Source organism: Piliocolobus tephrosceles, chromosome 2 (genome assembly GCF_002776525.5).
Source record: "Piliocolobus tephrosceles isolate RC106 chromosome 2, ASM277652v3, whole genome shotgun sequence".
In the NCBI taxonomy this organism is placed as follows: Eukaryota; Metazoa; Chordata; class Mammalia; order Primates; family Cercopithecidae; genus Piliocolobus; species Piliocolobus tephrosceles.
In genome coordinates, this window is record NC_045435.1 from 171,440,366 (window position 1) to 171,584,544 (window position 144,179).

General features: G+C 38.8%; 2 protein-coding genes across 7 annotated transcripts; one reads left to right on the forward strand and one right to left on the reverse strand.

Moving 5' to 3' along the window:
• The first annotated feature begins 25,980 nt into the window (after positions 1–25,980).
• GYG1 (glycogenin 1) lies at positions 25,981–62,743 on the forward strand. 3 transcript variants are annotated; one of them, XM_023215393.3, is made up of 8 exons: positions 26,119–26,279; positions 27,289–27,403; positions 28,767–28,902; positions 31,264–31,438; positions 31,699–31,861; positions 44,282–44,408; positions 58,999–59,218; positions 61,872–62,743. In XM_023215393.3, the coding sequence occupies exons 3-8, from the start codon at positions 28,898–28,900 to the stop codon at positions 62,043–62,045; spliced, it is 864 nt and encodes a 287-aa protein (XP_023071161.1). In that variant the 5' UTR covers positions 26,119–26,279; positions 27,289–27,403; positions 28,767–28,897; the 3' UTR covers positions 62,046–62,743. The 3 variants fall into 3 exon arrangements, with proteins under 3 accessions (XP_023071160.1, XP_023071162.1, XP_023071161.1); XM_023215392.1 differs by lacking the exon at positions 27,289–27,403 and having other exon boundaries at positions 25,981–26,279; XM_023215394.1 differs by lacking the exons at positions 27,289–27,403; positions 58,999–59,218 and having other exon boundaries at positions 25,981–26,279.
• A 2,463-nt stretch (positions 62,744–65,206) lies between these two features.
• Positions 65,207–119,765, reverse strand: HLTF (helicase like transcription factor). 4 transcript variants are annotated; one of them, XM_023215399.1, is made up of 26 exons: positions 119,527–119,765; positions 117,880–118,087; positions 109,645–109,811; positions 107,968–108,101; positions 106,969–107,066; positions 105,339–105,413; positions 105,005–105,196; positions 101,931–102,026; positions 99,057–99,132; positions 97,678–97,765; positions 95,017–95,096; positions 94,883–94,927; positions 93,664–93,753; positions 89,423–89,520; positions 84,351–84,494; positions 82,973–83,111; positions 82,124–82,259; positions 80,133–80,312; positions 76,234–76,358; positions 75,552–75,730; positions 74,100–74,225; positions 73,651–73,763; positions 73,108–73,288; positions 69,968–70,048; positions 67,273–67,444; positions 65,207–66,435 (listed from the first exon to the last, which is right to left on the reverse strand). In XM_023215399.1, the coding sequence occupies exons 1-25, from the start codon at positions 119,544–119,546 to the stop codon at positions 67,292–67,294; spliced, it is 3,024 nt and encodes a 1,007-aa protein (XP_023071167.1). In that variant the 5' UTR covers positions 119,547–119,765; the 3' UTR covers positions 65,207–66,435; positions 67,273–67,291. The 4 variants fall into 4 exon arrangements, with proteins under 4 accessions (XP_023071167.1, XP_023071168.1, XP_023071165.1 ...); XM_023215400.1 differs by having other exon boundaries at positions 65,207–67,444; positions 93,664–93,750; XM_023215397.1 differs by having other exon boundaries at positions 65,207–67,444.
• Positions 119,766–144,179: the final 24,414 nt, after the last annotated feature.

Consider the following 144,179-nt stretch of genomic DNA (forward strand, 5'->3'; position numbering starts at 1 on the left):
CCAGGCCCTGTATTAGGTGCTGAGGATAAAGCCATTAAAAAGGACAAAGTCTTGTCCATATACCCTTACATTTTAGTAGAAAAAAATGACTAAATATACGATATACTGTCAGGAAGGATATAGTCAGGGAAGTCTTTCTAACCAGGGTACATTTTAGCCATCTCTAATAGCTTAAGCTCCCTATCTCTATGAACCTGCAAGAACTTTTAAGGAAAAGTAACATTTTAAAATATAGTGTATTAATTGAAAATGCCCATTTTTACAGCCATAAATGAGTGGAGAGGGCCAGGTGGGGGCTGAAAGTGAAGAAGCAAGTGAGCTAGGTCTCTGGAGGAAGGATGTTCAGAACAGAGGAATTGACAAGTGCAAAGGCCTTGAGAAGGTGTGATGCTTGCTTTGCTTAAGGAATAGCAAGGAGACCTGTGTGGCTGGAGAAAAGTGAGCAAGGTGGGATCGGAGGCAAGGCATGTCTCCCAGTTCTTATTCCCCTCCAGGTTGGAAACTGCAGGTAAACTACAGTATCTTTTACTCCTTCCACCTTTCTTTAATCCAGCTACATTTGGTTATCTTTTCTAAACGATGATTCTCTAAAATCATCCCTTCCCTACTTCTCCTTCCTCTCTCAACTTAAATCAGGCTCCAGTCACTTTATATCCAGATTATTCATGAGCCTCCAAACTGGCTTTCCAGCCTCTTGCATCTTCAGTTGTTCCAATTACTTTACTAAGCTTCCAGATTAATCTTCCTAGAGCATTGCTTTTATCACATCTTTTCTTTCCCTACATAAAAATGGCTTAGCTTTAGCTGTAGGATAAAGCAGAAGCTCTTCAGCCTACCCCTGCCTCAATCTGGACCAAATCTCATCACCCTATGACTCCATTCCCACCTATCCAACTCCAGTGGCCTCCCTGCATTGTGCCATACTCTGCCTAATCACTCTCAACCTTGAAGCCCAGACTAAGACATATGTTAGCTTACACTGGGTGACCCAGCCAGGTGTGACCCAGCCAGAAACAAACTGTCCCCTTTCTTGAACAGTTGGAGCACTAAGTCACACATACACACACACACACACACACACACACACACACACACAGTCTACTGCTTAATATACAGTAAATATAAGGCCCACTGCTTCCCTCTTTAGTCCTGGCTCATGAATTAGACCAAATTAGACCAAATTCATTGCAACTGGGAGCCATGTCTTAACCATCCTGTACATTATTTGAGTCCATATATGTATATGCCATAATCTATATAATACGTGAATGATAAATATTAACAAAGAAAGACTTCTGGGTTGTCAGGCATTGAACTGGGTAGGAAAAAATGAAATAAAATTACCATACTGTGTCCTTGAAGCCCTCTCTTTTTTGTAGGGAAAAGGCACTGTTTAGTGCAAGATCATCTTCCTCTTAATGGGAGAAATAGTAAGGTCAGAAACATGGTCATAAAAATCTTGTTTAGCTTGTCCCCTACGTTCAGTAGCTAGTTAGCTAAGTAGCCAGCGATCTAACATATTTATGTTAATCACTGAGCATATGTAACTATAAACTCTCTAGGGAATATTATCAACTTGGTAGAACCAAATGTGGAAATGTGGGCACCTACACGGGCCTCTAATATGCAAGGCTAAAAGATCTGAAAAGCCTTATAAAAGTGAGAACAAGATACATTTCTTCAATCCTCCAAACTGCTGTCGAAAGCTGGGCAACAGCAATATTTTGTCCACACACAGAAAGTTCACACGGGTACAATAAAAACATAGCAAGGTTCATAAATCCTGCTTTGTTATGGAGAAAATATAAAAACTGCATTCTTAAATAGAAAGGTTTTCAACAAGAGGCTAATGTAAAATTTCTTTTCAGCTTTGGATGCCTGATGGTCTTGCACAGATTTGCCCAACAGAGTTGAACTGTCTGGACAGTGTTTTATGTGGGTGCTTTCAAGTTAGCACCTGCCAGTTTCTTTAAAGTCCTGTCTTTCACAATAATAATCACAATACAGTTAAAAATAATGGATGCAGGAATTCTGTATTCCATTCATATTCACTTGCTTTCAGCAGGATGAAGCACTTGAAGGGAAGGGGGTGCATCTCTCCTCTCGCTTTCCACCCACCTTTATCCTGGAAATTCAGACTGCCCTGGTTGCTATTCACATGAAGGTTCAGTACAAGCCTTGCTCATAGCAAAAGAAGGCACAGGCCTTACTTGACATTATACGCAGAAGCCCTGATATCCTCCAGGACCTCCTACTGGCTGAAGCCTAGAATACCATTATGAGTGCAATCTCTGCAGCGTCCTTCCTTCTCTGTGAACTTGCAAGAATTTGGGGAAAAGATAATACTTTAAGCTGTAAATTAAATACTTTAAGCTGTAAATTAAAAAATAAAGTACTAAATACTTTATTTAAGCTGTAAATAAAATACTTTAAGCTGTAAATTAAATCTTAATGCAAAGTTTAAAATCCTAGTGTTTACAGAGCTAGATAGGAGGAGGGGACTAAACAGCCCAACTCAACTCCAGCCAAATGGATTCATGTAACATGGGGCCAATGCTACTAAGCCTTCTGACTTTAAGAGAAGCCAGAAACCCAGATATTTGTGTGAAATCACCCAATTTTTAAAAATGATGACAACTGACTGATTTGTTAAGATGCTGTACAAGGCCGGGCGCAGTGGCTCAAGCCTGTAATCCCAGCACTTTGGGAGGCCGAGACGGGCGGATCACGAGGTCAGGAGATCGAGATCATCCTGGCTAACACGGTGAAACCCCGTCTCTACTAAAAATACAAAAAAAAAACTAGCGGGGCGAGGTGGCGGGCGCCTGTAGTTCCAGCTACTCCGGAGGCTGAGGCAGGAGAATGGCGTAAACCCGGGAGGTGGAGCTTGCAGTGACCTGAGATCTGGCCACTGCACTCCAGCCCCGGGGACAGAGCAAGACTTCGTCTCAAAAAAAAAAAAAAAGAAAGATGCTGTACAAATCAAACCAAACCCACTTTCAGGCTAGCAGCGAAACATGTTTGCAACCTTGCTCAGCACAGCCAAGTCTTGAAAGAAGAGGGGAAAAGCGGGAAAACTAGCGCCCACCTGGGCAAAGGAAGGAATGTGGGGGTGGGAGGCTCTAGGAAGAATCCAAAAGTCTGATAGTGAGTTGAGCAGCTTTGCCAAAGACGAGCTCTGCGGCAGCTTACCTGTGCCCCAGCATGGAGAGTGGAGGAAGGGACCAGCCACACAGCGAACCTCTGGAAAGACCTCCAAGCAACGACTTTGTCCCTATCCCATCTACTTCTGTTCTACCCTCCTATCAGGCCCCCATAATGACTTTCATGAGTCCTAGGCACTTTTGCCTTCACTGGTGACTTCCTCCTTAAATATATAAAATATTTTCTGGCTATGCTGGTATAAAGACAAATATTATTCAGGCTAGATCATATTCATTTTTTCTTTATGATTTTAAAAGACATTAAAATATTTTCTTAAGTCCCTGAAAATATCACAGGCCTTAGATCCTGGCCTATTGAGCCTAAAGGCTAAAGCTGGCCCTGCCTCCAGCTGAGTAGTGCTTGATTTCAACACGGGACAAAAACTCTGGTTACTTGGCAGCTGATGTTTGTCACTGTAAATACGGCACATCAGTCACCATGTTGGGAGGTAACTATAATATTGTGGATTGAGCATGGGCTGAAGTCAGACTGCAAAAGTTCAAATCCCAGTTCTGCCATTTACAATTGAAGTGACTTTACACAAATCATTTAACTTCTCTGTGGCTTGATTTCCACAACCATGAAACAGGAATGATAATAGTACCTACTTGAGAATTGCTATGATGATTAAATGAGTTAATACATGGAAAATGCTTACAATGGTACCTAGAAATAGTAGAAAATAGACGTTAGCTATTTCTGTGTTCTGTAGTTTCCCCACGACTGATTGATTTTATGGTTTTGGATAATGATAAAACTATTGAGTTAACACATAAGTACTCTTGAAGCGCTGACCCTTTTGAGGTCCTGAAGGCAATAACTTCATTGTGATTTCTTAAAGATAATCTAATTGCACAGAATTCAACAGAAGGATGAAAGTCCATGCAGGCTTGCCTCAGCTAGCTTTTAGTTATATCTTACATTCTTCCTGTTAACTTCCTGAGTGCCCCCATTTGTCTATAAAATAAATTCAAAGTGAAGATCTGAGCATAAAACCTTGTCCAGGGGGTGGGGCGCGGTGACTTATGCCTGTAATCCCAGCACTTTGGGAGGCCGAGGCAGGCGGATCACTTGAGGTCAGGAATTGGGAAGCTGGGATGGGTGAATCACTTGAGGTCACTGAATTCAAGACCAGCCCAGCCAACATGGCAAAGCCCATCTCTACTAAAAATACAAAAATAAGCCCGGCATGGTGGCATGCACCTATAGTCCCAGCTACTCAGGAGGCGGAGGTGGGAGAATGGCTTGAATCCGGGAGGCGGAGGTTGCAGTGAGCTGAGGTTGCATTGCACCATTGCATTCCAGCCTGGGTGACAGAGTGAGACTCTACCTCAAGAAAAACAAACAAACAAACAAAACTTGTTCCAGGGATTCTAAAGAAATGTGATCTTTCAATAAATATGCTTTGTATTCATCAATAAAGTGCCTAGCAGCTTTCAAAGCTCAAACATTATATAATGAGATAACGTACTCAAAGCATCCAAAGACGAGAGAGAATTTTTTTTTTTTTTTTTTTTTTTTTTTTTTTTTTTTTGAGACGGAGTCTCGCTCTGTAGCCCAGGCTGGAGTGCAGTGGCTGGATCTCAGCTCACTGCAAGCTCCGCCTCCCGGGTTTACGCCATTCTCCTGCCTCAGCCTCCTGAGTAGCTGGGACTACAGGTGCCCACCACCTCGCCAGGCTAGTTTTTTGTATTTTTTAGTAGAGACGGGGTTTCACAGTGTGAGCCAGGATGATCTCGATCTCCTGACCTCGTGATCCGCCCGTCTCGGCCTCCCAAAGTGCTGGGATTACAGGCTCGAGCCACCGCGCCCGGCCTGACAAGAGAGAATTTTAGAAACCTTCATAACACTGGGAGGCCCCAGAGTGTCAATCTTTCCTATTGTACCAGAATAATTATCGCTAATGATCTGTTATGATCCACAGAATTGCAAGGCAGACGAGCCTCTCTGATCATTCTTATTGGCTGAAGACACTAAGGCCGAGAAAATTCAGTTGTTTCCTCAAGGTCAGGTAGATTAGTCTCCTGTTTCCCTCTGTGGCTACCCCAGCCATTTCCGTTTTTTTTATTGTTGTTTATACTGAGTTATTTAAATCAAATCTATATCTTTCATGCTAAAATTGTTGCAGTTAAAGATGGTTACAGACTTTTGTGCAGATTTTAAATATCTTTTGGTGGAAAAAAGAAAACAGAAGTCAAAAAAGTACTTGTTGAGCCGGGCATGGTGGCTCACGCCTATAATCCCAGCACTTTGGGAGGCCGAGGCGGGTGGATCACCTGAGGTACGGAGTTCGAGACCAGCCTGACCAACATGGAGAAACCCCGTCTTTACTAAAAATACAAAATTAGCTGGGCGTGGTGGCAGGCGCCTGTAATCCCAACTACTCGGGGTTGGGGGCTGAGGCAGCAGAATTGCTTGAACCCAGGAGGCAGAGGTTGCAGTGAGCTGAGATCGCGCCATTGCACTCTGGCCTGGGCAACAAGAGCGAAACTCCATCTCAAAAAAACAAACAATAAAAAACAAAACAGACAAAAAAGTACTTCTTGAATGAATGAAAGTTCTTTAAGCTTTTCTGTCCTTTTTTTTTTTTTTTTTTTTCAAAGACAGGGTCTTACATTCCCACCCAGGCTGGAGTGCAGTAGTGCAAACACAGTTCACTGCAGCCTCAACCTCCTGGGATCAAGCAATCCTCAGATAGCTGAGACTACAGGAGTGTGGAATGTGACACCACGCCACCATGCCAGCACCCCCTGCTAATTTTTGTTTGTTGATTTTTTTGTTTGTTTTGTTTTGTTTTGTTTTTTTTTTTTTAAGAGATGGGGTCTCGCTATGTTGCCCAGGCTGGTCTTGAACTCCTAAGCTCAAGCAATCTGCCCGCCTTGGCTTCACAAAGTGTTAGAATTGCAGGCTTGAGCCACTGCACTCAGCCTAAGCTTTTATTTTGTACCCTCTGTGATCTCATTGTTGAATTCCTCATCATTTTATAAAGTAGAAGGAGGAAATGGAGACTCTCTTCTATTATCCTGTTCTTGGTGTACATATAATCCATATGGTTCATAACCACATATGGTTGATGTGTTGAGAAGGCATGAAGTATTTATATTTCTAAATGTTTAAAAGATTACATTAAAATGAGTGTTGTTTGATTTCAAAAGACTTGATGAAAATGTATCCAAAGCCACATGATTTGGTGATTCCTGAAGACAAGAATAAGGGAGGCCATTTGGAATCTCTGCCTAAGCTGAGCCTACTTTCTTTGCTCTTTCTACACAGTGTACTTTTAACTGCTCCAAATTGCAAAGAAACAAAAAACAAAACACTTATTCTCATCTAATCAGGAGGAAATGGCATAATTTTAAATCTCTTACGTCAGCTAAGAACAAATGCATTTTTCAAGACACATATTTACTATTTACAGTTCCCATTCCAAAAAAAAAATTAGCAAATATCCCTCGTGCATTTGCAAAATACTGTAAAATCACTAATTCCTCCCAATAGCATTGACAGCCCATTATATAGCAAAGGTGCTAAAGAAAGAGGCATATTACAGAATTTTATGTAACTCAAGTTCTATTCTGTTATCGAGTCCAGTGAGCCCTGCTGCGTTCCTAATGTTCACATAGATGTCTGAATCTTTCTTTGGGCCAAAATAAACAAATTGGTTGCATCTGAAATAGCTGTTTTGTTAAAAGTTGGAATCATTTATAAACCAAATGGCTATTTCCTTATAGCAAAAGAACAAAACTGATTCCTAACCTATGGTCATATATGATTTTCAGTTCTATGGGCCCAAATGCAATTCCTGAACATAAGCCATGTCAGCACTGAGTGCTTAATACAGGCTAATATATTCGCTTTTTTTAACTGGACTATTAAGTCCATTAACATTTAATGAAACAATTTTAACTGTATCCACAAAACACTCACAATGCCTTTCCATCAACTCCCTAAAGGCAAAACAACATAACTTCAAGAGAAAAATAACAGGAAGCTTTAGTAAGTGCAAATGATTTTTGTAGAACAGGTTAAGTCCTGAATTTCTGTCTCAATATAGTCCACATTTGATTTTTACTACAAAGATAAACCCAAACTGGCAATTACCCTTTGCTAACCCTACCAAATAATCTCAGCATGAACATTCCTCTAGCTACAATGTAATATATATAGAATTAACACATAATTTCACAAAGAGTCTTAGAAATCCATTGCAAAATTATGCTGTAAAACATTTTCTTTTAAAATATCATGTTAATCCTTTTCCCTTTATAGAAGTCTCAAAGTAAAATTATATTCATTTTGCCTTGAATAATTAAGATCTAGAAACCAAAGTCCTTTACAGAGATTCAACTGTCATATTGCCACAGAGAGATATACACGGAACACAAGTAAATCAAATTGTTCATTCATTTGTGCTTTATTGATTGTCACCTTCAGCACATAAATATACTAGTTTAAGCTTGTGCTCGTTCTGAACCTTAAGTCTGAATCTTTTTATAAATACATTTTTTTCAAGGTCTATTTTGAAACTTCTGAAGTAGAGAGAAGTAAAATTGGCCCCCTTATTAAGCTTTTTAGAAAATAAACTAACATATTCTTATTCATATTTCTTAGTAGATGCCACTATCTGGACAATTCTATAGATCTAACAATCTACATTCACTCCTCCCAAATTTGATCCCTTTGAAAATAGCTCCTCTCTCCTCAATAAAAAAAAGAAAAGCTACTAACAGCCCCCCTCAATTAAAAAAAGAGCTATAAAAACATGGACTTGTAGCAATATTTTTGGTAAACTTATTTAATAACCTAATGATTAAAAAAAGTGGTCATATATTTTTTAACACCTGTCTTGAAAGACCTCAAATGGCCACTTCAGGGATGTGAATACCTTTGAGAAACCTGAACATCTAAAGGAGTTAGTGGGACTGATGTGGTCGAAGCTCAGAACATTTGACGTGGCAGTTGTAGAAGTTGTAAATGTACCACAGTAGGAAACAGCTTTCCATGGACTTCAAAGCAAACGACAGTTAATTATCTAGCTTTCAGGAGCAGCATGGACTTACCGTGACAGCTGTTAGGCGAGGACACATGGGTATCTCCACAACTGAACATCAGCCTTCAGATTGTGTCATTGTTCAGTTTGGATCTCATTGGAACGAAATGCTTAAGGTCTCAGCTTGGTTCATTTCAAATTAGTCTAAGAGTTTTCCCAGATGGTTTCTCAGCACAAGCTTATTTCTCACCCCAGAGCCTGCGCTTTGCCATCACCTCAGAGCCCCAGTCAACATGCTGTTTGCATATGTTCAAGCTCCATTTTTAATGCCGTGCATAGGCTATCCATTTGAACTTTCTCCTCCCTATCGTTACTGAATTCAACCTGGTGGTCTTATAACTTAGTGAGAAAAGAAATGCTTCTTCTTTAGGAGCATTTTTAATCAATCTCTCTCTCTCTCTCTCTCTCCCCCCTCCCACTTCCTTTGTCCCCTCCCCCTTATTTTTTAACTGACAGAGAAGATTGACGGTTTCTGCCTTGTGCTTAACAGGTGGAATGTCTTAGGGTGTTCTCCATGGCTGACCAAATACAGTAGGCCCAAAAATTATTTGACTTGCATGACTCTAAGCAGGGCCTGGCATGTTCACATTTTCCCAGAGCATCCGCTTCTATCTATAACCTCATCATGGCTCCAGATCAGCCACGTGAAGATTCCCAAAGTAACTGAGTTTATTCCTGGCCTCCCTGATACCACCTCCAAATCAAGGGTTGTGATAAGAATTGTGTAATTTTTCGTATCTGGCACCTTTGTAAGATCGTGAACTCATCTTTCTGGAACAACGTCAGGTAATCCATAAACATAAGATGTGTGCCCTAAAAGAAAGAAGACAAAAAAAAAGTAAAGTATATATTCCTCATATTCCTTTGATTACACCTGCTGAAGATAGGAAAGAATAAAATTTGAAGTGGGGGGAAATGAGAGATAGAGTTACAAAGGTCAGAAAGCTAATTAGGAAAGAGTTCAGAGAAGGAAAATTGTTTCAAAAAAATAAAATTGACAGACTGTTTGGTATGACCTAAACTAACTTTATTCCTTTTAGAAAATTTCCGACTTTAGATACTCTAAGTTGGTGAAGGCTTGCTCTTAAAATTGGAAAGTAAAAAAATAAAAAAAAATTAAAAAAATTAAAAACCACACACTTGAACCAAAATCCCCAGCAATTGTTGACCTCTTACTGCCCTGTGTTTCTAAGCCATTCACTTCAATCAGCCACATACTGTTTCTTGACATGTCCAGAGTCCCTAATGAGGCCTTGCTGATTTTGAGCAGTTGGTAACTATGTGCAATATATGCAGAACCATCTTCTGGGGGCTTCAGGAATCCAAGGCTCTCCTTGTCCCTCTATCTCCAGGAAACAAATATTAAATGCTTCATCATTCTAGTTTGCAAAACGTTTTCAAGCTGCCTGTAAAATCTGTGATGTCAGCAATTTGGTTAAAAAAATTATACATACTTATTAATTATGTTTAAACCTGTTTCCTTACATTTTTCAGTTCATCTTACATTAAGTGCTGAGCAGAAACTGGCTTTGTTTCTTACAGCCAAATTACACAAGAGGTATAAATCTTTAATATCCTTGGCTTCCTTTACTTTCTTCTAGAAAGGTCTAAATGCCTCTGGAAAACATGCTGGACAAATTCCCAAGATGCCAGACTGCTTGCCAAAATACTCAAAGTGATAGGCCACAGCTGCCTCCTTTCTTCCTAGGGAAAAAGGTACAGGATACTGGATACTCAACAAATTTATGATTGCCAAACATTCAGGCTCTGCCTTCTAAGAAGATGGTAAGTAAACCATGTTAAAGCAGACTGCTTCATATGAAGAGTTTGCATAGTTGACCAGGCCTAGGTTTTCTGGTCTTGAATGAAACAACATTCAACAAATCATAAAAGCTAAAATGAAAACTTATTTCAAAAGTCATGTTGCCCAGACATCAGACCCATAAATGCTCCCTACAATCCCCTACCAAGTAATCATATGTTTGAATACCTCTGGGGCAAATAATTTATTCTGTGTTAAAAAATAGTCTAGTTATACACACACAATTGTAATTCATATTAGACAAATAGATATCTCTATAATATGTAAAGAGCTACTATACCTCATGAACAAAAATTCTGAGTACAACAGAAAAATGAGCAAGGATATGAAAAGAAAAAGAAATATAAATGACTCAAACATAAAAAGAGGTAGAAGATATACTAAACTTCACTAATAGAGAAATGTAAATCAAAACTTCACTGAGATAACACTTTTCAGATATTTCATATGTTACTATCATGAGTGTAAATTTGTGTAAGTCCTAAGGGGAGTAATTTAGTAATCAAAGTAACAAATGCACATATGCTTTTACTTACCATTTCAACTTTTGGAAATTTGCACACATGCAAAATGATATATGGAATATTATTGGAATATATATGGAATATTATATCTGGAAATTATGTTTTTATTTAAAAATCTATTCATGGCCTAAGATTATCTGCTATTCATTCACAGTATATTGAGGGAGAAGGGGATGTAAGTCCCCATGTGTATTAGTGAAGAATTACTTTCCTTTAGTATGCCAGTGACATCGGCTTCTGCTTGTATCCAGCACATGTACTTTCAGGGCCTCATTTGAGAGGGATTAGAAAAGATGATCCCAAGGTTCATTACAATCCAGATTTAGTGATTCTGTTGACTGCAGGGGTTTCATCTGAAGAGCCGAAAACATGCAGAGAGAAAATATTATTGTTACCAAATCTCCAGGTCACAACAATAGGAAAAGTACTCTCCTGTGGATTGACTCATTTGATCCTTAGAATAACCCAGTCCTGAAACTTCAAGGTGAAGGTGAGGGTGAGGCTGAGGTTGAGGGATGGCTATTGTATACAATGTTTGGAAACAAACAAACAAAAAAGTGTTTTGTTTTTCTTTTCCTTGGAGTGAAAAAGACTTTCTTTAGTGCATCCAGGATTACTGCCCCATGTTAAAGATAATGAGACTGAGACTAAGAGAAGTTAGAAAATTTTTCAAGGTCATTTCACTAGAGAGTGGTGTGTCCAAGTAAACTCAGCTGCTTCATGGAAATCTGAGTGCCATGCAGAAAAATCCACAGAGTTTGGAACCTCAGAGATACTCATTACCAATGTAAGCAGTCAGTATGTCAATAAGCTCCCACCGTCTGCTTCTCCGTTCTACATACAGAAAATGGCAAAATGAATGGGGCATTGCATATTGCCCCATATAGAAGATAGATGCGTGCACAGAGGAAGCCTGAGAGAGGCTCCATCCAGCCCATGGGCCGGCAAAGAAGGAGTGAGGGTGGAGGGACAAACAGCAAAGGCTCCAAGGCCCTGAAAAGTCATTCTCAAAGGAAATGTGTTGTTTCACTCCCAGTAATTCTCAAGTAGATCCCAGAATAGATTCTACTACTTACTCTTGGAACCAGGGAAGGATCATCTGAATAAAGGCTTAATGATTTATTGGAATATCTTAAACTTCCGAAATATCTTCATCTGCCTGAAATTCCTTTTACAGAGAATAAAAATATTTTGCCTACAATTCAAGAGAAAAATAAATTCTGGTTGAAAGAGAACAGATACTCATTTTGAGAGCTAAATAGTATCAGGCACAGTAAAGAATAAGTATTACATATATAGTTTCATTTAATCTTTCCAACAGTCCTGTGCAGGAAATATTATTAGCTTCATTTTGCACACAAATATGCTGAAACTGAGAGGTTAAGAAACTTTACTTTCTATGTGAATATGTCTTTTATGAGCCAGTAAATAGACTCTACGTCGAGTTATTTTCATCATATGTAAGTACACATAGTTTTGCTTGAAATGATTACTGAAGATTTTTGAGAACAAACTTCTTAATAAAGCAACATGTTTTCAGAAAACACATTGATTGAGGCCTCACTATTTTGTGCATAGAGCAATTATAGTAACATTGAATTCTTGGAACCATGAATAGCTAGTGTTGTTGTAGCCATTCATAAATTTCTTGAAGAGGTGTTAATGTAGAAGTGGAAATTTACTCAATGCTTGTTCTTAACTTTTAAAGGGGTATTTAAAGTATATATATATATGGCATTTTTTAAAAGTAAGGTGATAATCCCAGCACTTTGGGAGGCTGAGGTGGGTAGATCACTTGAGGTCAGGAGTTCCAGACCAGCCTGGCCAACATGGTGAAACCCCATCTCTACTAAAAATAAAAAAAATAGCCAGGTGTGGTGGCAGGTGCCTGTAATTCCAGCTACTCAGAAGGCTGAGGCACAAGAATCGCTTGGACCAGGTAGGCGGAGGTGGCAGTGAGCTGAGATCACACCACTACACTTCAGCCTGGGCAATAGAGGGAGACTCAGTCTCAAAAAAATAAACAAATAAAATAAAAGTAAGGTGAGAACAAGTGACTTTTTATTATCACACACAGATCAATATGGTCTTTGGGTTGTAAAATATTTCCTCACTTCTGCTTTGTGTTACTTGATACATGCTTCTGATTGCTTTCACTTTTGGTTCTGATGAACCGGTAAGTTCTTTACTTTTGGAATTTCTTGTGATAGTAAGATAAATGCTTCGTTACAAAAATATTTCATGTTTCTTTCTGTCAAATTATTGAGATAATTTTGTTTTTGGGTTTAAACTGATTTAAAAAGTTACTGAAGTATTCACCATGTTAATCTCCATCGGCAAGTATTTAGGAATCACAGTCTGTTAATATCTATATTCTAGAAACAGATGTGCAATCAAAAGTTTCAGAGCTTGTGAATAGACTAACTCTATACAGCACAGGCTAACCTTGAGCAGAAAATTTTTTTTCCTGCCAGTTTGCATCAGGAAAACCCCTTCTGCAGCTCAGGATCTTCCTTGAATACTACAGAGCTGAAAGTTGTCACCAGAATTTGATACTACACCATTCTATTGCCAAACAGGGTGCTACAGCCAAAACAGTTTGGCCACTGTTAAGCACTACCTAGCTTTTGGCTAGGCCAAAAGCTTAGGAGCAGTGACAGTAGCTAACCTTATTGGGCCTATCAAAAAATCAGCATGTGAACTCTTTGGCAAGTTCTGCTGGTGTCAGCCGAGGGCAGCACTTTCTGGAAGCAAGTGAGTTCTACCACAGGGAGTGAGACAGAACTTCCCAGCCACAGGCCCTGAAATGGTACTCATTTAAACTTCTGGTGTGTTAGGCTAGAATTGGATTCACCAAGAAAGTGTGAGACCACCGTATGTGAAACTCACAGGGCATATCTATAAGAAAGGTACTAAACATCCTTGGGACATATGGAAGCACCTCCTTTTATCAAAGATATCACTTCTGACAATCTGTCTCACAGACAACCTGGACAAATTGGTTTTGGAAAGAAACAGCATTTGCCTGGAAAAGGTGTTTGGCTGCTTTTTGAGGTCAGGAGAAACATACTTCAGAAGGTCAGAGCCCCTGCAGCTAGTAGTTCCCAAAGACTCTGCTCAGTTGGTAAGCTGTATGTGCGCTGGCTGTTTCTGACACAACCAATACAGAGAGCACGACTGTTCCCTGCCTGCAGAATCTTCTGGATTGGAGGATTAAAAGTTAAATAATCAAGAGAATCAGAGAAATAATCAAAACTGATAAATGACGTTTAAGGTGAAGTTTTAAATAAGGACAAAACTGGAAGACAGAGGTTAGCATATGAATCTATATCCTTTTAGGATTTGATTTTTCTTCTTTGGAAATTTTAGGACATTTTCCTTATACTTTTATTTGTTTCAAGAAGATGGAAAATTGGATCCAAACTTTCAGGATTAAAATCAATAAACTAGTGTGTGATTGTCTTAGCTTTAAAAAGATATGAAAAGAGTTATTTGGGGCAGTATTTCAATATAGAAATGGACTTTTTAACTGACTGTAAGAAAGGGATGGGACAGGCCATTTTTATGTACTTCTGAATTATATAATTCTTGAATAGATAATATTTTAATCAATTAAGAATAAGTAGCCAGGCGCGGTGGCTCAAGCCTGTAATCCCAGCACTTTGGGAGGCCGAGAGGGGTGGATCACAAGGTCAGGAGATCGAGACCATCCTGGCTAACACTGTGAAACCCCGTCTCTACTAAAAAATACAAAAAACTAGCCGGGCGAGGTGGCGGGCGCCTGTAGTCCCAGCTACTCGGGAGGCTGAGGCAGGAGAATGGCGTAAACCCGGGAGGCGGAGCTTGCAGTGAGCTGAGATCCAGCCACTGCACTCCAGCCCAGGGCGACAGAGCGAGACTCCGTCTCAAAAAAGAAAAAAAAAAAAGTATTAAAAGGTCTATGGTGAAAAAAATCTTCCTTCCACCCTTGTCCTACTCCCCACAAGTAATAATTTCATGCATAAGAAAAGTGTATATATAAAAAATCCCTTTACCCCTCTTTTTTCATGCAAATCACATCCTATACATCTTGTTATGTGATACCTTGCTTTTTTATTGATAAACTTTACTTTTTAGAGCATTTTTAGGTTCACAGCAAAGCTAAATTCAAAGTACTATACTTTATAATACTTTATAGTTCCCATTATACCTTGTGTTCCCACTTAAACATAGCTTCCCCACTATCAGCTTCCCTTCCCAGAGTGGTACATTTGTTTTAGTTGATGAACCTACACTGATTGGCACACTGTTATCACCCGAAGTCCATAGGTTACATTAGATTTCATTCTTGATGTTGTACATTCTGTGAATTTTGACATGTGTATCATGATATATATTTACCATTATAATATCATGCAGAATAGTTTTATCATCCTAAAAATCCTTGTGTTCTGCCTATTCATTCCTCTCTCCCCCTAACCCCTAGCAATTACTGATCTTTTTGTGGTCTCCATAGTTTGCCCTTTCCAGAATGTCATGTAGTTGAAATCATCCAGTGTGTACCCTTTTCAGATTGGCTTCTTTCACTTAGTAATATGAATTTAAGTTTCCTCCATGTCTTTTCATGACTTGATAGCTTATTTCTTTTTAGTGCTGGATAATATTCTGTAGTCCAGATGGACCATAGTTTGTATATCCATTCACCCATTCAGTTGGAAGGACATCTCAGTTACTTCCAACTTTTGGCAATTATGAAAAAAGGCTGGTGATATGGTTTGGCTGTGTCCCCACCCAAATCTCATCTTGAATTCTCATGTGTTGTGGGAGGGACCTGGTGGGAGGTAATTGAGTCATGGGGACAGGTTTTTCCCATGCTGTTCTCATGATTGTGAATAAGTCTTACAAGATTTGATGGTTTAAAAATTGGAGTCTCCCTACACAAGCTCTCTTCTTGTCTGCCACCATGTGAGATGTGGCTTTCACCTTCTGCCACCATTGTGAGGCCTCCCCAGCCACGTGGAACTGTAAGTCCAATAAATCTCTTTCTTTTGTAAATTTCCCAGTCTCAGGTATGTCTTTATCACCAGCGTGAAACTAGACTAATACAGTTGGTATAAACACTTATGTGCAGGTTTTGGTATGGACGTTAAGTTTTCAACTTATTTGAGTAAATACCAAAGAGCATGACGCTAAATCATATGTTAAGAGTAAGAAACTACCAAATTGTCTTCCAATGTGGCTGTATCATTTTACACTTCCACCAACAATAAAGGAGAGTCCCTATTTTTCCACATCCTCATCAGCATTTGGTGGTGTCAGTGCTCCAGATTTGAGCCATTCTAATAGGTATATAGTGGTATTTTATTATTGTTTTAATTTGCATTTCTCTGATGACATATGATGTAGAGCAACTTTTCATATGCTTATTTGCTGTTTGTATATCTTTGGTGAGGCATCTGTTGAGATGTTTGGCCTATTTCTTTAATTAGGTTGTTTGTTTTCTCATTGTTGGGCTGTAAAAGTTCTTTGTACATTTTGCATACAGTTGTTTATTAGTTATGTCTCTCACAAATACTTCCCAGTCTGTGGTTTGCCTTTTTATTTTCTTGACAGTGTTCTCTGAAGACCAGAAAGTTTTATTTTAATGGGGTCTAGCTTATCAATTCTTCCTTTCATGCATTGCGCCTTTGGTGTTGTATCTAAAAAGTTACCATCAAACCCAAGGTCATCTAGATTTTCTCCCATGTTATTTTCTAGGAGTTCTATAGTTTTGCATTTTACATTTTTCATTTGTCTGTGATTCATTTTGAATTAATTTTTGGGAAGGGTGTAAGATCTACGTCTGGATTCTTTTTCTTTTCATGTATGAATGTCCAGTTGTTCCAGCAGCATTTCCGGAAAATAATATCTTTTCTCTATTGTATTGCCTTTGCCCCTTTGTCAGAGATCAGTTGACTATATTTATGTAGGTATATTTTTGAGCGCTCTATTCTGTTTCATTGATCTATGTGTCTGTTTTTGTTTGTTTGTTTTTTGCCAATACCACACTGTCTTGATTTAATAGTAAGTCGTAAGTCTTTTAGTCAGTCCTCCAACTTTATTCTCCTTCATACTGAGTTGGCTATTTTGGGTCTTTTGCCTCTCTCTGTAAACTTTAGAATCAGTTTGTTGTTACAAAATAACTTGGTGAGATTTTGATTGGAATTCCATTGAATTTATAGATCAAGTTGAGAAAAATTGACATCTTGATAATATTGAGTCTTCTTATCCTCTATAGTTGAATATTGTGTTGCCACAGAATTCAAGAGTTCAAATCTTAACCTTCGAAGTGACTGTATTAGGAGGTGGGACCTTTTGGGAGGATATTAGGCCATGAGGGATCAGTACCCTTTATTATAAGATAGGTCCTAGAGAGCTCATTCCTCCCTTCCACCATGGAAGAAGACAGCAAGGCGGCAACATCTATGGACCAGGAAACAAGCCGTCACCAAACACTATCTCTGCTAATTCTTAAATCTTCAACTTCCCAGCCTCCAGAACTGTGAGAAATAAATTTCTGTTATTTTTAAGCTACTCAGCTTATCATATTTTGTTATAGCAGCACAAACAGACTGAGACACTATTCATGAACATGGACTATCTCTCCATTTATTTAATTGTTCTTTGATAACTTTCATCAAGTTTTCCTCATATAGATCTTGTACGTATTTTGTTAGATTTCAACCCAAGTATTTTATTTTTGGAGGTGTTAATGTAAATGGCATTATGTTTTTAATTTCAAATTCTACTTGCTCATTACTGATATATAGGAAAGTGGATTTTTATATATTAGCCTTGCATCCTACAACCTTGCTATAATTGCTTATTAGTTCTAGGAAACATTTTGTCTATTCTTTTGAATTTTCTGTATAGATAATCATGTCATTTTTTAACAAAACCAGTTTTACTTATTCCTTTCCAATCTGCATACCTTTGATTTTATTTTCTAGTCTTTTTGCTAGGACTTTCAGCACAATGTTGAAAGGCAGCATTGAGAGAGAACAGCCTTGCCTTGTTCCTGATCATAGGTGCAAAGTTTCACATTTGTCACTATTAAGTATGATATTAGCTGTAGGTTTTTTGGAGGTGTTTTTTATTGAATTGAGGAAGTTCCCCTCTATTCCTAGTCTGTTGCAGGTACCTTATTTTTTTCTTTTACAATATAGTTTGGAGAACATTCTATCATAGACATTAAGAGCAGCTTTATTATTATTATTATTTTCTACAGATGCATAGCATAGTATTTTATTGCATGGATATATTATAATTTATTTAACCTGACCCCTATTAATGGCTATTTAGGTTATTTGCAGATCTTATATTAGCACAAACAGTGCTGCAAATATCCATCTTCAGGCAAATGAATAAATACACTGTGATATATGCACACAAAATAATTGTGTTCAGCAATAAAAAGGAATGAACCATTGATACACTCAATAACATGAATAAATCTCAAAAGCATTACGCTGAGTAAAAAGAAAAGACAGACACAAAAGACTGCATACTCTGTGATTACATTTGTATTACATTCTAGAAAAGGCAAATCTATATGGACAGAATTCAGAGCTACGTTTGCCACGGGTCAGGGAATGGGATTAGCCATAAAGGCATAGAGAGAAGTTTTGTGAATGATTGTGAGATGGTTATACCTGTGGTTATAGTTTATATCTATCACAACTCATTGAATTTTTTACTCTTAAAAAGTGACTTTTATTGTTTATAGATTTTATTTCAATAAAGCTGATTTTAAAGAAAAAGTAACTGCCAAATGATTTAACCCATGAACTAAAAGATTACAAATATGGTAACCAAAGTTTGAAAGGTGAAATATATTTGAAGGACTGAGAGTTAGAGATCCTGGACAATCCTGTCCTTCTTTTTGGCCACTATCATGTTGTTATTACATTACTGGCAGAATATGTAATAAAAGTAAGATTAAAAGATCAAGCATTGAGAGAGAACAGCCTTGCCATGTTCCTGATCATATTTTTCTTTTTAGTTTTTTAGAGACAAGGTTTTGTCTGTTGCCCAAGCTGGAGGACAATGGCACTATCATAGCTCACTATAATCTCAAGCTCCTGGGCTCAAAAGAAATCTTCCCACCTAAACCTCTCCCTAGGAATTATAGGCACCCACCACCACACCCCATCACACCCAGCTAATTTTTTATTTTTTGTAGAGACGGGGGTCTCGCAGTGTCACCCAGGCTGGTTTCAAGCAATCCTCCTGCCTCAGTCTCCCAAAGTGCTGGGATCACAAGTGTGGGCCACTGGACCCAGTCTAGGATTTTAATTACAGAAAATTATTCCCATGTCTGGATCAATAACTATGTCTCTTTAATTTATGAAATATTCATTTTACTAACAAATCACTAGAAAAACCTCCAGAGTCACTGAAATTGAGCTGAATTTCATCTTTCCTGTTCTACTCCCACTAGAAACCTTCTTACCATTTAATTATTTACTAATTAATTCCCCATTCCCTCCTACTTCCAAAGGATCTCAAGCAACTTCATAAATAAGTGAGGCAAGTATAATAATGGGAAAAAAGTTAAAGCATAGATAAATAAATGCAGGGTAGAGAGCCTAAATAATGACTAGAAGAGCCTACAAATTTTGCTCTAAGTTTCTAATTGGCCCCCCAAAAAGGAAAACATGTATTCTATGTGTTCGATATATTTATAAACAACAAAGTTTCTATGACATAAGAAAAATCTAAGTGTTAAGGAAGTGCAACATTTCTTTCTGATACGAGGACCAGTGTGACAATTTTCCCATGGATCTTTCAACAGAGGAAATTGCATAACATAGTGAATGTCTTCAATGGCACATTGAAAGAGCCATAATAGTGAGTTTCCTGAGGCACCCTTAGAGCCACAGAGAAAGCCAACAACAGAATGCCACTCTAGGAAAGAGAACCTGGTGGCTGGAGGACAAAGGTGGCAGAGTAGAGTTACTTCATTGTACACATACCCTTTTGCAGCTTTTGAGCAGTGGATACCCCATACATATTACTAAACAGTGCTTAAGTGTACAGACTGGGGAAGCAGGCTGCCTGCTTCAAATCACAGCTGTACAGACTACCAATCACAGTATAGTGGGCAAGCTCTGTGCCTTACTTCTGAAGTGGGGATTGCAAAATGTCTGCCTCATTCGATTACTGGAAAGGTTAAATGTGTTAATATGTATAAGAACCTTAGTATCAGGTTAAGTGGTAGTTATTAGTAATGATTGTGCCAAAGCGCAGTTTTGTCAAAGTTGTCTTATGAAGGGCCAAAGCAATGTTACTCCATGTATAAAGCCCCATGATAATCAGATTTTAGATAACAGCATAAATTTAGAATATCTGACATACATGAAAATCAGTTGTCATGTCCATAGGGTTTATATAGCTAACAGACCCAATTTTGGGTTTTGTTACCTGTTTTGAAAGGCAATGCATGGGCTGGGCACAGTGGCTCACACCTGTAATCCAGCACTTTGGGAAGCCAGGGCAGGCGGATCATGAGGTCAGGAGATTGAGACCATCCTGGCTAACACAGTGAAACCCCATCTCTACTAAAAATACAAAAAAACAGCCAGGCGTGGTGGTGCACGCCTGTGGTCCCAGCTACTCAGGAGGCTGTGGCAGGAGAATCGCTTGAACCCGGGAGGTGGAGGTTGCAGTGAGCTGAGATCACACCACTGCACTCCAGCCTGGCGACAGAGTGAGACTCTAACAACAACAACAACAACAACAACAACAACAAAAAGGCAATGCACTACAAAGCATTATTGGAAGAAATTGAAGACTACCTCAGTAAATAAAAAGACATCCCATGTTCATGGATTAGAAGGCTTAAGCTGTAAGGCTGGGCACGGTGGCTGTAATCCCAGCACTTTGGGAGTTTTAGACAGGTGGATCACCTGAGGTCAGGAGTTCCAGACCAGCCTGGCCAACATAGTGAAACCCTGTCTCTACTAAAAATACAAAAATTAGCTGGGCATGGTGCCAGATGCCTGTAATCCCACCTACTTGGGAAGCTGAGGCAGGGAGAATTACCTGAACCTGGGAGGCAGAGGTTGCAGTGAGCCAAGATTGCACCAATGTACTCCAGCCTGGGTGACAGAATAAGACTCTGTCTCAAAAAAAAAAAAAAAAAAAAAAAAAGCAGGCTTAAGCTGTTAAGTTGGCAATACTCCCCAAACTTTCATTGATCTACAAATTCAATGAAATCCTTAGCAAAAGCCCAGCTTTCTTTATTGCAGAAATTTATAAACTGACCCTAAAATTCATATGGAAATGCAAGTTACCCAGAATAGCCAAAACAATTTTGAAAAAGAGGAACAAATTTTTTAAGACTTTATTTTTATTTATTTATTTAATTTAAAAAAATGTTTTTTGAAATGGGGTCTTGCTCTGTCACTCAGGCTGGAGTGCAATGGCACGATCTCGGCTCACTGCAACCTTAGCCTCCTGGGTTCAAGGGATTCTCCTGCCTCAGCCTCCAGAGTAGCCACGACACCCGGCTAATTTTTGTATTTTCAGTAGAGACAGGGTTTCGCCATTTTGTCAGGCCGGTCTCAAACTCCTGACCTCAGGTGATCCATGCTAGGATTATAGGCGTGAACCACCATGCCCGGTCCTCAGAAGAACAAAATTGGTTCACACTTCCAAATTTCAAAGTTACTAGAAAGCTACAGAAATCAAGACAGTGTGGAACTAACATTCTGACTGACATATAAATCAATGAAATAGTATTGATCCCAGAAATTGAATTTAGTCACATTTATGATCAATTTATTTTTGATAAGTGTGCCAAGACAATTCAGTGGAAAAAGAATAGTCTTTTCAACAGATGGTACTGGAACAACTCAATGTTCACACACAAAAGAAAAAACCTGGACTCCTACTTCACACCATAAAAAACTTACCAAAAGTTAACTCAAAATGGACTATGGACATAATTTTAAAAGCTAAAACTACAAAACTCCTGAAGAAAACACAGGAGTAAATCTTCATGACTTTTGGTTGGGCCATATTTTCCTAGGTATGACACCAAATACAGAAGCAACAGAAGAAAAATAAATTGGACTATATCAAAATTTAAAACTTCTATGCTACAAACAATGCTACCAAGAATATGAAAAGTTAACTCACAGAATGAGAGAATATATTTGCAAATCATATAGCTGATAAAAGATTTGCATCTAGACAAATTTTACAACTCAATAACAAAGTAAACCCAATTAAAAAGTGAGCAAAGGGTTTGAATAGACATTTCTCCAAAGAAGTTATACATATGGTTAGTAAGCACATGAAAAGATGCTCAATATCAAAAGTCACTAGAGATACGCAAATAGGAATCACAATAAGATATCACTTCAGACAATAATAAATGTTGGCTAATAAATGAAGAAATTTGAACCATCATACATTGCTGGTAGAAATGAAAAATGATACAGACGTTCTGGAAAACAGTCTGGCAGTTCCTGCAATGTTAAACACAGAATTACCATATGATATAGCAATTCTACTCTTTGTATATATTTAGGAAAAAAAAAAACATATGTCAACGCAAAAATTTGAACACAAATATTCACAGCAGCATTATTCATACCAGCCAGAATGGAAACTACCCAAATGTCCACCAACATGTTCATCCATAATGAATGGATAAACAAAATGTAGTATACCCATAATGAAATATTATTTGGCAATAAAAAAGAAATGAATTTTTTCTTTTTTTTTTTGAGACAAAGTCTCACCCTGTCGCCCAGGCTGGAGTGCAGTGGCACAATCTCGCCTCACTGCAACCCCTCCTGGGTTCAAGCTATTCTCCCGCTTCAGCCTCCTGAGTAACTGGCATTACAGGTGTGCGCCACTATGCCCGGCTAATTTTTGTATTTTTAATAGAGACGGTGTTTCATCACATTAGCCAGGCTGGTCTTGAACTCCCGACCTCAGGTGATCTGCCTGCCTCAGTCTCCCAAAGTGCTGCAATTAGAGACGTGAGCCACTGCACCTGGCCAAGAAATGAAATATTGATACGTTTCACAACATGGAAGAACCTTGAAAACATGCTAAATGGAAGAAACCGGTTACACAAGACCACATATAGGTAAATCTCAATAGATAAATGTTTAGACAAAAAGTAGATTAGTAGTTGCCCAGGACTGAGAGAAAGAAGAAGAGAATAAGGAGTGACAGCTAATGGGTACAGGTTTCTTTTGGGGTGATGAAGTTGTTCTAAACTTAGATTGTGGTAATAGTTGTACAACTCTGTGAATACACTAAAAACCTTTTAGGTATACATTTTAAATTTAATTCAGCACAAGTGGCTGAATTTTATAAAATGTGAGTTATATAACAATAAGGATTAAAAAAGAAAAAAAAACTGTGTAACTAGCCATCAGGCCACTGCAACTTTTGGAGTTTGGGACTTGCTTTCAAGTGAAGAATGGACTACTTTGGGCCTCCCAGGATATTATTTGTTGAAACTAAACTTCTGCTTGATTTTGGGATTACTGACAACAATCCCAGGTACAGATTGTGTATGTGATCAATTAAGGGCAAAATTTTAAGTTAGTTGAGTAGTTAGTTCCGGTGTCTGGCCAGATGTGGTATATGTATTTCATGAACTGTCTGTGGGAACTGTTTGATTCTCAGACGAGTAGGTTGCCCTCTGCTCCGGAATATATTTCCAGGTCAGTTGCCCCCACCATCAATTAGTGTGTGTGCTCAAAAGAATGCAAACTGATTTCAGCATTACCTTAAACAAAACATAATTAGGAAGGTAAGTATCCTGCCAAAAAATTACATAATGCATTCCAAAGCCAATTTAAAATGAATTTTGGACCATTCTGAATATATGAATTCAGCATAGGTTTAAATGGTTAATAGTCATGCCTACTGATGTAGAGTATAACTTATGTTTTTTAACTTAAATCTTTCTTTTAGGATTCAGTAATTTTACTAGTTCAAGTTTCACAAGAAAAAAATGAACAAGCTAAAGTCTGAAACATTTGCCTCACTATACCATGTTTATATGCTACCTCTAAGGCCTTACAATCCTAAATGTTTGAACACCTCACTATTTAAAGTGTGGGTCCACAGCCTGGGGATCACCTGGGAGACCCATCCCCAAACTACTAAATCAGAATCCACATTTTAATAAGATCCTTGGGCAATCTGTGTGTACATTAAAGTTTGAGAGGCCTTGCTCTCACACCAGACTGAAGCTCAATGCAGGGCAGCCTCAGGAAAAGTAAGCAGTGGGGTCATTATGATCTATATTAAGACAATGTACAAGAACAGATTGTAGCAACCTCAAAATGTCCCTATTTGATTCAAAGTGGTAAAAGCTGTAAACTTTCTATTTGTGTAAATATACTTGAAACTCAGGAAGGGAAGCTGTGGTAACCGTTCCTTTTACTTAAATGTCCTGGGAGTTGCAGCAGAGAGGAGCTTGTTCTAAGGGAAGCTTTTCCATTTTTCCAGTTTTTCCAGTTGTCCCCAGTTCTACCTCCTGGCTTTGCCCTTTCAGCCCCACCACCACATCCCTGGCTAAGTCCAGCCTGAGATAGTGGGCTGCAAGAAGTCGATGGCTAAGGGTCAGCTGATGGCAGGAGGGTTCTGGGTGAAAGATGGAAATCTTACTCTTCCAAGTTCACCTCTCAGTCTGGAAAAGAGCAGTCAGACTGAGAAGTACCTCTCTGTTTTCCCTCTCCCCACTTAGATACAAAACTATAGCCTTTGTATTCCTTAATGAGTTCCAACTCTTCTTAGCCTGTATCTTTTGAATAAGTGGAAACCGACCTATTGCCCCTTCCACTATTCTGTTTCCTGCAAAGGAAGCACATAGATGCTAAGTAACTGGGAGGACCTCCCATGTGGGTCAGTGGTCTCTAGGCCATGGTCAAGACTAGGAAGGACTCAAGAGAGGCTCCTGAAAGGTGATATTTAAAATACTGATTTTCAGGTTCTACCCATAAGATTCTTTTTGTTTGTTTTGTAACCTGTTTTTCTTCAAATAATATATTTTGAACAGCTTTTTATATTAAAAATACATGATTATAACTACAGAGTATCTCATTACATCAAGAGTATATGAAGCGACTTCAAAAAGTCCATAGAATATACACATTATAAAAAAACCATGCATGGATTTCAAAATTATTTTGCATCAAAATAAACCTACCCTTAAGATTCTGATTCAGAAGGTCTGGGTTTAGGCCCAAAAGTCTACGCTTTAACCAGTACCCCCAGTGATTCTGATGTAGGAGCTCCACACCCACACAGGAGGAAACAATGATATAACTGGTTTGAGGACAGCAGTACCACCTTTGCAAATAAATCACTTATTCTTAAGCATCTATTTTGCTTTTTGAACTGATGTCAACTTCCTGATTGGTTTCCAAATGGCTTTGCAGTATTCATTCAGCATTTACTGAGCAATTTCAGTTTTCAGTTTGCAGAGAACTGAACTATCAGAGGCTTGTGCTGTGTTTGGACTGGGGATGGGGAGCAGAGAAGGATGTGATCACATTAAAGCTGTTTCTCAACTTCCTAGAAAAATGACAAATTGACCATTTCAAGATTTGTGAAACAGGTTAGCCAAAACATTACCTAACCACAGTTACCATAATTTACTAACCTTTTTGGAGCCCCTGTGTACAAGAGGCACCAAGACTTTCTGGGTGGGAAGGTTGATTCTGTAACCAAACTGCCAGGGTTTAAATCCTACTTTCTCCATTTATATTATATGACTATAGAAAAGTTAGCACTTTGGAAGGCTAAGGCTGGCAGATCGCTTGAGGCCAGGAGTTCCAGACCAGGCTGGCCAACATGGTGAAACTCTGTCTCTACTAAAAATACCAAAAAAAAAAAAAAAAAAAAAAAGAAGAAGAAAAGTAATTTAACTTTTCTGTGCCTCAGTTTCCTCCTCGTCTGTTAAATGAATATATAACACCTCACTGAGTTGGTACAAGGATTCAATGAAGTACTTAATGCCTAATTGATGCAGATGGCTCCAAGAATTTAACACTTAACCAAATATTCACTATATTTTTTAGGTTAAGGCTACAAAACCATTGTGAATACACTAAGGAATGATTACAGAGACTGATCGAAATTCTGAAAAAAAAAAAAAACGAAAATTTTATGTTTCATTCAAGCAGTTCAGACGCATGATTTTAACTAGAGTGATCTGGGATTTGTTGGCTTGTTTTTTAAGGTTCCCTAACCCTTGGCTTCTTGGGGAGTTTGATGCCGCACTCAGCCCCAAAGTCCCCCTTAAACTCCTAGGTTTAGCGGGGACTGGGCGGGAGGGGCGCGCGAGGTTGACAAGAGCAGCCGCCCCGGGGAAGTAAGACCAGGGCCGCCGGTGAGCCGCAGCCGCAGCCGCAGCCTAGCCCCGAGGGAGGGAGGAGGAGCCGCGGCGGACGCGGGCCCCGGAGCCCCGCTGGCCGCCGCCCCCGCGGGCCGCGCAGTTGGGAGGATGCGGACGGCAGCGAGAGCGTGCGCGGCCACGTGACGGCCGCTATAAGAGCGCATGGGGCAGACGCTCCGCTCCCCGCCGTGCCTCCTCGCTGGCAGCGGTCCCTCCTGGTGCCGGCTTCTCTGACCCACCAACCTGCGGCTGCCCCGGCCGCCTGCGCCCCCGGCAGCACCATGACAGGTACCGCCGCGCAGCCCGCCGCCGCCAGCCCCGGGACTCCGGCTCACTGCCCAGCCGCCGCCTCCTTTCTCCGCCTCCGCCCTCAGCCCCGGGGTGTTCCCGGCAGGACGAAACCGCCGCAAAGTTGCTGGCTGGCCGCAGCCAGGCGTGCTTCTGCCTGCGTCAGCGGCCGCCACGCCGCCCCCCGGAGCGCAGGGATGGGGTAGCCGGGCAGAGCCGGGGCCCTCGGCTGGAGCCCTCGTTCCTGCTTCCGTCTCGCCCTTCCTCCTGCTCTCACCGCGAAGGGCCGGCGGGCGGAGCAGCTGCGGCGGGGCCGTGTGGGGGTGGGGAACCGGTTCCCCTGGGGGGTCCAGGCGGGAGTCCGGGGCGCAGCGGCATCTTGGGGAGCTTCCACGGCCTCTAGCGGCCCGGAACTCCAGAAAGCAGGGGTCCCGAGGCGGGGATACCGCGGCCTCCGCCCGGCTCCTCCGCCGCCCGCCCCGGCCCCGGCCGCCACGCCGAGCCTATTTTTAGGCCTTTGGGGCCGGGTTGCGGGAAGCCGGGAGTGGGACTAGCGTCCCCGGGCGCGGCACCGTCAGGTGGGAGGGCGCCGGCTTTGGCTTCACTTGTTGCGAGGCGTCCGGGCCACTCCACGAGTCAGCCCCAGCACTGGGAAGCTCCGAGTTAGCTGGTCCTTCCGTGTCATTGAGGCTAATAGCCAGGGTTATTACAGCAATTGAACTGCCACAAAGATTGCAGGTGTAACCCAGAGTTCAACCGTCTTTAGGAAGATTAAACTCCTACCCAGCTGTCATTGGTCTTTCTTGGTCATTTGTAATGTTGGCTAGTCTGGTGTTCTAACCTGTGTTCTATCCCTTATTTAATCGTGGAACTCATCTCTATTCTTGCTTCCGTAAATCCTTGAATCCTGCTCACCTTATTAGGTTTTTCTCCATTATCGCCTGGAACCTGGACTTCATTTGGGTTAGATGATCGTTCATTTTGCCCAGCTTAAGTATTTTTGTTGCAGATTGACTGGGATGTTACCCATGTTATAATGGGCTGAAGATAATAGAAGCAAGTACAGGCGGATGTTGATGGGTCTGTCACGGGACAGGTGTCACTGTTCAGAGCTGTCCTGGAGTGTGAGTGACTGGGAAGCTGGTGGCCCTTCGAGGGTGGGGAACCGGTCTTCCTACAACTTAGTAGTTGGCCTGCCATGGGAGAGGGCCTAATAAAATGTGTGAAGATGGCTCTCAGGTCAGCAGCTGAGGGATGCGCTGGCCCAGTAGGCAACTTCCTCTCACGTTTCAGTGGAATTTCCACTGCTTCCAGCCTCCACCTTGGAAAATGGGCAAGGGAGAATGAGGAAACCCGGGTCAGAAAGAGAAGGACTTCATGACAAAATGTCCCAACTCCCTGGTTAGGCAACTGACGCCTACCAGACCTTGATCTGAAGTGTCCTATGCATTTGGATGCCCACCAACTTGCTAATGTTTCTTGGAGATGGAACATGGCCCAGAATTGTCCCAGGGAATGACTGGAGAAATCTTGAAGCCTGTTCTAGGGGTCTTGGGAGGGTGGGGACTGTTCAGTAGGAAGAAAAATCCATGTGTTTACCTTCTCTTCTGGCAACTGAGTGATTATTGGAGATTGGGGTGCATGTCTGTTGGGTTGGGCGTGGGGAGGGGCGGGGTGCAGGATGGACCTGCACCTTCTTCTTCAAAGAAAAGCAGGCAGATTGGTTAGGGCTTCGTGGGTGATCTCCAAATCTATTTATCAGTGATTGATCACTATTTAGATAGAAGCATCAAGGAGGGAAGGCCTCTCTGAGGAGCTGCTATTTCGTTATTCCTCAGGGATATTGGGCAGGGGAGCTTTTGCTCCAGGTTGAGGAAACAGTTATGTATAAGATGCCTGGAGTTCGAGGCTACGCTGAGCTAGGATCACACCACTCCACTCCAGCCTGGGTGACAGAGTGAGACCCTGTCTCAAAAAAATACCTACATACATACATACATGCCTGAGGCATGGCGTAAACATAAGTACCAGAATGAAGAATATGGACTCTGCTTTCAGACTGTCTGAATTGAGTTTGACGGTTGTTTTTGTGCTTGTCTGAAAACAGTCTACAGTACTTGATAGAAGAAACAGAAAATATACTACTTGATCTCTTCATTACCATCTGTTAATTGCCTGAAGTTCAAACTCTGGGTATTAAGCTATTGTTTTGTCTGAGAATTTAGCATGTCGGGACTCTAAGTTGGATTTAATTTCTGTAGCTTAATCAACCTCTTGAAGGTTGCCATCTGTGCCTGCTATGATCTTGAACCATTCTTGAAGTGGGTACTTGGGGTTTTCTCCCCAAAGGGGCTACAGCTTGATTCATAGAGAAAGTTGATGTTAGAGGAGCTGGTTTTGCTGAATTACTGTTTGAATGGGTTCCTGGGGAAAAGGTTTTCTCCAGGTAAGATATTGTAATGAGTGTTTTTTTTTCTTTGTATTAAGATCAGGCCTTTGTGACACTGACCACAAACGATGCCTATGCCAAAGGTGCCCTGGTCCTGGGCTCATCTCTGAAACAGCACAGGACCACCAGGAGGCTGGTCGTGCTCGCCACTCCTCAGGTCTCAGACTCCATGAGGTGAGGACCTCGCTGCCGCCCCAGCATCCACAGGGGCTCTGACATTCTTCTCCCTGTTTCTGACATCACTGGACATTGAGGCCATGCTCTTTTCAGGAGTTGAGCCCGGGGTAGAGAAAAGTGAGAGATGCTGAGTGAAGGATTGCTGGATTTGAAATCTCCTCCTAGCTTTTGGGAGATATTCCAACTAAATTCTCTTCTGGAAGGTGGTGTACTGGCCCACACTTTCTGATTCCAACTAGGAGTGGAAGAAGGAGTCGTCTTCCTTCACTCCATTCCCTCTGGGTGATCTGAAGGAGTGTGTCCGGCATTCCCTACTTACATGCACCTTTATGCAGTGACAATTCATGGACGTTCCTTTCCCAGGATGGAGCAAGGGCTACATTGTTTCATGTTGCAAACTAGGGAAGCTCTCAGGTGACTTAGAAAAGTAGTTATTTTATCCATTGCCAGTTGACATTTGTAAGCTAAAGATCTTTATTTACAATATAATACACTAGAATCTTTACCAAAGGGCTTTCCAAACTAGGTTTTACTACGGGAAACACACTAAAGGGTATAAACTGCTTTGTGATTGGTTAGTTCACTTTGATCTGATGGAATTCAGTTTTGAAGTATTTGGGCCAGGTAAGATGGCTCACGCCTGTAATCTCAGCACTGTGGGAGGCCAAGGCAGTTGGATCACCTGAGGTCAGGAGTTCCAGACCAGCCTGACCAACATGGCGAAACCCTGTCTCTACTAAAAATACAAAACCTCGTTACTACTAAAAATACAAAAATTAGCTAGGAGTGGTGGCACATGCCTATAATCCCGGCTACTTGGGGTTAGGGGCTGAGGCAGGAGAATCGCTTGAACCCAGGAGGTGGAGGTTGCAGTGAGCCAAGATTGTGCCAGTGCACTCCAGCCTGGGCAACAGAGTGAGACTCTGTCTTAAACAACAGCAACAACAACAAATTGAAGTATCTGAATGAGCTACCTAGTCCCTAGTACTAACTTTAAAGTATCTGGGCACATTAGTAACTTTGTGGTGTGTTTATTTTTGTGGTCTCCTGGCCCTCTAAGAAATTGAAAATGCCCTTTTTGTGACTTTTTTTTTTTCTCCCAAAAAGTATAAGCACAGGCCAAGGGTCTCTAAAAAGTAGGCATTCTGTATACATACGTATATCTTTCACACTAACACCCTTGTTCCTAAATGGTAATTTAGAAAGATGCCAAAAAGCCTGTCTCCTAATGTGTATGCCCTAATTTGTAGTCTATTAGAATATGTCTAAGAAACCAGATCTAGTCTTGCCTTTCCCGTAACCACCATCAGTTTACTTTAGTCAGTGATTCTCCTAACCATTTCTCTTCAGAAACATCAAGCTTACTGTGTGAACTGTAGCATATTTTTGTACAACTTTGGAGACAGTTACAATACCACTTTTGTTCTGCATCTCTGATGTTGTTATAAACTTTTAGTATGATATGTTTTTACCCTGTTTTTTTTCTTGTGCTCAATTTAGTGTCTTACTCAAGTCTACCCTCCCGATCCACCATCAAGAACTTTCTAAAATAAAGTCTTAGTTAATTTGGGGCATAGAGAAGTGTTGTACCTCACAAACCAAAGTGAATCTCGTTATATTTAAGCAAAGTGCTCAGCATGTAATAAACACTAGTTATATTGGATTCTACAAAATGGGCAACCGAATAAACGGAGCCCTTTATACATTTTTGCAAGCTGTTTCCACAACCTACCTGCTATTCAGTGATACAATAAAATACAAAAACCCAGAAAATTTCTTCTGTAATAATATTTTTTTATTTTATTTATTTATTTATTTTTGAGACAGAGTCTCGCTCTGTCACCCAGACTGGAGTGTGGTGGCGCAATGTCGGCTCACTGCAAGCTCTGCCTCCTGGATTCATGCCATTCTCCTGCCTCAGCCTCCGAAGTAGTTGGGACTATGGGCACCCACCATCATGCCCAGCTGATTTTTTGTATTTTTAGTAGAGACGGGGTTTTGCTGTGTTAGCCAAGATGGTCTCAATCTCCTGACCACGAGATCCGCCCACCTTGGCCTCCCAAAATGCAGGGATTACAGGTGTGAGCCACCATGTCTGGCCTGTAATAATGTTTTAAGACACGCATTTTATCCTCACCATAAGCAGTTCTTATTACTTTAGTGAAGTTAACTGGACATGCAAATAAACACAAGTTGTCCTGGAGTAAAATTGCAACAGATTTAAGGGTATATATTCTACCAAAGCAATACATTGTTCTAGTAATTGATGGAGAGGGTAATAAAGCATCAGTCTTGCATTAGTGGGTCACTTGTTCTGAAAAGATGCTAAGTGTGGTTTTCTGGATTTTATTTTGACAGAAAAGTTTTAGAGACAGTCTTCGATGAAGTCATCATGGTAGATGTCTTGGACAGTGGCGATTCTGCTCATCTAACCTTAATGAAGAGGCCAGAGTTGGGTGTCACACTGACAAAGCTCCACTGCTGGTCGCTTACACAGTATTCAAAATGTGTATTCATGGATGCAGATACTCTGGTGAGTGTGGCTTTGAGGGGAGAAAAGAAAGATATATATGGTAATAGAGACCTATTAGGCATTTGAGGAATGCTGTCAAGACTTGACAGCAAAGTTCAGATAGAACCACTGTCATGAAATATGTCAGGGGATGAAGGAGAGGAGGCCCAGGCTGCCTTACAGCTGTCACCATCTTTTGTGTTGGATGACATAGGGAGAACATAAGAAGGGTATTCTGCAGCAAAAACATTTCTGTAATGCTCTTTCTCCCCTTTGATCAGGTCCTAGCAAATATTGATGATCTTTTTGAGAGAGAAGAATTGTCAGCAGCACCAGACCCAGGGTGGCCTGACTGCTTCAATTCCGGAGTCTTCGTTTATCAGCCTTCAGTTGAAACATATAATCAGCTGTTGCATCTTGCTTCTGAGCAAGGTAGTTTCGATGGTATGTATCTACTATCTTCATGTCTGATAAGCTGTGAATAATTAGTTATTTCTAGGGGCTGCTCTTCTCAGAAATATAATTGCTGTGGTTTATTCTGCCTGAAAGGTACAAGAGATGGAGCAAGCATTTTAAGTTGTGCTCTTTTGGGAAGTGTGTGTGTGTGTGTGTGTGTGTGTGTGTGTGTGTATGTGTATGTATGTGTGTATGTAAATGCATCTTTTTCTGTAGATATGAAAGATTAAACTATGATAGGCAATTTTATAGGATTGTCTTTAAGTTGTCTTCCTGTATCTAATTTAGAGTATGATAAATGTACTGTGATTATTCAAAAATTCAAAAGACTGAAAAACTTTAACATCTGTCTTAAACCTAAGTAAACGTAAGCTCAAGAGAGTTTGACAGGCCATTCCAGGAGGATTAAGCATTGTCACTGTGGAAACTTGAGGAATAAGCCTGATAATTTGGGTCTCATTCTCTCAGGTGGCATAAAAAAGAAGATAGAAAGTTTATGTGAATAATCTTTGCTTCCAAACTCTCATTATCTACAGGGCTGTGTGTCAGAGTGGTATCTGCAGGGCCAAAAAGTAGAACATTGTCAAAGTCAGCATCAATTTTCTATAACATATAAATGTTTTTATAGTTATATTTATATAACAGTTCTGTCTGTAATATAGGGTCTCATATCTTTTGGAGAAGTTGATCAAATGAGTTAGTGTGCTTTCGTTTCAGACCAATTTCTGAAATAACAAGCAGTGTTTTTAAAAACAAAAACACACAGGACAAAACCAATAGTTAATATGCAGAAGGAGTTCTTTGAAAAATTATTTTTGATGGTTCTTTTGAATAAAGACCCAGAATAGAGAAGAAGAAGGACATTCTCTTAGAAACCCTCCCAGCAGTGACTCACTATCAGATATGTGACATTGTGGCAGAGCACAGTGCTGTGTGCTATTCACATGGGGTTGGGCCAGAGGCCCGAGCTCTGCTGGAGACACAGCGGGGGCTTCTTTCCTCCTCTCCCTGTCCCAAGAGTAGATCTGAGATTTGCAGTAAGTAGATCTTTTAGAAATGGCAGAAACAGCCTTTCTCATTTGACAAAAGATTCAATCCTGGGTGCGGATATGAGGATTCATTTTCATTAATTAGTTAGAAAGTTAAAAATCAAAATATTAGACTTTAAAAATGAAAACATTAGACCTATAAGTTTGTTAGATTGCTGAGGTTAAGATACTGGAAGTTAAAACATTTCAAATTATACATAAAACTGAGATTGGGTTTTCATTGTTGCTATTCACAGAAATTGAATTCTTTTTAGTTATTTGGCTGAGGATTTGGGAATTGTGGCTATATGAATTGTAATTGAAAGTAATAAGGAAGTTTAAGTCTCAGTTTTATTTCACTATTTAAACTACTAGTTTACACTGTAAGCTAGTAGTTCTCAAACAAGGGTGATTTTGTCCCCCAAAGGACATTTGGCAATGTCTGAAGACATTTTTGGTTGTTACAACTGAAGGGGGAGGGTGCAAAGGGCATCTGGTGAGTGGAGGCCCTGGGATGCTAAACATCCTACAATGCATAAGACGATCTCCTACAGCAAAGAATTACCTAGCCCAGCATGTCAGTAGTGCTGAGGTTGCGAAACTCTGTTCTCTACATGCTCTAAAACAGGGCAGGGGTATCTGAACCGTAATGTATGGCAGCATCTAACAAGAAGTGAAGTCTTGTTTTAAGCAACCTTAAAATAAGAAAATAACAATGTGTTAAATGTTCTCCGTGGTCAAGACCAAATGAAACTTCTTCACTTTACTGACATGACTTTAGCTCCTGCTATTTTCCTTTCATAGAAGGAATGAAAGCTGTATTAGTATTTAAGCTCAAAAGATGTATTCCTTATTACTGCTGCTTATACTGAAACAGTTACCTTTGCATAAAAGGAAGAGGAGAGTGTTTTTAGCAGAAGTCCACTATTTGTCTTAACCTTCCTGTCAGAGTGTAGCTTTCTTCACCTCCTCTCCTCATTTGAAGGAAGTAAGTGTAACCCTGCCAGAAATTCAGTGTAACTCTTTTCAACTTCATTAAGTGAATCACATTCTAAAGTACATCTTGTGGCCTGCCAACTGCCTGAAATCACATGATTTTAATCATGTAAAGAGAATCCAATTTCTAACCTAGAATACTATTAAATGTTATTGAGAGGTAAGACTTTGGATACCAAACAGTAGTGTGCCATGGTAAATTATCTAGGTTATAATTTGAGAATATGAAACTAATTAATTAACCTATTCTTTGTTAAGAAGCTTGGATGTGTGCAAAGTGTGCGACTAGGAAGCACTTTCTGCTTTTTCAGCCAAGATCTGAAACCACCATGAGATTCTGTCTGTGTCTCTAGCACATTTCATTATTCAGCAGCAGGTTTCCAGGTGCTGGCCGTCATCTGAGGTATTCCATTTACTGGCTCATTGGTGGTGAAGGACTGAATCTTCTCTGTTAATAGAAATTGAAAGAGGTAAAAAGTCAGCTGAGAACTTATAGTTCTCAATATGTTGTTTAAATTCAGCAGAAGAATAAATTTAGCAGTTCTCGAATCAAAGGTTGTGCTCACTTGAAATATGTGTTAAGCTTTACTTAGCAAAGAAAGTTCACTCTGTACCTTGGGAGGCTGCTTCTCTCTGGAGGGGTTTACTATCCACTTGAATCAGTGTGTAAACCATGTGACATAAAGATGTGTTGGACTTAACGATTGATAGCAATAAAATATTTCTTTATGGACAATGACTTTGTCTAATGGCAGTAACCTTTGCCTGTAGTTTTCAATATGTTATATAAAAAATATAGTAAAAGTAAATAATCTTAAAAATTAAGAATTATATAAAAAATAATTTTGGTTAGGTGTCATGCTATAGGCACTGATGAACATTTTCAGGTATTCCTTTCACAGTTACCCACATTTTCTCACAACCATAGTTTCTCCCTCCACCACCCCCATAGTCAGTTTTAAGTCCCAGAATTTTCAGCTCAGACCAGTTTTTCAGATGACTGTATCTCAGTGCGAATATCTTGTAGGTCATGCTTTTAACCTCTTTCCTGTGTTCAGCAGAAACTGGTGGGGCCTGGTGTCCACTGACAAGCCACATAGGCTGTTGATGGCTGAGCATTTGCAGCTGCTTTTGCAACCCTTCTCATGCAAAAGAGTGTGGCTGTCATTCTTCTAATCAGCCCTCTATTCACAGCCCCTCCACCTCTCTATTCTGTGACTCTGGCCAAGAGAATAATCCTAATATGGCAAACCATACTAGGTACCTTGACTTCTCTTTCTTTCTAAAATTCTAGAATGTTAAAATTTAGAACTGGTGACTACATCCCTAATTCATGGCTGGTGTCTAATTTTCCATAATGAAGAGTCAAGCTTCTATACTGTTGTATTTTCAAACTGTCTTGGCACTTACTTCATCACTATAATTACATACTTCCCAAAAAGTTGAACAATAGCTGTTGTGAAATAGTTATCCACTAATGTTGTATAGGATGTGACAAGATAAGGTTAACTGCAGGGCATGTTAGCAGTAAGAGGGGAAGAGAGAGAGCATTATATTCTAGGTTCTAATCAGTTTTGCTTCTGCCACGTCGGTGAAATGAAAGGCTGATGAACTTGACTCTGAATTTGAAGAAATCAACCTGAATGCAAGTTGAGGTTTATTTTCTTTTCCCTTGTGACTAATGTATCTTAAGAGTGCTTGTATAGTTGAAGAGTTGAGTGCTTAAAAATTGTTGTCTGTTTCGTCCATATGTGTCAGTTACAAAAACCTAGGTCAGAGGAATTCATATTTTCTAATTTGGAATATCCCTAAAACACATCTTATACTAATTTTGATTACTGCAATGTAAATATCCTAAACTTTTGATTGGTGTACTGGAATTTTGGTCTGTAGTTGAATTTCTAGAAAGAAGAAAACATAGGATAGAATAAATTAGTGGCAGAATATTAGGTATGATTTATTTAAGTAGAGTCCAGGATCCACTTTGAGGTCATTTTGTTTGTGTGTTCCAAATTCTAAGTGGTCATTGAGTCCCATAAGCAGAATACAGTAATGTTTTAAAATAATGTTTAACAGAAATGATTTGGTGCTACGTTCTATTAAAGTGTAAAATTGACCCCAGAGCTAGGTTTTAAAATCTTTGTAGTTAATTAGGCTTCATGTTGGACCTGCCCAAAAAAAGAATGAAGGACTGAGATATTTCAAGATAGTACTTGTCTTGTCCAAACCCAATGAGCTCAGAGATTTTGGTGTGCTTCACTTGGTTCCCTGACTTGATAGGTCGGCCTGGACAGTTATCTTACCATGGTGACTTCCCCCAGCCACCTAAGCACTAGGCTGCCTGTTCTAGTAATTTATCAGTTGTTTTGGAAATGACTGTTCTCTTGCATTTATGTCATTTTATTGATAGTTTAGATAAGTATCTTGAGGAAAAGCAAAAGCCATAACATGTAATGGCAAAATTGATGAGCACACATAAATATTTTTCTTAAGAGCTATTGTTATCTCATTGTACCCATGAATATATTTTTTAACGTAGCCACCCGTCTCCAGCTTTGTAACTGTCAGAGATCATGACCCTGTGAGAAATAGAGGAGGAGGAAGCAACTAATGTGTTATATGTGTGCAGGCTCTTATGTTGGTCAGTTTACCTACTTTTTCACTTATTTCTCAACAGTTCTGTGAGGTAAGCATTCATATATCCATTCATATAACAAGTATTCATTGAGAGCCTACTATCTAGCTAGCACTGGGGACCTGCCATTGTTACAGTTCAGGACAGCAGCTTGCCTGGTGTCCCTGAGCTGAGGCAAAGTCAGGTCTGAACCAGGGTCCTTCTGAGCTCTGGTTGGGCTGTGTGTTGCAGGGAGGAGAGGTGGAGTGGGGGGTGGTGGTGGTGGGTGGTTTTTCCATTCCCAGTTCTCTCATATGGCAGCATTCTTGAGTATGTATCCTGAGAATGATACAGGATGGAGGAAGATCCTTATTACCTTGGCTTTATGTCAGGTTAATTAAGTAATTTCTCTGAGTAGACAGAGCAGCTGGTATATTCGTCATTTTACAAATGAAGGAATGGAGACTCAAGTCTTCTATCTCTATTGCTACTATTCCTCCCCTCTGATCCAAAATACCTAAAAATACTTTGTCATTTAAAATCAGCAGCACAGTTCATCGTCGTGCATTGTTTTATGGAGTCTGGAAGTATTTTTGGAAGTGGTACTGTCACCTGTATTTCTGTAGTAGGTCCATTCATTATTTCAAACATCATTTTAATTTCTAATCTGGGAAAAATCCTAAATTTAAGGGGCAAAAACAGACTGGTAAGTAATACACATTTTATTCCTGCCTCTATAAAGTTTATATTCTAAGACCTTACAGACATTTAACAACTAGTACACAGTTATGTAATCAGGATTCTAGTAAGTTCAGAGTACTAAGAGTCCAGACTAGGAGGACCTGCCTTCGACTGAGAAATTGACATTTAAGCCAAGAATAAATGTTTTCTTGCATGTATGTAATAATTAATAGCTTGATACTTAATAATCTTGTAACAAAATAGTGAAAAACAAAAGCTATCACATGAAGTAGTAAAATAAATCAGTTATTCTTGGCTTAAATGGGTTGAGGCCAGTGAGATGCAGTGATGCTAGGGCCCAAGCTCCAAGTGCCTGGATTTCTATAAGCCACCTTGGGTTAATCTAATGATCCTCAGTAAATCTCATAAAAATATCCCCAAGAGCTGGGCTTTCATAAGCTGTAATTTATTAATCCTTAGCATGCTCACTATAGGCAGTAATGATTATATCTGCTAAGCATTTTGTAGGAAGTTAGTTTTTAAAAAAAGTGTCCAGGTGCAGTGGCTCACGCCTGTAATTCCAACACTTTGGGAGGCCGAGGCAGGCGAATCACTTGAGGTCAAGAGTTCCAGACCAGCCTGGCCAAAATGATTAAGCCTCGTCTCTACTAAAAATGCAAGAATTAGCTGGGTGTAGTGGCATGTGCCTGTAGTCCTGGCTTCTTGGGAGACTGAGGTGGGAGAATCACGTGAACCCTGGAAGCAGAGGCAGTGAGCTGAGGTCGCACCACTGTACTCCAGCCTGGGTGACAGAGTGAGACTGTCTCAATAAATTAATACATAGATAGAGGTGAGTCACGTGTTTGTGTCAGTCCTTGTTTCTAGTTCAGTTATAGTATAAAGCACATTTTACTTTAAATTTTTTTTTTTTTTTTTTTTTTTTGAGACAGAATTTCGCCGTTGTTGCCCAGGCTGGAGTGCAGTGATGCGGTCTCGGATCTCGGCTCACTGCAACCTCTGTCTCCTGGGTTCAAGTGATTCTCCTGCCTCAGCCTCCTGAGTAGCTGGGATTACAGGTGCCTGCCACCATGCCCAGCTAATTTTTGTATTTTTAGTAGAGATAGGGTTTCACCATGTTGGCCAGGCTGGTCTTGAACTCCTGACCTCAGGTGATAATGCCTGCCTCAGCCTCCCAAAGTGCTGGGATTACAGGTGTGAGTCACCATGCCTGACCTTTTACTTTATTTACTTTGTCCATCTGTCCCCTTTTGGATTTTGAAGTATCTGAGAGTTGGAACCTATCTGAATCTTCCTATTATGTGAATACCAAATTTATATAATGTTAGACATTTTTTATAGAAATGACATTTTTAAGAGTTATTATCCTTTGTTATAAAGTCATTCTTCGAAAGATTGTGGTGCTTCTCAAATTTTAAGATGCAGACAAATTCCCTAGGGATTAAAATGTGGCTTCTGATTCTGTAGGTCGGGTGGGGCTCAACAGTGCATTTCTCTCAAGCTCCCAGGTGATGCCCATGCTGCTGGAACCCAGGCCACAGCTTGAGGAACACTATTATAGGGGGAGCATTCCTTTGACTGAGATGCTGGGGCTCATGTCTGAACCAGAATTAACTCACTGCCCTGTTACCCACAGTAGACAAGCCAGCTGCCAGCAAACTATGGAAGAGCACGCAAAGTACATGAGCATTGAACAAACGCACAGATTTAAAAAGACACCACTTAATTCTGTTTCTGTCTTAGGAAACAAATAGGCCCAGTTTCTGATCAATGCTGTGGTGTGTCCATGGTTACCAGGTATGTGACCCTGCTCAAAAGACAGAAAGTACCAAGTCTGTAGTTGCAAGGTGATTACGTAGCATTTGGGCAGCCAGGTGGAAGGATGATTCAGAATGAGATACTTGCTTTTGTTCGCAAAACAGATGCAATGTGCTCCTTGTTCATTTCCTTTCTCCCCGTCTCTCACCTGTGTTACCACACCCTGGCGTACTGGATCACAGCTGCTAGTGATGCCTGCTAATCATGTTTGTTGGCTCTGAGATGAGTGAGATTAAAAGTATCTTAACCTGTCAGATTAAATAAAGCTGCCTCTGAAAGTCTGACTAAAACGTGTCGGACGAAAGTTGTAGGGTTTTTGTTATGGAAATTCAGCAGTCTTTAGGGCATCCTTGTATGTTTTCTAACATAGATGTGCCTAGATTTGCATTCTGCTTTGAACTGTGCTATCATTTAAAGATTTTTCTAAAGAGAGGATATTGATAACACCATACATAGATTTTTCTGATGAAGTTAAAACATTTGCCTGACCTTGAAATGTTGAACTGTGCATTTGGGAAAAGATGGTTAAGATTTCTAGACCACTGAATTTAAAAATTCAGCTACAGACTTCTAGATGGTATTTAATTTATTTTTAATCCACAATTTTGGACTAAATAATAAACCTTTGTAGTCACATAGTGAGGTCAGTGGCCCTGGAAGTTTTACGACCTGTGTTGTCCCCTCTAGAGCCAAGGTTCTTGTTGAGTGTTTCAGGATTTGCCAATTTAACAGGCACCGTTGATTCACCAGTTCTGCTTCGGTGCCTTTTCTCTTCCTCCTTGCTCATTTTCTGTACAACCAGTGCTTTCCAGCCTCCCTGTGGCCCACAGCTGATGGGCAGATGATGTTTGTAGGGTACCTGAGGATAAACAGAAACGGCCTGTTGTGGCCAAAGGCAGCCAGCCAGGGACTTTGAGGGATCAGCAGCTCTGACTCCTGTTTCCCAGGCTCACACAGGTCGGATTTGGAAGTTCTACTTTACAACTACGATTTAGGCCTCCATGGAATTAGATTTCTTTATTGCATTGTGGGTAGCTGTTAGTCATTTTAAGTGGAATTGCTTCAGTTAAATGTCTTACAATGTCTAGGTTCTCAAATGGGATAAATGTGTAGAGTTTTATTATTAATAATCCTTTATAACCTACACATATTTTTTTTTGGTAGTATGCTTCATAATAAAAATTAAAAGTAAAGAATATTTAGAAAGAAAAAGTCTAAGCACAGTTCTCATTCTTGCCTCTAGTTGTATTACTAATATTTTAGCATTACAAGAGTAATATAATAGGAAAAATAGGGGGGAAGGAACATCTATTATACCAATCCCCTAATGCAATTACTATTATTTTATTTACTTTCTTTTAATATAAATGTTCATTTATGTTTATGTTCTTAGTTTTAATCACAAAGTATGTAGCTGTATATCTTGATACTACACAGTGTACTGATGTTGTTCTTATAGACATTAGTTTTAATTGCTGAATAATATTCCATGAGTAGTTAGTATTACAATATACTAACTATTCCTGTATGGTAGAATGTAAGTCGTTTAAATTTTTTCTGCTGTTACAGAATATTTTCAAGATTCTTGCATTCATTCCATAAATAATTTGCTAAGTGTAAGACATTCTGCTACATGTTAGCATTATAATGGTAAGCAAAAAGCCATAATCTCCATTCTTGTGGAATTTAGCATCTAATTCCTGATTGTATTTTGCACGTTAATTGTAAGAGTTTTTTAAAAACCTGTTCATTTTGAGAGAACTGTAGATTTCCATGCAGCTGTAAGAAATAATACAGAGAGATCCCATGTATGCTTCATCTGTTTTCCCCCAATGGTAATACCTTATATAACTAAAATATGTCACCCCAGCCAGGAGATTGACATTGGAACAATCCACCAGTCTCACTCAGATTTCTCACCAGTTTTGTATGTATTCCCTTTTCTATGTGTATACGTGTGTATATATGCACTTTTGGTTTTTATGCAACTTTATCACATATGTAGATTGGTGTGACAACCACCATAGTCAAGATGCAGAGTAGTTCCATCACAACAACCTTCATCATATTCTCTTTTTTTTTTTTGAGATGAAGTCTCACTTTGTCACCCCACCTCGAGTGCAGTGGTGTGATCTCAGCTCACTGCAACCTCTGCCTCCCAGGTTCCAGCTATTCTTCTGCCTCAGCCTCCCAAGTAGCTGGGGCTACGGGCGTGTGCCACCACGCCCAGCTAATTTTTGTATTTTTAGTAGAGACGGGGTTTCACCATATAGGTCTTGAACTCCTGACCTCGTGATCCGCCCGCCTCAGCTTCCCAAAGTGCTGGGATTATAAGCATGAGCCACCGCTCCTGGCCTGTCATATTCTTTTACAGCCACAACTGCATCTCTCATTCTTTCCCTCTCCCCTGGCAACCATTAATTTGCTTCCTATCTCTGTAATTTTATTATTTGATGTTACATAAGTGAAATTACATAGTGTGTAACTTTGTGAGATTGGAGTTTTTCACTCAGTGTAATTAATTTAAGATTCATCCAGGTTATTATATCTCTAGTTTGTTCCATCGTATAGCTGAGAAATATTCCATATGGATGTGCCATATCCATATACCTGTTGAGTGACATTGGAACTGTTTTTAGTTTGTACTATTATGAACAAAGCTGCTATGAACATTTCCTGAGCTTTTTTTTCTGTTCCCATGGAACTGATTGGCAGTATTTTGATGATTATGTGTGAAAGGAAATTAGGTAAGACTTCAGGCCTCTGTACCTCAGCCATTAGTGTCTAGTCCCACATTTGGAGTATCTTTGTAGAATCCAAAATAAGCCTTTAATGAATGGCATGATGTTTTGGCTTCGATAGTTTGTGCCTCAAAATACATTAATTTGCCTATATAGCTAAAATTGTCTTTAGTTCTCGTGTCTGTCCATTTTCTTAGTCTATTCAGGCTGCTATAATGAAATATCATAGATTAAATAGCTTATAGAAGAAATATATTTCTCACAGTTCTAGAGGCTGGGAATTCCAAGATTAAGGTGCCAGCATATTCAGTGTCTGGAGAGGGCCGATTTCCTGGGTCATAGACAGCTTTTTTATTTATTTATTTTGTTGTTATAACTGCTGCATGTGGCAGAAGAGGTGAGGGACCTCTCTTGGGCCTCTTTTATAAGAGCACAAATCTTGTGCATGAGGGCAGAGCCTTCATGACCTAATCACCTTCCGAAGGCGTCACTCCAGATACCATCAACTTTGGGGTTAGGATTTCAGTGTAGGAATTCGGGGGTATCTAAACATTGAGTCCATTGCATTTTTGTAACAGGGAAGCATATTCTGTTGCCATCTTTATTGTATCCTTTGGAACTTATAAGAGTGAAACTGATTTTCTGTTGTTCGTCCCTTGAGGAACAGAGACCTGTCAGGGGTGCTGTTTAAGGAGGGCTTTCCTCATAGACAATTAGTGAATGCCTTTGATTCTTAGAGTTGATTGAAGGTATTTGGAAAGGATAGAATATGCAGAGGGTGGATAAGGTACACTTGGACTTTAAACCTAAAGTCCTGATCTTTCTTCTTAACTCCAAAAATTAAATAGATCTCTAGATTTTTGAAGTCTCCTTGAAAACTAAGGATAATTGAATAGCGATGACAGCCGACTGGACTTGTTGTATGTTGAGAAAGGAGCTGGATTTTTCGGCAAAGGAGGCTGAGGAGAGGAGTGACTATGCAGTATTCCTGCCTGACACTTACAGCAGGTGGCTCCCTGCCTGCCATCCCCATACACACTCGCAAGTATGCGCTCATGCACATGCACACATACCGTTAACTCCTGTTCTGCTGCTTGGGAGACTGGTTCTGAGAGTGTTTTCTGAAATCTCATGAGTCTAAAATAGAAAGCACATGAAATACATGGAAGAATGTGTCTTGTGTTGTTTTTATTTCTTTTGAATGAATGGCCATGATCCCCACTTTCTGAAGAAGATATGAAGTCCAGGAACCCCAAGGACTGAGCAGACACTTTGCTGTATCATTGTAGCTGACGCTGGCCACAGTGGTGACTGAGCAGGATCTGCCCAGAGGCTTTCGGTCAGTGGTGGGAGAGTGCACCATAGGGTTAATGTGGCCTTGTGGGCCCTCTGTTGATAAGCCAACAGTTGTGGGCCCTGGAAAACAATTCTGTTGTTCCAGTTTGCTCTCTTACTTTTTGATTGTTTTTGTCCTGTTACACTCAGGGGAAAGTCTGAAATCTTTAACTGGAAATAAAGTATAAAACCTGATCCCTATGTGGTCTGGTCCCTGCCACTTTCTCTGAGACTCACCTGGTGCCATGCGATTCATTCCCGCCAAGTCTACTTACTCAGGCCACCTTCCGGCCTTCTATCCATAGCCTCATGCTCCTGCCCGCCACAGGTCTGTGGTGTGCGCTGTTTTTGTTCTGCCTGGAACACTGTGCCCTGTCTTTCCCCCATCTGCGTTTTTCAGGTGTGCCTGTGCACCCCTCAGATACTGGTTTAAACTCAACTTCCTCGCGGAAGCCTTCCTTCACCCATCAGATGTAGCTCAAGCCACTTCTATGTGTGCCTATAGTGCCATGTACATTCCTTCACTGCATTCATCTCCATCTGTGTGATGTTTGTTGACTTGATTTGTTGCTATTGGTGTCTCCCACCTGACCCCTGTGAAGACAGTGACCATATCTCTTTGTGCACTGTTGACTCTGCACTGCCTAGTACAGTATCTGATACATAGTAGCTGCTCAGTAGATACTGGTTGAATTAACGAGTTGAATCAGGGAAATGGCCACTCCCTAAAATGTTTTTAATTGGTGTGTCAAGGAACTTATTCAAAAATGGGGGCTGGGCGTGGTGGCTCACACCGGTAGTCCTTACATTTTGGAGGCCAAGGCGGGTGTATCACATGCGATCGGGGGTTTGAGACCAGCCTGGCCAACACGGTGAAACCCCATCTCTACTAAAAGTACAAATATTAGTCTGGCGTGGTGGCATGCACCTGTAGTCCCAGCTACTTGGGAGGCTTAGACAGGAGAACTGCTTAAACCCAGGAGACAGAGGTTGCAGTGAGCTGAGATTGTGCCACTGCACTCCAGCTTGGGTGACAGAGCGAGACTCCATCTCAGAAAAAAAAAAAAATAAAAATGGAATTAGTGTCTATTTTTAAAGGTCCAGTTATGTGCTCCTATAAAATTATTAAACTGTCATAGAGATCTGTTAACTAATTTATATATTTTTTTCTTTTTAGGTGGGGACCAAGGCATACTGAACACATTTTTTAGCAGCTGGGCAACAAGAGATATCAGAAAACACCTGCCCTTTATTTATAACCTCAGCAGCATCTCTATATACTCCTACCTCCCAGCATTTAAAGTGTAAGTGCAAGTGGTTTAACTGTTGTTGGAGATGTTGAGGGAAGAGAAATGGGGTGTAAAATTTGGGGGCTGCCTCATTGTCATTCTGAGGGAAATAACAGGTAGATACTTTGAGGAAAGTTTCTCTTATAAGAACCGTGGCTGCAATGGGGAGAGACCTTGATGTTATCGATTGCCTCATGCTTGACCGTAGGGTACTTAGCTGCCTTTGGGACAAGGTTCCCATCAGTTTCTGGGGTTCATGGCCCTCTGGTAAGTTATTCATATGTCATGGTCAAAAACACAGACTCTTAAGCTCTGCAGACTTACAACTTGGAGGAGTTGAGTTTGTGCGCTAACTCAGTGTCTTCCCTATACTGTCTGCTGAGCTTTGGTTTCCTTCACCTGCAAAAAGGTGTTAAAAGCTCCCTCAGAGTTGTTGTGGGGATTAAGCTAGATGCAGGCAGCGGTGTGCTGCTGTGGCTAAGAGTAAGGACTCTAGCAGGACTCTGGAGCTAGATGACCTCACTTCACATCCTGCAGTGACCACTTCCTGGATGGTGACCTTGGTCTACTTACTGAACTTCTGCCTCCGTGTCTTCATAGGGTTATTGTGGGCATTAAAGGAGGTCAGAATGTAGCATGGTTAGAAGAGGGCCTGGTCTACCCAAGTGCTCAGTACTTGTTAGGTTGTTAGTCATTTTTGTTTGAGAGAGGCAGTATAGTGTTCAGAGTAATTCGTAAACCAGAATGGCAGGGCATATGTCCTCACTCTGCCATTTATCTGCTACATGACTTAAGACTTGGTGCCTCAGCTCCTCCATATGTAAAACAAGGAAGAAAATAGTACCTACCTCACAGGGTTGTCAGGAGGATGAAGCAAATTAATACATATAAAGTGCTCAGTGGACATTTGTTGTTTTTGGTAATGTGCTTGTTTAGCACTCATGGTCCCTGGTGCAGTTCCCTTTTTTTTTTTTTTTTTTTTTTTTATTGAGTCAAAGTCTCACTTTGTTGCCCAGGCCAGAGTGCAGTGGCATGATCTTGGCTCACTGCAACCTCTGCCTGCGGGTTCAAGTGATTCTCCTGCCTCACCATCCCTAGTAACAGGGATTACAGGCATACGCCACTACCATGGCTAATTTTTGTATTTTTAGTGGAGATTGGGTTTCACCACATTGGCCAGGCTGGCCTTGAACTCTTGACCTCAGGTGATCTGCCCACCTTGCCTTCCCAAAGTGCTGGAATTACAGGCGTGAGCCACTGCTCCTGGCCTCTGGTGCAGTTCTGATACACCTTACAGCTAATACAGCCTTGTTGCAATGTTTATCTCACTGTTAGGGACAGGATCCTATTATTTAGCCTCTGACTCATTTGTGTTTAACTAAGAGGATGATTTAGATTTCTTGAACAGGGGCCTAGCTGTCAGGTTGATCCTGAAACAGTCGTGAGCAGCAAAGCCCTTCACTGAGTTGGGCCAATCTCTGTCTCATATGGACATTCCTGAGTTAGCGGAAAACAAAGGGCCTTTCACTCCTCGTATTTCATTGTCCAAAGTGCTTTCCATAAGTCTTACACCACAGTAATGAGCATGTCTGGCTTTTTGTAGCAGCAATGTTTCCTTTTCTGTTCTTTTCTGGGAAGACTCTATCAACGTCCTCCAGATAAGGATTAGAAGCATCTTGTGTTCTTTCCTCCCTAACTGTTCCCTTGGCATATGTCTCCAACATATTACATTCTCTTCCCTTTGTACAGTGGGAACAAGCAGACTCTTAAACACACCAGCTATGTTCTGAGGAAAGCAAACAGGATACACTGTCAAGGGAGGAACAGGAGAAGCATTATTTTCACCTCTCAGTCCTTGGCCTTGTAAAATACAAACCTGTCTCACATGGAAATGTGAACCTGATCCATTTTAATCCTTACTTATAACCCTGCTAGTTTGAATAGTGTTCCTGCAAACTATGACAGTATGACCCCTAGAGCTGAATTTGTCTATAATAGGACATTTGCTTATAGTTCAATTGATTAAACTCAGTTTAGCAAGCAAAAAGATGACAGTGCAGAGGAGAAAGACTTTGAATAGTGTGGCTATTCCACTCAGTCTTGCACAGTGAGCGTGTGGTTCTGTTTAACTCCATCTGTTTTCCACCTTACTACCATTGAGCACATTGTACCTTTCGGGGATAGCCTGGTTTATGTAAACACTGCTTGCAGTACTTTTATTTTAACACACAAGAAGCAGATGGAGCAGAGTTAAGTTTTGAGGAGTAAGACAGACTTAATTTGCTAGAACCTTGGCCTTTCTCTCTCAAGAACCCAGTTGATTTTATATCTTCCAAATGAATTGCCCCCAGAAAACCAGTTTGAGATCTAAATTACTGAAACAGGATGGTTTTCTTCTTCCTGGCTCAATGAGTGAGTGCTAATTTTGGAAATCCCCTGGGTTTATTGTAACCATAGAGAAAATGACACACTGGGAAAGTTGGGAGCAACTCCGTCCATCAGCCAGATTTCAGCTGACCCAGGGCCAGTCGGAGATGCTGCTGCTTCTGTGCACCTCGCTTTTGTGGGGTTCAACTCCACGTTTCTGTGATAAGGCTACTCAGAGCCATGCTTTGTCTCGCCCATTGCTGCCTATTGAATATTTAAACCAGATCAGAGGACTCATTTTCCCTTCCCTCTGCCAGAAAATATATTTGCTTTCCTTGTGGAGACCCATCCAGAGACATTTTTCCTTATATTCTTTTATATTTGGGAAAGACTGAAAAGGTACAGGTGGTTACATTTCATTTTTATTGTAAGTTAATATAAAATTGTAGTCCAAATGTTTTTTAAATGAAAGTAATCCATTACAAGCATTTCGGTCATCATTGCTACTCTCCAAAGATCCCTGTGAATTTGAAGGCCCACGCTTGGGTTCAGAATAACCTTGGTGGTCTCCAGGACTATGCTGGCCTTCCCTAAGACCGCATGGGTGGTGGCAGGTGGAATCAGAGACGATGGAGTGGTCTGGCGCAACTTCGGCTTCATGGAAGAAAGAATGGAGTGTTTGTCTCACCAACTCCAAATAACCATGTACTAGGATGTCCCCAAAGCAGTATTTAGACACCCCAGAATCTTAAGAGTCTTGGATATCTAGAACATTGTGGCCTTTGGTCTTACATGAAGCTTCAGCTAAAGGATGCCCTGGTATAAAGCAAACTTAATATGAATTTAAGCTACAAAGCAGCACATCTAGTGGCTTTCTGTCTGTACCATTTGGTTACAACAAAAGATAAAGGAAACAAACTTTAATAGTTTTATCACTTCGAATGACTACTCAAATAAAAAAACAGAATTAGTATTTTTTTTGTAAGGGAAGATCCTTTTTAACACAGCATAATTTGAAAACTAAAATGTTTGGTTTAGTAATTTTTAAGTTAGTTTGTAGTATTGCATCAGAAAACAAATCATAAATGCATTTCATTTTTTTGAGACGGGGTCTTGCTCTGTTGCCTAGGCTAGAGTGCAGTGGCACAATCACTGCTCACTATAGCCTCGACCTCCTGAGTCAAGCGATCCTCCTGCCTCAGTCTCCTGATGAGTAGCTGCGACTACAGGCACGTGCCACCATGCTCAGTTAATTTGTGTGTGTGTTTCATAGAGACAGGGTTTTGCCGTGTTGCCCAGACTGGTCTTACTCATAGGTTCAAGTGATCTCTTACTTCAGCCTCCCAAAGTGCTGGGATTATAGGCATGAGCCACTGTGCCCAGCTCATAAATGCATTTATTAATAATATTTTTGAAAGTGCCTAGCATAATGTTTGGGATATTTAGTAGGTTTCTTAGGCTTTTAATAAATAAGTTTTTTTTTTTTTTTTTTAAGTTTTCTCTAAATGAAGGTTTTGTTTCATCCAGATAACATATACTTTGGTTTGTGCATAGTACTGCAAACAAAAAATCTTATTAGTCTTTTAAAAATCGTTTAGTTCCATTTTTGCTTTCTATTATATCCACTGACTAAAAGCTGTCTAGGAATCTCATGTTATATAAAACACACCTTAAAGCAGAGAGACAGAATTCTCTGGTATTGCTTCAAACCACTACGTAAATTGGTCAAATTGATTGAGTACAAAGTCTCATTCACCCAATACTTTCCATATAAATATTTTGTTTTACCCTTTACTTGAGTTTAGATATGACCAGAGACCTGGCCTAATGAGAATTAAATGTTTTTTCATTTATTTTACTCTTTCAAACATTTCTGAAGATATTCATATTTCTTTCTTTTTTAAGAATCAGACTCATTCACTAAGACTGTATCAAACCTATTTATCAATATTTTCCCCAAAGAAATTAAACCTTTAGTGTCGTGAATTCTATTGTCCCTGTGTCGTTCTGATTTGGTTATTTTTCTTTGCTCCCTAAGACACGTCCTTGGCTCTAACTCTCCACGTAACTATTGTTATTGGAAGCCATAGTCTGTTTTCATTTCTTTTCACACTCATACATATTCACTCAACCTTGAGGCTGACTCAAAAAGAGTCCGGGTCACTCTTTTTCTCCAACCATTTGTTGGCCTGCTGGTCGTTCATTTGGTTGGCGAACCTGGAGCATGTACCTTGTGCCACACTTTCAGGTCACTCAAGGCCTCAAAGATGAGTAAGGGAGCTTGGAGTCTAACCCACTTAGCCACTGCTTAGATGTACAGTTTCTTATATGGCACATGGCACAGTCTGTCATGGTTTGAGTGTTAAGAAGAATCAAGCAGTGGTTGCACAGATGTCTTGTTCCCTCTTTCTCGGTGATAGTGATGCATGTTGGGGCCCCATTTCACAGCATGGCTGTCTGGTCATTCTGGCCTCATCTGAAGTGTTTATCTCTATCAGATGATCTGTCCTCAGATCTCACTGCTGCATATTCTGGTGCCCTACCTAAGTCTTTATCACCAAGAGAAAAGCTTCCATATCAGACCCAACCCAGCCTTTAGATGCTGCTCTGACAATAGCAAAAAGGGCACAAGGAGTGAGATCGCATGGGCAGAAGTCTGGGTGAGGAATGCTATCTCAGTCGAAGGAGGGAGCTCATGGGAAGTTAAAGGTATGAGGACTGCGTGGAAGAAGACATAATTTCTTTGGGAGGCCAAGGAGGGTGGATCTCTTGAGGTCAGGAGTTTAAGACCAGACTGGCCAACATGCTGGAACCCTGACACTACTAAAAAAAAATACATATATGTAAATATATAAAAATTAGCTGGGCGTGGTGGTGCATGCCTGTAATCCCAGCTACTCGGAAGACTGAGGCACAAGAATGGCTTGAACCAGGGAGGTGGAGGTTGGAGTGAGCTCACATTGCACCACTGCACTCCAGCCTGGGTGACAGAGCAAGATTCTGTCTCTAAAAGAAAAAAAAAAAAAAAAGACATAACTTCCTCAGAAGTCTCAAATCTGTGGGCCACAGACTGTATTTATCACGCAAATATGTTTTATTTCTGCTACACAGAATTTTTTTAAAACTTAATTGTCAGTGCTTTAAAAATTACGGAATTTCACATAAAACCCAGGTTTCCAATATCTTTGGAAAAATCAGGTATTTGGTAGGATATGTCAAATGTGACTGTTACAGGTTTGTGGTCTAAGTGACTGGAATGATAGAGTTACCATTTCCTGAAATGGGAAAGAACATGGGGGAAGCAAGTTCGTAGGGGTAAGGATTGGTCAGAAATGAACAGAATGTATTAGGTTTTAGATGTATAAAGTTTGAGGTGCATATTAGCATCCTAGTGAAAGTATGAAATAGCTAAGTAGAGATAAAAGTCAGGAGTTACAGAGAGAAGTCTGGAACATATGAGAGTTGTCAGCATATAATGATACTTCCAGTCATGAAACAAGATGATGTAGCCAAGGGAGTGATTATCAGTAGAAGAGTCCTGAGGATTGACCCAACGGTAGGAAGATAATAGGGACAAGAGAATAGAAGAATAGGAACAAGAGACAGCAAGGCAAGTGGGGACCCAGGGAAGCGTGGTATTGCAGAAGCTGAGCAAGGAAAATGTTTCAAGGAGGAAGGAGTGATCTGTGTCTGTATCAGATGCTCACAGATATAAGGTCAGATATGAAGACAACTGAGAATTGGCACTGGATGTGGAATGTGGAGGTTCCTGGTGACTTTGGCAAGAGGACATCTGTTGGAGTAGTGGGGGAGAAAGCCTGACTGAAGTGGGTCCAGGAGAATGAAGGAGGAGAATTAGAGGCAGTGAATGTAGACAGCTCTTCTGAGGCATATGCTCTAATGGGGTGGCGGCTGGATGGGAATGTAGGTTCAAGAGAGAGTGGCGGTGATTGTTGTGTAAAGATAGATGTCACCACAGCATGTTTTTGTATTGATAGGAATGATGTTGGGGTTGGGGTCGGTGACATTAACAATGCAGAAAACTGAGGGGAGACGCTGGAGTGATGTCCTTGGATAGGTGAAAGGGGATGGCACCTAGAACACAAGTGGAGAGACTGGCTTCAGATAAGAGCCAGGACAGGCTGGACGCAGTGGCTCATGCCTGTAATCCCAGCACTTTGGGAGGCCTAGGTGGGCGAATCATGAGGTCAGGAGATCGAGACCATCCTGGCTAACACAGTGAAACCGCATTCTACTAAAAATACAAAAAAATTAGCCGGGTGTGGTGGCGGGTGCCTGTAGTCCCACCTACTCAGGAGGCTGAGGCAGGAGAATGGCGTGAACCCGGGAGGCGGAGCTTGCAGTGAGATCGTGCCCACTGCACTCCAGCCTGGGCGACAGAGCAAGACTCCGACTCAAAAAAAAAAAAAAAAAAAAAAAGCCAGGACAGTTTATCCTTGGTAACATGAAGGAAGGCAAAGTGTATAGGCACAGATGCTTGTGGTGGGCAGGTGTTATGTTTTGGCTGAATGAATGAATGAGCAATCAGCCAATAGAGGTTAAGAATGACATGCTACCTCCACGAGAGTCTCTCTAGTGGCTGGTGTTGTAAGTCCTTCTCTGACCTGGTCCGTGAAGAGAGGCCAGCCTAGAAGATAATGTTGTTGACTAGGTCCTAGTCTAGGTTATTAAAGTCTGGGTTCGAGTGCTGACATTGTTCTGAGTTCCAGGGTATTACTGGGAGGATTAGTTTGCAAGGCAAAGAAATTGGGTGAGTGGTCAGTTGTTTGCTGGGGGTAGCAGCTCTCTTCTAGTGATGGGTTGTGCACCCTCTTATGTTCCTCAGGCCCCACCTCAGCAAGTCCACTCCTCGTCTCTATGATCATCCCCACTCTTTGGTCACTTGGGTTTGTGACTCCTAACTTAGATTGGAGTGCGGGAGAGAGGAGAGGTGTGCAGTTGGTTGTGGGAGAAGGGCTTGTGTGTGGCTCTGCCCATGTGTGCAAGTGAGTCTGAGAAGGTGCGTGATCGTGAGTCGCAACATAATAGAGAACATGAGCCACAGAAGCAGGCAAGAGGATGCTTGGCACTGCTGCCACGATTCCCAGAGACATGTCGCATAAGCAGTGCTGTCTTTCTCTGTATCAGTTTGAACAATGTACATAAAGAGCTTAGTGAGGAGTAAAATTGCTCCTGTGTGTGCTGTCATAAACCAGTTCCTTTTCTGTTCTAAACAGTTCTGTAGTCTCATCCACATGTTACTGGCTGTTTCTCAACTACTAAACTAGTCATGAAAATTCTATCTGATCTTTTGGTAACATCAGGTCACAGGGATAATTTTAACGTCTAACATAAGCAGTATTATTGCTGGCTTGTGTTCAAACTATGTCTTGTGATCTGGACGACCCTTTTGAGATTCTATCAAGTTAAAATTAGAACATTTATTTTAAGAGATGTATGCAAGCTGAGACAAATCCCCATTACTGGGTCAGAATGAATGGCTCTCAGTAATTTACAGACAATTGTGACGTGTACCCAACTCTTTTTTTTTTTTTTATTCCTGGCTGGTAGTTTAGTGATAAGTCAGGGGAGTGAGTCAGTGAATCTCACGGTTATCCTTACTCTGGGTTGAGGTCAGTTCAACGCTATTTTCTGACATCAACATTTCCCCTTCTTATTCATTGGTGGAGGATTTTGCTTTTCTTTCTTTTATTTAGTTTTTTTGTTTGTTTTTGTTTTTGGTGTTTTTGTTTGTTTTTGTTTTTTGCTTTCTGTTTTTGGAGACAGTCTTGCTCTGTTGCCCAGGCTGGAGTGCAGTGGTGTGGTCTTGGCTCACTGCAACCTCCACCTCCTCCCAGGTTCAAGTAATTCTCCTGCCTCTGCCTCCCAAGTAGCTGGGACTACAGGCACACACCGCCATACCCAGCTAGTTTGTTTTTTTTTTTGTATTTTAGTAGCGACAGGGTTTCACTGTGTTGCCCGCGCTGGTCTCGCGCTCCTGAACTCAGGCAGTCCTCCTGCCTGGGCCTCCCAAAGTGCTAGGATTACAGGCGTGAACCACCACATCCAGCCTCTATTTTGTTTTTAGCTGTGCAATGTAAATTCTGACTAACTGCTTGTTGCATTTGGTGGGAGAGAGAAAACACTAGAAAAATATCCTGGGTTACCCTTCTATAAAGTGTTCCCCTAAATTTGTATTTAGGTTAACTTAAGAAGTAGTTTCTCCTTTTACTTATGACGTTTGGCCTTACTTCATTTTGATACGGTAATTCTCTATTTTCGTAAATGACTAAAGGGTAAATTGATTATGATAGAAAATGATCTTTTAAAGACATTTCTGAGAGAACAAAGTTGAGACATAAAAATAATTACTTGAAATTGAAACTCTAGATATGAAAACAGACTAGTGTTCAAGACCTGTTGCTCATTCTTTTTGTGTATGATGTGTCTTATGAAAGCTTATAGAGCCAGCCCTTTAGGTTCCTTTGCTGTGTAAATAACTGTTTAGTTGTACAATTAGAGCATAATGAGAGTTAAAAAGACTCCTAAACCTTCATATAAGGTGGCCATTGTTGGGTCCAGGCAGAATCCCTCATATCAAGCCAAGTGCTGCCCTAGATGAGTTCTAGGAACAAACTTGTGATACGACTACCTTACACAAAGTTGCAAAATCTGGCTTCACTTCCCTCTCACCCTCCTATCCAAGCCCCATTTTCCCCCACTTAACAGCTGCCTTATTTCTCACTTTTCTGCCCTCTTCCCACCCTCAAAGGGCTCTTGGGCTGGTCCAAACCTTCCATGTTCAGTGACTCATCCAGGCCTGCTCTTCTCATAAAAAGCTGGTCCTCTAAAACCTCCAACCACTCACTACCACTGTCCATTTCCATAGATATTAGGTGTGTAACAGTTTGATGAAAGTAGTATCAGGCCAGGCACGTAATGTCAGGCTCACACCTGTAATCCCAACACTTTGGGAGGCAGAGGCAGGTGGATCGCTTGAGCTCAGGAGTTCAAGAACAGCCTGGGCAAGCAACATGGTGAAACTTCGTCTCTACCAAAAAAAAAAAAATTACAAAAACTAGCCAGGCATAGTGGCCTGTGCCTATAGTCGCAGCTACTTGGGAGGCTGAGGTGGGAGAATTGCTTGTGCTTCAGAGGTTGAAGTGCAGTGAGCCGAGATTGCACCACTACACTCAAGCCTGAGTGACAGAGTGAGACACTGTCTAAAAAAAAAAAAAAAAAAAAAAGAAGAAGAAAGTAATGTCAATACCTAATGCATCTAAAAGCATTTCCATTCCTTACTGGACAGAAAGAGGGGTGAGCATAGCCCATACCCATGATATCTGCATCCTTCGCGTGATTCCTGTATGCCCCAGAATCTCTCTTACCTCCCCTCTCATGCTTCTCTCTGCCTTCACACCCCTGAGTCTGTTTCAAGTTTGCCACTCCACTCAGTAAACTGTCCCCAACTAATTTTTAAAGAAACCTACTTATATCCTAACACTTTGTGATTTGTTTCATTACAATGTGGGTGGCTGTTGGGAGGCTACATCACTGTGCAGTACTGCCCTCCACAATCCTTCTCACTTCTCCTGTCTCTCCCGACTCACCCCGTCTTGCTGGCATCCAAGGAATTTCTTGCCTTAGGGCAGAAAAAGCAGTCTCACCCACATGTAGGACCCCTTAAGATCCCAGTTTCTACTTTAAACAGTCTTACCAAGGGATTTCTTAAAACGAAAACTGCCCTGTCTATGAAAGGACTATCCAACGGATACAGTTTTTCACTTTCTTAGAATAGGCAAAGAAGGTAATTTGAGGAAGGAGGATCCTTCCCCTGACCACAGGGAGTAACAGATTTAGAATTAAAGAGCTACTCAGAGACATGGATTCATAAAGGTAGAGATCAGTGCCTGAGCCACAGTGAAATGCAGGGTGTGGATTGTTTCCAAATGGTGTTCCTGTTGACATTCAAGAGGAAGGCCGTAGGCCATATGGAGAGGTATTTAACCAGCGTGGCGCTGGTATCCAGGAGGGCTGCAGAGGCCTCTTGAACCAGTCATGTGGAGGTCCAGAACCGGGCTGGGATACAGACGGAACTAGAGGCTCAGGTGTATATTCTTGCTTACAGCAGAGGGCAGTCCGTGTGCAGGTGGATTGGAACATTGTGCCCTTCCTCTGCATGAGCTGTGACACCCAAATCCAGAGACAGGAGCTGGGCAGGCCCTTAGACATACGTCCAGCACAGTCTACTTGTGAGTCACCTGCTGATCTTAAGCACCACCCATTTCTTGTTGTTCTTCCCTTTTTTCCTTAACCTCTGTTGCAAACTGCATCCTTCTAAAAAGTCTTTCTTCAGTCTTCTTGAATGCTAAGTTGCTTACTTCATAACATGCTTTCCTATTGGTTGCTTTCTGTTGCTGGGTCCTTAACTATACTTGGGGGATTGCCAGGATTCTTAGGCATACCTTTTCCACTTTCATATTAACTGCCCATCGGCAGGAGTTAATCCATAAATTAACAAATGTCACTCTCAGACAATACCCTTATAATTTTGGGAGTGTCTTACAATAGCAGCCTAGTCATGGCTCAGAGCCTTGGCTCTGCAGCCAGACTGCTTGGATGGAATCCCAGCCTTGTCACTCACCAGCCATGGGATCCTGGACAAGTTAAATTTCTTCATGCCTTGGTTTCCTCACATTGTCATTTTGGAGATTAACTGAGTAAACCAAGCAAACACTAACCAATGCCTGTGATATATGAATACTTTATATTCTTATTATGAGCTCTTATTACTACTGCTTAGTCATTAGTGAACTGTCAAGAGAACAGGTTAGAAAAGAATAGTTTACATTATATTCATGTTTTAACTTATTTTAATTAGTATTACTATCATGCTATGACTGTGTATGACATTTATATTAAGTCTAGGCAAATCATGGGCTGAAGCTTAGCAGTTAGTTAAAACAAGAGATCAAAAAGTTAATACAAGAGGATCTAAATAGGTGCTGTGCCTCCAGGCAGGGAAGTTGAGTCAGGAGGGGTGAATGTCTGAGGAGGTGGAAGGAATATCTCATTCTTATGCGCTCTATTTCGGTTTTAGGGTTATGAGTTTGTGTTGCTAGGATGGGGCAGTGCCTTCCCTCCACTCTGCAACACAGGAGTCCGAGCTCTGTGATGGGTTCCTCCATCCTCATTAGAACATTTGTTGAAGGCAGTCATCTGAGTCTTTTCCATGTATTGTCCCTGCCCCCACTTCCTGCATAAAGCCACCTCTGAAAAATCCCACCTGCATTCATTGCTTTGGAATATCAGTAGCCCTTAATGTCAGTACTGCCCTGATAGCCCCAACTTGTCACCTTGCTTATTTTTATGCAGATGACCCATCTTCCTGTTTGAACAAAAGCCTTTTGGGGCCACACAGTGAGCATAGTGCCATATGCATAACAGTTGCTTATTTAATCCATAGCTTTATCTGTGCACAAATTTGGGCATCAAACTTTACTCCTACTCTTTTTATCCTTTTAAGGATTAAATAGAGCAAGAGTGTTGTGTGTGTTATGTATACTATGTGTATAAAATAAAGAGTAAGCTTGGGGATACCAAATATCCTTTTCATTTATCAGAAGAAACAAACCATGGAATGCTCAATTAACCTTAAGAGGAAGGAGCTTTACAAATAGGCTGTATTTTTCTTGTATGCTTTTTGGAGCAGCAGCAGCATGGTAGGATGGTAAGTGCTCATGCCTTAGCGGTAAAACCATGTCATACCCCATCTCTGCCACTTAATAGTTGTGTGACCTTGGGCATCTCACTTCAGTCTCTCACAGCCTCAATTAACACATTGGTAAGATTTACCTTGTAGAAATATTATTATTCCCCATCATGTCCTTAAATAATTTGGTCTCCGAATATAGTAAACACTGATGATAGCTTTTTAACTGGTTCCTAAGTTTTTTTTTTTTTTTTAGATAAACTTTAGGGGATAGGAAGGGTTACATGAGTTTGTATTATTTTGATCAGTATATCATGGTCACGTATCTTGGTTGCCTGTAGTATAAATCTACTGAAATCTAACACTTGAGCGCTCAGTACCTGAGGTTCTGTCCCATTTTACTTTTCTTTCCCTACTCAAAGCTTCCTCTCTGGCTCTAACAGAGGATACCTGGTCAAGCACACAGGTGCTCACCTGATACCTGCCGTTGCCTACCTGGAATTCCCTACATTATCATCAGCTACCCGGATCACATCTGCTGTATAAGCTTGAAGTCACATCCCACTATCTTAGTACCTCTGCTCCCGCTGAAGCTGGATAGTGCCCTTCCTGCTGTGAATTCCTGAGCACTCACTGTTCCTATTTTTGCTTTGACTCTTGTTACATTCACGTTTGTTTTTTGTTTTTATATACATAGATTTCCTCCCAGCTAGAACAGGATCACACTTTACTCCTACTCTTTTAAAGATATTCTTTATTGTGAAATGGAGCATATATACAAAATAATACATATTTAAAGATGTGTATTGTTTAAAAATATCACCCAAGTTAAGACATAGAACACAGCCAGTGCCTTAGAACCTCTTTTTGTCCCTTCCCAATGATAGCTTCGCCTTTCCCCCAGAGGTAACCAGCATCATTAAATTTACATTGATTATAGTTTTCTGACCTTTAAACAGTACCTTTTTTCTTGTTTTGCCTTTTTTGTTTGTTTGTTTTTTGAGACAGAGTCACCAGGCTGGAGTGCAGTGGCGCAATCTCGGCTCACTGCAACCTCCGACTCCCTGGTTCACGGGATTCTCCTGCCTCAGCCTCCCGAGTAGCTGTGATTACAGGCATGTGCCACCACACCCAGCTAATTTTTGTATTTTTAGTAGAGACAGGGTTTCACCATGTTGGCCAGGATGGTCTCCATCTCCTGACCTCATGATTTGCCTGCCTTAGCCTCCCAGAGTGCTGGGATGACAGGCGTGAGCCACCGTACCCAGCCTGTTTTGCCTTTATATAAGTGGAATCGTATATATGTAATTGTTTGACCCGTTGCTTTTTTCAACATAAATGTTTTAAAAATTCATCTTTTTGCTGCATGATGTATATAGCTATAGTTCATTCATTTTTAGATTGTATTCCATGCTATGAATATAGTAGAACTTTTCCTTTAAAAAAGATGACTATATAACTATAAAGTCTCAGCCATTTTCAACAATAAGCAAATATTTCTTACTTATATGTTGGTGGGTTGGCTAGGATAGCTCTGATGATCTCAGCGGGGTTTGGAGCTAGGCTACAGGTTTGGTCCCGATCTGTTCCATGTTTCTTTTTTCTGGAACCAGCAAGCACCCAAGCATATTCTGCTGGCAGAAGTTGTAACTTCTCAGAGAGTGAACAGAAATAAGCATTGCTTCTGTAAGGCACACTGTCACTTCTGCTCATATTGTCTTAGTCAAGTCAAGCCATAGGACACGTCCAACATCAGGTGGGAAAGTGTCCTCCCCCGAGGAGGCTGGGAGTAATGTATACTTGCTGAGCAAAAATCTAATACAGACATTTGGGTTGTTTCCAGTTTTTGACTGTTTCAAACAGAGCTGCTGCTGCTGTGAACATTTTGATTATATCTCGTTGCACATACACAAGCATTTCTTGAGTGTATATGCTTAGGAGCTGAGCTGCTGGATTGTACAGCATGAGCATTTTTAACTTTACTAGGTAATACCAAATACTTTCCAAGTAGTGTGCCTGTTCTGTCCACAATGGATTGGTGCTTCAGTGTTGCACCAAACCAATACTACATTTACATTTTTTGTATGTATTTAACACACAGCTGAGTAAGTACTTCTAAAAGTATCTTTCTCACAGTGTCAACAGTGAGCTCAGTTTGATCTTGAACCCTTACTGCAGGATGGAAAGTACGCTGTTAAGGCCATAGAATAGGGAGGCCAAGGCAGGAGAAATCGCTTCAGGCTAGGAGTTCAAGACTAGGCTGGACAACATAGCAAGAGCCTGTCTTTACAAAAAAAAAAAAAAAATTAAACATTAGCTAGGCATGGTGGCCTGTGCTACTCAGGAGGCTAAGGGTGGGAAGTTAGAGGCTGTAGTGAGCTATCATGCTACTGCATTCCAGCCTGAGTGAGAGTGAGACACTCTCTCTTAAAAAAAAAAAAAAAAAAAAGCTACAGAAAAATGCTGCTTATCTTTTTGTCAGTACTCAGAATCCACTAACTGTTTCAACTTGCATTCACTTGGCAGGTTTGGTGCAAGTGCCAAAGTTGTGCATTTCCTGGGACGAGTCAAACCATGGAATTATACTTATGATCCCAAAACAAAAAGTGTCAAAAGTGAGGCCCATGATCCAAACATGACTCATCCAGAGTTTCTCATCCTGTGGTGGAACATCTTTACCACCAACGTTTTACCTCTGCTTCAACAATTTGGCCTTGTCAAAGACACCTGCTCATATGTAAATGTGGTAGGTTCTGTTTCTTTTCTTCAAATCATTTAATGCTGCTTTTTAAAAAACTTGTTGTATCAATAGGGATGGGGAATATTTAGCAGCATTTTAAACAGAGATAAATAAAATTTTGTGGAAAGAAAATGGAGAAACATTACCAGCAAGAAGTAGCAGAAATAAACTGTGTGGCAGATTTCTTTAGATCCGAGAACATAGTTTTTTAAGAATTTTCTGTATATACCCGTATATTTTAACTCTAGAATTCTTAGCCCATTCTCCTCTGAAAAGATTTTTAGATTATTCCTAAAGTAGTGATAACACCCCATTGAATGTTTTAGGAACTGCAAACATTTAGATGTATCTACTTTATATTTGCCATCTGCTTAGAAGAATGTGTTTTCAGTGAAAATCACAATATGAACATACAGTAAATACTTATGTAGGATTATTTTTATTTCCTATGTTTGTACTCCTAAGATTACTATAGGATCTTGAAAAAGAAATATCTTTGTAGGAGGGAGATGACATGTTAACATTTATGGCAACCCTGTTTAGCATATTTTCTGACTTTAAAGGTCTTATGAAAGAATTGGAGGAGGATGAGGAATGAAACTGTTACATATTCAGATATAAATAAGAGAACAGAATGGGGACATTATAAGAGATTATTCGCTTTTCTGTGGTACAGATTTTAGCCATTTCACTTACTAGCATTTACTAAGATATAGAAAGTAGAAAGGGAGAAAGAACTAACACTTGCATTCTTACTCTGAGTGCTTTATATGGATCATGATATAATATTTGTACAGCAGTGGTCCCCAACCTTTTTGGCACTAGACACTGGTTTTGTGGAAGACAATTTTTCCATGGACCAGTATGGGGGATGGTTTCGGGATAAAACTGTTCCACCTCAGATCATCAGGCATTAGATTTTCACAAGGAGCATACCACCTAGATCCTTTGCATGCACAGTTCATAATAGAGTTCACGCTTCTATGAGAATCTAACCACCTCTGATCTGACAAGAGGCAGACTCAGGTGGTAATTCTTGCTCGCCTGCCACTCACCTTCTGCTGTGCGGCCTGGTTCCTAATAGGCCATGGACCACTACTGGTCTGTGGCCTGGGGGTTGGGGACCCCTGTCATACAGTACTTAAAACCACCTGGCACATTGTAAATGCTTAATGAAAGTTACCTTTTCTTAACCCTTAAAATGACTATATTAAGTACCATTAGTATTGTTAAGTATTATTAATATCTCCTTTTATAGGTAAATTAACCAAAGCTTAAAGAAGTTATATAACTTGTCTTAGTTATGTAACAGACTAGTCAAGTAGCAGAATGGGCTTCAAACCCAGGTCTGAAGAGACTTATCCTTATGAAAATTTGAGATGGACTATGCTTAAAAGTAGCCATCTACAGCCCAGAATTAAGATAGTACCTTTTATGGCAGTTGAAGGGAGAGTTACACTTTAAATGCTAAACTGTTTTAAGTTATGTCCAGTGTACTTGACCTGACCTCAGGGGCCTCTCTTTTAGGGTATAAATTCACAGCCCCCCTATTGTGAACAGAGGACTCTGGAAATGCCTCTGTATCATTACTGTTGCCAAGTGCAAGGCAAAGGCAGGACTATCCAATGGAAGGCCTTATGTTGCCTCAGCTATAATGCAATCCTATAGACCCAAACACCTTAAAGTTCCACTGATCTTAAATACATACCTATATGCTTACATATATATGGTAACGAAAACAGTCAAAACAATTTTTCTACCATATTCTCTGTTAAAAGCAATACTTGTCTGTATTCATTTACCTTCCTTTTTCTCTGCTAAGATTTCCAGTACCTTTGCACCTTAGTACTTTTTGAAGGATAGCATTGGTAAATTTGTGGTACATGTGAAGTTGATCACCCATCTACATGTAATGAGAATCAAATTTAATGTAGACTAGGTCTGCTCTGTTTGTTGCACATTTACCCTGTTCCTTCTGCAGTATGAGGGCTGGAATTATGAACCAAGGAAAGGTGAAGATGGGAATTGAAAGATGTTCAAAACTAAGCAAATTAAATTAACAGAAGCTACAAAGAACAGATGCTACTTGGTCATCCAAATGAAAGCTTGAACAAGCAGAGAAGTTTGGTACCTAGCCTCAAACCAGTTTAACTTTCCTTCTTATAATGTGATAACTGAGTATGTGTTGCGGCTCTCTAGTTAGGTTCTTTCTGAAATGTAGCCTGTTAGGGTATCATTTTGTTTAAGTTCTCAACCTTTCAGAGCCCACACAGATTGAGAATTTATCTTGAGACTTTGTGTTCCCTTGCCCATCCATCTTACACTTTCTAATGAACTGTTTGCAGCTTTCAGACTTGGTCTATACACTGGCTTTCTCTTGTGGCTTCTGTAGAAAGGTATGCAGAACTTAAACATTAACCCTAATTACTTTGTTCTCCCAATGTTTTCACTGAGTCAAGAAGTCTTCATTTTGTTAGGAAAAAATCACATAATCTTTATATTTTTGTGTCTTTTTTGTTTGTTTCATGTAATACTTTTCAGTTTTTGCTGCTTTGCATGATGATTCATCCTGGCTTTTCTCACTGTCTTCAGTTTATTGCATTCTTTAAAACAGTTTGATTTTCAGCTCTCATAGAGTCAATTATGCTTTCCTTTCTAGGAAGATGTCTCAGGAGCCATATCACATCTGTCCCTTGGGGAGATCCCAGCTATGGCACAGCCTTTTGTATCCTCGGAAGAACGGAAGGAGCGATGGGAACAGGGCCAGGCTGATTATATGGGAGCAGATTCCTTTGACAACATCAAGAGGAAACTTGACACTTACCTCCAGTAGAAACACTGCATTTTTCTGTGAACACATTCACTTCACAAGCCTTGTTTCTGATACTTAGTATCTAGAGCTGGGTTGAAAAAAGTCTGTTACAGTTGCTAGAGGTTTTCATTAAAACTTACCAGATGAGAGGTTTTTTTAGGATAAGAGGTGAGAACTGGGCAAAAGTTGTGAAGCAGCAATTCTGTTATATGGACAGTGTTCTGCTTTGTAACCCTATTTAGCTTGTTTCAGAAACTCTTTTGTTGACTGCCAACATACAAAGTAAGGAAAACTCAATATTAAGCTATTAAGACAGCTGTATCAATTCTTAACATCTGTAGAGCCTGGTTCAAAGTCAGTCACTCCCTTCAGAAGCAGACATGGCATCTGTTCCTTGCTTGCTTGTTGGTTGTGCCTACCTTTCACGAGACCTGAATCTTAGAATTGCCCAGTGCTGCCGGTGAGTGATTGTAATTCTGCTTTCAGGTAAAGATAAGCTATATTAACACTGCTGAGTGATTCATAAACGTATCAGCCAATACCTTTAACCCATTTTATTTCCTGGTCTTAGTGTCTGAAGATGCTCACCAGTTTTCTATGTACAGTAAGGCAGCATGCTAAAATGCTTTTGTTCAGTTCTGTATATTTGAAAATAGCAGCGTGTTCTCTGATGCCCTGCAGTGGCACCCTGTACAAAAAAATAAAGACTTATTGCTGTATCTTGGTTGTTGAATTAAATTAAGGAATCTTACCACACCCTTGAACAAATCTATTAGGGAATTTTTCATAATTTTTGGAATTTGTCATAGTCTTAAAGTGTAAAGCTTGACATTGGGATATATGCTTTAAAAACTGGTATCTATGATTTCAATCTAATTGTTTTTCTGTGATGGTGATGGATCTGACAGATCAGAACAAACTGAGATCAAACTTATATCGTGTCATTCATACTGCACCTCCCAATTATGGATATTTAACTATTTAGAATATTTTAACCTTTAAAGTCATTCCTAACTGTCAGAATCAGTACTGGGTCCAGTGCCTACTAGTGTTTTATCGATGATTTAAAATGATGGAATGGAAAAGCATATTCATTAAATTTATAGATCATCCTAGGTTGTAAGAGATGGCAAGCTAAAGAAGGGTAGGATCCAAGATGACCTTTTAAAACTAAAATGAGTGGTCAGAAATGATTCTATGGAAGAAAACAGGACAGTTAAACATGACAGGAAGAAACTTTAAGAGGTTTGGGCAAAAGCTGCATAGCTTTTGTGACTTAAGCCTTCAAGGTCACCCTCCTTACTCATACTGATGTGAATTAACATACAAGCATATAGACAGCTTAAGTCAAGAATGGTTGGGGCCACCTTGAAGGCTATTACCATAGGAGCTCAAGAAGAACCTGAGGCTTTACCTAGAGTTATAAAATATTAAATGATAAATGACTTCTGAAAATAAACTAGCTATTTGGACTGGTGAAGAATGAGTCACTATTGATCTTCAAGTACAATGAAGCATTTACCGAAGACTTACTTAAGTGCCTCCATGTGTCAGGTGCTGTGGCAGAGACTTCTCAAAATAATTTTAGCTAGTCAGAGGTCTTTCTGGCTTCCGAGTCCCTGGTTAAGATTAACAGAACAGTCTTCAGATAAAAAATGTCTTATTTTTGTGGACATTCAATATGCATTCAACGTTTTTTCTATTTACTACCCCATTCATTCTCTAATTTTTACACAGTAGCATAATGAAGCTCTAAGGTGAAAAGCTGACATAATTTGTAAATTTTTTTTTTTTTTTTTTTTTGAGACGGAGTCTTGCTCTGTCACCAGGCTGGAGTGCAGTGGCGCGATCTCTGCTCACTGCAACTTCTGCCTCCTGGATTCGAGAGATTCTCCTACCTCAGCCTTCCAAGTAGGTGGGACCATGGGCACGTACCACCATGCCCAGCTAATTTTTGTATTTTTAGTAGAGACAGGGTTTTACCACATTGCCAGGATGGTCTCAAATCTCTTGACCTTGTGATCCACCCACCTTGTCCTCCCAAAGTGCCGGGATTACAGGCGGGAGCCACTGCGCCCAGCCAATTTTTAAATTTCAAATAAGTAGTGAAGGCTATTAACTTTTGGAATCAGAAAGAATGACAAGCTTACCATAAGACATAGCATGTAATGCTGTTCAGTTATTTGGCTAGAAAGTCACTGAACTAAACATTCTTTTCCTTCTATGATCTATGTCTTAAGGTGAACTTTTCCATATAAAGCTATACAAATATTGGAAAATCTTTTCTAGGGAGTCCAGAATACTAAGGGTTACTTAGTAAAATGTATATAAAAAAAAAAAAACAGTAACTCAAACTCAGCGGTGACTTAGTAAAATGTATAAAAAGGCAACAGTAACAAGATTTATATTTGCAGAGGTGATCCATATATATTTATCCCCTTGCAATGGTAGGTATGACCTTTGGTTGTAGGACAAACTTACCCACAACAGAGGTCAAATCCACGCCTTTGGGGATTAGCTCCATGGTGGAACGGAGCTATGGTTTATACATAAAGTAAATGTTTACCTTAATTCTCCTTATACCCATATTGTCCTGCTGTATAACACATTTTGCAGATATTTTGAAGTTAATGTGTTAAAAACTTGAGGTTAAACATTTGAGTGAGTTATTGTATTTTTGATGAAGCTCATCCAAATGATAATGCATAAACCTTGGCAAGTACTATAAATAAAACAAGAAAAAAATACAGCAATGTATTTGCCATTCCCCAAAACAGCACACACTGCTGAAGATAATTTCATTAGTACTCACTGGTAACAAACTACATGGGGTTAGTTTCTGTTTCCAATTCTAGAGCTGTAATTTTAAGGACAAAATATACAGTGATTCAGAGTGCTATCTGTGTATATATAGGTATTATCACAACTCCTTTTTTTCTTCCAGATGAGGAAATTAATTGGGACCAATGTTTTTAGATCAAGCCATTTTAAGTAAGCACACTGATTTCTGAACAAGAATTTCAACCAGTTAAATTGAGTAAAATAAAGGTAGGATATGAGTACATTATTCTGTTACAGTAATCTTCATGTACTCTCAATAAAAACGTAACACTTGCATGGAAAGGTCACTATTAATGGATTTATTTTATTTGAAAATAAAGTCAAAATTATGGCACCGAGGATGGTAATAAACATTTGAAACTTTTATTGATTTTTAAATTTAAAATCCAGTTTTAACCACAAAATTGTTTGAATCACAACTGGTAATACAATGTCTTCAATATTTTTCTAAAGTTATTTTTCTATGTAATAATAAAACAACAGCATAGCATAATAGGAAGTTTTCGTTCCAGTGGCTTTTTTATATATTTATCCTTCTTAGGAAGGACAAATTAAATTTTTTTAATTAAACTTTTAAAATTTAACATCTAACAGAACTGTACAAAACAAGACATTTTTTAAACAAATTGCCAAACTTATGAGTGTGTTTTAAAAACAACTTTGTAAATGTCTGGGCAAAGAAGCAAGCTGTCCTCCCTTTACCTTCATAGTGAGTTTGTAAGGCTTTGTCTTTGTAAGCAGGAAGAGTAGATTATGGTGTTTTTTGCCAAAAACTGTTTATACTTAATCTCACTGAAGTATTGCTATATGGAGAACCCATACTCTGATCAACTTGATTATTTTGTGTGTAATGCTTGATCTACCAGGTAACTTCCCTACTGCTCCTAATGCCAGTGGGCTAATCTCAAATTATTATTCCACTATCATCCCTGCAGAAAGGTCTTGGTTTTGATGAAAATCAGCCCGTTCCTTACCTGCTACTGCCTGAAAAAGGGATCAGGAAGATTCTAGCTGGCTAATTCACTGTTCCCTTTGAGCAAGAAAACAGGGCACAGGGAGAAAAGGACTTAGATGGTGAGAGATTTGGCACATACCTTCAATGTGCGCCCTATAACACAACATTGTCTCTGATCTCATCCTTCTATCAAATCACTTCCAACACTCCAAGTAAAGTCTCAGGTATTCTTACATCTGTATCATCAAACATGAAGCTTCTCTTGTTAGAGTAATTAATCTTTCTTTGGATTAAAGTTTCCCTTTGAAATAAAACCACCTCCTAATCTGACTGCTAAATTTCTAGCTTGTTTGTTTTAAATATGCTCAGGAGTCAACCCAGAATTCTGCAGCAAATAAGTTTGCTTATTAACAAAAAAGTAAAAAAAAAAAAAAAAAAAAAGTCTCTACAGATAGATATAAGGATGAATTACTTAAGTTCAAAATCAAATTCTGATTCTAAACACAACAATTTTTTACATTCAGGATTAAGATGTCTTTAAGAGTTGAAACGACTTTGGAGATCATCCAGCCCAACTTCCATCCAGATATCACGCCTCTCACATATAGTAGTCTTCTGAATTATAAAAATTTATAAAGTTACTTCCAAAAAAAGCTACATAAATAAAAATTACCTATTTATAGAAATATCTATTTAGCAGTTCCATAATTTAAAATATTCAAATCAAATTGGGTAGGATTGTTTTGCCTCTCACTCCCACAGACTATATTTACACCCTAGACACAGCAAGTTACATTTAAACAATGAGTGTAGTACTACTTAACTAAAATGGAAAAAATAGTACTCTTAACGTAATCCCTAATTTTTTCATGAATGTAAAACTCCAAGTCACGTATGTGAATCATATCTCAATGTAGCTGTAGGAAAAATAAAAACCTGTGCTAACCTGGACTTTGGTCTCATTTAAGATTTGGTTCTGGAATGCAAATACGGTTTTTGAAAGCCCAATAAAATTAATTCTTGTATGGTCTGTATATATTGTTTACAAGGACTACAAACACTGCATCACAAATTGGAGGCTTTGGTAAATAACTAAGTGTCCAACATAGAAAATAACTATTTGGTCAAAAGTATAAAAGGTCTGACCTTATTTGAAATACGAAAAAGCTGAGTACTTGGAAGATATATGAAAATACTCAGCATAGATACTATGAAAAGCTAAATAACAAAGTAACCTTTTTTCTCAAAAAATTATTTTAGGCCACAGTATATAACAGAACTTATTGCTATTTGAAGTTTCATTAAAAATAGGTTTGTATATAGAAGAAATTGTGTAATACCTCTTCACTAATATAAAACAATATGCCCCTTTTAGAAGACATGTTCTCTAGATCTCATTTCTAAAACTGTATTTTTCTCATTTCTAAAACTTAAGTATCCAATCAAACTGACCTTACTAAAATCCCACAAATTATAAATCAATTAATGTTCTGATTTCATTAATTTTGGCTTGTTTCATTTCGTCAGCATTTGGTTTTTTAGTTCCAAAGGCTCCTGCTGCAAGTTCTCTCTTTTTGTTTTGTATTTTCAGCATATTTTCTTCCACAGAGTCCTTTACAATGAACTTTAAAAAGAAAAAAAAAAGTTAAATTGGTTAAGTAGTTTTTAAGGCATAAAAAAACTAAATGAACAATTTGCCTAATGGCAAAAACCACAATTACTTTTGCACCAAACTATAATAACTCTTTAATAGAACTGAGCTTTGCTTTCTTTACCCAATATGGTTTTCTTATATAAAGAATATGGCTGTACAAATAGAAGTTACAGATCACGAGATAAGCAAAGCAAAAATGAAAGGATAAAAAAGCAAACTATATAGGCAACTCTGGAAAAATGACTTCAGCATTATATTAAAAAGGCCATTCTGGCCGGGCGCAGTGGCTCACACCTGTAATCCTAGCACTTTGGGAGGCCGAGGCGGGTGGATCATGAGGTCAGGAGATCGAGACCATCCTGGCTAACACAGTGAAACCCCATCTCTACTAAAAAAATAGAAAAAATTAGCTGGGCGTGGAGGAGGGCGCCTGTAGTCCCAGCTACTTGGGAGGCTGAGGCAGGAGAATGGTGTGAACCCGGGAGGTGGAGCTTGCAGTGAGCCGAGATCACACCACTGCACTCCAGCCTGGGTGACAAAGTGAGGCTCCATCTCAAAAAAAAAAAAAAGCCATTCCCAGAAATTCAAGAATGAATCTTTAGTATAATTCATAACACTAACAAAGAGAAAAATAAAACACGATCATCTCATTCCTGATAAAAACTTGATTTTAAAATACCCTAATTACACGAATCAATGTCTCAACCTTACATATTTAATGTGAAACAATAAAAGTATTCTCAACAAAACAGAAACAAGTGAAGAATGGTCACTATCTGCTACTATTTAACATTATTTAAGAAGTCCCAATTACTGCCGTAACTAAAGTTATATAATAAAATTTTACTGAAATACATAAAAGATCTACATAAATGGAGAAGAGATACTATGTTCCTGTATGGAAACATTCCTTATTTATAAAGAAAGATAGTTCTCAAAAGTAATAATAAATTCAACAAATCTCAAACAAGATATCTTAAATGGGATTTTATAACCAAAATCTAAAGTTCAATTCAAGAGTAATAATAATAACCACCAATACAATTTTCAAAAAGGGTAATCAGAATCTTTTACCCTATCAGATATCAAAACTTACTTTAGGAAACCATAGTGGTGATATGAGTAATACTGCCCTAAGAAAAGGAAAAGAGATCAATGGAATAGAATAGTCTAGAAAAAGACCCAAGTTATATATATAAATTAGTTTATGATAAAAGTGACATTTCACACTAGTAGGGACAAAGTTGGAATTTTCAAATAAAAAAGTGATGTGACAGAACAAATTGTTCTTCATCTGATAAAAGAATAAGCTTAGACTCATGTCACAAATCATAAAACAAAAAATAAAATCTTCCAAAAGAACCATACGTAAATACAGAATAGTTGAAAAAATGTGAAAATAAAGCCTGTCCTAGGTAAGACCTTAAAACCTAGAATGTATAAAAAAACACTGACGTTTTAAATCATAAAAATTTTAAAGCTTTTTCATGACCAAAAAAATGCAGTTTAAAGACAAGGAAGAGTATAGGATAAACCATTTTTAACATACATAAACAGAAGATTTAAAGTCAGACTGTATCAGGGAGTCCTTTATACTATAAAACTATTTGTACCATAACTATGAGCATTGGACAGAAGATATAAATAATTCACAGAAAAAATGTTAATAAACAAGATATGTGAAATATACTCAAGGTTTTAGGTTAATGCAAATTAGAACAGCACTTTTTTGGCCATAGAAGCATAAATTAACAATTTTCATATAAATCCTATTTTGAAACCAACTTGTTAATAAAAATTCTAAATCCAAAATTCTAGTTTTCTTAACTTATTCCAAAGAATTACTTGCATCTATATGCAAAGATTTATATATAACAATGCTCATTATGGCACTGTTTTTATTAGAAAAAACTTAATGGGTTAAATACGTTATGATGTATCTATAAGGTTTTGCAGAGTAGTCAAATTCAAAGAAAGTAGAATGGTAGTTGCCAGGGGCTAGGGGGAGAGGAATGGGAAGTTACTATTTGATGGATACATAGTTTCAGTTTGACATGATGAAAAAATTCTGGAGATAGATGATTGTGATGGCTGTTGCACAACAACATGAGTGTACTTAATGCATCTAAACTGTATACTTCAAAATGGTAAATTTTGTATTTTACCACTATTTTTAAAAATGTGTTCATCTAAATGTACTTCTGAGGTAGTCTCCAATGTACAGTTTTAACAGAAACAAATATGTTGTAGAATAAAGTATAATCTCATTTATCTTTAAAAGAATGTTTTTAAGCAGATGTACACATAAACATAAATGTATGTACAGAGAAAGGGCCCTTAAACAGCATATATTAAATTATTGAAGGAGGAAAAAGGTGACTTATATTTTGCTCTGCATAATTCCACTCAATCATTATAATAATGTATTCGTGCATTACTTAATTGTAAAAATCATATCAACCTAGTCTTAAAATAGTTTGTTTAAAAACTCACTTTTGTGATGATAACTTCTTGCTTCTGGCCAAGTCTATGGCATCTGTCAAAGCACTGATCTTCAGCAGCAGGATTCCAGGCCTAACGAGAACATGGATGAGTTGCTTTATTACTGCCCTGATCTTTGAGTGTTTTGCATTTGTCCTTTCATTTCACTAGTATTCATTCATCTTTTCTGACTGAAAGTTTTCTGCCTGAAGTCAGATACTAACATCACAAATACTCTGGGAGAAAAATCCACCCTCCCAATCACTATAATAGGCATCCTCCCCATACTACTACTTCTAATACCTATTACAGGGCCTGACATATGTGTTAGCACCCAAAATAAGTATTTGCTGATTAATCAATTTCTGGGTGTTTTTTTTTTTTTTCATTTTTAAAAGAATCTATGTGCGCTTAACAGCGGAAAAAGTTTATACATCCTCTTAGGTGACTTAATTTATATGAGAAAAGATGCAATTCTTGGGCCTATTTATAAAAAAGTTTTCTCCCCCTTTTCTGGTTTTCTTTCACTTTCCTCTGTTCATGAAATAAAAGTATTAAAAAAGGGTTTAAGAGTCAGAAGTCCTAAAAATTGTTTTTTTGATGCAATTTTCTGTATCAGTATTTGAAGTTAGACTTTAAAGCTGAGCTAAAAAAGTACTATTAGCTAATTAACACAGACCTGATCATGAGAATTGTTTTAAGCTAACGAATAAAATGATGGGTTGGGTGCGGTGGCTCACGCCTGTAATCCCAGCACTTTGGAAGGCTGAGACGGGCAGATCACGAGGTCAGGAGATCAAGACTATCCTGGCTAACACGGTGAAACCCCATCTCTACTAAAAATACAAAAAAAATTAGCCGGGCGTGGTGGCGGGCACCTGTAGTCCCAGCTACTCGGGAGGCTGAGGCAGGAGAATGGCATGAACCCAGGAGGCAGAGCTTGCAGTGAGCCAAGATCACGCCACTGCACTCCAGCCTGGGTGACAGAGCGAGACTCCATCTCAAAAAAAAAAACAAAAAAACAAAGAATAAAATGGTGTAACAATGAAAAGGGAAGAATAACCAAAAAGATACAGAACTCTGGTAAGTGGTTTTTAAATAGTATCATGAATTGTTGGATAAGGATCATTAATTTTAAATTAAAACTACAAGAGTTTTTTTTTTTTGAGATGGAGTCTTGCTCTGTAACCAGGCTGGAGTACAGTGGCGCGATATACTACATTTTTGTATAGTAGTCATAAAATACTGCAACAAAGGTTTAAAACTTTATCCACAGTACTAAGGCAAGAAAATACAACAGACCGGCCGGGCGCAGTGGCTCACGCCTGTAATCCCAGCACTCTGGGAGGCCGAGGCAGGTGGATCATGAGGTCACGAGTTCAAGACCAGCCTGGCCAACATGGTAAAACCCTGTCTCTACTAAAAATACAAAAATTAGCCGGGCGTGGTGGCAGGTGCCTGTAATCCCAGCTGCTCAGGAGGTTGAGGCAGACAACTGCTTGAACCCAGGAGGTGTAGGTTGCAGTGGGCCAAGATTGCGCCACTACACTCCAGCATGGGCGACAGAGCAAGACTCCGTCTCAAAAAAAAAAAAAGAGGAAAATACAACAGACCATACCATATCCACGATATTCACCCATGAAGGCCTAAGTATGATGACCCGAGTTATAATCTTGCTGAGGATACCCAATCTTACTGAGAAGGATACCCTCAGTTGAGGGAGAAAAAAGGAAGCCTCAGTAAACATATATGCATCAACAAGGTAGCCTCACCCAAGTAACTAAAATTTGTATCTCAGTAGAATTTCTACATGTTAAAAATCTTCTGAGTTTCAGGCAACAAGCTACAACCACAAATCTTAAGTCTGAATGCACAGAAACAGCAGAGGTTGCCTCTAGCCCAGAGTACCCAGTGCAAATTAGAAACTGAATTAGTCCAAGGTCCTTTCAAGCCAAACAGCCCCTTTGTACATGTAGAAAAACATGTTCCTATGTGAAAGCAGGTCCAGGTCACACAGCTTGGTGAGTAAAGTTCAAAGTGAATTTTAGCCTCTGTTCTACCCTTATGCCTGTACTACACACAACCACAAGTGACTGCACTGTATTAGGCATTAAAATGTACTCAGAACATTCCATTAATGATCATTTGTTTCTCAAATTGTGATCCTAGACTACCTGTACCTGAATCACCTATGACATATGCTAAAAATGCAGCTTCCTGAGTCTAATCCTAGAATGCCTAAGTCTCTAAGTTGAATGCAAAAGAAATTGCATTTACCTAATTTGTATGCACATTAAAGCTTAAGACCACTAGAACCATGATGGTAGTCATTTTGTCTACCTTGTTTATAGTTAGATTCCCAGTGCCTATAACAACTGACACAAAGCAGGATCTCATTATTTGTCAGCTGAATGAACTACTACTCTAAAAAGCATTATGGTTAATAGAGATTTATTATAGAAGAAAAGTAGAATAGCATAGCATAATAGTACTTAAATACATGGACTATGATTCTGGTTTTGCCTATTACTGTGTGATACTGGGCACATTATTTACTTTTCTGTGCTTCAGTTGCCTCTTCAGTAAAACAGCATTTTTTTTCTTTTTTTTCTTTCAGAGACGGGTTCTTGCTCTGTCACCCAGGCTGGAGTGCAGTGACAGGAACACAGCTCACTGAAACTTCAACCTCCTGGGCTTAAGCAATCAGTCTTTCCGACTCATCCCTGCAAGTAGCTGGGACTACAAGCACACACCACCACACCCAAGTAACTTTTCTGGCACTTTTTTTTTTGTAGAGATGGGGTTTTGCCATGTTGCCATGTTGCCCAGGCTGCTCTCCAACTCCTGAGCTTAGGCAATCCATTCACCTTGGCCTCCCAAATTGCTGGGATTACAGGCATGCGCCACAGCACCTGGCCGAAACACAGCATTTAATAATGGTTATCTACCTCATAAGGATGTTGTGAGGATTTCAGTAAAGTGCTTAAGAGAAAGCTCTTAATCCACATTTACTAAATTTTTATCTATTTCTAAAGTTTGCCTAAGAACATTCACAGTTAATTGTAACTATGAAGGTATTTACCAAATTTTTTTTTTGTCTATTTTTTTGAAAGACGTACTAAGGTTCTGAAAAAATTTACAAAACTACTTACTGGATCCATTAAAAACACTCGAGAAGCTGCAGACAGATTCAAACCAACTCCACCTGCTTTTAAGGACAGAAGCATTATAGTTGGAGATCCTGCTTCAGTGTTTTGAAAACACTGAATTGATTCAACTCTTTTCTTTTGGGCCATGGAACCATCCAAACGAGTAAACACAAATCCAGAGGCTCTTAATGGGGGAAGAAAAGAGACAAGCAACAAACACTATCATTATAAAAATAAAACAGAGTTAAGTAACCACAAATCTCTTCAATAAATTCTTTCACTCATTTATATTAACAAATGTTTACTGAACACTTATTAATATGCTAGACACTGCAGTCAGTCATTTTCTGATAAATTCAGGACTTAATCTTTAAATTCCTGTGCTGCCAGGAAGTATTCTCTATTGTGACTCTGAGTATCTTTTAGATAAAATGACTAAAACTGGCAAAAGAAATAAGTTTTTTTTTTTTTTTTTTTTTGGCTATTCAAATCAATACAATTATATAAAATCCTTTTACTGAAAGTGAAAAACACCGTGGAACTTACTTAAGTGGTATTTCTATTAAAGACAGGAAGGTTGTAAACTGAGAAACAACCAAACTTTTTATGTTGGGATTCTTCTTTCTTAAGTCAGTCAATGCATGCATTAGCGCATTAATCTGAAAAAATATTAAGATGTCCATTAGATTCCATTTTAAATCAATAAAATTAGTCTGAAAGTTTTTATCATAAAGAAAAAGTCCTGAAATGTTATTTCCCTAAAATGCAAAAGACTACTAATTTAAAACAAAGAATTAAGACTGAAAGAACACTATAATAATCTGAATCCATTCTATTTCCTCTCAAATTAACTACTAAAAATAAACAGCCAGTGGTCAACAACAGAATACTAAAATGACAGGAATGAAAGCGGAATTACGATTTTTATATACTGTGTATATTTCCTTATATAAAGGTAAAACAAATACTCAAATATTTGCACCTGAGTACTCTACCTTTGAACTGGATGTCCATTCCCTATCAGACTTTTTCTCACTGTCACATGCTAATTCTTCTGGAGGACATTCTAATAAATTATCTTCATGTATATCATTTCTGCATAAAGGGCATTTAGCATGTGGCTATATAAGAAAGAACAAAGTATGAGCAACACTTAACAGAAGAACAAATATAAATATGCCTAAAAATTGTTAAATGTATGCTAAAATCTGTATCTCTCATAGCTAACATTTTATTAAACCTTTTAATAGATTTCATCCATTTAAGAGACATCTGAACATGCTGAATTCCAGACATAATGTGATAAGTAGAATGGGTAAAGGAGGGAGCAAATGTATGTGATCTGGACTAGCTAGAAGCAACAGCAAAAAACTAAATATTATAACGTTTGTAAGCAAGTTTTAAAAAAATTCATGAATAACAACTTATTGAACCTAAATACAACAGAGCTACACTATTTAGTACTATTCTTTAAAAAAAAAAATCCATCTTAATGGCTTATAAAGCTATTAAGCTTATAAAGCTTATAATAGCTTATAAAGCTACTAGGATCTGTTAAATCCTATCAAGTTCATTCCAAAGCAACATCTGTTGTACCCATTTGAACCTGCTAATAAAATATCTTAAATAACTATATATAAAACACTATTACAATAAAATAATTCTGAAGGTAAAATTATTTAAAAGTCAATACAATGGGGTTACTTTTGGGGAAGAGGGAGAGGGTAAATGATTGGGAGGGGCCACAAGGGGACCTAGGCAGTAGATACAGGAATATATTTACTTCATGATAATTCACTGAGCTATTTAATCATGAATTTATACATTTTTTCGACATACATCAATTTAAAATGTTTAAAAAAATTCTACCCTAGCTGAATGACTGCTTAACAAACTAGTCTACTTCAAAAAAATTCAACCACACAAAAGAATCTAGACCTATCTTATCCAACACAACAGCCAATAATCACATGGGGCAATTAAGTCCTCGAAATGAGGCTAAGCCAAATTGAGGTGTGCTATAAGTATACACTACCACCAAATTCTGAAGATTTAGTTTTTTGCAAAAAGCACATCACATTAATACTTTTTATATTTTAGATATACTGGGTTAAATACAAATGTATTAAAATTAGCTTAATGTTTCTTTTTACTTAAGAGTATGACTACTAGAAAACTTAAAATTACCTTTGTGTCTCACTTTATCAATCCATTTATTGAACAGCAATAATATAAACAGTTAGTGTAATTAAGATATTGATTGTGAACATCTTTTTATGTTGAAAATGTTGCATTAGGAGAAATATATCACCTAGTAAAATACTAGAATAATTAACTATCAAAGGTGTATTATTAAATCCAAGTGCAAAACTCCATATACTATCTTTTATTAAAGACACGTACACTACTCTATCAAACACTGAACCTCTACTGAGCAAAAAACTAACCTGCTCATTCTGAATGACTTGGCAAATACAGGGTTTACAAAATACATGTGCACAATGTGTTATCACAGGAACTGTTAAAGAATCCAGGCAAATTGCACATTCTTCATCTGAACCTGAGCTCAGAATTAATTTCATCTTCCTTATTAACTTCTTTCTCAGTTCTTCGGGTGTATCATTTCCTAGAGAAAAGGCTGAAAAATTAATTTCAGAGCAAGGTTTGTAATATGACAAGTTAATCTATCTTATATAAGGAAAAGTTTCGACTGCCAGTAGGGAAAGTCTCTCATAATTTTCTGTCACAGGCAAAAAGCATAATTTAAATTGGAAATTTAAGAAACATTCAGAAGCCAAAACAGTAGCCAACTCACATAATATACCTCATAGAGAAGCATCATTATAACATGATAGTGGCATACTAGCACACAATAAAAGGCAGATCCAATATGAATCTTTCATCAAAGGGTATCTATCACTGGAATTCCTGGAAAGACCTCATTATAATTCCATTTCACTGGCAAAAAAAATTATTGAATATATTCCTAGCTGAGTCTCACACTAAAAGCAATCTCCATTTGACAGAACAAAATAACAAACTAAATGTATGCCACATAAAAAAAATTGATCATTCTTATCTAAGTATCTCTGACAAATACAATGATATGAAGCAAACAAATTTACCTACCTGAGGGGCCATTGGAAGACACTGCATTTGTAAGAAGGTAAGTATGGCAACAAATTTGCCGCAATCTAAGCAAAAGACCCAGGACATCTGCATAATGTGCCAAGACAGTACCTTCATTAAAATACCTAGAGATTAAAATGTCAAATATTACTAAGTCTGCTAAACAATAACTTCCTATTCTAAAACAGCAGAGTAAAATGGTATTGTTCTTTTCTTCTCTAGAAATTACTCCAAAACAAGAATGAAAAATAGAAAAGCAAACTCTAATAAAATCAGGAGAGATCTTTAACAATAACGCACAATATATGAGAAATGGTTGCAATTGCAGTATAAGTCAGATAGGAAGATGCTGAGAGAGATGACTGCAGATCTCAAACAGAGCTGCCAAAACGTAATTCTTTAAAATGGATGGCATGCCCTGAGGGGAAAATCAATACCTCTCATGTGCAGAAACAGGAACAGGGTGCATGCTTGGTGACTTGAGCTTCCCTGCAGACATTTTTATCAAAAAAGAGGGAAAGTAAACTGAATACAGAAACATACAGATGCACTGTGTTTTTCAAAAAAAGACTATGGGTACAGCACTCTACACTCCAAGCACCCCTAAAGTTTCTGATCTCTGTTTATGTGTACTAATAAAACCTAAAGTAACTCAACATGTAACCTTGACTCTTAAGTAAATTGGGTTATTTTCTGCTGGTCTGGGACATGATTATGACCTTTCCCTTTACGTACATCTAGACTAGCAAGCAGCTAGTCCAAGAAGAACTCAAGATATTCAAATATAAGTAATAATCAGCAGAGAGCAAAGGTAGGGAACACATGGCAGTGAAAGAAAACTCAGCAGAAAAATGTTGCCACAGAGCAAATAAAAATTATGACCAAGGATACTGTCACAATTTAACACCACTCAATAAAACAATTCCTCCAAAAAAAAGGGAAAAAGAGCTTTGAAAAAATATGGCAAGAGAATATAAGGAGCTGAAAAACGAGCTGGTATGGCTCAAGAAAGTGAAAGAAAACAGTGAATCATCAGAGAAATGAAAATCACACTGAAACCAATATAAGCCAACATAAAAAAAGACTAGTCACTGATAAAAACATAGAAAAAGGATGCAGGAAACAGGATTGAGAAAATCAAGATTAAACACAAAAATGTAAAATATCAGAAATAAAATGATACCTATGGAATGCAGATAAAAGACATCTAACATACACAGAGAGAAATAAAATAATGGAGCAGAAAATAATATTTAAAGAAAGCTTTCCAGGAAAGAGAAGAGGGGAAAAGCATGGAATCTAAAGATTTAAATAGTATCACATGTCCCAGGGAAAGTCAACAGAGAAGCTGCTGAACTTTAGATGAAAAAAAAAAACAAACCAGGCTTCCCCACAGAAACATTCTATACAAAATACAGTGTGGTACAATGACAATGTAGATTCTTAAGGAAATAGGAGATCCAAAAATTATATAACCAGACCATCTGATATTTAAGTATTTTAAGGCAACAGAAGAAATACAGCCTAACGACTAGGAGTACAAATTTTTAGAGCTAGCTGGTCATGAATTAAAAACTTGGCTGTGCCAATTTAATTATGTAACCTTGGACAGGTTGCTTAACCTATGTCTTGAGCTTCCTCAGTCGTAATAGTGGCACTGTAAAAGTACCTATCTCATACAACTACTGTTATTTAATTTAACATATGTGAAGTATTTAAAATAGTGCCTGGACTATATTAAGTGCTATACATGAATCTGCTGCTAGTATTAGTACTGTTAGTATTATGGCAACAAACACTTCTGAATATTCAAGAATGCAAGGAATAGGCAAAATAATACAAAGATTAAACTTCCAAGCTCCAAACCCAATTGCCAGAGTTTAACTATCAGTCCTGTCATTCACTAGCTGTGTGACAACAGTATAAGTCACCTAAACTACTCTGTGCCTCAGTTTCCTCATTTATAAGATGTGGATAATAATTATACTGACCTAACAGGATTGCTGTGAATACATTTAAAGCACTTAGATCAATGTATAACACCTAGTGAGTGCTAAATAAATGTTAGTAAATATATAGCCTATTAATAAGAGTACTTTAAAAATAACATTTTCTGAGAACAGTTTCAATAAAGTTAAAGTTTTTCAACTTTTTCAAATAGAATAACCTTTACTAACAGTAATTATTCCCTGGCACAGTCATAACTTACCCATACTCAGCATTTCAGTTTAAGAGATCTCTTTTGAGTGCCTACCATGTGCTAAATATTAGAAGATTCCTTCTATTTCACCAGCCATTGTTGTCTTCATAGTTAGATCTCTTTGACTTTACTCACTCCCTTGGTCATCTCATGGCTTTAATTACCATCCACACATAGGTGACTTTGAACTCGACTCTCCTATCCAACTAATTATTTGACATCTCTGATTGGAAACTTCACGGGCATCCTATGATCAATGTGTCCAAACTGAGCTTCTGATCTTAGCTTAAAAAAACCTCTGCTCTGGACCTGTCTTGGTAAACGGCAATTCCATCCCTTCAGTTATTCAGGTAAAAAGGTTTGAAGTTATCTTTGATTCCTCTTTCACATGCCATTAACATATCAACCAGCAAGTTCTGTTGGTTCTATGTTCACAATTTAACAGAAGCTAATCATTTCTCACTCCCTTTATCACTACTATGGTAAAAACCACCATCATCTCTTACTTTGACTGCCACTAGTCTCCCTACTTCTGACCTTATTCCTATTCAAATAACCTAAATCTGAACACAGCAGCTAGAGTGATCTTTTAAAAATATAAATCAGATTATGTCACTCTCCTGGCTCAAAATCCTTTAAGGTTTCCTGTCATAAAAAGTAACAGTCAAAGTCCTCAATATATGCGTTACATATCCCCATTCCAATATATCTCTGATATCATGACTATTTTCTCTCTTGTTCATACTATTCAGCCACACTTGCTTCTTTGTTATTCTTCAAGCTCACCAGGCATGCTCCCAACTGGGAGCATTTACACTTGCTCTTCCTTCTGGCTGAAACACCCCTTAATCCCAATTTCCTTTAGATCTTTACCTATTTATCATCTTCTCAGTGAGGTCTTTCTTAATACCCTGCTAAAACAGCTTTGGCATTCTCCATCCCCTTCCGTTGCTTTATTCCTTAAAACTTAATCATGTTTTTAAATTATCTGTTTCTTCCTATTAAAATATAAATTCCTTGAGTGCAGGGATTTTTGTCTGTTTTATTCTGCTGTATCCCAATGTGTACAAGTGCCTGGCACACAGTGGGCACTTAATACATTTTTGTTGAAAAAATGAATATGAAAAGAAATAAGATTTTGAACTCAGAAATCTCCTGCTTAGAACAATTTTTCCCACTCTCTCTAATTCCTACCAAACCTGCTTTGTACCTACCTCACTGAAGTTTTTATGTTTTGAAGATTCCCCTTTCACAGTCCTGTTCTGCTTTCACTTGTCTCTTATTCATTCTGTTCCTATGGGCTTTCACGTTAAACCTGATCTTGCTTGGACTAGAATTTCATACCTTCTACCAATCCTTAATCTTCTTGTTAAACCTGTTTCATCAGTTCCTATTCCCAGATTTCCACAGGATGTTGGAAATAGAAGCAAGCAAAATCTTCTGGCTAGCAATTGAGAACTTGTCATTTAATGTAAGCTTTAAATTGTTTCCTAACTTAAGAAATTACTTACCTGGTGAATTATACTATTATTTCATTCACCTTAACTATTAATTTGTAAAAAACACTGTAATTCATAGAAGCAAATTATCTTTCAGTATACTTCAAACTATTGCTAACACATCTAAATAAATGTCATTCAGTGAATGGGAAACAAAGTAAACAAAAACTATTTTTTAACATAGCTTTTTTTCTCCATACCTTCCAATAGTGGCTCTGCCTTCATTTTTCACAGACTGATAAATCTTTCTCTCTTCATCTGAAAGTGTAATGTGTTGAATAAACACTTTACGTTCTGGTAACTCCAAAACAGGTTTTCCTTTAATTTTGCTCGTCTTTGTTCTTCTAAGTGTAATATTTTTAATTAGGGACTGTAAACGCCTAATCAGAATAAAACAAATAATTATGTACCTTTTAATTTCTATATAAATTGATCCAAGAAGAACAAAACATAACATTTTAATTTGTTACTGTTTTACAGTTTCTGTAGAAGTGTTTTTAAAATCCCCTATTTGGGGTTTTAACCAATCTGATAATCACAGAAGTATACTACAAAAATAAAGTTATTAAAACAAATGTATGGAAATTTACCCTCAATACTTATCATAGTTTAATCTTTTTATATCCTGTCCTTGTTTTCTTAAGCTCTGCTCATCATTTTTGTTCCAATCATTAACTCTTTTACTTTTCAACTGTCCTGTCAACTCCATCACCAAACAGTCAACACTCAGATTCTAAGTATCTATTAAGTGCAAGGCACTGAATTAAATGTAAGAATACAAATATGGGTAACATACTACCTTCTGTAATGTGAAAATCAAAAGTATATAAATAAGTAATTGTATAAAATAATGAGTGCCTCCACAATAAAAAGATAATATGGTAATTCAGAACACACAAAAATCCTTTACAGGTTCCACAATCTTTACATTTCCTTCTCAGTACTGGAAAAAAAGAGACGTATTTATTCTTGTTTTTTCCCAAAATTGAAATATAAATACAATTTCCTGGAGTTTAAATAGTTGGTTTTGAGGAATCAAGTGGATAGTACTGCCAACTAGGTTAGTGGTTCTTGAAGCTTTTTCACTATAACTTACAGTAAGAAACACATTTTATTCTATCTAGCAAAAATATACAAACACATACAAAAGAAATATTTCACAAAATAATACCTACTATGTAGCATGCACTCTGATATTTACTAATCTCTTCTCTATTTCGTTGTCTTTTTAAATGCTGGCTACCACCTTTATAATGATTTTACGTCCCACTAACAGATCTCAAATCTTCAGTCTATAAACCGGCGCTTTGGTCAAAAAGTTGAACCATATTAGTCTACATCTTGCAAAATGGCTATTACTGAATTTTAATTTACGTTCTCAACTTTTGTCTGTCTCCATCTCCACCAGAAACAACCACATAAAACTTTCCTACACAACTTTTGCTGAGGTCACGGGACATCACATCATTCACTATATAGAGCTATATAAAGCCGGGTGCGGAAGCTCATGCCTGCAATCCCAGCACTTTGGGAGGTTGAGGCAGAAGGATCACCTGAGATCAGAAGTTTGAGACCAGGCTGGCCAACATGGCAAAACCCTGTCTCTACTAAAAATACAAAAATTAGCGGGGCGTGCTGGCGCACACCTGTAATCCCAGCTACCTGGGAGGCTGAGACAGGAGAATCACTTGAACCCAGGAGGCGGAGGTTGTAGTGAGCCAAGATCGCGCCACTGCCCTCCAGTCTGGATGACAGAGCAAGACTCCATCTCAAAACAAAACAAAAGAAAACAAAACAAAACAAAACAAAAAAACAACAAATAAATAAATAAAGCTATATAAGATATGAAAACTTAATGCACATTAGAGCCTCAAAGGATATACAATGTTTCCTGCTAAATCTGTTAATGGTGATTTTGGGGCTTTGGGGCTTAGCAACACACAAAAAACACAAAGTTATGTTTTTCCTTTCAGTGTAGCCAAAACAGGTGAAGGGTAGTTACTGACTATTAGAAATCTTTGTCTTTCCAAACAAGCATCACTAGGTTCTAAAAGACAAAGGCATTAAGCCATAAACACTTTTTAGAAGGAAAAGTTAAGAGTCAAGTTAAAATAGTAAAGAAAGTGCCAACTGGTTCAAGCTACTAACAGTTATTTGTAACTAGTATTAATCACTGTCTGAAATTACTTACCTAAGTCCTCCTTCATCTCCCATCGTGACAGGACGCTGTATTGTTCTATGCCACCATTCTCTATCAATAAATGGTTTAAGTTTTAAAAAGGAAAGAAGAGACCACAAGTCCTTTAAAGAATTCTGGATTGGAGTCCCTAGAAATAACAGGAAACTGTTGTTAACTCTTTAACCAGAGTATCCAATAAGAATATCTGTTCGGCCCAATCAGAGAAGACAACAATTGAAAATGAGCACTCTGTACCAGGCCCATCATTATCAATTAAATTAAACTATCAAGTGCTGACTATAATCCTTTATTAAATATATACACATCTCAAGATACAGTTGTGCTCTAATTTTTAGCTCTCACATGCCACAGTAGCCAAGAAAAAGACTGTGGAAAATACTTTCTCCTTATCAAGTACATCTGCTTATTTGGTTTTTAAAGCAGCAGCACTAGCAAGAAGGAAAAAGCAACTAGTTTAAGTTTACATTCTTTTCCTTACCTTCCAGTAAAGGTATTGTGAATGGCAAACAGGTTCGAGGATGGGAAACAAATCAGGATTATGACTGGATGACTAGAGTGTCTACTCTATTTCCAAGGTTCAAAAATAAGTCTAGTGACTGTTCCATAAATTATCAGCAAGTCAAATGTTGTTATATCATGGGCAATTATGAAAAACAACTCAAAACATTTGATTAAATTATTTCTAGGATTAATTTTGGGGCAGACTTTACACCCACTTGAAGTTTACTAAGTTACTTTACTAACTTACATAACGATACATTTTAGAGATTTAAGGTTTAGAGATTTAATAAGTTTAAGATTTAAGGTTTAGAGATTTAATAAGTTTAATGCTATGATTACCTGTCAAAACCCATCTTCTTTCTGATTCTAAGTCAAGTACAGCTTTTGTCTGCTGAGCATTTGGATTTCGTATGGCATGTCCTTCATCCAGGATCACTCTTAGCCACCTTATGCTATGTAATGGACTATCCCCTTTAGTCTGAAATAAATGTTTTATATGAATTAAAAAACACAGGAAAGTAAAATAGTACTTAATATGATTTGCTAACTAGTTGCTATCATTATTTAATATCAGATTTACTTTGTGCTAGGTACTACTTTAAGCACAATAATTATTGAATACTCACAAGTTTATAAAATAAGTACTTATTAGCACACCTAATTTTACAGATGAGAAAACTGAAGCACAAACTGCTAAGTATGTTACCCAAAGCACCATAGGTAATAAATGGCAGAACCAGCATTCAAACCCAAGCAGTCTAGCTCTCTGTTGAGTCACTGGTCAATACACTGAACTGTTCTACCTCAGATTAAAACATAGCAATGATATAGAAAATGGCAGTTGTAAGAATTACTTGAATTCAACAACATTACTTTCTTTTATATAAAAGGTAATATTTTTACCAGAAGACTGAAATTTTGATAGCATGGTATTTTTCAAAAAATTTTAACTTTTGAACAATTGGAATTATAAAGGTAAATATCAATTATACTAATTGGAAAACTTATGAACTATAACTACAAAAAAAGCATACCTTCAAACTGAGATATTAATCAAATCATTGTGATAGGAAATAATTTTCCAGAATATTAAAAAAGAAAATAGAATTCATTTACAAATTGCTTTATATACTTACAATCCAAATTTAAAATCATAACTTAAAATGCTCTAAACGAAAAATATTTCTGTCTGGGTGTGGTGGCACACGTCTGTAATCCCAGCACTTTGGGAGGCCAAGGTGGGTGGATCACCTGAGGTCAGGAGTTCGAGACTAGCCTGACCAATATGGTGAAACCTCATCTCTACTAAATAAAAAAAATTAGCTGAGTGTGAAGGCGCATGCCTGTAATCCCAGCTACTTGGGAAGCTGAAGCAGGAGAATCACCTGAAACCAGGAGGCAGAGGTTGCAGCGAGCTGAGATTGTGCCATTGCATTCCAGCCTGGGCAACAACAGCAAAACTTCATTGAGAGGGAGGGGGAAGAGGAGGAAAGGAGAAAAGAAAAATATTCCTAAATTAGCATCTAAATAAGATGCAACCCCCCTTTAATGCAAAAAGTAAAAAAAAAAAAAAAAAAAAAATTCATTTTCTATATATTATTAAGTATTTAAAAAGAAAAAAAAGTATAAAACCTGAATTTTGGAACACTCTAGAAACCTGTGGCATATTTCTTACATTCAATCTTTAAAAGATCTCTTAAGTATCAGCAATACTTACTCCATAGTCATGAGTTAAAATATTATATGTAGTCAAAACAATATCCTGTTTTGAAAGTAAGGCCGGTTCTCTAATACGATCAGGACCATAATAAACATAAAAATTCAAGTGTACATCTGATTTTATATGTTGTCCAAACTGGTCCTAAAGAAAAATTAGGAATATTTTTAACAATGAGCAGATTAGTGTCAGACTTAATATATGTATAAAAAAGTAACTGCCCTGGCAGTAGTGTGACAAATCCAACTACTAAAATTGTATGAAATCAAGTTTCCTGCAGTCTACACCAAAATAATAACAATAAGAAAAATGACACACACACAGTAATAGTGACGCATTATTTAAAATTGATTTGGCCCTACCAATCAGCAACTGATTCATTTTTAGGAGGAAAATCCAAAGTTCTTTAAAACAATAATGAGTTTTATAAAAATATTTTAATTAGAAGGCTCTTTAATGCTGTATTAGTTAGCAGATTTAATAATATAAAAATTAAACAGTAAAAGAACAACCACCAATATTTCAAGGATGCAGGCAGAGATTCAAGCACTATAGCCACTTTCTTTCATTCATTTATTAATTGGCCTACTACTTGCCAGCTATCAACTATGACAGTGATGTAACTAAAAACGAAGAACAAATAATCATCCCTGACTTTCTTGAGGACATGATCAGTTTTAAAAACTTATTATTTTTTTTTAATCATGAAAACACCAGACCTAGAAGATTTTCAGCAGAAAAAACCAGCCTGATTAAGTTGAAAAGAGAAGATACCAGGGAGACACGGCATGGAAACTATGAGGGGAGAGATGATGAAGCCCTAAACCGGCACGGCAGAAGTAGGAATAGGGTGGAAAGGACAGGTGTGAAATAAAGAAACTAAGGCAAGACTGATAAGACTTGGGGGCTAATTAAATATGAAATATGAATAATAATAATAAGACTAAGATGTTCTGATACTTCAATGACTACCTAGAATTGTGTGATTAAAATATAAGGAAGTTTAAAAAAAAAAAAAAAAAGGGAAAAGTGGGCATCCAAGTAAGAAAAAGACGTATATTTTAAACCTTTATCATTTTTGGTCACTATAGAATACCTGATTGAAGAAGTATACTAGGAAAACGTAAAAAAGTGAGAGGTGTAGTATGAATTTTAAAGTTAACAGCAGACAGTATTTACAGCTATAAGAATGAATGAAATTTCCTAAAGAGAGCATGTACAGTGAGCAAACATTAGGGACAGAGTCTACAGAATACCAATATGTAAGGAGAAGACTGTGCCCCTGCACTCCAGCCTGGGTGATGGAACGAGATTCTTTCTTTAAAAAAGGCCAGGCGCAGTGGCTCACGCCTGTAATGCCAACACTTTGGGAGGCCGAGGCGGGCGGAACGAGGTTAGGAGTTCGAGACCAGCCTGATCAACATGGTGAAACCCCGTCTCTACTAAAAATACAAAAATTAGCCGGGCGTGGTGGCACGTGCCTGTAATCCCAGCTGCTCAAGAGGCTGAGGCAGTAGAATCACTTGAATCTGGGGGCTGGAGGTTGCAGTGAGCTGAGATGCGCCATTGCACTCTGGCCTGGGTGACAGAGCAAGACTCTGTCTCAAAAAACAAAACAAAACAAAACAAAACAACCCAGCAAAGAAAAAAAGGAAAGCACATGTGTCAGACTTTTGGTACTTTCTGAATCTTGATGCCTAAATGGAGATCTAATGAACATTTTTTAAAATACTCTTTTAAAAAAACTCCATATTGTATGGAAATACAGAAAAGGCAGATTTAATAGGAACCAGAACAAAGAGAAACAGTTAAGTCAGGACAACAAACATAAAGGTTAAAGGCCTGGGATCCAAAGAATATAAAAGTTTCAAGAAAAAAAAAACAAGGTAAACTTTTAATTTGTCATCTATCTTCATTCCCGTTCTTTACAAGAAGGTTTAGAGATAGCTTACAAAATAAGACGTAACAAAAACAGTAATAAATGAGTAACATATTCAAGGCAGAGGAAAAGGGTAGCTCATTGGACATGGCAATATTGAAGGCTGAAGATCTCTGCAAAGGGAGTTTTTGTAGGGAGTGGAAGCAAAAACCAGACTACCAAGGACTGAAGAAAGTATTAAACATGAAATAATAAAGGCAAAAATGCAGAGAGGATAAAACATGAAAAAGTAAAGCTGAAAACGCAAAGAATTTCTCAAATAAATTTGGTAAAGAAGAAAAGGAGATTAGAATCCAGCGTAACAAAGAATCCAATGTGAGAAAACTGAATCAGTGGGTGGCCTTGAAATGGGACAGTGCATGTTTATAAAGGGATTACACTTGGAATAGAAGAAAATCAGCTTTTCTGGAGAATGAAGGGAGAGAACTATAGTTACTCCATTTCTAGACAGTGTTAGGCTCTTCTATCGATGTATGTATATATCATCCTCTCAACAGAAAATGAAATAGGTGTTATTTCATGAGATTACTTGCCTAAATACCCAGAACAAATATGTGGTTAAAGTAGGATTGGTACCCAGGTTCTACTCCTTTATCTGGATTATTTGAAGACAAAAAAAGGGAATATAAGTCAGTTCTAGCCTGCTCTGCAGAATGCTAGATCCTTTACTTGAGAGTCAGGAAGAGAGTATCTTGTTGAGACTGAAATTTTAATTCCTGATCATTGAGATCATTTGGATGTTCATCCCCTCCAAATCTCATGTTGAAATGTAATCTACAGGCCGGGCGCGGTGGCTCAAGCCTGTAATCCCAGCACTTTGGGAGGCCGAGACGGGCGGATCACGAGGTCAGGAGATCGAGACCATCCTGGCTAACCTGGTGAAACCCCGTCTCTACTAAAAAATACAAAAAAACTAGCCGGGCGAGGTGGCGGGCACCTGTAGTCCCAGCTACTGGGGAGGCTGAGGCAGGAGAATGGCATTAACCCGGGAGATGGAGCTTGCAGTGAGCCAAGATCCGGCCACTGAACTCCAGCCTGGGCGACAGAGCGAGACTCCGTCTCAAAAAAAAAAAGAAATGTAATCTACAGTGCTGGAGGTGGGGCCTGGAGGTGGGAGGTGTATGGATCATAGGGGCGGATCTCTCCTGAGTGGCTTAGTGTTAACCCCTTGGGGATGAGTGAGTTCTCGCTCTAAGTTCACGCGCGATCTGGTTGTTTCTAAGTTTGTAGCACCTCTCCACTCTCTCTTGCTCCCACTCTGGCAATGTGATGCTGGATCCCCATCACTTTCTGCCAAAAATGTAAGCTTCCTGAGGTTGTGTAAGCTTCCTGAGGCCTCACCAGAAGCAGATGCCAGCACCATACTTCCTGTAAAGCCTGCAGTATCATGAGCCAGTTAAACCTCTTAAATTATCCAGCCTGTTATTTCTTTATAGCAATGCAAGAATGGACTAACACAACCATGAATCCCTATATGCCAAACCAACCCTCATTCCTTTAAATTCAGTGTGCATGATCTCACCTGGCAAGATTTTGCCACAGTTTCCTGTCTGAACTTTACATTACCTGAACTTTTCTAAATATAAAATTATAATTAAATACTGGTTGCTCATTTTAAAAATACATCTCTATACCCCAAGCCCTAAAATAATAGCAGTTATATTGTTTATATCTCCATTAATACTCTAAACCTCATCCCGAAACTGCCATTCAAGTACCCATGAACTATCCTTCCCATAACAAACAACAAATTAAAGAAAGAACAGTTTTGTTGGAATAAAAAAATAGCAACAGACCATTAACATTCATTCTTCCAGTCCTTAGAGGAAAAATGATACACTAATCAGGACAAGGTGGATTTATTTCTTTTAAAATAAATAAACCAAAAACTTATATAAAAAAAGATAATTCATGTCATGGAAAAAAAGACTATATAAAGCCAAGAAGAGGTCACTAAATTTGACAATTAGACTATCACAAGTAGTCTTTTCCAATGCAATTTAGAGAACTAATGGTAGAAGCCAGATTACAATGAATTAAGGAATTAGTAAGTAAAAGCACAAAGTAGAAATTAACCCCCAAGAGTATGACAGTGAAGGAAAGCAGAAGAGCAGCAACTTAAAGATGCATATCAAGAGAATGCATTTTAAAATGAAAAAAACCTGAGTATGCCTCAGGAAAGAGCCAGTGGGAAGAGACTAAATAAACAAGGGAAAAAAGAACAGATAAGCAAATGTGGGAAAAGAGAGAATCCAATGTAGAGGTTAAATACTGGTCTTGAAGAGTACGATCTCTTCCTCCTCTAAGAAGAATGGCGAGGAGAGATAAACAGATAACTTGGAAGTGGCAAGAGTGGTGAGTGGTCCTTATATTCACAGGGATTCCAAGAGAGTCACTACTCACTATAACCAGAAGTTTGAAGCTCAAACTAGGAAGAAAACATATCCAGGCTGCAAATAAACAATTAATGAAAAGGTTCCATTCCAATGTCAATGTTTCAGAACAGAAAAGCAATCTGGAAAAAAAGAAATTTCTGGTGGGTAATCTTAAAAGGACAGGCTCTAGATTCAAAATGTTGGAAACTATATCCAAGATCCATCATTTATTAGCTGGATGACCTTAGGCAAGTTACTTAACCTCTCTGTGTTTCAATGTGGGCACCTGGAAAATCAGGATAATAGTTATGAGAATTAAATGAGAAAAATCCTTAAAAAGAGGTTAAGGACAAACCAAATAAATAGGAGTTGACTAACTGTTGTTATTGTTATAAAAGTCAGTTATTGTTGGTAGAGCTCTTAGAAAAGAGAGTTCCAAGAGTCAATTTGTAAATGTAGAGGAGTCAAACTATACATCTTTCCCACTTTGGGGGACAAAAATAGCAAAGGCAGAAATACAAACAAAATCTTAAGTTAGCAATTGATTATGTTCCTTTACCTTCTCTACTATATATCTTTAAAGAAAAATTTCTTCAATTCAGCAAACATAATCCAATTCATCTGATGAGTATTTGAACTTAGATATGAACTGATGACCAAGTATATTTTCCCCAATTAATGACTCTTTAACAGAATATTTTTTACCTTATAGATAAAATACAAATTATGCTACATTTTTAAAGGGCATAAAGACTTACAATCCAGTTGCTTAACACAGAAAGCGGACAGATGATCAGTGTTGTTCTTGGTCTCTCCTCAACATCAGTTTTCTTTGACCCCTCCACTGCACAAGCTCCTAAAAAAAAGAACAATTGATAGAACCTTTAGCTGTTTTTTCTGAAATATATACGTCAATAAGGAGATGGCAATAATATGCCTCCATGAAAAGATAAATTAGGAACAATTAAAATGAAGCAGATGGACTTTCAACAGGGAATAAATTTTACCTCGTCACTTAAAAAAACTAAAAACTAAAAGTGATGATGAGAAGAACCAAAGGACGGTGATAGAGTAGGTCACAAGGAGAAAGTCTCTAATATTTTCTGACACAGTCATTCATTAAGACGAACATTTGTGTTATGCAGTTTTCTGAATTTGTGTTATATTTAATTTGGTAGCCAGCCAAGATGGCCCCCGATGATCTCTACTTCCTGATATTCACAATCTTGTGTAATCTCCTCCCACATGCCACCAGGACTGATCTGTGTGACCAACAGAATATAGCAGAGAAGATAGTATGTCACTTCTGAGATAGGTTATAAAAGAAGAAGCTTCCGTATTGGGTGTGTGAGCTCACTCTCATACTCATTCTCTTCCTCCAATCTTTTACTCTGGTGGAGCCAGCTGCCACACTGTGAGACCACTCAGGCAGCTTATGGAAGGATGCACGTAGTGAGGATCCAAAGACTACAGTTAGCCAGCAAGTAATGAGATCTGCTGACAACTATGTGAGTGAACTTGGAAATGGATCCTCCCTAAGTCGAATGTTCAGATGACGGCAGCCCTTGAAGAAGAGTTTGATTGCAACCTTGTGAGGGACCATAAGCCATTAAACCATCCAGCCATGCCACTCCGATTCCTAGCCCTGTCAAAATGTGAGATAATAAATATCTGATTTTAAATGGTTAAGTTTTAGGATAATTTGTTACACAGAAATAGGAACTAATATATTTACAACAAAAATTCTTAATACTTTTCTGTGGAGCATGTTTAAAAATAGTAATAATAAAGTGTTTTTACAAATTCTTGAAATAAAATTCTAGAGCTGGTATCCCTTACCAATGGAATATCTTTCAGTAAACTTAAAATGCAAATTTCTGAGTTTTCAAAAAATTGTATTTCCACACTAATTTCAGAATTAAAATGGAAGGTGAGCAAAGTATAATACTGTATCTATGTATCATTCACAACTTGCTTTTTTCTCTCAGTGCTGTCTACAGTAGTCCCTCCTTATCCACAGGTGGTATGTTCTAAGACCCTCAATAGATGCTAAAAACCATAAATGGTATCAAACCCTATATATAATGTTTTTTCCCTATATATACCTACGATAAAGTTTAATTTATAAAGTAGGTGCAGTAAGAGATTAGTAACAACAACAGAGAATAAAATAGAACAATTATAACAATATAGAGTTGACCCTTAAACAATGTAAGTTTGAACTATGTGATGCACTTACATGCAAATTTTTGTTAACCAAACGTGGATTAAAAATACAATATGGGCTGGGTGCTGTGGCTCACGCCTGTAATTCCAGCACTTTGGGAGGCCGAGGTAGGTGGATCATGAGGTCAAGAGATCAAGACCATCCTGGCTAACATGGTGAAACCCATCTCTACTAAAAATACACAAAATTAGCTGGGCATGGTGGTAGGCACCTGTAGTCCCAGCTGCTTGAGAGGCTGAGGCAGGAGAACTGCTTGAACCCAGGAGGTGGAGGTTGCTGTGAGCCAAGATTGCACCACTGCACTCCAGCCTGGGCAACAGAGTGAGACTCCATCTCAAAAAAAAAAAAAAAAAAAAAAACAACCACAACACTATTTGCTGATTGCAAAACTCATGTATATGGAAGGCTAACTTTTGATATATACCTGCTGTCCTGCAGGGCAGACTGTGGGACTTGAGTATGCGCACATTTTGGTATACACAGGGGGTCCTGGAACCAACCCGACATATACTGCAGGATGACTGTACTGTAGTAAAACTTATGCAAATGTGGTCTCTCTCTGTCTCTCAAAATATCTTATTGTATATAATATTTTAGAACTGAAACTGTAGCAAGTGAACCTGCAGATAAATAACAACTGTGTTTGAGATTTATACTTACTAGTATTTGTAGCTCTAGTGTATTCATTTTAACCAATGCATAGCATTGGACTGCATAAGCAGATTACAATTTATTTCCCATTCCCTACAGGACAACATGTACGTTATTTCTTATTTCATTAAAATAATGCTGCAATGAAAACCATTTTTTCATGTCTCCTTATTTATATCTACAGAGTTACAGGTGGTCTACATTCAGCTTCATTGTATTTTTGTCCAGTTGCTCTCCTTGGTAATTGGCACTACCATCAACAATGCATGAATTCCTGTTGCTGCGCAACTTTGTCAATACTTCGCATTGTGAGATTGTATGCTACCATGTCTGGCTAATTTTCTGTATTTTTTTTTATAAATGGAATTTTGCCATGTTGCCCACCCTGGTCTTGAACTCATGGGCTTTGGCCTCCCAAAGTGCTGCAATTTCAGGCATGAGACACCATGCCTGCCCCCACTATTCCTTTAATTTGCATCTCCCCAATAATTCCTTTTTTTTTTTTTTTTTTTTGAGACAGAGTCTCGCTCTGTTGCCCAGGCTGGAGTGCAGTGGCACGATCTGGGCTCACTGCAAGCTCCGCCTCCCGGGTTCACGCCATTCTCCTGCCTCAGCCTCCCGAGTAGCTGGGACTACAGGCGCCCGCCACCTCGCCCGGCTAGTTTTTTGTATTCTTTTTAGTAGAGACGGAGTTTCACCGTGTTAGCCAGGATGGTCTCGATCTCCTGACCTCGTGATCCCCGTCTCGGCCTCCCAAAGTGCTGGGATTACAGGCTTGAGCCACCGCGCCCGGCCTCCCCAATAATTCTTAATCAGCATATCTTTTCCAATGTTAGTTGGTTATTTGGGTTTTCTTTCTATGGACTCCACAGGTATATCCTTTGACTATTCTCCTATTGGGTGGTCTTTTTCCTATTGTTTGGGAAGTCCTTACATAGTCTAGAATTGAATCCTTTGTCAGTTACACTCTATACACATTATCTTCTTCAGTTTTATCATTTTTTACTTTTGTTTATGACACCTTTTGATGCATGGAAATTTAAAATGTAGTGGCATTTAATCAATCTTTTCCTTATGACCTTTTGTGCCTTACTAAAGAGATCACTATCTACCACAGGGACAATTGGGATTATGGCTTCTTTTTCCATTCATAGAATTTTGTTTCTATTCTGCTTCTCTTTCAAAGGTATGCTTAGTTTGGTTAAAACCAAAATGACATACAGCTGTGACTTTTAAAATTTTCTCTCTTGTATCACAGCTATGCATCTGCAACTGAAAGCGGTTTCCAACGTGTAATTTAATTCTATCTCAATTGAAATTTCCACATTTCTTTAAATTTCTAAAATTCCACCCAGCATGCCTATATTTTCTATTTCTAATGATCTGATTCTTGGACCAAAAGTCGGCTCTTTCTCATGAGTCTGTTAGCTCAAATATCATCTTCTTAAACAAGCCCCTTCAAGTCAATCTTTACTTCATTATCCTCCTTTATTTTCTTCACATTACTTCTCATTATTTAAAATTATGTTGACTTGCTTATTGTATGTTTCTCTCATCATTAGATTACATGGTCTATGAAAACAGATAGTGTGCTATATCCCCAACATGTAAAATAAATGGAGACCAAGGGACAGAGATATAATTTGCACCAAATCTCCTCAACCTTAGTTAAATATCTTCCCATCTCAAATATTTAGTCTCTTAAGCAGTGTTGTTTTCCTATGAATTACAAAATATAAAATCATAACAAAGATCACTAACATTTTAAAATGAAAAGAAAATTCTAATACCAAAAATTAAACCTTTAACTTAATCCAAATTAAATTAAGCTTTAAAGCAGCCACAAATTGCTTTGTGCCTTCACTAGAAGAAATATCTCTGCTATTCAGGAGTAAGGACCCCCCATCACATTTTGGCCCTAACTAAAACAAATACAATAGGAAAATGCACCAAAAGGGAAACAAATTATGATGTAGTTTTGTTTTTTTAATGGGATATATACTTTAAAAAATAGTCTCTATTTTCTAAACTTCTTGTAATATGGCTTTATAACTTAAAATTTTAAATTTTTTCATTCAAAAACAGAAAACAAAAAACTAGAAAACCAGGACATTTACTGACCCTTTTTCAACATTTTCTTTTTTGTTGTAGGAACAGATGAAGTTAATGCACATGCAAATGCCACATCTTCTATAATCTTAGAAGATCCTGCTGATAAAACAACAAAGAATCTTAAAATTTTTTCAAATTATCTCCTGTGCTAGAGATAGAGAGTACAGGTACTTTCTAAGGGTAGGAAATAGAATACCTTTTTCATACTCTTATTTTAAGAGCTTATATTATTAAGCTAAAATATTTGGTAACCAAAATTACTACCTCTGACATTATGCATATCTTTTCAACTGAGAGAAACGATGTAGTCATTCATGGTAAGACTTGAGGAGAAATGAAAGTAGGAGCAGTTGGCCGGGCGCGGTGGCTCATGCCTGTAATCCTAGCACTTTGGGAGGCCGAGGCAGGTGGATCACAAGATCCTGGCTAACACGGTGAAACCCCGTCTCTAATAAAAATACAAAAAAATTAGCCGGGCGTAGTGGTGTGCGCCTGTAGGACCAACTACTCGGAAGGCTGAGGCAGGAGAATGGCATGAACCCAGGAGGCCGAGCTCCCAGTGAGCCGAGATTGGGCCACTTTACCCAGCCTGGGCAACAGAGCGAGACTCCGCCTCAAAAAAAAAAAAAAAGTAGGAGCAGTCATATGCAAAGTGATTCAGTTCTCAGGTGGAAGAAGAATTTTTCAAGGAAACAAAATAGTTTGATTCCTAATGATAAGGCTGCCAAATTTGCAGATCAGTCAAGATGATCAGTTATTTTCCAAATTGCAATACAATTTCTCAACAGAAATATAGTATGATCTGAATTACAGGAAAATAGAGCATATTTTAAAGAAAAAGAAAAAATATTAATTATTTTCACATCTGTATAATAATGTAAACTAACAATAATAGTATTGCCAGGAAGACATTCTCAACCTAATTTTGTAATTACTATTCATACTACACACATAGGTTTTACTGAAGTCATTTTATAGCTAGTAAAAAATTGTTTTGAGGATAAATATTATTATACTGTAGATTTTAATTTGCAACTATTCATTCACTTTTCCTCCTTTACAAAATTAATTTAACACCCATGGTAAGCTCCATGAAGAGTTCAAATGTAAACATCAGCCAAGTTTAAGAGCTATTATTAAAACATTCCAACCTAGCGAGATATAAATCAATGGAGTTGTACTTTAATAATCTTGAAGTCTAGATTATGGGTATATAGTATACACATACCTTTCGCCCTGCCTTTAGTTTCGGACTGTACATTTTTCAGTTTGCCTAAAAATAAAACAAAAATAAACATAAAAATGTGCAAAATAGGACATTAGAATAGGACACATTATCAAATCAAATCTATTACATGTTACCTTTCATTTTCTGTGGCAATTCACTTGTTTCAATTTCCTCTGAATCACTGCTTTCTATGTACTGGACAGCAGTTTTTCTTCTAAAATTAAGTATACACAAAGAAATTTTTGGACCAACCCAAATCAAAACAAGATATACAAACATGTTTAACAAATGCAATAAAAAACTTTTGCACTACTCGTTTTATTTTCTGAAAATTCTTTTAAAAAACACTTTGACAAATGAAAGTCAAATCTACTAAAAACATTCTACTTTCATAACCAGATAGATGCATTTACTATACAAAATGAAGTACCACTGTTACTGTTTTTTGAGACAGGGTCTCACTTTTTGCCCAGGATGGAGTACAGTGACACAGTCAGAAGTCACTGCAACCTCACACTTCTGGGCTCAAGTGATCATCCCGCCTTTGCCTCAGGAGTACCTAGGACTACAGGTGCGTGCCACCACACCCAGCAAATTTCACTACTATTAAAATAAATTTGATAGCCGGGAATGGTGGCGGGTGCCTGTAGTCCCAGCTACTCGGGAGGCTAAGGCAGGAGAATGGCGTGAACCCGGGAGGCAGAGCTTGCAGTGAGTGGAGATCGCGCCACTGCACACCAGCCGGGCCAACAGAGCGAGACTCTGTCTCAAAAAAGTAAAATAAAATAAAATAAAATAAATTTTAAAAATTAAGTCATTCTAAAAAATTAATAATTTCAATACAAGGTTCAATATTTAGTAGTTCAACTAAAGTATGTAAAACTACAACAAAAAAGAATTGGCTCTTGGCCAGGCACAGTGGCTCATGTCTGTAATCCCAGCACTTTGGGAGGCAGAGATGGGCGAATCACCTGAGTTCAAGAGTTTGAGACCGGCCTGGCTAATATGGTGAAACCCCGTTTCTACTAAAAATACAAAAACTAGCCAGGTGTGGTGGTGCATGCCTGTAGTTCTAGCTGCTCAGGAAGCTGAGGCAGGAGAATCGCTTGCACCCAGGAGGCAGAGGTTGCAGTGAGCCGAGATCATTCCATTGCACTCCAGCCTGGGCGACAAGAGCAAAACTCCGTCTCAAAAAAAAAAAAGAAAAGAAAAGAAAAGAAAAAAAAACTGGCTCTCAAAGAAAATACTTCTAATACAATGAAATAAGCAACCAAAAGGCAAAAATATAATTATTTCACAATAGAAAATTTCATAAATTTTGTGTAGAAAGTTTAACAGTGATTAAGTGCCTAAGAGCAATAAATTCTGAAGTCAGACTGCCTAGCTTCAAATCCTCATTCCACCAGTAATTTGTTATGTGATTTTAAGTAAATCACCTAATATTCTTCAATGTCTGTTTCCTCATAAGATAGAAATAAAAATATAATCCTCATAGATTAAAATGTTACTACATGCAAAAAGCCCCTAATGTTACTACATGCAAAAGTCTGTTACACAACAAGCATATCTGTATTAGCTATAACACATGTGTCAGTTGTTGTTAGTTTTTCTCATGTCCTCACATTAGTATTTCTATGTCCTTTAATCTGATCCAGTCCAATTAACAGTGTTGTGTTACCCAGGTTTATGGTAAGTTCAAAGTTGTAACATTTGTCATTTATCTAAATCTGAAGGAATTAGATTTAGATAACACTGATGAGTGCTGGCTTTGTGCTTATTTCAGACGGCTATTAATGACAGAACAATTAACGCACCCACATTTTCAAAACCTTTGTTGATGAAATAGCTAGCAGAGACAGATTTGCAATGACTTGTGTAGATACTGATGGTAGACAATATAACACAACAAAAGCCCAGTTTTTAGACCTACCTCAGAGGATAAATGAAGTTTGTAAAGTTAACAGATTCAAGACAAGATCAGAGGGGAATTACATCTTTTTTAAAATTCTCCCTCTAGTCTATGTTAATATAATGCTGTTCATAAATAACTTTATCATGTCTTATTTCCACTACATGTGAAGAACTGAAACGATCAAGAATGCTTTTGTCAAGCTATCTAATAAAATATTCTTCAGTTTTCATCCCCTTAAATCCACAAAGAAAACTTCTAAAATCTCAAAAAAGCAAAAATCCCAAGATCTAGATCTTAGTTCCTTGATAAAGTAGAAAAAAGGTAGTAGAAAGATGAGTGATTATTAAAATGTACCAATTCATTTCTTTTATAGGTCAGTATCATTTTTCTTCATCTGTAAAATGAGAATACCCTATCTGCCTAAGTCATCGTGATCTTGGCAGTTTCAAATAAAAGAATGTATCTGAAAGAACTACTTAACAAATATAATGGTCACGGTCATCTTTATCTCTCTCTTTTTCTTTTTTTTTGAGACGGAGTCTCGCTCTGTCACCCAGGCTGGAGTGCAGTGGCGCAATCTTGGCTCACTGCAAGCTCTGCCTCCCGGGTTCATCCCATTCTCCTGCCTAAGCCTCCTGAATAGTTGGGACTACAGGCACCCACCACCAGGCCTGGCTAATTTTTTTCTACTTTTAGTAGAGACGGGGTTTCACCATGTTAGCCAGGATGGTCTCGATTTCCCGACCTTGTGATCCGCCTGCCTCAGCCTCCCAAAGTGCTGGGATTACAGGTGTGAGCCATTGCGCCCAGCCTCTATCTCTCTTACACATAAGAAAACAGAGTCTAAATAAACATATGACATAATCAAACCATAATAGTTTACCTTTTGGGGCGGGAAGACAATTCTGACATGCGACACTTATTCTTCTCCTTGACATCTGAAATACTGGGTTGTTCACATCTAGATGTTTCTATTTCAAAGAAAAATGCAAATATAAAGTATTAGTAAGGTGTCTTAGAAACTAGTACTATCCCTCTTAAAACCTTGGTTTTCTAATTACTGATTTTCAGTTTTCTTAACATCTTCATTCCTTTCATTACTCTATTTTCTCTACTTTTTTCCTAATCTAGTATTTCCTCATTTCTAATTAGAAAGTACCTTCAAATTTTTATGACCCAGTCTTTTCTTTGTACTCATCCAGCCAATCCCCACACTAGCTGAATGTTTTGCTGTACCAAGGCAGCTAAGAGCTACTGGAACCACAAATAGGTGCTGTTATAAATTTACATGTTCAAATCTCAGTTGTCAACCTTGTGTCACTTGGTAACTCTTCTTACTAAACACTGTTCAGCTCCCCTACCCATTTATCAGCATGATCCATACTACATTGACCCCTTTGCCTAGATTCTAACTCCTTTTATTCCAAGATGACCTATTTCACTTTACAAAGAAAATGAGATGGTATCTTCCATAAAAATCTCAATTTTCCTATCTTTTAATCCACTCATTTATCTATATTTTCCCTCAACCTTACTTCTTTCCTTCTACTGCTAACTCATCTACCTATTCTCCTGATTCTATTTCCTCCCACAACCTACTAGTCTCTCTACTAAATCCAAAATCTCATGGATTCCTTTCTTAAAACCACAGAACAAAATCAAAAACAAACAAAAAAAAACCTCATCTTACCCTAACTCAGCCACCTATTTCTTTCCTATTCCAAACTTAATAGCACACAACTGTTTTTTACAATGTTTCACCTACTACTCTTAAAATATTTTTGGTCTGCTCTAATCTATCTTTAGAAATTAACTTTATGAAGGTCATTTAACTGTAAAATCCACAGATCTCTTTCCATTTCTCCTATGACTTCAGAATTTGGCTCTACAGCTAGCTTTCCAGCATTATCTGCTGTTATCCATGCGTATTACATTTTAAATACAATAAAATTCACTGAGGTCCCAAAAGAAAACATGCTCTTTTTAAAGTATCCTTTCATGAGATTTTTTTTCACAACCCAAAATGCTCTTCCCCAGTTCTCTAAATGGTATACTACCCAATTCAATCATCTCCTTGATGAAACCTTTCCTACCAGTACTCAGGAAAGACCTTTTAAAAAAGAGATCCTAAATTTTTGTACAGTACAAAGCCAAAACTAGAATTACAATATTAGGCTGAAAAAACACAAATCAAATATTGGGTCATATTCAAATTAAAGTTTACCAGATCAAATATTGGGTCATTTCAATATTAAAATTTACCTTTGCTTAGTCCATCTGCCTTTTCACTGGTACTGTTTCCTCCAAGTTTCATAGCGTCATCGTTAACATTACATTCCTGGGTAAATAGGCATATTTCTTAAACAGTACTGCTATCAGTTTTAAATAACTTTAAATGCATCCTGTTTTATATTGCTTTACTTTGCATAATAAAAACAACTTAAATTGCTACCCAATTCTGGAGCAACTGAAGGGGAGGGTGAATAAGTGAAGAGGAAAATATACAAATTGATTTACAATTTTTTCACAGGTATCTCAAAAAAAAAAAAAAAAACTACTTGGTCTTTACCTTTTCAAAAGGAATACCGAAAGCAAATCTCAATTATAAATGACACATTAATGAGAAATTCAAGAATTGGAATTTACTTTATAATTAAGAATTCTCAGACTTCAAACTTTTCAAATCAATGTTCCATGTTCATATTGCGCCACTGCACTCCATCTCAAAAAATAAAATAAATTAAAAATCCAAAATACAGTATTTTTAGAGATACGTAACTAGAAGAGTTACTTTAGATAGTTAACGTCTAAGCATTAGCTCCGAGAAAGAGATGGTAAAAATGTTTTTCATCAAACGTCCTATCCAGTCTTCAATAATTAGTATAACCATTTATATTAAACAGTATGGGGAAAAAAAACAAACCAAATGTTTATTCAAACATAAAGGATGTCCTTTGCATTCATCTTCTTCCTTTTTTTTTTTTTCTGAGACAGAATTTCATTCTTGTTGCCCAGGCTGGAGTGCAATGGCACAATCTTGGCTCATTGCAAACTCCACCTCCCAGGTTCAAGTGATTCTCCCGCCTCAGCCTCCCAAGTAACTATGATTATAGGCATGCGCCACCACACCCAGCTAATTTTGTATTTTCAGTAGAGACAGGGTTTCACCATGTTAGTCAGACTGGTCTGGAACTCCTAACCTCAGGTGATCTGCCCGCCTCGGCCTTCCAAAGTGCTGGGATTATAGGCATGAGTCACTGTGCCCAGGTTTGGATTATTCTTTATATCAAAATATTTTGCTCAGCAAACTTTTTCTCTATAAAGTTCAAAGATAAACTTTTTATCAAGTCCAAGCTGGATGAAATAATAGTATGTTCGAATCTAGAGGAATTTAAATCAATATTTCAGTATACTTATGTTTGGAATATCTAAACACACTTGAAAGCGTGATTTTTTTTTTTTAGTAAATCCCTGGCTGGAAATCACATCTTCAGTTGCCATTTCAATTAATGTAGCAACCCAAATATCCTAAAAACCTTCCTACTATAAAACACACCTTAAATACGTAACTGATCTTGGGGAAAAATAAGAGAAATCCTTATTGTTAATTGATAGTTTCTCAATTAATACTTGAGACTAAAGCTGTAAGCAGTCTTATGTGCTTCTATCAAATCTGGTAACCTAAAACTTCAGTTTCAATAACCAAATGTAGGAAGCACAAGACATAACACATTAGGTTGCTCAGGGTGAGGAACTGAATCTGAGACTTCAACAGGTTTAACTCTCAATAAAAGTAGAAAGTAGGAAATATAACTAAGTGCAGACATTAATAAAATAAAATCTCAATAGCACTGACAGGAAACTGATGCACTGCCTTCACTGAAAACTAAAAACAGGGAAGAATGGCAATTCAGAAGAGTTCAGAAAAGAAGTATATTGCATACATCTTTTTGCTATTTCCTTCTATTTAAGTTATTTGAATTTTCAGGTAAGAAAAGAAGTAACTGTTCCTCTCTAATAACATTTATTTTTCTCACTAAACTAATTTTTAATTCTTAGAGACCAAATATAAATGTATGTTTATATTATATACATATATACACACACACACAAAGTTTCAAGAAAAGTCACCCTTATTCTCATCACTAGGATGTAAGTTATTATTAACATTTTGGTACAGATAGTGTATGTGAACGGACTTAAACCACACATGAATATATTATTTACAAAGTGAAGAACCAAACTTCACACAAAGATTTGTACCTGTCATTTTTCAACTAAAAAGAATCATGAAAGTGATTATTCATAAAAAATAATACTTAATGGTTGCATTAAATTTTATTAATGTAAGTTTCATGGCTATATCGTTTAACTGTTCTCTTGTCAAAAGATGTTTCAAATTGTCCACCTTTATCTTATTTTTATTTGTTTTAGAGACAGGGTCTCACAATGTCACTGAGGCTGGAGTGCAATTGTGCAATCATAGCTGACCACAGGCTCAAACTCCTGGGCTCCAGCAATACTCCTGCTTCAGCCTCCCAGGCAGGTGGAACTACAGGCGCCAGTCACCATGCCCAGCCTTTAAAACAATGTTGAGGAAAAAGAAAAAACTTGTACTTTCTTTGGAAAAAATGAATTTCTGGTAACTCCTTTCAGATAGTTTCTTAGAAATGGCATTATTGACTGGCAAAATTGTTCAAAGATTATAAACAATTTTAAGTCTCTTGATACAAATTATTAATTGCTCTCAAGCAAGTGATACCTGCTGGTGGCTCACACCTATAACCCCAGCACTTTGGGAGGCTGAGGCAGATAGATGGCTTGAACTCATGAGTTCGAGACCAGCCTGGACAACATGGCGAAATCCCATGACTTGAGACCGGGAGGCAGAGGTTATAGTGAGTCGAGATTGCAACACTGCACTCCAGTTTGGGCAACAGAGCCACACCTTGTCTGAAAACATAAAAAGAAGGTGGCACGAACTTTCATTCTTATCAGCAACACATGAGAGACAGAGAGACCATTCTTCACATTTCTGAAAACACAATTTCTTGATAAGTTTTTTTAAATGATGAAATTTAAAGATTTCACAATAAACTGAAGGTTTCACATGAAGTGCACTTACTACTACTTTACCTTCTTCAGTAGATTCTTTTTAATTCTTTCAATAGGAAGAGGTCTGCCATCATGGAAGTTGGTGAGGATTACTGCAATGGCTGTAAGAGTTTTACCCTTAAAAATGTTTTAAAAAGAAAAATGGTCAGATTCTGAAACCCAGTTCACCAGAAAAACATTCCCATTTTAAAATCAAGTAATCGAATATCAAATATCATTCAAGGCCACAAAAGTGTACTGTGTATACATGTCAATGAAAAATGAGTATTTCATTTAGTTAGAAAATGCTTTCCTCCACTGCATTAGTAGGGAATTATTAAATTATTTACACTATAAAATACTACAAAGTATCTCTGAGAAATGTCATTTCATTGAATGACTGCTTTCTACAATTCTACATTTAACCCTGAACTATTGATTTTTATCACGCAGCTATTTATAACTATTCATTTGCCATGAAGTTCGGAGCTAACGTGATTAGTAATTCCAGTATGCACATAATCATTTTATTAAAATTTGACCTAAAGATGATACCAAGCTTAAAAGTCATAACTTCTCCATAAAGTATAAAAGACATATTTCTTATGCATTTTTCTTAAGTGGAAGCATGTAATTTTTCAATGTTTACTGCAGTTTAATTCATAGTTAGCAATACAGAAGTAAATCTCTGGCAATTTTAAAGCAGTGTAAATAACAGCAGTTTTAAAAGTGTGGTCCACATGCCACTGGGGATGGGGAGGGTTTCCCAGGAGCCCTTCATGAAAATGTGAAGTCAAAACTGTTTTCATAATACTACTAGGACAGACCTTACTCTGTCAACATCTGCACTAATCCTACAAAAAGCCCAAATATCAATGGTGAAAAAAGTGCCTCAGCATAAAACAAAGCAGTTGGTAGTAAGGGGTATATTAGTACTAGTCATCACATTCTTAACTGCCACATAGTTTTTTTAAAAAAAGTTTTCCTTAAGAAAGTTCTTGGCTGGGTGCAGTGGCTAAGGCCTATAATCCCAGCACTTTGGGAGGCTGAGGCGGGTGGATCACCTGAGGTCAGAAGTTCAAGACTAGACTGACCAACATGGTGAAACTCCATCTCTACTAAATACAAAAAATTAGCCAGGTGTGGTGGCGCATGCCTGTAATCTCAGCTACTTGGGAGGCAGGAGAATCACTTGAACCTGGGAGGCGCAGGGTGCAGTGAGCCAAGATTGAACCATTGCACTCCAGCCTGGGCAACAAGAGTGAAAGTCCATCTCAACCAAAAAAAAAAAAAAAAAGAAGAAGAAGAAGAATGTTCTTGATGGAGCAGTACACATTAATTTTATTAAATCTCATTACTTAAGTACAAATCTTTTTAATTTCTGTGTAGTGAAATGGAAATTACATATGAACTACTTCTGTTCAAACTATGTATCAAACTATGAGGGTTAGCTAGAGAAAAATAACTCAAGATGGGAGTTATAAGCTCAACTAATCACTTTTTTCATGCAACACCATTTTTACTTGAATGACAACTATCAATCACGACGGTCTAAAGATATTTTCTTAAAAATGAACAAAGTGAGACTGTCATCTACAAAGGAAACAACTGAGATTATTTGTAAATGATAATATGTGAGTTTTCAATAGAAAATTAGAATGTTAGAAAAGTTGTGACACTATGAACATAGTGCCTTCCCAAAATGTAAATGATTTTCTAATAACATCAGTGGTAACATTAATGAATGTAAGTTTTGGATATTGCATACGAAATACATCAACATTTGGCAGGTCTGCCCAACTCAATGAACCAACATTTTCTAAAAGAGCAATGCTTGGTGTTATAAAAATCATACATGGGTAAACTATCCATTCAATGGGCAAGATTCACAAATAGATTTCAATGGAACAGGGTATAAAAAGCTCACTGATATGATTTAGCGTTCCGTATTACAACAGTTAACCTTTAATAAACTAATACTTACTGAATTTTGATGTAGTATATCAAAGAAATCTGCAATTACCTAAAAAGCTATTAAAATACTCCTTCCTTTACAACTACATACCGTCGTAAGGACAAACTTTCTTCATATACTTCAAACAAAACAACCTAACAGAGCAGACTGAATGAAGAAGCAGGTGAGAATTCAGCTGCCATCTATTCGGCCAAACACAGAGATGTGCAAAAATGTAAAACAATGCCAGTTGTCTCAACAAAATTGTTAAGTGTTTTGGCATACTTTTCATTTAAAAATATGCTATTTATGTTAACAAGTAATGAGTTTGTACTGTTATCTTTAGTTACCACTGGCTAACACTATAAATACTGATAACAGCACCCAAAAACAAAAGTTCTTTGAGATCATTTTTATAAGTAGAAGAGATTACTGAGACCGAAAAATATAAAAACTGCTAGTGTAAGGACCCATAAATATTACTCTGCATGCCACAATATTTGTGATGGAATACAATTTCACATAACATTGTTTTGTCTTTACTTTTTAAAAAGAAAAACAATGAAAGACAGGTCACCCTGAATTTCAAAGAGCAACGAAAATTGAGAAACATGGCCAGACAGGGTGGCCTACATCTGTAATCCCAGCACTTTGGGAGGCCAAAGCGGGTGGATCACTTGAAGTCAGGAGTTCAAAACCAGCCTGGTCAATGTGGTGAAACCTTGTCTCTATTAAAAATATAAAAATTAGCTGGGCATGGTGGCACATGCCTGTAATCCCAGCTATTGGGGAGGCTGAGACAGGAGAAATGCTTGAACCTGGGAGGCAGAGGCTGCAGTGAGCCAAGATCTTGTCACTGCATTCCAGCCTGGGTGACAGAGCAAGACTCCACCTCAAAAAAAAAAAAAAAAGAAAAGAAAACTGAGGAAAACATCTTTATACCATTATTGTTGCCTAATTATTTTAATTGTACTTTAACCAAACCAAAACTTTACCACTATTTTAAGTAAAAACTATAGGAAACACTGCGTTCTACAAAGGTAGTAAAATCTAGTCCCAAACTGGTACCAACATATTCCTATCTCTTTTTACTTCAAAATTACTTTCTAGAAAATCATAATCACAAAATTAGATTTTATTAACTAAAGAAAAAAATAATTACCAAACCCATATCATCAGCTAAAATTCCTCCATGGACATTTTCTGGTCGGTCCTTCTCAGAAAAATTTGTTATTGTGTTATAGTATAAGTCATTTCGCTGTTCCCAGAATGGTGGAAGTTCTTTGCTGTTTTCCCGTGACACCATCCAAGCTAGAGCTTGTTTTTGATGTGGAAGCAGTGGTGTTTCAATAGCCTATAAATAAAAAGTCACAAAGGCAAATACAGTAAGTCATTCCTTTTTTCACATGCAGATCTTGTGATTAAACAAAGAGTAGATCATAAGTACATTTAAACATTCTGAGTAGTCTTAAATAAAAAAAATACTGGTTCAATACCTCAGCTGGTTCCATTTCATGGGTTTTATCATCTTCTTTCAAATCTTCAAACAATTTGTCAAATTCTGTTTTAAGCTACAACAAACAGCAACAAGAAATAATGTAAAACAAACTAATTAAAATAATACTTGCATGTAAGTCAGATTTGAAATCATTTAGTTAATTAACTGACATTAATGTCAAATGGGCCAGGAGTGGTGGCTGATGCCAATAATCTCAGCACTTTGGGAGACCAAGGTGGGAGGATCACTTGAGCTCAGGAGTTTGAGACTAGCCTGGACAACACAGTGAGAGATCCTAGCTCTACAAAAAATTTTTTACAAAATTAGCCAGGCATGGTGGTACATGCCTGTAGTTCTGGCTTCTAGGGATGCTGAGATGGGAGGATCACTTGAGCCCAGTAGGTAGAGGCTACAGTGAACCATGATTATGCCACTGCACTCCAGTCTGGGCAAGTGAGACCCAGTCCCAAAAAATTAAAAAACTGAAATTAAATTAAATTTAAAAAACACAAAATAGTCAAACGTCAAAAAGGCACATAAATCAACCCTAGGATTACACTACTCACTGAAGAGAGAACGAACAGGTGCTTTAGTTTTTAGGAGGTAAAAGAATATAAAAGAGTTTTAAGTCCTGAGTTTCAGTCACAGTTTCATCAAAAATAAGCTTATATATAAGTTTTGGCAAGACTTGACGTTTATGGCCCCATGTCTTATTCCTATAAAATGAAAGGGATGAACTAAATTTAGATTGTCTCTAAGGTTCCTTCTACCATTAAAATTCTGTGATGCTATCAGTTGTATTCAAAATATTTTGTCAGTCCTACCAGGTAAATGACATTCCATTTATTATTACTGCAATAAGGAACTTGCCATGCACTATAGGATACTTTTATTATTATGCTAATTTGACTATTTAAACTAGGTTAGTCCAATTTTATATCAACATATATGTGATACAGATATTTTTGAAAATTAACACATAAACACAGCAGCAGCTCAGAAGAAATTAGGCCAGGACTAAAAAATCAGAAGTAACCTGGGGTTTATCTACCAGAAACATGCTCAAGTCCTTCTAACAATAAGCAGGGGAAATATGGTAACTACAATTAGTAGATAAAAGGACTAACACTGGTAGATACAAACATCAAAAAAAGTGTAATGTTTTTTTAAATTGATCAGCATTAGTTTATTTTATACACTTTTTTCCAAAGAAATTCAGCATAACGTCACCCTAAATTATAAATTAGACAAAGATAATGTGAAGAATTGGGAGTTAATTCTTTCACATTGCATTTGCAAAATTACTGAGAGGAGTGAGTCTCAACTTCAATTTTTTTCTTAAAATTACTACATGAACATTTAAAACATTTCAAATACAAAAACATGCCATGCATAAACAGTAACATGTGTGTTTTGCATGTTAGGTACAAATGTTCACGTATGGAATTATTCCTTATCAGAACTTTTTATATAAAATGTTAACATATATATACATATTCTATTCTATAACATGTTTCATTATAAATATATTTGAAGATGACACATACCCACACGTACATATTCATCCTGTTCTTTTAAATACAACCCGCAACATTTGATATTCACTTTTAGATAAAAGAGAAGCACACCTGTTCGGTTGTCATCTGTACTGCAGCATGCACTGGCATACTATAGCTTGGTCCAGCTCTTCCAGAGCCCCAACCACTTTCCAAATTGAATCCTAAAGCTATAATTTACAAAATAAAAAGAATAAAGCCATCAAATAAAACAGATTTTTATCTTTTATTAAGTAGCTTTTAAAATGTTCATAACAGGGCTGGGTGCTGTGGCTCACGCCTGTAACCCCAGCACTTTGGGAGGCCAAGGCAGGTGGTTTGCTTGAGCCCAGAAGTTCGAGACTAGCCTGGGCAACACGGTGAAATTCTGTCTGTACAAAAAATACAAAAATTAGCAGAGCATGATAGTGCACACCCATAGAGACCCAGCTACTCGGGAAGTTCAGGTGAAGGGATTGCTGGAGCACAGCAGGTCAAGGTTGCACCAAACCACTGATCGTGGCCACTGTACTCCAGCCCAGGTGACAGAGCAAGACTCTGTCTCAAAATATATACACAAATAAATAAATAAAATGTGCATAACAAACTGCATTAAAAGCCTTGTATTTTAGAGGTTTTTAAAAAGCTAAATACTAAATCACTCAAAAAACACAAGTAATTCCACATTATTTGAACAAACTTTTGCCAAGCACTCCTTTTCGTTCACTATTAGAAAATTCTCTTTGTCTAAAATTTATCAAAAAGAATGTTTAAAGTCAGGGGTTGCCGATGTTACCATTAGAGAAAATTAGGGGAGGGTATATATGAGATTTCCTTGTATATATACTTTTTCTTTAATTTTTTTGTTTAATATCCCCTCACTATTCTGACACTGTGTACTTTTATGTGTGAATCTATCTCAATAGAGGCAAAAGGAAAAATCAGAGACTTCCTCAAAGAGACTCCTGAAAAAAACTTGTACCTTGGAGCCTTGAGCACAAATTAGCCAACAAACTCCAAGAGAGAATAAATGTTTCATAATCCCTGCATCTTATAATATCAGTATAATATTAAGTCAAACCCTAAACTTACTTTTTGGTGCAGGACCCAATTTAAATCCATGTTTCTTCAATTGATCTGAAACCGCTTTTCTATTTTCTTCTTTTCCCCAAAAAGTCATATGCAGAGGCATGGTAAAAGCATTGTTTGCACCAAAAGGAACAACCCTATTATATTTGGGAGAAAAAGAAAGGGAAATTAGAAGCATTACTTTTTATCCCCACTAAGAAGTAGTTCAATATTTTAAGTGTATCATTTACATTTTTACATGGAAGTAAAGTAATAAGGAACCAGTTGGGCAGACTTGAAAGCAAAAAAGGACAAGGAATAGAATCACAAACAATCAGAAGAAAAGGGTGATTTTTAGAAACAGAGTGTCAGAAAAAATTGAGAAAATGGAATAAAGTACTTTTAAAAATGCAAGGATGGCCTATAAACAAGATTGTAATATAAGTAAAATAAGTTAAATGAAAGGGTAGAGCTTCAGCTAACGGAACCACTGGGGTAGTAACTCATTCTGCTTGGAAAATGGGGAATGCAAGAACTTGTGATTCACTAAGTTATTCTCAATAACTGAAAAACCTGATAAACTGAAAAAGGAGAAAACAAAGTGAGACATTACTGAGCATTTATTTTATCTTTCAAACTCACCTAGGATGATGATATGAATATCCTAAAAATTAGAATTAGAATATCAAGATCCTAAATATTCTGGATACTTAAATTGAGATCACAAGTACAAATGCCTAAAAGAGAAAAGGTAACTGAAAGACTAGAAAGAGTTTAAAAAAAAGAAAAAAGAAAGAAATAGGTGATAAAACTGGGAGAGCATATGCCCTAGCTAAAGGAAGAGTACCAGTCAACTGTTGTCATATGGAAGTGACAACTCATCCTGCATTGCCAGATTTTCCACTTGTTGAGAGAAAAATAAGTTTTTTGTATTTAAGGAAATAAATTAATATGTATAAAATGCAGACTAGCAAGGTATTTCGATATTAGTACTAAATGAAAAAATGTCTAAAACACTGCAGGGCAAAATGAAATTCACCTACATCATATCACAGAATACCAGTTTATAACCTCTGATATAAACAAACACTTCCAGGCCAGGCGCAGTGGCTCACGTCTGTAATCCTGGCATTTTGGGAGGCTGATGGGGGCAGATCACCTGAGGTCAGGAGTTCGAGACCAGCCTGGCCAACATGGCAAATCCCTGTTGCTACTAAAAAATACAAAAATCAGCTGGGCATGGTGGCGGGCACCTGTAGCTACTCTGGAGGCTAGGACAGGGAGAGTTGCTTGAACCCGGGAGGCAGAGGCTGCAGTGAGCCGAGATCACACAACTGCACTACAGCCTGGGTGACAGAGTGAGACTCTATCTCAAAATAAATAAATAAACAAACAAACACTTCCAAATTCCTAAACCTAGTTACCAAAAGGTTTGGAGAAATGGAATGTACTTCCTAATATTTGAACCAAGGTCTATTTTCTCCATGGTAATAATTCCATAGGAAAATGAGAGGACAATTGTTTCATGGCTGGGGTAGCAGAAGTATGTAAAAGGAGAATTAAAACTTTATTTAACACGTACCAAAAGTATAGTGATAGAAACTGTTAGCATACCTTTATAGGCTCTAACAAGAAGGCCTAACTAGTTCAAAGATGACTATAATTCACAATTATTAAAACTAAATTCTGAAAGTACATTACCCTTCAACTTGTGCCAATTTGTTGTCCATGATATAGGCCAAAGCACCTGCAAGATCTTTCTTTAAATGGCCAACCTGATTTCCATTCACATTGTTTACTTTAATTGCATTCTTATCATAAGGATTATTAGGATCTCGTTGTAATGCAACCATTTCATTATTATTAACCTAATAAAAATGATAAACAGATAATATTACATTATAAATAATAGACAATAACTTTGTTATACTTTATCTGGGATTTTCATTCATTTTTTAATGCTACTGCTAAACACTGCACATTAGAAAAATATATTTTCTTAGACACAAACTACAGAAATACTAACATATTTATTATGATTCTTTAATATTACTTTTCTAATCTATATTCATTAGGAAGTTAACAAATCCTTAATGTCTAAAAAATAGTCAAACGTAAACTAGCAAATTCAAATTATCTTAAAATTTTCAACATCATAACTTCTGAAAAACGGCTAACCTTTATCGAGTGCTTACTATGTGCCAAGCATTGGTCTAAGCACATTGCACAGACTGACTTTTTAAATCCTCACAGTTCTATTGGGAGGTACTATCATTATTCCCATTTTACAAATGAAGAAACTGAAGCACAGAAAAGTTAAGTAACTTGCTCAAGGTCAAAAAGTTAAAAAGTAGTAGAGCTAGGATCTGAACCCAGACAGGGTGGTTCCTGAGCCTCAATTCTCCAGAATCTAAAAGTCAGGGAATAAGGCATTTATAAGTCAGGATGGAACTAGGTAAGAGAAATATATCCAGCCTTCAACTCATGCCATTCTCATTCTACTTTATTAAAAACTGTATGATGTAACTTAAATATTAGGATGTATATTTTTAAAAACTGAAGGAGTGTAACACAACAAAGCATGGTAGAATAAGGACTTTCAAAACTTTCTCAGTAAAAGCAACAAAAAACTAGATAAATTATTTGTCAGAATCAAATGTTACAGAACACTGAGAATTAAATCAAAGGCTTGCAGAAATCTGGGTAACACTTATTCAAGAATAAAAAGAATAAACAGCTGAATAACAGTACTTCAGTCCCATCGCCAGCAATACTGTAGCCTTTAAAAATAAGAGCGTGTGGCCAGGCACAGTAGCTCACGACCCCAGCACTTTGGGAGGCCGAGGCGGGCAGATCACGAGGTCAAGAAATCAAGACCATCCTGGCCAACATGGTGAGATCCTATCTCTACTAAAAATACAAAAATTAGCTGGGTGTGGTGGCGTGCACCTGTAGTCCTAGCTACTTGGGAGGCTGAGGCAGGAGAATCGCTTGAACCTAGGAGGCGGAGGTTGCAGTGAGCCGAGATAGCGCCACTGCACTCCAGCCTGGCAACAAAGCGAGACTCCATCTCAAAAAAATAAAATAAATAAATAAATAAATATAAAAATAATAGCTCGTTGGGATCCTAGGTAAAGCCTGGCAGTCAACAGAGAAAAAGAGAATGGAGTTACAGTTCTTTCAGAGATTCATTCCCAAGGAACTGTTATTCTACTGAAGTTCCCCAGAAGACCCCACTTGCAAGGCTGACTGTATTTAACCTCTGAGCTCACTAAGTACAAAAAAACCTCCTTTGGGTGAATGTTTATCAAAAACAATTTTACAGGGAAGTGTTTTAACTTCATGGCTGCCTGAGGAAAAAAAAACAAAAAGGCTTGTAAAGAAGAGCTAGCGAATGAGATGTCTGTGATGGCTCTGAAAAGCTCCAATGTATTTGTGGAAATCTAGAAGGCCATAAGCAGGCACAGGGCTGGTATGCATGCCTAGGGCTGTGCACATTCTCAAGAAAGACCTGAGAAGGCCCTAAACTCTCACTTTTGCCTGAACTTGGGGTATTTAAACAAGCCAGAAGTGAAAGCTAAAGCAGAGTTGTCAACTGCCTTAGAATGTTGAAGGAATGTCTCAACATACAGAAGTTCTCAAAGAATGTGCAATTTATTTGTTCCAGCACAATCATTAGCTGACCACTAAGCTATCCAAGTACAGACTTCAGTGACCACACACGATAAAGGATAGACATCACAGAATTAATTCAGAAAAGTCACTAACACACACACAATTAATTACAAAAATCAGCAACAACAAACCACCCTGGAAGGGAGGAGAATCTGACTTCCAGAGTTGCCACATTATTTAAAATGTCAAATTTCAAGAAAAAAAGTACAAGACATGCAAAAAAATGAGAAAGTATGGTCTACACACAGAATCAATGTCAACTGTCCCCAAGAAAGTACAGATGTTTCACACAGTAGAGAAAGAATTTAAGTCAGTTATTTTAAATATGTTCAAAGGGGCTGGGCATGGTGGCTCACACTTATAATCCCAGCACTTTAGGAGGCTGAAGTGTGAGGGATCTCTTGAGGCCAGGAATCTGAGACCAGCCTCGGAAACATAGCAAGACCCCATTTCTACAAAATAAAAATAGAAAAATTAGCCAGGTATAGTGGTACGTGCCTGTAGTCCCAGCTACTCAAGAGTCTGAGGTGGGAGGACTGCTTGAATCCAGTTCAAGGTTATAGTGAGCTATGATCATGCCACTGCACTCCAGCCTGGGTAATAGAGCAAGACCTTATCTCTAAAAAAATTTAAAAGTTCAAAGACCTAAAGCAAACCATTTCTTTCAACATGAAAACGCATGTCTAAAAGCATGAAAACAATGTCTCACCAAACAGCAATTCTAGAGTCAAAAGGTACAATAACTGAAGAAAAAATTCACCAGAGAGACTCAACAGCAAATTTGAGCAGGCATAAGAAAAATCAGTGAAGCTGAAGATAGGTCAACTGAGATTATACAATCTAAGGAACAAAAAAATGAAACACATAACACAGCCTCAGAAACTTGTAACATCAAGTATACCAACATACATACATAATAAAAATACCATAAGGAGAAAAGAGAAAGGGGCCAAAAAAAAAAAAAAATTTAAAGAAATAACAGCCAAAAACTTCTCAATTTGATGAAAACCACTACTCTACACATATAAGACGCTCAAAAACTCCAACTAAAATAAACTCAAAGAGATCCACACCTGGTCACATCATACATCATAATCTGTTAAAAGAAGTTTGAGACCAGCCGGGACAACAGAGCAACAGTTTCAAAAAAAAAAAAAAAAAAAAAAAATTATTTAAAAAAATAAAAAATAAATTTTTAAGTATAATTTTTTGTAATTTTTGTCCTATCTGACTAAAAAGTATATAAATTTTAAATCTTTGTTGATAGGTATACTACATATATAAAGATATGCCTTGTATGATAACAGCACAAAAGAAGGCAAAAAGATGGAGCTGTGAGCAAAAGTATTTTTCGGGGGTTTTTGTTGTTGTTTTGAGACAGAGCCTTGCTCTGTCGCCAGGCTAGAGTACAGTCGCACAATCTCGGCTCACTGCAACCTCTGACTCCGTAGTTCATGCGATTCTCCTGCCTCAGCCTCCCGAGTAGCTGGGACTACAGGCAGGTGCCACCATGTCCAGCTAATTTTTGTATTTTCAGTAGAGATGGGGTTTCACCACATTGGCTGGGATGGTCTCGATCTCCTGACCTCGTGATCCGCCCACCTTGGCCTCCCAAAGTGCTGGGATTACAGGCATGAGCCATCATGCCCGGCTGCAAAGTTTTTTTATATACTATTAAGTTGGCACTAATCCAAAATAGGTTCTTATAAATTAAGTTGTTAATTGTAGTCCCTAAAGCAATCATAAGTAACTCAAAATATATAGTAAAAGAAACAAGGGAATTAAAATGGTACACTAAAAAAAAATCCATTTAACATAAAAGTGAGTAATGGAGGCCAGACCCAAATGCTACATATTGTATCATTCCATTTACATGAAATGTCAAGAGGAGGCAAATCCATATACACAGGAAGTAGAAAGATTCATGGTTGCCAGGGAATGAGGGGTAGAGGTAATGGGAGTGACTACAAATGGGAATGAGGTTTCTTTTTGGAGTAATGAAAATGTTTTGGAACTAGATTGTAGGGATGGTTGCACAACCTTGTGAGTATTCTAAAAACTACTCAACTGTATACTTTAAAATGGTAAATTTTATTATAAATGTATCTCAATTTTGAAAAATTCCTTTAAAATATACAAGAAAGCTGCTTCAAACCTCTCCCAGCATCTGTCTACTGACTCAAAAGAGATTACAACCAGAACCAAACAAAGTATTAGACAGACATTCATCTCTAGCCCTTTGGAGATATTATCTATGAGGCGTAGCTACACTCTCTCCCAGTCACCACCCCTCTGCCACTGCCTACAGGATGATCTTTTTTAAACCATATTATGCAAATCCTAGAAAATACATAACCAAAAAAAAAAAAAAAAAAAAGCAGGGCACAAAACTAACAATTTTTGAGCATTTCATCTCAAATAGGGTATTACATAATTGTAATTTATCCTAATAAGCTATCATTAACTGTCCTTACAAATAACTAATTACTAGAATTTTACATAAAATATATGAGCCAAAATATTGGAGACTATAAAAACAAAAACATGGTTCCAGCAGCAAGAAAAAATAGACCATATAAAAAACACACAAAGGATAACAAAAGGAATGAGAATTAATCATAACAGTACACTCATACCCTGCATAACAACATTTCAGCAATGACAGACCACATATATCATGCAACAGCTATTCCACAAGATTATAATGGGGCTTCACTATAGAAGTGTACCATTTTTTATCTTTTATACAATATTTTTACTGTACTTTTTTCATGTTATATATGCTTAAATACACAAATGTGTTACAATTGCCCACAGTATTTAGTAAAGTAACATCTTATTCACTCTACGTTCCCACAAAGAAATCACCTAACACATTTCTCAGAAAGTATCTTCATTGTTAACCAACACATAACTGTATTTTGGTGGCGGGCGCCTGTAGTCCCAGCTACCTGGGAGGCTGAGGCAGGAGAATGGCGTAAACCCGGGAGGCGGAGCTTGCAGTGAGCTGAGATCCGGCCACTGCACTCCAGCCCAGGTGACAGAGCGAGACTCCGTCTCAAAAAAAAAAAAAAAAAAAAAAGAAGAAAAAGAAATAAACCACCTTATTATAAAATAAAGACACTGATGGGTCAAAAAATAAAAAATTTAACCATATGCTTATTGAAAACACTTAAAAAAACACAACAAAACAAAGAAAAAATAAAAATAAGAATTAAAAAAACCAGAGTTAAAAATAAAGAATGCTACTATATAACACATCTTGGTGGCTAAAGGCAAGCAATACTTACTTACACGTTTAAAGATTAAAAGATTAAATGACTCAAATTAAGGCTCAAATTGCAAGTCCAACAGAAAAAAAAAGAAAATGAACCTTGCAAGTCCAACAGAAAATAAAAGAAAATGAACCTAAGTAGAAAAATCGAATGTAAGAGAGTAATTATTAAGCCAAGAAACACAATCATTAAGAAAAATCTACGAGAGGCTGCCTTGAAATGATGTCACAGTTAATCAATAAAAAAGACACAAATGTATAACGCAAAGAATAAAAACAGGAATACAACTATCCTTTTTTTAAAGTTTTTAAAAAGTTTAATGGAGCCAATAAGGCATATAAAATTGTGTTCTGGCAGACATTTAAAAAATGGCACATTTTATCAAAATTTGACAATTCAGAGTTAAGAGTACTGAAATTAAGGTTCAGAGCACCAACTTAAAACAACCAAAAAAATGGTTATTCAACTTGGAAAGAGGAACTAGAACCGAGGCATAAAGGGGAGTTTAAATACATGTTCCTTGATCTCAAAATCCTTCAGGAATAGGAGTTCTGGTCACTTGTGAGCAACACAAGTTTGTCACACCACCAAATCCCAATTCCAGAAAATTACAGTTCCAATTTTATAAGGACAAATGATTACTATGCACAATTCTATGGGAATAAGTTCAACTATCTAAATAAAATGGATGCTTTTCTTCAAAAATATAAATAACCAAAATTGACCAAAGAACTACCTAAATTATGCTGAGTGAAAAACGCCAGACTTAAAATAGTACATATTGTATAATTCAATGTACGTGAAGTTCTAGAATAGGCAAAACTTATCTATAGTGATAGAAATCAGACTTGCAGTTGCCTAGGGCAGGAGCAGGGAAAAATGATTGTAATAGGATACAAGATACTTTCAGGGAGATGGATACAATCTGTATCTTGATTGGGTACATCTTTGTCAAAACACTAGGATCATACATTTAAAATATGTACATTTTATCATATGTAAACCACATCTCAATAAAGTAGAAAACACTTAAAATAACAAGTATGCAAAGATAGTACCTCAATTTTTATTACTTTTTTATAATAGTGATTAACTCAAAAATGTCCATCAATAAGGAAATTATAAGTCCAATATAGATAATATTCCTAATTACATTAGGGATAATATGATCTTATTTTTATTAATATGTAATATGATTCCAATTTGCACGCATATACTCACACAAGTGTAGAAGATAAGTTACAGTTCTGGATGATACACTTTAGAAAATTTAATGCTTTTTTAGCCATTTAAAAATAATGAACATGGCTGGGCACGATGGCTCATGCCTGTAATCCCAGCACTTTGGAAGGCCAAGGTGAGTGGATCACCTGAGGTCAGGAGTTCAAGACCAGCCTGACCAACATGGCAAAACCTCATCTCTCCTAAATACAAAAAGTTAGCTGGGTGTGATGGTGCATGCCTGTAATCCCAGCTACTTAGGAGGCTGTTGCAGAAAAACCGCTTGAACCTGGGAGGCAGAGGTTGCAGTGAGCCAAGACTGCACCACTGCACTCCAGCCTGGGCAACACAAGTTAGAGTCTGTCTCAGAAAAAAAAAAACATGTATTAATTATAAAATAAATGATATCTCAACACAGTGTTCCTGGAAAAAATAAAATTTAAAATATATATATTTGGCAAAAGAAGAAAACTGAGGATTACATTTTTTCAACACACACTAGCTTACCGAGGTCACAGAGATTATTCTCAGATCAAAAATACTGATTGTTCTAAGATCAATAACTACCATAATCTAGTATTTCATGGTGGTATAAAATAATTATTGAAAACAATGTAAGTTTTGAAAAATTAGCACAAATCTGAAACAGGAAAGCTCAGAAATGCATATGAGAGCTAGAGAATATACAGATATGAAATAAGAACTGATAGATTTCAAGAATCTATTAGAAAAACTAGAGGCTGGGCACAGAATCCCAGCACTTGGGGAGGCCAAGGTGGGCAGATCACTTGAGCCCAGGAGTTCCAGATCAGCCTGGACAACAAACCAAAACCTACAAAAAAATACAAAAAAAAATACAAAAACTAGCTAGGTATGGTGGCAAACACCTGCAGTCCCAGCTACTCGGGAGGCTGAAGTGGGAGAACTGCTTGAGTCTGGGAGGCAGAGATTGCAGTGAGGCCAGATCAGGCCACTTGCACTCCAGCCTGGGCAACAAAATGAAACTTGGTCTCGGAAAAAAAAAAAAAAAATCCAACTCTCTTAAGTGAAAGAGAAAATCACACTGGCCTGAAAATTCTATACAACATTAGGATATGGAGAGAAACTATGCATCACAAAGATTTTAAATTCAGCCCAACTGTCATTAAGTCCTTCACAACTTTCATTTTATGAAACTGTCATTCATAAAATGCCACAATTATGACAAAAACTTAGGAAATACTGTTTCTTCCTAAGGAATCTCCTAGACAACACATTTCAGACAATCAAAAAACAACTTGTAAAGTTCCAATGTAAAGGAAATATAGGAGAAAAACAAATACAGAACACGAAACTCCCAAGGAATCTCCTGCTGAACATGCTTCAGACACCCAAAAATAAAAAAGATTTAAGATGCTTAAAAGTAAGAAACATACGGAGAAACGAAAGAATAAAATCCAGAAGATTCCACAAAACTACCTCCTTTTTGCAACAAGTCGACGACATGAACAAGGCACTGGGGTGTGGGGGCGGGGTGTTACCCATAATAACCAAACATAACGCACTGAGGCCAAGCATAGTGGCTCACTCCTGTAACCCCAACACTCTGGGAGGCTGAGGTGGGAAGGTCACTTGAGGTATTTGTTATTTTTTGGGTACAAATATTTCATTAACTTAAAATAAAATAAAGATGAACCGTACACATCACCTGCTAATTCTCTTATTTTCTAGGTTAACGCCACAAATATAATCAAAATTTAACTTAGTTATCTACTATTATACTCACTACTCCCGTGTAATAGCGTAGTCCAACCACATGACCTCTCAAACTTCCAAATAAAACGGAATCTAGTTCTTCATCACTAGTTAGGAAGTCATCTGGAGGGATAACATCTTGGAACTCAAAACGTGGAAAGAAAGTTGGATATGAGAGGCGTGGAAAATTTCCATGAACTCCATACTGCACAGTCTGCAAGTACTTCCAAACAGGATCCCTAATTTTTTTTTAAAGGCAAAGAAAAACAATATTTAAGTACTTCCAAAGACCATATGAGTAGTTTTCTCATGCTTTACTTCAGCAAATGACATCTTACATGGGAATCACAGTAAAGATTAATAGTTAGTTACTCTCGTTAAAGCAGGAATTGCAGTGAGTGGAGAAGGCTTCCCAGGAACTTTACCTGTTTTCAATATTGGCTCTTCTACCTGCCCCCTAGGAATTCAAAATGAAAAGCCTAGTCAGAGTTCACTAACCTCTTTCCTAGTGAAAATCATCTAAACTGAAATGTATATGATGTCTGTAAATACAATTATGGGCCAGATGTGGTGGCTCACGCCTGGAATCCCAGCACTGTGGGAAGCAGAGGCAAGTGGATCAACTGAGGTCAGGAATTTGAGACCAACCTGGCCAACATGGTGAAACCCTGTCTCTACTACAAATACAAAAATGAGCTGGGCGTGGTGGCGCACATCTGTAATCCCAGCTACTCGGGAGGCTGAGGCAGGAGAATCGCTTGAACCCGGGAGGCGGAGGGTGCAGTGAGCCAGGATTGTGCCACTGCACTCCAGCCTGGACGACAGAGCGAGACTCCATCTCAAAAAAATAAATTATTAAAAAAATAAAATTATATGCCAAAATTTCAATAGGGATTCAGCTACAAAAGACTTACAAAAATACAACTATTATTGTACACGAAGTTGTTTATATAATTTTCCAGAAAAGACATCCAGCATCCATCACTGTAACTCCCTCCGAGCAGAACACTTACTTTATTCTGGTATCTAAACCACGCCACCGTGGGAAATTGGCCCCAAGCCACCCGTACCCGCCTCCCGTCGCTGGTTTAAGCATTACCCCAAACCCGTTACGTGTAACTGTTTCGGGAATGACCATAAAAACCAATTTGGACAATGAAAAGTGAGGGGAAGTCTACTGGAGCATTGCAGAAAGTTTCCATTCTCCTAAGAACAGTCGCTTATTTGCGCTGCGTTTTCCTTGCAAGTGGCGCACATCTCTATTAGCTCCTCCGCAAACACGTATCTGCACGTCTATGCATACACATAAGCTGTGAGCCACTTGGGGACAACGGCTGTCTTACTCGGCTCTCCACCGAGCATAATGCCTGCCGCACAGTGGGTATCTAATGGATGTTTTGTTGAATAACGCATGGGCCGAGAGGCTTTAAGCCCCAGGCCCCCCACAGTCGGTGACAGAGATTTCCCAAGTCCCTAACACGAGACTCGCCCTAATAGCCCCTACTCGCCAGCCAAGACAATGCATTTATTTCTCCCGCGGCCACATATGCGACCAACAGAACGAATACAGCTGCACAAATCGCCCGGGGAACGTGGAGGAACGCGGGGAAGGTCAGGTTCATTTGGGGACGCCTCCAGGCCCTTACCCCGAGCGCCCCACCCCCTCCGCCCCCTTCACCTCTTGAACATCCAGGACATGGCGCTGAGTGGGATGACAAGAGGAGCGCCTCGGCTCCCCTGGATCGTTCTCGAGCCGCCTCGATACGCCTCGTTCCAGGTTCCGCAGCCCTGAAGCCGGGAACAAATTCCGAGCGCCGGAAAAGGAGCGCACGACTGAAAGATAAGTCGCCGCGAGTCTAGTCAGACGTCGACGCCGTCTCCTTCTAGCAACAATCTGGGAGACCAGCGTCGCTCTGTGACTGGCACTAGGAAAGCCCAATCACGAAGAGAAGAGTGCGGAGCCAACCAATCAGAGCACAGAAGGGAGGGCAACTCCGCCCCGCTGCCATTCAAAGACTGCGGGGGGTCCCGGCTGCAAGGGTGGTTCCATCCGGGTTCTTCCCCGCCCCCAAGGCGGGCGCGCGGGAAAGCCACGAGGCCCCAGGAGTGCGACTGCGGTGCCTGCGGTGCCGGCGTTTTGTTTGCTTCCCTGCCTCAAACGGAGGGAAACGACTTTCCTTTACCCGACAAGTCCTAAGACTCAATCCCATTCTAAAGCCTCTACCGTATCCTTCCTCTTATTTTCTCCTCATCTAATGTGGCACATAATAGGGCCTTATACTGAAGGAGCTCCACGGTTTACGAGACCTGGAGCTACCGGCGAGATATTTTGTTTCATTCCCTGTGGTGAACCCTGGGGACTTTAGCTCCAAATTTTCATGTTAAGCCTCAGCGAATGCATGAGACACAACGAGTTTGGAAAATCTTAAATGGAACTTAAGAGTCCCTTCCCCACCTCTTTTCGTTATTTTTAAGGAAAATTTTCCTTTCTTGGTACAGGAATGCCATCATATGTTTATCACAGCTATGGGGGCGTTTGCCGGAAATGGTGGTCAGGGCCATTTTCCCCGTGGGCACGTGGCTGTTCCAGCCCAGCTGGGGAGGCCCTTGTTTTCCCCAAGGAACTGCAGAGGGGCGCTCTGAGGCCCTCCACGGGCTCGCTTTCCAGAGTCTGAGGTGACTGGAAGGAGAATGCAGCCCTGGGACCCTCAGCCTTGGACCAGCTGCAGCCGACGCCTGTCAGGGCTGGTCCCTGCGCGTTGGGGATGGAGAGGAGGCTGCTGTCCCCGAAGGTGGCCTTTTAATCGCACAGGGCGGGAAGCTGGTGGTGGCGCCGATCTGCACAGGCGGTGCCGTGTAACTGCCGGAGAATACTTGCCCATCACAGAGAGGTCCACATTACACGCCCGCCAACACAATAATATTAGGTGGTCAGCTTTTCTTTTCTTTTTTCTTTTTCTGTTTTTTCTTTTTTATTGAGACGGAGTCTCACTGTGTCCCCCAGGCTGGAGTGCAATGGTGCGATCTTGGCTCACTGCAACCTCCGCCTCCCGGGTTCAAGCGATTCTCCTGCCTCAGCCTCTCGAGTAGCACCCGCCGAGATTATACGCACCCGCCACCAGGCCCAGCTAATTTTGGTATTTTTAGTAGAGACGGGATTTCACCATGTTGGCCAGGCTGGTCTTGAACTCCTGACCTCAGGTGATCCGCCCGCCTCCGCCTCTCAAAAGTGCTGGGATTACAGGCGTTAGCCGCCGTGCCAGGCCGGTAGTCAGCTTTTCAAGAGACATTTGTTCATTATTGTAAATAAACTGTAGTGATCTGTAATCATGAACCTTGGATGAGCAATAGAATTTGAAGCAATGTATTATTTCATTTGACCAAAGTTGATGAAGAAGATAAAGACAATGGCATTTCAAATTATTTTAATTGTTTTATGTTCTTCTTGAAGTGGGTTGAGGCAAATGGCAATACAGTTCAGCATTTGGTATGCCAGATTTTAAATAAATTCTTGGAAAATATGCCAGAAATTGCTCAAATTGATGTTTTGTGGGTAAGAGTAAGAAAGTCAGGCTCACTAGACAAAGAAAAAATTCCAAATGTGAGAACGTAGCTCTTTCAGACTTAAGACTGGCCAGGCGCAATGGCTCACACCTGTAATCCCAGCACTTTGGGAGGCCGAGTTGGGTGGATCACCTGAGGTCAGAAGTTCGAGACCAGCCTGGCCAACATGGTGAAAGCCTGACTCTACTAAGAAAATACAAAAATTAGCCGGACGTGGTGGCGCAAGCCTGTAGTCCCAGCTACGTGGGAGGCTGAGGCAGGAAAATCGCTTGAACCAGGGAGACAGAGGTTGTAGTGAGTTGAGATCAAGCCACCACACTCCAGCCTGAGCAACAGAGTGAGACTCTGTCTCAAAAAAATAAAAAGACTTAAGATCTATGAATAATGACTGTCCCATGGTTAAAAAATGTGCTTTGAATGAACTAAAATTTGCTCTTTAAAGTCAACAGTTTTCTCTATGTTATCAGTATTTCACATCCCAGAACCAGGACTAGAACATTCTTTCCCTTAATCATTCTTTGTTTTATTTTCAAAGATCAAGTACAATTTGTACTAGTTTGATTAAAATGTTACAGCAATTACAATTTCAGAACTATTATACTAGATAATGTTTTCTGAAAAATTAACTTTTTTGTTTTTTTCTTGATTTATTCTAATAACAGCATCATATGTACATATGAAAAATGAACACTTGGAACTGGAAAATGAACTGTAGGGTGGCTTGTGGGGTTTGGCCAGTGAGTAAGGAGGAAAGTGGCACTAAAAGGATGGTGGGGAAGATAAGGTCCAGATTACATAGGAACTGAAGAGTCTCCAGTAAAGATTGTGTTTTAACTGCAATGGAAAGCCATTGAATGTTTCAAGCAGGAGGATGACTTGATTTAGGCTTTTAAAAATGCTGGCAGCTCTGTGGAGAATTACAGGAAACGAGAATAGAAGCAACTGATAGGAAATTATTGTGTTCAGATAAGAGATGGTGGTGGCTTGGAAAGGGAAGGTGATGAAGCCAAGAGAACCAAAAGGTTTACTGATAAATTTGGGTAGGAATGGTATGGAAAGGAAAGGAATCCAAAATTTCTCTAGTCAGCCACTTCCCAGTGACAAACACACTTCTCATCTGCACCCCCCCGCCACACACACACACACAGAACCTTTATGCAAATTAATCATGTCATGTCACTCCCCTGTTTGATTCAGTGAGCCTGAAATCCAAGAATGGCATATGTGGCTCTTCCTCCCACAGTAGTTTCATTTCTCGGGTCACTTCCCAACCCACTCTGCCGATAATGGCCTTCACTAATTTCTCCAAAAACTACAGACGTGGCAAAATTAATAATAAATCACTTCTTAGTATCTTCTAATAACTAGTTCATAATCAAATTTTCACAATTGTCTCAAAAAAAAAAATTTTTTTTTTTTTTGAGACGGTCTCACTCCAGTAGCCCAGGCTGGAGTGCAGTGGTGCGATCTCCGCTCACTGTAGCCTCAACCTCCTGAGCTCGAGCGATCCTCCAGCCTCAGCCCCACAAGTAGCTGTGACTACAGGCACAGTGCCACCACCCCCAGGCTGATTTTTGTATTGCTTGTAGAGAGGGGGTTTTGCCACGTTGGCCAGGCTGGTCTTGAACTCCTGAGCTCAAGCAATCTGCCCGCCTTGGCCTCCCAAAGTGCTGGGATTACAGGTGTGAGCCACTTTTTCTAGGCCTTTTCTAGGCTGAGTGTGGTGGCTCACGCCTGTAACCCTGGTATTTTGGGAGGCCGAGGCGGGCAGATCACTTGAGGCTAGGAGTTCAAGACCAGCCTGGTCAACATGGTGAAACCCTGTCTCTACTAAAAATACAAAAATTAGCAGGGAATGATGGTGCCACCCTTGTAGTCCCAGCTACTTGGGAGGCTGAGGCAGGACAACCACTTGGACCCAAGAGGCAGAGATGGGAGTGGGCCAAGATCGTTCCACTGCACTCCGGTCTGGATGATAGAGCAAGACTCCCTCTCGAAAAAAAAATAAATGTTTTCTACATTTTGCAAAATAGAATTTTAAAGCCATTGGCGTGGGGGCGGGGACCAGGCAGCAGGGAGGGGCTTTAAGAGAAGAATCTGAATATCTAGAAGTCTGGCTTCAATACAGAAACTTCTAAGCTTATGTCATAACTCATAGACTGAAGAAAGTAGGATGACTTATGAGCTTGCTTGTTTGTTCGCTTCTTTCACTGCAAAGGAGATAAAAGTTCAATTGAGGAGAATTTTCAAGAATGACAGGCAGGAGGGTTTGCAGAGTAAATCCCTTAAGTGAGTCTTAGAGAGAAGACCTGGAATACACACTGGGCCAGTCTCCACAAAGGGAGAGTGCTAGAAAGTCTAGCAAAGTTTCTGTAGATCACACAAGAAAAGGAAGCTATGCCATATTTCCCAGAGAGTGGCCTCAGTATTCTGCAGATCTCAGAGAGAACCTCAGAAACTAGAAATGTGCCAGGGTAGTAAAGGAGTAAAGGTGACTGAGTTGGCTCTGTTAAGGGGATCCAGGGCAGCCTCGTGAACCTCTGGCCCTGCAAAGGTTGGAGGGCGTTACCACGATCATGGTTCAAGCAAACAAAAGCAGGATGCTGGTCCCCAACGATGAGGTGAGATGAGTTACATCTGCAATGGGTGCCTGCAGAAGATGAATGGAGTTCAAACATAACCTCCCTGGCGGGTAAGAGGAAGGGAACTAAATCTGAAAGCTGCATTTAAATGACTTTAAATCTTGAAATGACTGAACTATTCAGAAGTGACTAAATTAGGTTACCTGCCATTAGACAGACTGAAGATTTAAGAAAAAATAAGTTCAATAAAGAAATATAAAGTTTTATGTTTGCAAATATAGTCAGTGATTGAAATTCATACATGTTATATGTCCATATGCACACATTTTGATGAATATATACTTAGATATTTATAGTAAATACCTCTAGCTGGCTAAATTCGGGAATTTTCATTTTCTTCTTTTTACTTATATGTATATAAAATATTTGTTACATTAAACATGTATTTCTTTTTTGCCATAATAAAATAAAATAATTTATTAAATAAATTAAAGAAATGATGAACTATTATTCAACTTTATTTTTATCTAATTGTAGACTTACAGAAAATTACAAATTTAGCACAAATTATTGCCTCATATCCTTTATGCCACTTAATTTAATATCATACATAACTATAGTACAATGACCAAAATGAGGAACATTGGTACAATATATTTCTGAACCATTTTTAAAAATAACCAAGACAATGCTGTGGAAATGATAGAAAATAAAATATTTTTTGACTTACTAAATTTTCCTACAGTTAATCAGATTTCTCTAGATTTTGGGCAAAATCCTGAGTAAAACCACAGCTGACAGGGCCAAAGTGATATAAAATTAATGCCAAGTAAAAATATTCTTAATTAAATAATAAAATGAATATGAAGTGCTGCCCTGGAGTAAGCACTCAATAAGTGCTATTGTTGTAATAGAGTTATTGTCTAACGAGTCCTCTAGCACTTAAGAAATATGGTTGATTGAGGCCTATTTCCTGATTGAGGCTCAATCAGCAAGGTTGTTCCTAAATAGCAGAATAACACTGTTTGCAGAAGCCAGTCATTTTTCCAGGTGCACGTCCTTGAAGTAGACTGAGTTGTTTCATCAAGCACTAGGAGACACTCTAATCTCAACTCCGTCTCTGAGAAATCTATGGTGTTCCAGATTATACAGGCCTTTCCCAGGAGATAATTATTCCCTCCTCCTTTAGGCCTTGACTCACTAAATGCTCTTACGTGGCTCAAGCCCAGGATTGCAAGGCATCAGGCCAGCCAGGGATCTGCTCCCTCCTTTGCTTTCTGCCCAGGGTCCTTTCCCCAGCTTTAGGGAAGTAGCACTCTAGGCCCTGGAATGATTTAGGGTTTCTGTCATGGTCATGCCAAAGTAATCTTTTTATTTTAATGAATACTGCAAGGATTAATAAACATTTTTTCTGCCTTTTTTTTTCTTTCTTTCAAGATAGGGTCTTGCTCTGATGCCCAGGCTGGAGTGCAGTGGCACAAACAAGCTCATTGCAGCCTCAAACTTCTGGGCTCAATCAATCATGCTACCTGTCTCCCAAGTAGGTGGGCCTACAGGCACACACCACCATGCCCAGCTAATTTTTGCATTTTTTTTTTTTTTTTTTTTGAGAGACAGGGTCTCTCTAGGTTGCCCAGGCTGGTTGTGAACTCCTGGGTTCAAGTGATCTTCCAACCTCAGCCTCCCAAAGTGCTGGCATTACAGGCATGAGCCACACGCCCAGCCTTTCTGCCTCCTTTATGGCTAGAAAATTAAAACTTCAACTCTAAATGCATTTTTGATATAATAAAGAAATACTACTTTTATTTATTTATTTATTTATTAGACAGACTCTTGCTCTGTTGCCCCGAGTGTAGTGCAGTGGCGCGTTTAGCTCACTACAACCTCCGCCTCCTGGGTTCAAGCAATTCTCGTGCCTCAGTCTCCCGAGTAGCTGGGACTACAGGTGCATGCCACCACGCCTGGCTAATTTTTGCATTTTTTGTAGAGATGAGGTTTTGCCATGTTGTCCAGGCTGGTCTCAAACTCGTGAGCTCAAGAGATCTGCCTGTCTCAGCTTCCCAAAGTGCTGGGGTTACGGGCATGAGCCACTGCACCTAGCCTAGAAAGTGAGCAATTATATTGTAGTAATAATTCACTGGTTTCTTTTTTCTTAGAAAATGGGTTTCACTATGTTGCCCAAACTAGACTCAACTCAGGCTGTCCTACCACCTCAGCCTCCCAAGTAGCTGGGACTACAGGCGTGGGCCATCTCACCTGTCTGTAAATGGCTTTTTAAAAGTCATTTTTATCACAATTCACCAAACTATTGCATCCTGTAGCAATATTTATGCTAACCCTAAACTTAAGGTTTAACTTGCTAACTTGCTATTTCAAATAGCCTTTTAGAAAATTAAGAAAAAACCTCACAAAAAAACACATTTCTCAAATTTGAAGAAAAAAAGCAGGGTGCTGTGGCTCAAACTTGTAATCCAAGCATTTTGGGAGGCCAAGGTGGGAGGATCATTTGAGCCCAGGTATTTAAGACCAGCCTGGGTAACACTGCAATACCCCATCTCTATAAAATAAAAAACACAAAAATTAGCCAGGCATGGTGGCACACACCTGAAGTCCCAGTCACTTGGGAGGCTGGGGAGAAAGGATGGCCTGAGCTCAGGAGATAGAGGCTGCAGTGAACTGTGTTTATGCCACTGCACTCAGCATGGATAACAGAGTGAGACCCTGTCTCAAAAAAATTTAAAAAATTAAGCATTCCAATAGATTTTGAGAGGAACTTAATCTGATCCAATAGAATTAGAAATTCTAAGAGACTCAAATTAATAAACTGATGAAGTTTTAGGGTTAGAATATATTGATATCTTATTGCTATCATATGTGTATATTAAATTAGCAAATACATGTTAATTATCTCAATTAATATTGAGTTGCTAACTTGGTAACATTTACAAGTAAAATTTCTAGCCAGGTGTGGGTGGCTCATGCCTGTAATCCTAGCACTTTGGGAAGCTAAGATGGGAGAATCGCTTGAGGCCAGGAGTTCATGGCTGCAGGGAGCTATGACCACTGCACTCCAGCCAGGGCAATGGAAAGACTCTATCGCCAATTAAAAAAAAAAAAAAAAATTCCATTTCTTAAACATTTTTAGGTAAGGCATTGGGTTGAAGAGGAATAAGGTGAGATATCCCCCAAGAGAAACATTAAAGCACTGATGACCTAGGTTAATGTATTGAAGCCTGTACAGCTGGCTGTAAATATTCATAAAATTCAGCTTATCAGGAAACATCAATAGTTGGCTACATTAGCAATCTATGAAAAAGAAGGATAATCAAAAAGGACCAGACATATTTTTACTCATAAAAGTAGTTCAGTTTTTTTTTAAATGCTGCAGTGAGAAGGGGGGAAAGAGTAGAACAAGGAGTTCAATCTGTAACTGACTGAACAATTGAGATAACTCACTAACTTCAGACCAGCCAACTTTAGATTTTTTAAAAGAATTAGAAACACAGCTAGCCTGGAATTTTAAGAAGACTTCTTCAAGATATTTCTGGTAGAAAAGAAATGACTATGCACTTGTTTAAAATTTCCTATTTATTTGAACAAAAATTTGGATTTAGAAAAGAAATGGCAAAATTGGGTACAGGCCAGGTGTGATGGCTCATGCCTGATATCCTAGCACTTTGGGAGGCAAGGCAGGAGGATGACTTGAGCCCAGGAGCTTGAGACCAGCCTTGGCAACATGGCCAAACCCTATGTCTACAAAAAAATATAATATTTAGCTGGGTGTGGTGGTGCGCACCTATAGTGTAATCACAGCAACTCATGAGGCTGAGGTGGGAAGATCGCTTGAGCCTGGCAGGTCAAGGCTGCAGTGACCTGTGATCATGCCATTTTACTACAGCCTGGGCAACAGAGCAAGATCCTGTCTAAAAAACAAATCCTGGTACATATACATTTTTTAACTAGATACCAAATAGAATTGTTCCCAATCTTTTCACCAAGTACCCCTTTATTGTAGAAAGATCATCTAAAACTTGATCAGTTTCTTCAGTTTTTAATCAAGAAATTTTAAAAGCCAATCAAAGCTTCAAATTAGCACTAACAAACTTGAAATGATATAATTTGAGTAAAAACAATTTTAAAGGCTTTGTTTAACCTATACATTCTAATTAATGAGATATATTTAATCATATTTAACATCAAAAATAGGTAATGAATATTTTGCCAGGGGTTCCTGGCCTTAGGCTGGGAATTACAGATGATGCTATATACACACAAAAACAAAAATATATGGCCATGAAGTATAAAAGGTAAGTAATGCGGCCCAGCATGGTGGCTCATGCCTGTAATCCCAGCACTTTGGAAGGCTGAGGTGGGTGGATCACTTGAGGTCAGGAGATCAAGACCAGCCTGGCCAACATGGTGAAATCCCCTCTCTACTATAAATACAAAAATTAGCCAGGCATGGTGGCACGCACCTGTAATTTCAGTTACTTGGGAGGCTGAGGCAGGAGGATCACTTGAACCCGGGAGACAGTGGTTACAGTGAGCCAAACTCACGCCACTGCACTCCAGCCTAGATGACAGGCTGGATAAATAAATAAATAAATAAATGGTAAGTAATGAATTGTCCCTAAATACACAAAGGAAAGTAGTGCTTGTCTTTCATGAGCTTATAAAACAAAGGTGCATAAAAAGAGACAAAAATCACTAAACTACCAGGGAGATTAACAAAGTACAGTGATAAAGATAAAAAGTATTGTGCTCTGGGAACAAGGCTTTGCCTTGGGTATTCTGAGCTTCAAGGACTAGGTGACAGCTAAGGGGAACCAGGAATGATGAGTGGATTTCAATGCCTGTGTTGCAAATGGGTCTTCAAAGCCAAGTCAGAGTCCACAGAAAAAATGATGGATGAATGGAATGTTTGTTTTGAGTAGAAGGACGTCTAATGAGAAACTATATAAAACAATGAATTGAAAACTCCATCCAACTAAAGCCAGAAACAGTGCAGTTTTGTATTTCTCAATATAGGATCTGAGGTGGCTAATGAAAAGAAAAAGGGTAAATATTTTCCTAAGCAGTAAGGTTTTACATGGTTTTTCTTGTGGTTATTTTGCTGAGTGGCTGTCCTGATGGCCACCACCCACCCCAGCAGTCCTTTGGAATCAATATTGCCTATTAGCAAAAATCTTCCTTAATGAAAATGTATTAGGGCGGAGCAAGATGGCCGAATAGGAACAGCTCCAGTCTCCAACTCCCAGCGCAAGCAACACAGAAGACCGGTGATTTCTGCATTTTCAACTGAGGTACTGGGGTCATCTCACTAGGGAGTGCTGGACAATTGGTGCTGGTCAGCTGCTGCAGCCCGACCAGCGAGAGCTGAAGCAGGGCGAGGCATCACCTCACCTGGGAAGTGCAAGGGGGAAGGGAATCCCTTTTCCTAGCCAGGGGAACTGAGACACACAACACCTGGAAAATCGGGTAACTCCCACCCCAATAATGCGCTTTAAGCAAATGGGCACACCAGGAGAATATATCCCACACCTGGCCGGGAGGGTCCTACGCCCACGGAGCCTCCCTCATTGCTAACACAGCAGTCTGCGATCTAACTGCAAGGCAGCAGCGAGGCTGGGGGAGGGGTGCCCACCATTGCTGAGGCTTAAGTAGGTAAACAAAGCCGCTGGGAAGGTTGAACTGGGTGGAGCTCACAGCAGCTCAAGGAAACCTGCCTGTCTCTGTAGACTCCACCTCTGGGGACAGGGCACAGCTAAACAACAACAACAAAAAAAGCAGCAGAAACCTCGGCAGACGCAAACGACTCTGTCTGACAGCTTTGAAGAGAGCAGTGGATCTCCCAACATGGAGGTTGAGATCTGAGAAGGGACAGACTGCCTGCTCAAGTGGGTCCCTGACCCCTGAGTAGCCTAACTGGGAGACATCCCCCACTAGGGGCAATCTGACACCCCACACCTCACAGGGTGGAGTACAACCCTGAGAGGAAGCTTCCAAAGTAAGAATCAGACAGGTACACTCCCTGTTCAGCAATATTCTATCTTCTGCAACCTCTGCTGCTGATACCCAGGCAAACAGTCAGGAGTGGACCTCAAGCAATCTCCAACAGACCTATAGCTGAGGGTCCTGACTGTCAGAAGGAAAACTATCAAACAGGAAGGACACCTATACCAAAACCCCATCAGTACGTCACCATCAGCAAAGACCAGAGGCAGATAAAACCACAAAGATGGGGGAAAAGCAGGGCAGAAAAGCTGGAAATTCAAAAAAATAAGAGCACATCTCCCCCTGCAAAGGAGCGCAGCCCATTGCCAGCAACGGATCAAAGATGGTCAGAGAACGACTTTGACGAGATGAGAGAAGAAGGCTTCAGTCCATCAAACTTCTCAGAGCTAAAGGAGGAATTACGTACCCAGCGCAAAGAAACTAAAAATCTTGAAAAAAGAGTGGAAGAATTGACAGCTAGACTAATTCATGCAGAGAAGGTTATAAATGAAATGACAGAGAGGAAAACCATGACACGAGAAATACGTGACAAATGCACAAGCTTCAGTAACCGACTCAATCAACTGGAAGAAAGAGTATCAGCGATTGAGGATCAAATGAATGAAATGAAGCGAGAAGAGAAACCAAAAGAAAAAAGAAGAAAAAGAAATGAACAAAGCCTGCAAGAAGTATGGGATTATGTAAAAAGACCAAATCTACGTCTGATTGGGGTGCCTGAAAGTGAGGGGGAAAATGGAACCAAGTTGGAAAACACTCTTCAGGATATCATCCAGGAGAACTTCCCCAACCTAGTAGGGCAGGCCAACATTCAAATTCAGGAAATACAGAGAACACCACAAAGATACTCCTCGAGAAGACCAACTCCAAGACATATAATTGCCAGATTCACCAAAGTTGAAATGAAGGAAAAAATCTTAAGGGCAGCCAGAGAGAAAGGTCGGGTTACCCACAAAGGGAAGCCCATCAGACTGCCAGCAGATCTCTCGGCAGAAACTCTACAAGCCAGAAGAGAGTGGGGGCCAATATTCAACATTCTTAAAGAAAAGAATTTTCAACCCAGAATTTCATATCCAGCCAAACTAAGTTTCATAAGTGAAGGAGAAATAAAATCCTTTACAGATAAGCAAATGCTTAGAGATTTTGTCACCACCAGGCCTGCCTTACAAGAGACCCTGAAGGAAGCCCTAAACATGGAAAGGAACAACTGGTACCAGCCACTGCAAAAACATGCCAAAATGTAAAGACCATCGAGCCTAGGAAGAAACTGCATCAACTAATGAGCAAAATAACCAGTTAATATCATAATGGCAGGATCAAGATCACACATAACAATATTAACCTTAAATGTAAATGGACTAAATGCTCCAATTAAAAGACACAGACTGGCAAACTGGATAAAGAGTCAAGACCCATCAGTCTGCTGTCTTCAGGAGACCCATCTCACATGCAGAGACATACATAGGCTCAAAATAAAAGGATGGAGGAAGATCTACCAAGCAAATGGAGAACAAAAAAAAGCAGGGGTTGCAATCCTAGTCTCTGATAAAACAGACTTTAAACCATCAAAGATCAAAAGAGACAAAGAAGGCCATTACATAATGGTAAAGGGATCAATTCAACAGGAAGAGCTAACTATCCTAAATATATATGCACCCAATACAGGAGCACACAGATTCATAAAGCAAGTCCTTAGAGACTTACAAAGAGACTTAGACTCCCATACAATAATAATGGGAGACTTCAACACTCCACTGTCAACATTAGACAGATCAACGAGACAGAAAGTTAACAAGGATATCCAGGAATTGAACTCATCTCTGCACCAAGCGGACCTAATAGACATCTATAGAACTCTCCACCCCAAGTCAACAGAATATACATTCTTCTCAGCACCACATCACACTTATTCCAAAATTGACCACATAATTGGAAGTAAAGCACTCCTCAGCAAATGTAAAAGAACAGAAATTATAACAAACTGTCTCTCTGACCACAGTGCAATCAAACTAGAACTCAGGACTAAGAAATTCAATCAAAACCGCTCAACTACATGGAAACTGAACAACCTGCTCCTGAATGACTACTGGGTACATAACGAAATGAAAGCAGAAATAAAGATGTTCTTTGAATCCAATGAGAACAAAGATACAACATACCAGAATCTCTGGGACACATTTAAAGCAGTATGTAGAGGGAAATTTATAGCACTAAGTGCCCACAAGAGAAAGCTGGAAAGATCTAAAATTGACACTCTAACATCACAATTAAAAGAACTAGAGAGGCAAGAGCAAACACATTCAAAAGCTAGCAGAAAGCAAGAAATAACTAAGATCAGAGCAGAACTGAAGGAGATAGAGACACAAAAAACCCTCCAAAAAATCAATGAATCCAGGAGTTGGTTTTTTGAAAAGATCAACAAAATTGACAGACCGCTAGCAAGATTAATAAAGAAGAAAAGAGAGAGGAATCAAATAGACGCAATAAAAAATGATAAAGGGGATATCACCACCGACCCCACAGAAATACAAACTACCATCAGAGAATACTATAAACACCTCTACGCAAATCAACTAGAAAATCTAGAAGAAATGGATAATTTCCTGGACACGTACACTCTTCCAAGACTAAACCAGGAAGAAGTTGAATCCCTGAATAGACCAATAGCAGCCTCTGAAATTGAGGCAACAATTAATAGCCTGCCCACCAAAAAAAGCCCAGGACCAGATGGATTCACAGCTGAATTCTACCAGAGGTACAAGGAGGAGCTGGTACCATTCCTTCTGAAACTATTCCAATCAATAGAAAAAGAGGGAATCCTCCCTAACTCATTTTATGAGGCCAGCATCATCCTGATACCAAAGCCTGGCAGAGACACAACAAAAAAAGAGAATTTTAGACCAATCTCCCTGATGAACATCGATGCAAAAATCCTCAATAAAATCCTGGCAAACCGGATTCAGCAGCACATCAAAAAGCTTATCCACCATGATCAAGTGGGCTTCATCCCTGGGATGCAAGGCTGGTTCAACATTCGCAAATCAATCAACGTAATCCAGCATATCAACAGAACCAAAGACAAGAACCACATGATTATCTCAATAGATGCAGAAAAGGCTTTTGACAAAATTCAACAGCCCTTCATGCTAAAAACGCTCAACAAATTCGGTATTGATGGAACGTACCTCAAAATAATAAGAGCTATTTATGACAAACCCACAGCTAATATCATACTGAATGGGCAAAAACTGGAAAAATTCCCTTTGAAAACTGGCACAAGACAGGGATGCCCTCTCTCACCACTCCTATTCAACATAGTGTTGGAAGTTCTGGCTAGGGCAATCAGGCAAGAGAAAGAAATCAAGGGTATTCAGTTAGGAAAAGAGGAAGTCAAATTGTCCCTGTTTGCAGATGACATGATTGTGTATTTAGAAAACCCCATCGTCTCAGCCCAAAATCTTCTTAAGCTGATAAGCAACTTCAGCAAAGTCTCAGGATACAAAATTAATGTGCAAAAATCACAAGCATTCTTATACACCAGTAACAGACAAGCAGAGAGCCAAATCAGGAATGAACTTCCATTCACAATTGCTTCAAAGAGAATCAAATACCTAGGAATCCAACTTACAAGGGATGTAAAGGACCTCTTCAAGGAGAACTACAAACCACTGCTCAGTGAAATCAAAGAGGACACAAACAAATGGAAGAACATACCATGCTCATGGATAGGCAGAATCAATATTGTGAAAATGGCCATACTGCCCAAGGTTATTTATAGATTCAATGCCATCCCCATCAAGCTACCAATGAGTTTCTTCACCGAATTGGAAAAAACTGCTTTAAAGTTCATATGGAACCAAAAAAGAGCCCGTATTGCCAAGACAATCCTAAGTCAAAAGGACAAAGCCGGAGGCGTCACGCTACCTGACTTCAAACTATACTACAAGGCTACAGTAACCAAAACAGCATGGTACTGGTACCAAAACAGAGATATAGACCAATGGAACAGAACGGAGCCTTCAGAAATAATGCCACACATCTACAACCATCTGATCTTTGACAAACCTGAGAAAAACAAGAAATGGGGAAAGGATTCCCTATTTAATAAATGGTGCTGGGAAAATTGGCTAGCCATAAGTAGAAAGCTGAAACTGGATCCTTTCCTTACTCCTTATACGAAGATTAATTCAAGATGGATTAGAGACTTAAATGTTAGACCTAATACCATCAAAACCCTAGAAGAAAATCTAGGTAGTACCATTCAGGACATAGGCATGGGCAAGGACTTCATGTCTAAAACACCAAAAGCAACGGCAGCAAAAGCCAAAATTGACAAATGGGATCTCATTAAACTAAAGAGCTTCTGCACAGCAAAAGAAACTACCATCAGAGTGAACAGGCAACCTACAGAATGGGAGAAAATTTTTGCAACCTACTCATCTGACAAAGGGCTAATTTCCAGAATCTACAAAGAACTCAAGCAAATATACAAGAAAAAAACAAACAACCCCATCCAAAAGTGGGGAAAGGATATGAACAGACATTTCTCAAAAGAAGACATTCATACAGCCAACAGACACATGAAAAAATGCTCATCATCACTGGCCATCAGAGAAATGCAAATCAAAACCACCATGAGATACCATCTCACACCAGTTAGAATGGCAATCATTAAAAAGTCAGGAAACAACAGGTGTTGGAGAGGATGTGGAGAAAGAGGAACACTTTTACACTGTTGGTGGGATTGTAAACTAGTTCAACCATTATGGAAAACAGTATGGCAATTCCTCAAGGATCTAGAACTAGATATACCATATGACCCAGCCATCCCACTACTGGGTATATACCCAAAGGATTATAAATCATGCTGCTATAAAGACACATGCACACGTATGTTTATTGCGGCACTATTCACAATAGCAAAGACTTGGAATCAACCCAAATGTCCATCAGTGACAGACTGGATTAAGAAAATGTGGCACATATACACCATGGAATACAATGCAGCCATAAAAAAGGATGAGTTTGCGTCCTTTGTAGGGACATGGATGCAGCTGGAAACCATCATTCTTAGCAAACTATCACAAGAGCAGAAAACCAAACACCGCATGTTCTCACTCATAGGTGGGAACTGAACAATGAGATCACTTGGACTCGGGAAGGGGAACATCACACACTGGGGCCTATCATGGGGAGGGGGGAGGGGGGAGGGATTGCATTGGGAGTTATACCTGATATAAATGATGAATTGATGGGTGCTGACAAGTCGATTGGTGCAGCACACCAACATGGCATAAGTATACATATGTAACAAACCTGCACGTTATGCACATGTACCCTAGAACTTAAAGTATAATAAAAAAATAAAAATAAAAATAAAAATAAAAAAAGAAAATGCATTTCAGAAACAAAATAAAACCAAGACAAAACGGAGAGACTATCACAGCAAACTTTAACTCCTTATAATTGGCCTATGTCCCCAGCATATTTCCTCTCCTACCATCCCCCAAATCATTAAACATCACTGAAAGAATAAAATAAAGGTCACATAAGTCTAAGGATCCTACTGTAATACTACTACATAATGAGGATCTTGTTATCCTCCTTCTACCTGTTTGCAAAATATCCTCATTTGGAGAGCTAGGGAATCATTACAAATACTGCTGCTTTAGGGCCCGGCGCGGTGGCTCACGCCTGTAATCTCAACACTTTGGGAGGCGGAGGCAGGCAAATCACGAGGTCAAGAGATCGAGACCATCCTGGCCAACATGGTGAAACCCTGTCTCTACTAAAAATACAAAAATTAACTGGGCGTGGTGGCACGCGCCTGTAGTCCCAGCTACTCAGGAGGCAGAGGCAGGAGAATTGCCTGAACCCAGGAGGTGGAGGTTGCAGTGAGCCGAGATCACCCCACTGCATTGCAACCTGGAGACAGAGGGAAACTCTGTTTCAAAAAAAAAATAATAAATAATAATAATAATAATAATAATAATAATAATAATAATAATAATAATTGCTGCTTTACTTGAGATAGTTCAAAGTCCTGAAATAAACACAGCAAAATGACATATTTTTCTATACCACCACTGAAGAGTAATTATCCCCAAAGGCCTACCACCAAAGTCCTCATTTCCTCACACCGCCAGTAGAATGCTTTTCCTCCAATCATGCAATTTAATCTAACAACTGTATACACGGAGATTAAAAGTCACACAAAAATCACAAGTTAAATGAATAGCAAAAAAATAATAAATAAATAAAAAATAAAAGAAATCCACTAAAAAAGTCTGTAAGTGGCAGCATATTAACAGACTAAGCAAAAGATCCAAAACTCACCTTCTGTTTTTGAGAGGGAGTCTCGCTCTCTCACCCAGGCTGAAGTACAGTGGCACGATCTCAGCTCACTGCAGGCTCCGCCTCCCGAGTTAACGCTATTCTCCTGCCTCAGCCTCTCAAGTAGCTGGGACTACAGGCGCCCTCCACCAGGCTCAGCTAATTTTTTTTTTTTTTTGTATTTTTAGTAGAGACGGGGTTTCACCGTGTTAGCCAGGATGGTCTGGATCTCCTGACCTCGTGATCCGCCCGCCTAGGCCTCCCAGAAGTGCTGGGATTACAGGCATGAGCCACCGCGCCCAGCCACTTAACATTTTTTAAACTACAGCTATGGTATTTTAGAAAGTACTTGAGAAATTAAGTTTATAAAAATAGGGTAAGGCCGGGCGCGTCCCAAAAATTAGATGGCCATGATGGTGGGCGCCTGTAATCCCAGCTATTCAGGAGGCTGAGGCAGAAGAATCGCTTGAACCCAGGAGGCAGAGGTTGCAGTGAGCTGAGATTGTGCCACTGCACTCCAGCATGGGCAATAGAGACTCCATCTCAAAAAACAAACAAACGAAAAATAGGGTAAAAATGTGCTTAGAACTAAAATTGTCTCATACTTGGTAGAGTCTTCCTGCAAAATGTTTTGTCTGCAAAAATTAATGTCTTATGAAACCCTCTTCTTAGGCTGAATCATACACAAGATAATTTTCTTTTTCTTTTTCTTTTTTTTTTTTTTTTTTGAGACGGAGTCTCACTCTGCCGCCCAGGCTGGAGTGCAGTGGCCGGATCTCAGCTCACTGCAAGCTCCGCCTCTTGGGTTTACGCCATTCTCCTGCCTCAGCCTCCCGAGTAGCTGGGACTACAGGCACCCACCACCTCGCCCGGCTAGTTTTTTTTTTTTTTTTTGTATTTTTTTAGTAGAGACGGTGTTTCACCGTGTTAGCCAGGATGGTCTCGATCTCCTGACCTCGTGATCCGCCCGCCTCGGCATCCCAAAGTGCTGGGATTACAGGCTTGAGCCACCGCGCCTGACAAGATAATTTTCAAGCCAATTCACTTTGTACTTGTCTTCATGCTTGCTTCACAGGTGCAGGGATATTAGCAGAAGCTTTTTCCAGGTACACCAAGTACTCCTGACGAATTTCTGAAGGTTTTCGTGCTGCCTGTTGATGTTGTCCTGCACCTGCCTTTGTTTTATCAAATGTTTCTTGACCAGAACATCTTTCCATTATAATTTATTCCTTAATGCCAACACATCCTTTTGGATGCCTTGCTCTGGTTTTCTGAAAGATAACTGCAATATTTTTTGGTAGGAAAAAAAGTTCTGTCTTGCAATACCTGGAAACTTCTGGATACACTTCTCAATATCAGTTTGAATTTCTCCTTGATTAGTGCCATTAACAGTCATAAAAAATTAGTCCAAGACAAGTGATATCATCTTAAGCAAATGACAGGGAAATTACACACCTCACTGATGTTTCATATTCCACTGAAAAAAGTTTAGTCAGTGGAGTAGCCACTCCTGCAGCAAGGGAGGCTAGGTAGTGATGAGCCCAGCTAGAACTTTATTACCATGGAAGAGAGAACAGATCTAAGGCATTTAGGGGTACAACTAGTGATCTTCTACAAATCTTAACGTTCAATAACGTAACTTTTTTTTTTCTTTTTTTTTTTTGAGATGGAGTCTTGCTCTATTGCCCGGGCTGGAGTGCCGCGGCAGGATCTCAGCACACTGCAACCTCCGCCTCCCGGGTTCACACCATTCTCCTGCCTCAGCTTCCCGAGTAGCTGGGACTACAGGCGCCCACTACCACACCCGGCTAATTTTTGGTATTTTTAGTAGAGACAGGGTTTCACCGTGTTAGCCAGGATGGTCTCGATCTCCTGACCTCGCGATCCGCCGCCTGCCTTGGCTTCCCAAAGTGCTGGGATTACAGGCGTGAGCCACCGCACGTGGTCGACATAACTTTTGACAAGTATACAAGATGAAATGCAAAAGTTTTTTACGGTAAAATGCCTATGTCATTGAATCAAAGTAACAGAAAAGATGCAAAATTAGAATCAGGAGTACAGACTTTCTCTCTCTCTGTCTTTTTATCTCTCTCTCTTTCTGCACATACAGCAGAAAGTCTATGTGAGCACACAGCAAGGCAGCTAGCTGCACACCAGGAGGAGAATCCTCACAGAATCCAACCATGTTGGTACCCTGATCTCAGATTCCAGCCTCCAGGATAGTGAGAAAGCACATTTATGTTATTTCAGCCACCCAGTCTATTTTGTTATACAGCCAAACTTGACAAATAAATACGGGTTTGTCTCTATATTTTCTTCTGTAGATTTTAACTAACATTTTTAAATGCAAAAGTGTATCAGTAGATGTTAGATAGCATTTACCATGTAGAAGAGTTATTATGCAGAAAAACTTCATACAAACATATTTGAAAGTCTTAATGCTGTTATATAAAACAAATCAAATTTCTACACAAATACAAGAAACCAAAAGAAATGTAATACCACATCAACTGTTATCCAAATATCTAGAACAGAATCGTCCAATAGAACTTTCTACAATTACAGACATATTCTGTATCTATGCTTTCAATAGGGTAGTCACAAACTATGTGTGGTGGCTGAGTTCTTACAATGTTGTTAGTGCAGCTATGGAATGAATTTTTTTTTTCTTTTCTTTTTTTTTTTTTTTTTTTGAGAGACAGGGTTTGGCTGTGTTGCTCAGGCTGGAGTGCAGTGGTGTGATTTCAGCTCACTGCAACCACTGCCTCCTAGGCTCATGAGATCCTCTCACCTCAGCCTTCCGAGTAGCTGGGACCCCAGGTGCACATCACTACACCCAGCTAATTTTTTGTACTTTTGGTAGAGGTGGGGTTTCACCATGTTGCCCAGGCTGTTCTCAAACTCCTGACCTCAAGCGATCTGCCCATTTTGGTCCCCCCAAGTGCTGAGATTACAGGCGTGAGCCACCACACCCGACTGGAACTGATTTTTAAATGTAAGTTTAAATATAATTAAACACATGTAGCTAGTGAGTACCACATTGGATGGCACAGATACAGAAGATACAACTTTGTAATTTTTTCCAGCACCAGATCCAGTCAAAATGTGCAAGTTTTACTGCAGTATATCAGCTCATCCATTCGATGATCTTTAGGGAAAATGGAGGAAGGAATATATAACCCACTGAAACTTCAGCAGTACATGTCCATGTTTCTCTAACATAAAACATCCACACCCTTCATCAGGATTTCCCAAAATGGACACTGCTGAAATTTTATTTATTTATTTATTTATTTATTTATTTATTTATTTATTTATTTATTATTTTTTAGAGATAGGGTCTTGCTTTGTTATCCAGGCAGGAGTGCAGTGGGGCAATCATGCATCTCAACTCCTGCAGCCTTAAACTCCTAGGCTCAAGGGATCTTCCAGCCTCCCAAGTAGCTGGGACTATAGGGGCACACCACCATGCCCAGCTAAATTTTAAAAATATTTTGTAGAGACAACATTGTTATACTGCCCAGGCTGGTCTTGAACTCCTGAGCTCAAGTGATCCTCCTGCCTTGGCCTCCCAAAGTGCTGGGACAGGCATAAGCCACCACACTCTGCCACTATGGAAATTTTAGACTGGATTATTCTTTGTTGCGAAGGGGAAATATCTGTCCTGTGCATTGTTGAAGGTTTAGCAGTATCCCTGGCCTCTATACGCTGGATGCTAGTAGCACCCCCTCCTGACCACTTGACAGTCAAAAATGTTTTTTGGACATTGTCAAATGACCCGGTAAGAGGGGAGAAAAATCACTCTCCATTAAGAAACACTGCCTTACATGATCTCACTCACACATGACTTCTTTTTTTATTTAAAATAACACCACCTTCCAAACCTAACACAATTGTAAATACCATCTATATGCTGATCACTCCCAAATATATATCTCTCTAACCTGGACTGCTTTTTTTTAACTTTTAAGTTCAGGGGTACATGTGCAGGATTTGCAGATTTGTTACACAGGTAAACATGTGTCATGGGGTTTCGTTGTACAGATTATTTCATCACCCAGGTATTAAGCCTAGTATTCATTAGTTCTATTGTTCCTGATCCTCTGCCTCTTCCCACCTTCCACCCTCCAACAGGCCCCAGTGTATGTTGTTCCCCTCTATGTGTTCATGTGTTCTCATCATTTAGCTCTCACTCAGGAGGACATGCCGTATTTGGTTTTCTGTTCCTATGTTAGTTTGCTAAAGATAACAGCCTCCAGCTCCATCTGTTTCCCTGCAAAGGACATGATCTCCTTCTTTTTTATGGTTGCATAGTATTCTATGGTTTATATGTACCACATTTTCTTTATCCAGTCTATTAGGTTGATTCCATGCCTTTGCTATTGTGAATAGTGCAGCAATGAACATATGCATTCATGTGACTTTATAATAGAATGATTTATACTCTTTTGGTTATATATCCAGTAATGGGATTGCTGCGTCAAATGGTATTTCTGTCCTTACGTCTTTGAGGAATCACCACAGTCTCCCACAATGATTGAACTAATTTATACTCCGACCAACAGTGTATAAGCATTCCTTTTCCTCTACAACCTTGTCAGCATCTGTTATTTTTTGACTTTTTAATAATAGCCATTCTAATTGGTGTGAGATGGTATCTCCTTGTGGTTTTTATTTGCATTTCTCTAATGAACAGTGATGTTGGAGCTTTTTTTCATATGATTGTTGACCGCATTAATGTCTTCTTTTACAAAGTGTCTGTTCATGTCCTTTGACTACATTTTTTTCTTTTGCCCACTTTTTTAATGAGGTTGTTTTGTTTCTTGTAAATCAGTTTAAGTTCCTTACAGATGCTGGATATTAGGCCTTTATCAAGTGCATACTTTGCAAAAATTTTCTCCATTCCATAGGTTTTCTTTTTACTCTGTTGACAGTTTCTTTTGCTGTGCAGAAGCTCTTTAGTTTAATTAGATCCCATTAGTCAATTTTTGTTTTTGTTTTAATTGCTTTTGGCATCTTCATCATGAAATATTTGCTCATGTCCGTGTCCTGAATGGTATTGCCTAGTTGTCTTCCAGTAACCCTGACTTCTCTGAGCTCCAGGTTCATATCTAATCGACATCTTAAGCTTATAAATAAAAAAACAGAACTTTTGATTCCACCTCTCCACTTCAACAGGCTTATTCTTCCAGCTTCCCACATTTCAGTAAATAGTATGCCAAAAAACTTGTAGTCAGCTATTCTTAATTCTTTACTTTCCCTCATACCATATGCGTCTTATCCCTCCTATTTACTCTCCTTCCAAAATATATCACAACTTACTTATGTCCATCTATACTATTATTACACCATTTAAGCCACTGTGACTTCTCATCCGAACTATTGCAATACCTTCTTGACTAAATGCCTTCCTTTTTAGAATGTAAAGTATATTTTGTCATCATCTTGCTTAAAACACTCCAATGAATTATGTTTGCCTTAAAACAATATCCAAATTCTTCCACAGCACATTATCTAACCCCAGCCTATCTCTTTCATCCTATTTCACATCATACTTTCCTCAGTTCTCTATGCTCCAGCAACACTGGCCCTCTTTCTGTTTATGACATAGGTACTACCAAGCTTGTTCAGACCTCCAGGTTTCTGAAGTTTCCTATATGTGCACCTCTAGATCCTTCCATGCCTGGCTCCTTCTCCTGCTTCAGACCCCGGCTCAAAAGCCACCCTCACAGGCCTTTCTTGACTTTCTGATCTATGATACTATTCCCCAGTTACTTTCTATCTCAGGGATCAACAAAGATTTTTTTCTGTAAAAGATCAGATGGTAGGCTGGGCATGGGGGCTCACACCTGTAATCCTAGCACTTTAGGAGGCCGAGGCAGGTGGATCACCTGAGGTCAGGAGTTTGAGACCAGCCTGACCAACATGGAGAAACCCCATCTCTACTAAAACTACAAAGAATTAGCCGGATGTGGTGGTGTATGCCTATAATCCCAGCTGCTGAGAGGCTGAGGGAGGAGAATCACTTGAAACTGGGAGGCGGAGGTTCCAGTGAGCCAAGATCGTGCCATTGCACTCCAGCTTGGACAACAAGAGCGAAACTCTGTCTCAAAAAAAAAAAAAAAAAAATCAGATGGTAAATATGTTCAGCTTTGTGGGCCATGAAGTCTCTGTGACAACTTTTCAATTCTTTTATAGTAGCACAGAAATAGCCACAGGCAATATATAATGGCAGTAGCTGAATTCCAATAAAACTTTATTTACAAAACGGCCAGCCAGACACAGTTTGCCTACCATTTCTATCTCATATTTCCTGTTATATTATCTTCACAGAATTTATAACTAACTGGAATTAATTATTATTTTGTTTTCTTGATCACCACCTGTTTCTTTCTCCTAGATAAACACCAAAGCAAGAACTTACATTCTTCACAGCTGATCCTATAGCACCTAGAAGAGGTTCTAGTAAATATTAAATATTTGTTGATTAAATAAATGAAGTAAATCACCTTTTCTTGCATCTAAGCATAACTTAGGAAAGTAATAATATAAAAAATCAAATTATATCCTGCCATGAAATATACTTTCTCCTGTAGATTCTTGTGTTATTATATTGAGTATTCCTTACCCGAAATCTTAGGACAAGAAGTGTTTCAGGTTTCAGATTTTTTTAATTTTTTTTTTTTTTTTTTTTTTGAGACGGAGTCTCGCTCTGCCGCCCAGGCTGGAGTGCAGTGGCCGGATCTCAGCTCACTGCAAGCTCCGCCTCTTGGGTTTACGCCATTCTCCTGCCTCAGCCTCCCGAGTAGTTGGGACTACAGGCGTCCACCACCCCCCCGCCCCCCACCGCTAGTTTTTTTTGTATTTTTTAGTAGAGACAGGGTTTCACCGTGTTAGCCAGGATGGTCTCGATCTCCTGATCTCGTGATCCACCCGCCTTGGCCTCCCAAAGTGCTGGGATTACAGGCTTGAGCCACCGCGCCTAGCCCCGGATTTTTTAAATTTTTTAATTTTTTTAATTTTGGTATGTCTGTGGCCAGGTGCAGTGGTTCACGCCTGTAATCCCACCACTTGGGGAGGCCAAGGAGGGAGGATCGCTTGAGCCCAGGAGTTTGATACTACCCTAGGCAGTATGGTGAGACCCTGTAATTCCAGCTACTCAGGAGGCTGAAGTGGAAGGATCGCTTGAGCCTAAGAGTTCGAGGCAGCAGTGAACTAAGATCAACTCTACTGCACTCCAGCCTAGGTGACAGAAAGAGATCCTGTCTCTATTTTTTTAAAGGAGTATTTGCATATACATAATGAGATATTTTGAGGATGGGCTCCAAGTCTATACATGAAATTCATTTATGTTTCTTATATACTTGATACACATAGCCTGAAGGTAACATCATACAACATTTAAAAGTATTTTATGCATAAAACAAAATCTGTGTACACTAAACTATCAAAAAGCAAAGATGTCATTGTATCTGTCATCCATGTGGACAATCTGATTTTGATTGGCATCACTGTCATTCCTGATTCTGAATTTATATGCTACTATCAGTAGCAAAGCAATCATTTTCTTACACTTATTTGCACATAAGTACTTCACAGTAAAAAAAAAAGGGGGGGGGACATATCATTAAGATACTGAAAAAAATAATGTTTTGGAGGTAAGTAAGCAGCACAGTAGTATCACCAGAATGCCTATACCGTCCATTAAAAAACAACATCAACAAACAATGGCAGGCTTTCAGTCTCCACTTACAATGCTGTACAGGTGAGCTTTGAAAATAAAAACATGGGCACTTCTGGCAACAGAGCAAGACCCCATATTTTAAAATTTTAAAAGTAA

Excerpts from the sequence above, each read along its gene's own strand:
- GYG1 (XM_023215392.1), top strand. Across the intron at positions 31,439-31,698 it reads TCATGGATGCAGATACTCTG|GTCCTAGCAAATATTGATGA; the intron begins GTGAGTGTGGCT and ends CCCTTTGATCAG. Across the intron at positions 59,219-61,871 it reads CCTGCTCATATGTAAATGTG|GAAGATGTCTCAGGAGCCAT; the intron begins GTAGGTTCTGTT and ends TTTCCTTTCTAG.
- HLTF (XM_023215396.1), bottom strand. The coding sequence starts at position 119,546 with ATGTCCTGGATGTTCAAGAG. Across the intron at positions 83,112-84,350 it reads TTTTAACTCATGACTATGGA|ACTAAAGGGGATAGTCCATT; the intron begins GTAAGTATTGCT and ends CATTTATTTCAG. Across the intron at positions 82,260-82,972 it reads AAGAAGATGGGTTTTGACAG|GGACTCCAATCCAGAATTCT; the intron begins GTAATCATAGCA and ends TGTTATTTCTAG.